We start from the raw sequence: 144,179 nt of genomic DNA, 5'->3' as shown, positions 1-144,179 counted from the left end.
TCTTCACAATGTGTTTCCATTATATTCATTAATATAGAGTTTGCATTTACCTAATTCCTGCTGCAGCTGCAGCAGGTCTGCTGAGAGGTATAATACTAGCGGCTGCAGATGAAAAGAAAGGAACCCATATATTGTCAAAGACTCAAAATCATAATCTTTCAAGCATTCAGTGGCTGAATACAAAATTGGTACTTCAGGACAATACTTTGTGGTACATGAAAACATGGAGACAGAAAAGGAATGCTCTGTTGGTTTTGGATCTTGGTTTTGGTATGGTTTTGGTTTGGTTTTTCTTTTATATGGTGAGTCTCCTTCATTTCTTTGGTTTTGAGAAGTAGTAAAGATGGCACTGAAAAAATCTTGGTCATGAAACCTGTGTCCTGGTTCCTTTTCTGCCACTGACCTTTCGCGTGTCCTGAAGCAAATAATTCTAATAATTCTTCTTTTTTCTGTACTCTAGATAACTGGTTGCCAGTCTACTTTCACAGATAATAACTGACTTCAGCGAGTTCTCCAAAGATTTGAAGATGTTTCTTTGTAATGCAGTAAAGACCAGCATTAGGAAGACAAAGCCACACTTAGCCTTTTATGAGGTGGCTGTCTAAGCAGTGAGTCTCAGTGGATGAGGGACATCAGTACATCTTGTTTACTGTTGACTTTGGCAGCACTTTTGAAACAGTCTCTTATAACTACTGAAGCTGAAGTCAGATAAATGGACAGTGAGCAGATATGAAAACTGGCTTAACTGCCAGGCCTAAAGAGTTGTGTTCAGTAGCATAAAGTCCAGCTGCAGGGCAGCAATGTGCCCCATGGGTGTATCCCAGGGCCAGTAAGATTTCTTTCCCCCATGGATGTCCAGAAAGAGTAGACAGAGTTTCCAGATGACACAAAACTGGGAGGGGTGGTTGCTAGACCAGCTGGGTTGTTCAGCCATCCAGAAGTACTTGGACTGGAGAAATGGGATGACTGAAATCTCATGAAGACTGACAGAAGGAAATGTCAAGCCCTGAATCTGGAGAGAAGTCAGCCCATCCACCAGCATATGCCTAGACGTTGACTGACTGGAAAGTAGCTTTTCAGAGAAAGTCCTGAAGAGTCCTTGTGGGCAGCATTTGGCTGACTCAGCAATGTGCTCTTGCAGCAAAGAAGGCCAACAGCCTCTTGTGCTCCACTTGGAAAGTGCCAGGAGGTGCAGGGAAGTGATCCTTATCCTCTGCTCAGCGCTGCTGAGACACATCTTTGTGCTGGACAAGTTCTGCTCTCTGCACAAAAAGGGTTGCATGGACATAATGGAGAAAACACAGTAAGGGCCAGGAAACGGGTTAAGGAACCAGAGCATCTCTTATCAAGGAGAGGCTGAGAGAGACCTGTGGCTATAAGGTCTGGGGAAGAGCAAGCTGAGAGGCAAGTGTATAATTATCTGATAGAAAGGTGAAAGGAAGACTGAGACAGACTTCTCAGTGATGCCCAGTTAGAGACCACCAGACAATGGACACAAACTGAATTTTGGGAAATACTACCGAAACACCAGAAAACCCTTGGTTGTGATGAGGTTGGTCATGTACTAGACTAGGATGCCCAGTGAGATTGTGAAGTCTCCACCCTTGGAAATTCTAAAACCCTGACTGGACCATGACCCAAGCTATCTGCAGTGGTTAAGCTTGTTCTGACCAAGGTGTGATGGTCTAGATGATCTTCAGAGATCCCTTCCATCCTAAACTGTTCTGTATGTGTTGGGATTAGCTTTGCAATCTAGTGACAGAGATGTCCTCCGGTCGTTAGTTAGCAGTCATTTTTTGCAAAATCTGTAACAGAAAACTTACAGAAGGAAAAATCTTTGTTATTGTTTTTGTTGGAGTAGCTATTCTGGAGTGTGGTTTGGTGGTTGACAATTTTCCCCAGGTGATTTCAAAGGGACAAAAAGCTTTTTCATCAGCAATGAAACAAAAAGAAAATGCTAAACTTCAGTTAAATCCTTTCTATCACAGATCTGCTCATATCATGTCCAGGTCTCTTTGTCCACCAGTTGCTGCTTCCGGAGCCTGACTTATTTGCCTGATCATGGCTCTACCACCTTCAGCCTCCAAGGACTTGAGATGATTTTGCCCCTTGTTCTTTGCCCCTTGTTCAGGAAAGTGCCCATGTGTTTTCTCTGTTACCTAGACCCTACACTGATGTAGCCCCGTGTTTGAGACAATGAGAAAAGATGACACTGAAGGGATTGTTACTAAGGATTCAGGTACACCAGCAGCCTTCAAATAGGTCTGTAATCTCTTCCAGAGTAACTAGTTTATAGGCTCCTCAAGACAAATCTGTTTCAGCATCCCCATTCCAGAAAGGATGTGGGTAAAGTATCCCATATGGATTACAAAGAGTCATCTTCCTTTTCCTATTGGAAAAATACCTAGAAATCCACATAATGAAGCAAAGGGACTTCCAGCTATGGCTTATTTCTTGAACTACAAAATGTCAATAGGATCTCATGGAAGTGTTGCAAAAATTGTCATGAGTTCAGATAGTCCTTCCTTCCTTCCTTCCTTCCTTCCTTCCTTCCTTCCTTCCTTCCTTCCTTCCTTCCTTCCTTCCTTCCTTCCTTCCTTCCTTCCTTCCTTCCTTCCTTCCTTCCTTCCTTCCGACACTTCCTTCCGACACTTCCTTCCGACACTTCCGACACTTCCTTCCGACACTTCCTTCCGACACTTCCTTCCGACACTTCCTTCCGACACTTCCTTCCGACACTTCCTTCCGACACTTCCTTCCTTCCTTCCTTCCTTCCTTCCTTCCTTCCTTCCTTCCTTCCTTCCTTCCTTCCTTCCTTCCTTCCTTCCTTCCTTCCTTCCTTCCTTCCTTCCTTCCTTCCGACACTTCCTTCCGACACTTCCTTCCGACACTTCCTTCCTTCCTTCCTTCCTTCCTTCCTTCCTTCCTTCCTTCCTTCCTTCCTTCCTTCCTTCCTTCCTTCCTTCCTTCCTTCCTTCCTTCCTTCCTTCCGACACTTCCTTCCGACACTTCCTTCCGACACTTCCTTCCGACACTTCCTTCCGACACTTCCTTCCGACACTTCCTTCCGACACTTCCTTCCTTCCTTCCTTCCGACACTTCCTTCCGACACTTCCTTCCGACACTTCCTTCCTTCCTTCCTTCCGACACTTCCTTCCTTCCTTCCTTCCTTCCTTCCTTCCTTCCTTCCTTCCTTCCTTCCTTCCTTCCTTCCTTCCTTCCTTCCTTCCTTCCTTCCTTCCTTCCGACACTTCCTTCCTTCCTTCCTTCCTTCCGACACTTCCTTCCGACACTTCCTTCCGACACTTCCTTCCGACACTTCCTTCCGACACTTCCTTCCGACACTTCCTTCCTTCCTTCCTTCCTTCCTTCCTTCCTTCCTTCCTTCCTTCCTTCCTTCCGACACTTCCTTCCGACACTTCCTTCCGACACTTCCTTCCGACACTTCCTTCCGACACTTCCTTCCTTCCGACACTTCCTTCCGACACTTCCTTCCTTCCTTCCTTCCTTCCTTCCTTCCTTCCTTCCTTCCTTCCTTCCTTCCTTCCTTCCGACACTTCCTTCCGACACTTCCTTCCGACACTTCCTTCCGACACTTCCTTCCTTCCTTCCGACACTTCCTTCCGACACTTCCTTCCTTCCTTCCTTCCTTCCTTCCTTCCTTCCTTCCTTCCTTCCTTCCTTCCTTCCTTCCTTCCTTCCTTCCTTCCTTCCTTCCTTCCTTCCTTCCGACACTTCCTTCCTTCCTTCCTTCCTTCCTTCCGACACTTCCTTCCTTCCTTCCTTCCTTCCTTCCTTCCTTCCTTCCTTCCTTCCTTCCTTCCTTCCTTCCTTCCTTCCTTCCTTCCTTCCGACACTTCCTTCCGACACTTCCTTCCGACACTTCCTTCCGACACTTCCTTCCGACACTTCCTTCCGACACTTCCTTCCGACACTTCCTTCCGACACTTCCTTCCTTCCTTCCTTCCTTCCTTCCTTCCTTCCTTCCTTCCTTCCTTCCTTCCTTCCTTCCTTCCTTCCTTCCTTCCTTCCGACACTTCCTTCCGACACTTCCTTCCGACACTTCCTTCCGACACTTCCTTCCGACACTTCCTTCCGACACTTCCTTCCGACACTTCCTTCCGACACTTCCTTCCTTCCTTCCTTCCTTCCTTCCGACACTTCCTTCCTTCCTTCCTTCCTTCCTTCCTTCCTTCCTTCCTTCCTTCCTTCCTTCCTTCCTTCCTTCCTTCCGACACTTCCTTCCTTCCGACACTTCCTTCCTTCCTTCCGACACTTCCTTCCTTCCTTCCTTCCTTCCTTCCTTCCTTCCTTCCTTCCTTCCTTCCTTCCTTCCTTCCTTCCTTCCTTCCTTCCTTCCTTCCTTCCTTCCTTCCTTCCTTCCGACACTTCCTTCCGACACTTCCTTCCGACACTTCCTTCCGACACTTCCTTCCGACACTTCCTTCCGACACTTCCTTCCTTCTGACACTTCCTTCTTCTTGTGTTCTATGGCTTAATCAGTCAAAATTTAGAGATAGTAATGCTGCACTGAACTATGGTCAAGGAAAGCATTTCAGTCTTGCCTGTGATAGGAACTCTAAATTCACCCTGAGAGAGGAAACACTACCCTATTTCTACATGAATTTTTTAATTTATTGGTATTACATACATGGTATTGTGTTTGGCTTAACCAGAAAAAATAAAACGTTCCACATTGCAATTGCCATATTTTCAAGGATAATATATCTATTTTCCCTTGCTTTATGCAGTGAAGAAAAAGATAATTTAATGCATTCTCTTAGAATATATTTTATGCCTCAGTTTATTCTGATCATAGCAAAGGTTTAGCCCAAAAGGCACCTGAATTTTTACAACAGTTTGCACATATTTGCATATGGTTAAACACTGTTCAAGAGGAGGAAACAAGCAAGAGCAACTTACCATTACCAAGACAAAATGAAGACCCTGGTTCTCAAGGCTGTCATAACATTTTCTACTGAGATTTTCCATGGTTTTTCCATAGATTAAGGAGATAGAACGTAATGAAAAGGTCAAGACCTCTTCTTCCCACAGGAGGAGGCTGGACTGCGCTGACAACAAAGCAGAAGAAAATTCAACAGCTAAATTAACAGATGTGATGTATGAAATTCTCTACATTTATTAACCTATGATGTGAAGACGAGCATGTTATCAGGAATCCTTTTTCAAAAGCAAAACACTGCTGGCTAATCATATCAAGATGTTTAGTGTTTAAATAAGGAATCTGGGCATTTTGCTGTCCGCTCCATGTGAATATTCTACCATGAGAGCTGCAGTTGTTTTAGATTTCCTACTTACACCAAGTAGAATTGATGCCAGACAGCAGGTTTGCTTGTACAGCTGAGCTAAGTTTACGGCCCCTCTCACTTTTATGGACCCAGAGAGCTGACTGGTTTGCACGCTTCATCCACTTGAAATACAATCAGGGCACAGCGTGGAGAGGAAAACTGTTGCTGCAGTCAGAAATTATTAGATTTTCATCAGTTTGTTTCTGTAAAGCAAGTAGTGTTCCCTGTGCCCCCAGTGCTTTCAATGTCAGCTCTTCAAAACTTTCATTCAGTTCATCATGCTTATTATGCATAAGGTCATGAATGTTACTGAGTGCAATGTTTATAGCTAGGTAGCTTAAGTCAATGCAGTGTCTTTAATAAACTGCCGAATTTCTGCATCTCCTGTTAGCACAGTAATTACAGGAGGTAAATAATGGGGGGGGGGGGGGGGGGGAGTGACCTTTAATCATATACCTGCTTTTTAAGAAGGAGTTGTAGTATAGGAAAAAGCTTATCAAATGTAAATCGACGTGAGTCATGAGGAGTGCTTCAGATATGATGAGTTTAAGTCTGACCTCTTTGATTTTTCATCTTATTTTAAGAAGTAAACACAAATTGTCATCAACTTTTCCTAAAGTAACAAAGAAAAAAAAGGCCATACTTACTTTATTTGTTTAATAAGAATAATACTGATATGTTTTGAACTGTAATGTGCTTACTTTAACAGACTACCCCTAGACTGAAATTTTTCATTGAAAAATACCAGCTTCTGAAAACAGCAATTATATCAAAAGATATTATAAAAAATTTGCTACTTATTAAATTCCAATTTGAGCACAGTAGGCCAACATAGTTGTTCTGTAATGTAGTGTTTTCTTCACTGAAGCTCCATTGAAATCCCAGGAGTCATCCTGTGTAAGCTGTAGGAAAATCCTAAGTGGCATATCCAGTATGGCAAGGAGACATCCCAAACCATAGCTCTGGTAACTTACAGGCAGATGGGTAGCAAGGAGTCTGACGAGGCTGGATGCAGCTCATGAGCAAGTTGTACTAATTGTACCCATGTCTTTGTCAGATGCATACAACACCAGTTGTTCGGCAATTTAACCAGTCTGGCGTGCTAGCTTTAAATGCCTTTCTAATGTCTCCCCTTTCCCATGGCACAGGAGATGTCTGAATAAATGCTAGTAAGAATTTCAATCTTTTGCCATTGTCTGGGTACCAGCCACATTAGTGTGCTTTGACTTTGAGGTCATTACGTCCAGCATTCAAAGGTCACAACGTCTGGGATACAAGATTTCAGCAGCTGAACTGTGCATACTTCCACAGAAAAGCACAGCATATCATTTCCCTTTAAAGTACGACAGGAAATTGTATAGGCAGAACACAGATTATCTGAAAGTGGTGCTTGACAGAAAGATCCAAATGCAGCCTTCAGTTATGACAGATGTCCACGACTAGGATTCACTGCATATCTCAGCAATGGGAAAAATGTGTTTACACAGACTGTATACGATGAGAAACCGAGAAGTAAATAAAGCAGCGTTTGATTTTGGTCACTAGTTGAACTAAGATATTTGGTCCATTCTAAGGATTATTTCTGCATGATAGTTATGCTTTGCGGATGTCCTATACACTGCTGGGCTGTATTTTCAAGGTATTAGAGGTAAAGGTTTTGATTTGGAGGATGCATGAGGGCTAGGTGGGCAGCAGAAACATGGCCAAGTGGAGACTTGCAGAACCTCTTGCCAGGAAGAGATGCTATCCAGCATCAGTAAGGGTCAAAAATGCTGCAGAGTGGAGACAGTGCAAGCTGGACTTAAATACAGACCTTCACAGCCTGTCTAGAGATACCCATTTTGAATTGCCATGTGGAAAAACAGAGGTTTGGAGATGATTTTTTTTGTGGGCTGGGGGTGGTAACTGCCAAGCAATTGTCTCTTTCGCATGCTTCTCAGTGTGCACTGATTTCACAGGGTGTAATAGATTTAGATCATAACCACTAACACTAGAAATATTCAGAATATACTCTGAAACAAGAACTTCTTCTGAATATGTAAAATTTAAAATTGAAGACACACAATTCTCATATATTTGTCTCAATGGCTCCTTGACTGTTTTACTACCAAAAAAAGGTGACATCTTGAAAAGGCAAATCAACTGTATAGTTCTTTGGGGGGAAAAACCCCAACCAAACAAAAACAAACTGTGCGGATATCTCCAATCTTCTCCTCCATTTTCATAAAATATGAGGCAGCTGAGGACAAGTAAAGAGGAATTTAAGATCTGAGTACTCTTTTTCACTGTACAGATGTCTATTTCATCCAATTTTTTTTCATTATGATCCATAGCAAAAGAGATTTGTTTGCCTTTAAAAGCAGAAAAAAAACAGATGGGAAGCTAGATGATGGAGACAAATCACAACCCAGTGCATATGCATTTAACAGGGAGCACTGCCAAAAACTTGAGACCTCTGACATTTGGTTTTAGAGGAGTAAGGGCCTAAGCCATGCAAAACGATCATTACCATGATTCCTTCATCAAAGAGGAGGACCCACTAGCTCCTAGACATTACACTGGCCAGACACTTTGCATTAGGATACATTGCTCTTCTCAGAGTATTTTCAATAAAGAAAAGCAGAAAACAGTAGATGGGAAGTTTTCCCTGTTCATTTTATTCACTCCATCTTTTTCACTAAATACAACAGGAAAATAAATATACTTACTTTCTCTTCATTTCATCCTTTTAGTCTTATTCCCTATCCCTAAATTTTCCAGCAAGACAAATTTCCTGTGTGTTGGTGGTGGTTGAAGACAGCAACCACCTTGTCTGAAGAAAACTGTGTCATGAAGTCCGAGGTTCATAAGACAAGAGACTTTCAGTAAAAACTGGTTAATAGCTGTTTGTCAGCTGTTCCCTTTACCTCCCTCTCAAGGATTTTCTGCGCCCTGTGAGAAACAAGGCCTTGGACTAAAAATGCCTCAGCCTGACAAGGATTTCTGTACCATAAACAGTAAAAATGCATAGTAGTATTGTAACTATGGACTCACCATGGTCTCACATATTATAACCTCCTCTAAGCAAGAAAAGGGAGACCCTTTCACCCTACATTATTTTTAGGAGATTGCAGTGAAAATTAGCAGCCAAGTATAATATAGTGGATCCTTGAACATGTATACATGTATATATATTTTAAATTTATATTTATACTTTAAATAATTTTTTATATTCCATATAATTATTTATAAATATTATATATATATGTGTATATTAAAAAAACACCCTGTGGTGCTATCTTGCCTTTAATATTGCCAGGGAGGCAACATTCAAGTAGTTATTTTTCTTATTTTAGCATTTATACACTAGAGTGTATTCAGTGCAGGACTGAATCTAATTAGCATAAATGCAGCTATGTGAAGATCAAAACCCATGAAGATGTTTTGAAGATTGCAAAGACTGGAAAAAAAGGCTAAATTAAATACAACCACAACGTGCCATTAATTTGAAAAGAAACGTAAACAAATGGCAGGCTTCTAGGTATATATTCCATTTTAGGAAACCTAGGATGGTGAATACTCATTTTCTCTAAAAGGACTAGCACAGGGACATAAGACACTTGCTGGCATAGAATTACTCACATGATTCAAATTACCAATAGATAGCTTACTGTATTTTGTGCCATTAACTTCAAATATGCTGGTTCTCCATATCTATCTTAGAGAATTAATATAATATTCACAAAAAGATTGCCCAGTAAAAGAAAACTAGAATACAAAAATAAAAAAGAAGTAATCAGCTGAGATAACTTTCTCTTCTGTTCTGCATGTTTATGTATCATTTGCTTAAAATAAAATTTCCCTCGACCAACCACCCACTTTGTTTTCTACTGCAATTATATTTTATTGCTCTTTGAATGAGTGGGGGTTTAATTATCAGCCATTAGTAAATTTCTAAATCCTCACCAAAGTCATTGGCAGAGTAGGAGACACTTTTCTTCCACTGTGAAGTTACTGCATCTCATATAGTTTAAAACCTGGTGTCTGTATCTTTCTTCATATTTTCACCCAGGCTTTAGTCCTGTTTAGCTATGTGGGGCATGATGGAGAAAACACAGGGCTGCGAGGAGTGAGGGTGGGAGGCTGGGAGAAGCATGGCAGCACTCCTCAGATCGCAGTGTCAGGCACAGCAAAGCAAGCTCGCGGGTGTCTGCAGCTGCAGACCTGGCAACACCAGGGTATGGGACATGAAGGTGACACTTGTTCTCCAAGCAGCTCCTTGGATGTCACTGCCAGGGGATGGTTTTGGACAGCTGAAGGTTCTCTGGCACACCAGGGGACCTCAACACAGAGGAGAGGGCAAGCTGGAGGTCTCAATATTTAAGGACAGAGCCTTCGAAGTCTGAACAGACTTCAGCTCTGGCCTTGATATTTGGCCCCTTAAGATTTGAGCCCCTCAAGATTTGAGCCTAGCAAACAGAGGTTTGAATACTAATCAGTAGAAAAGTTATGTAATATTATGTAATTTGTAATCAATGAATGCTGATGCCTTTGTTTAACAAAATGTATAAATAGTGCAAAGTTCTGATAACTGGGTGAGCCAGGTTTTTTACGGGTTACCATCCAGCTCCCTACTTGTGCAAACAAGAATGAAAATTGAAAGGGTGTGTGAATTGGTGTTATGCACCAGGTAACGAGCCTGTGCTCAGGACAACATTCTCAAGTACAATTAGCAATGTTTAGAGAGGGTGGTTTCATTTGTTTCACACAGTCTCACTCTCTGGGATACTGCAAGGCAGTATTGTCGGTTTCCTGTAGGCAAGAACTTTCCTTAACCAGCAATTTAAAAAAAACACTACGTTGAAAAAAAAGCCTTAAAGTTCATTTTATGTCCACTGCTGCTGAAGAAACATTGCAAATGCCAGGCTGACCTGGAGAGTCACAGATCCTGTTCCACCTCGCTGTTACTCTGCTCCCTGTCAGCCTCCATCACGGAGCAAGACATAATAGTAAAGACAAGAAACAAAGGAAAAGGGAAGAGAAAGGAATCAAAACTGCAAAACAAACAACGCTAGAAAAAAGACCATCTTTTTTAAAAGCCAGTACATGATTAATGTTTCAAAGAAATTTTAGTGAAGGACAAAAATCTTGAAACTATTTAATGTTCCAAATCAGTTACAGACTCATATTTTCGCATATATCTGTATAAACAGTATAGACATTTAGTTAGTCATGAGCTCTCACAAAGATATTTAATACAGTTTAATTGTCCCTTTTTTCTCCTTTTTATTTCTTTTTAACTACTGAAATCATCTTCTTTAATTGCATGCCAAAGTCTGAGAGTGTTTAGTGGCACTTGAAAACATTGACCGAATAAGCAAACCAATTAGATTAATTGGCACCAGAGGTACTGTGTGTCTTTGGATAATACACAGATGGAAAAAAAACCCTCAACATTTGCTAGCTTTAAAACTCTGTTTGCAAAGCTCTGTTTGTTTTAAGGATTATGTCCATGTATCCTGCTACTATTGATTTTCACAGAGCAGGAATGGGATGTACACATCCTGTCACAATGTGAATCAACAAAATATCTTCCAGGCTGATATACAGACTCAAAACACATACAGACTCAAAAAATATTTATTACTTCCCATTTTCAGTCACAAAACAATTCAGAAAACATATTGTGCATACCTCTGAACAAGAGAGGGCAGAGGACAGGGTCACAAAAGTACTCCTCAAAAAATTAGCAAATTTTATTTCAGCAGTGCCATGAACAGATAAATGCTTAGGCTTAAACACAGGTTCTTTTTAGCTTTTCTACTCTGCTTTTGAAAAAGTTCTCTACTTTTTCAATCCTTTTTTTTTTCTTTATTCTTTCTTTTTCCGTATCATAGGAAGATCAGTAGGAATATTTTTTCTGGCACTGGCAACATATAATCTTTAATGTTACCCAACACTTTAAAGCACCACATGTCTTTTAAATTCCTGTATTGCCCTTTAGGAGTTCACACTCTGCATATTATGCAACAGACACAGTAAGAAGTTGCAAATTCTCTAAAGACTTTCATGCTGCAATGAGTGCTGGATAATTAATGGGTTGAAACAACTAGCCTAACATCTATTGCAAATTTGGTGCCATATTTGAGAAGTTGTACAGCTCTTTTGAGCACACCTAATAGTTCTGATCTCTATTTAACTGAAAAGCAATGAAAGGAGTGACTGTAAATATTTTTTTCTTATTTAAATGTATTATTAATAAAAGGAGCTTCAGAAGTCACCTGTGAGATAAAGGAATACTCCTGTGTTACCATACTAAAACTAGAACTGAAAAACAGAGTCCGATGACAGTCAGAGGGACACAGCTTGTAGAAGGAGCATTAAGTCCCAACAATCGTTCCTACACAGTGCTGCTGTGCATAAATCTATGCCTCCATCAAAACCTGTAGCCAACTGGGAGTATATCGTCAGCTCAGCAGAACTAGTAACTTAGTGCAAAGGAGTTTCACAAGGATAGAGTAGTTGCAGTCCTAGGGTATCAAAACCCTTTAAAAAATGTAACCTAAGTTGACTACATAAATGATCCATGACTTCAGTTCCATATGGCACCATAATGGACAGAATCAAAAAATCTATAAATCTTCCCATGACAGCTGCTTCTTGCTGTAGCATAGGCCTGAGCACTGTGCTTGTAGTAACTGGAAGATGAGATCACTGAACAGGGACCCTGCACATTTCAAAATGCAGTCAGATCTCTCACTTTGATGAGGACCCGCATGAGGCATGAGAACAGTCTGTGGCCCATGTACAAAGAAAGGGGATTATTTTGAGCACATGTGAGATATGCCTTCCCAGATGGGTAACAAGAGAAGATGTCAGGAAAGATGAACTGATTTTCACCATAAGATGGCTAACTATCCTCAGCTTTCAATCTCAGACATGAAAACACTTACCTTGCAGACCTTTTTAGTGAGTGCACTTTTGCTCTCGCACTCCTAGCCCCAGGTCTGTGATGGTATGGCAGTGTCTGGAATCAGACCTGGGCTGTCTAGCCAACAAACAATGGGCTAATGGAGACTCATTGAAAGAGCATTTGATTCTGTTTCAATCATTTGATCTATTTGTTTTCAAAAGCACAGCACACAGATTGAATAGGTTGGTGTTGCTAACTTTCCCTGGTACAATAGTCCTTTTGAAATTGGTGCATTGCTTACAACACAGCGCAATTGCTCCTGGGCATCTAAATTTTTCTTAATTTTGTTTTGGTTTTGTATATGTATATATATTATTTAGAGGGTGAATTTCTCCATGATGTTCAGACACCAATGGAATACTGAGCTACTCACAGTGCAGCGTAAGCAACAACTCAATCTCCACAGTACTGTAGAAATGATTTACAGTGAGTGACAATAAGCTATTTAATAACTGTTTCAGTTAAGGCTGTACAGTATATAGTAAACCTCTTGCCCGCAACACCTGTTTCAGCAGCTGTGGCTCTCTGCAGATCTGGAAAAACTCGTGTTTAGCTACCTAAATTTGGAGACAACAAATTCACCTGAGAGTTTCAGGTGCTTTAGAGACCACACTATAAACAATTAATTTAACCATTAATACCCATTAAATTTTTATTACAATATTTGCTTATATGCAATCAACCTTTAATGCTGTCAGCAATAATAAGAAAATAAAACTCCAAAATTTCAAATGTTCACTAACAAAGTATAGAGGTTGGGCTTTGTGTCATAAGAAAATTTATAAAAAAGCCAAAGATCCCAAACCTTTAGGCAAAACCAGCAGACAAAACATGAAATATTTTCAGGTGCAGTAAATTTCAAACTAGTTTTGCAAATTTCAGATGCAAGCTGTCCAGAAATTGTAGCATACCAAATGAGTTCTCTGTATACTCTCCCTGTGATACAGAAAGGATAAATATATACATACTCTGGCTGAATTCTTTACTCCTGATTTTAAAGGTTTATCAAACCTCTCTGGGGACTATATAACATAAATATATAGTGGGATCATATATCATAAATATATTGTGGGATTATATATCATAAATATAGAGACCTACTTCTGTACCTTCATTTCTTGAGGTCAGAACTTGTGATCCCATATTGTTACAGACTCAGACAACTTACACCCTATGGGAGGCACATGGGTGTTTTTCTATAGCCCCAGTACTATGGTACATGATTTGGGGAATTGACATCCATGACAATGACACATAAATAAAATAGTTATGCATTTGGAGAACAAAATGGGGTAAAAACCTCAGTGACTTGGGGACCCTTTTGAAGAGTAGCATTAATATCACTTGTATACTGTGGAAATTTTTATCACATTGTTTTGGAAAAAAAATTCAAATGGTTGTCATTCCTGTTCACTCCCAGAAATGACAGAACTGTGAGGTATAAAATCCATAGTTCTCTTCTTTCATGTCAGAAAAGAGCGTGCAAGCTTTGATTTTTAAATGCTTTTCATGCTTTTAAAGCCAATACCCAATGCAAGGTATGTTAAACTGGTTAAAAAAAAACTGCTTCTCTATCATGTTTCAGCATTTGGGGTTGAAATACAAGGCAGAACAATCTGAGTGCTATTTTTTTTGTTTCTGGTGCTTTGATAAGGTAAAGACAAAAAGGGAAAAAAAGCCCAAGCAATCACAGATAAACTGGAGGACTACCAATAGACATTAAGTAGGACATAATGAATCAGTAGCTCTGCTGAGGGTTTAACAAAGGCGCCATTGTTCTGCCACACAACGGGGGTGAAAGGTTAATCAGAGGCAAGAACATACTAAAATTTGGGGACAGGAAAAGATATTAAACCTTCTGAGAAATATCAAAAGCTCACTTTTGAACTTTTTCACCCTGCTTCTTTGGCATCTTCATGTCCCCTGGAACAAATCAAGATATCCTGATCTCATTAAATGACTGTTTAACTTACTTTTCTCAGAAATTTATTCCATACAGCCTTCATTCTCCAAGTGAGAAAAAACTGCCATTTTTTAATATTGATTCAATTTCCTAGGGCACAGGCTGCTCTTGTGTTTCAGCTTTTGAACACCAGAAAAAGTTTTCATAGTTTCTCATTTAGCACTGCTGCACTGGGATTTTAAAAGATTCCTTAAAACTGTGTCTGATATTCTTCCATTTAAGAAATACTCTCTGAAGATTACCCCACTAAACTTCATTGTCTTGGTTTGCGCTGCTCTTATTCCTTCCCTCTAGTAAATTAACATACCTTCAGGCACATCAGCCTTTGAATTTTTTTTTCCCAAGTAAATTCTAACACTATTGTTAATGTCTTATGCTCTCTCACCTCAAGTTGCATATATGTCAACACCCTCCACTCCTGCCTCTCTCTAGCCCAGTCTCCAACCCCTAATGATTTCTTATGGTATTCCCACTGAAAGCAATTAGCTGCACCAAAGCTCACTCCCTCCTTCCTGTTGCAGATGCAGTACCTTTCCTCTCGGCCTATTTGCCTGCAGACAGGACACTTGGGAAGACAATTGTTCTCTGTTCTTGTCATAGGTCCTTGGCAAGCACTCTCCATGTGCCTCCTTTCCCTCCAGGAGACAAAGCCAGTAAATTCAAGGGGACATAATTAATCACCTTTCAACTTTGGTGCTGTAACTGTTCCTACCTTCAAAGAAAGAGCCTTCTACCTCTTTTTCTTGTATGTACCCTGTACACTGCACCAACATTGCAGTGCCTTATCATTCTCTCTGATCATCCTCATATTTGAACAGCCTGATTTAAATGTTCCACTATTTCTTGTTCCCTTTTCTTGCCCTCTACTTCCAATTTAGAGGAAATCAGACATTTGTAATTCTTTAATTTAGAACACATTTCACTTGAGTTTTCAGTCTCAACCAGTTCTTGGTCTGTTTTGAGATACACTGGCAACTGCAGGTCTTCTAAATGGTTTATATTTGTTCTGGCATCCACTGAAGTTTACAGGACAAATTTGGACAAATCTTTTCAGACATTCTCTGGTCCTTCTGGACGACACTGACCTTCTCCTGAAGACCAGCTATAGGATACACTGAAATATACTTGAAGCTGCATCAGAGGAAGTCAGATTGAACAACAGGAAAACAGTTCTTCACACAGAGGGTGGTTGGGCACTGGAGAACTGGTTCCCTGTGGAAGTGGTCACAGCACCAGCCTAACAGAGTTCAAGGAGCATCTGAGCAAGAAGTTAATGCTATGGGTTAGTGTTAGGTGGTCCTGCAAGCAGCAGGGAGTTGCACTTGATGGTCCTTATGGGTATCTTCCAACTCAAGATATTCTGTGATTCCTGATAAAGTACTTTGGTAGCAGAAAAAAATGTGACATTGGGGAAAAAAAAGGAGGAGAGAGAATTTCCATACTCTCAACTTTATGCATCTGAATCAAGCAGAGAATGCAATTAAATTAGAAACTTAAGTTGCAGTTAAAAGAAAAAGAAAACCATGCCTCGCAGGTCCTGAAGGAAAAGGAGGGAATGCTTGAGTTTTGTATGAAAGTAACCAAACGTACGTAGCTTAAATAGCTCGAATTGGACTTTCAGAATTAAGGGAATATCACTGATTTTAGGGACAGGGAACCAGGGACAATTTTCTGCCATGTAGCATTCTCAGATTAAAACCAAATGTCATTCAGACAGGAGTTGTAATTCAGCAACACAGAGTTGGGAGCAACCACAGAGAGAAAATCAGCATATATTATGGAGCTGGTTAACATAAATGATCCTTAATGACATGTTGGACATGAGAATTCATTCACCAGATCTCCTGGAGCCAAACAGATACTTCTGCTGGGTTTCATCAATCCTACTTATCATATCATCAGCCTGGATTTCTTCAAATTTTTCTCTAGCTTGACTCCCATTTTACATTTCACCTTTTATGGTAAAAGTAACTAAAGCAAAAGGTTCTCTCTGTTGAGAGAACTTCCTTGCATAAAAAAAAATATTGTCCTGACATTTTTATATTCCATAAGCCCTTGACCTTTTGGAGAAAACTCAAAGAAGACCACAGTTTTTTTAACCCTTTATGTTACACAGAATTCATTGCTAAACAAACCTTACATTTGATTCATAAGTTCAAGTTTGTATATCAATGTGTAACTTGGTGTTGTTTCATTTAAAAAAGGTTATTTGTTGCCTAGTTTTCTGGCATCTGTCTTGAGAGAGAATGGAGGGAAAAACCCCACTAAAAGGCAATTAATTAGTTCTCTGTTTATATACCCCCAGATAAATAATGCATCCCCAGCTCTCCTCCAGATGTTTTGTGCTGCTCTGACAACAGGAAGAGACAGAAAATTCTTATAACTGGTTATCTGCCCCCGCCATTCATGAAAATAAATGCTCCAGACTGAATGACAGATGCTTTTCCTACTCTAAACTACACAGGAGCCATGGGTCAGACTACATATGATTGAGTTTGATGGTTTGATAATGGTCCCACTCATAATTTTCCAGATTTTATTTAGTGGCCATGGATAAGTTTGTGGGATGCTCAGTCCTTGGACTTCACTATCAAGCCTTCATGTCTAGAGACAGAGTTCAAGGAAGAAAGGAGGTACTGATGTCAATGAGGAGTTCTCTAGAGCAATCCTGTCCCCCATACATTTATAGGACCTGAAAGGCCACATCAACAGGTGCTAATCCAGGTGGCTGATACCCTAGCACAGCTACACCCTAACAGCTTGACACATCATGACTACAGAAAGGCAAATGTAGTACCTATGCCTTACAACGAGATAAGAAGGGTGATCTGATGAACTAAAAGCCAGTTATCATCTCAGTTGCTGTGCAATTCATGTAGTTACTGCCCTTGGAAATTTATTCCAGATATATGAAGATGGTGGTTGTGGCAAGTTACATCAAGCATCTACCAAGAGTAAATGCTCTCACTTTTGTGAGAGCAGTGGATGTCATTTACCACAACCTTAGTAACCAAATGATTCTGCCGTGGCATTTCCATATTTGGGTTCAGGCACTGACGTCTGGGTGGGGAGACAGCTACACGAGTAAAAAATGGTTAGGTGTAAAGGCTGGTCACTAGTGTTTTATGATAACCTGGAAACAGGTTAGGAACGGCATTCCCCAAGAGTCTGTGGGAACCTGTCTTGTTTTACACCTTTATCAGTGTCTCGAGGGAGAAGATGTAGTGCACCTGCCTCAGATATGCATATGACACCAGTCTGAGGTACCTGTAGTCAAATACTTGATGGCAGGGCTGCATGACTTAGGCAGGTGGGAGGAAGGGGACAGTATTGACCCTGTAAAATTTAACAAGGACAAATGTTGAGGTCTGCTATGGAAAGGCAGAGCGCTGCAGACTGGGTCTGGGGAGCAGCTGTGGCAGAAAAGCCAGGTAGCTGTCTGAAGAGGTACCAGCGGTGTAGCATGTGAGAACCATGGATCATCCCCTCTTCTCTCTGCTCAGACCATGAAATTATGCTTTACATACAGGAAAAACATTAAGACTGTGAGACTTGGGGCCCACAGCACAGGACAAGTCCAGAGAAGGCCACTGAAAATGGCCAGAGACCTGATGCACCTCTCCCTAGGAAGACAGTCTGAGAGAGTTGATATTGTTCTGCCTGGAGGAGACCCCACTGCAACCTTCCCATAACTAAAGGGGGCTTATTTGAAAGACAGAGAAAGATATTTTACCAGGTCCTATAGTGATAGGACAGGAGGTAATGGTTTTGAACTGAAAAAGGGTTGGATTAGATTTTAGGAAGAAATTCTTGAATGTAAGGGGCACTGAGGCAGCGGAAGAAGTTGCCTGGAGAAGCTGTGGATGCCCCATTCCTGGAGATGTTCAAGGCCTGGTTGGATGGAGCTCTGAGCAATCTGGTCTAGTGGAATGTGCTCCTGGCATGACAGGGAGGTTGGAATCAGGTAATTTTTAGGAGTCTCTTCCATGAGAAACCAAGCAACGATTCTATGATACAGTATGTGCATTATTAAATACACAAAAGAAAAATTATCATTTGTGTAAAATCCAGAGCCAGCCAAGTACATTTGGTCTGTAAAGCAGTATACCAAAATTGTTAAAAGGCTCCTTTAAAATTACTTCCATTTCCAGTGAATAGAGGGAGAATGGAACAGTTTACATTAAGCGCCATCACGCAAAATTTACAAGATGGCCAGGGTATCAGACCCAGCCAGCATGGATTTAGGAGGGGTAGGTCATGTTTGACCAACCTGGTCACCTTTTATGACCAGGTAACCCAGCTAGTGGATGCAGGGAAGGCTGTAGATGTTGTTTACTTGGATTTCAGTAAGGCCTTTGACACTGTCTCCCATAGCTTACTCCTAGATAAACTCACCGGCCGTGGTCTGGACAGGAATACCCTTTGCTGGGTTCAGAACTGGCTGGAGGCTGGGCCCAGAGTGTGGGGGTGAATGGTGCTGCATCCAGCTGGCGACCAGTCACCAGTGGTGTCCCTCAGGGGTCTGTGCTGCGGCCAGTTCTGTTCAATATTTTTATTGATGACATGGATGAGGGTTTAGAGTCCTTTATTAGCAAATTTGCTGATGACACTAAATTGGGAACGTGTGTTGATCTCTTGGAGGGACAGAGGGCTTTGCAGAGGGACTTGGAACGGTTGGATGGATGGGCAGAATCTAATGGGATGAAGTTCAGTAAGTCCAAGTGCCAAGTCCTGCACTTTGGCCACAATAACCCCCTGCACTGATACAAGTTGGGGACGGTGTGGCTGGACAGTGCTCAGGAGGAAAGGGACCTGGGGGTGCTGGTTGACAGTCGGCTGAGCATGAGCCAGCAGTGTGCCCAGGTGGCCTAGAAGGCCAATGGCATCCTGGCCAGTATCAGGAATGGAGTGGCCAGCAGGAGCAGGGAGGTCATTCTTCCCCTGTACTCGGCACTGGTGAGGCCTCACCTGGAGTATTGCATCCAGTTCTGGGCCCCTCAGCTTAGGAGGGACGTTGAGATGCTTGAGCGTGTCCAAAGGAGAGCAACGAGGCTGGTGAGGGGCTTGGAACACAAGCCATATGAAGAACGACTGAGGGAGCTGGGGTTGTTCAGCCTGGAGAAAAGGAGACTCAGGGGTGACCTTATCACTCTCTACAACCTCCTGAAGGGTGGCTGTGGTGAGCTGGGGGTCGGCCTCTTTCTCCGGGCAACAACAGACAGAACAAGAGGACACAGTCTCAAGCTGCGCCAAGGGAGATACAGGCTAGAATTAAGGAGGAAGTATTTTACAGAAAGAGTGGTCAAATACTGGAATCATCTACCAAGGGAGGTGGTAGAGTCACCATCCCTCGAAGAGTTTAAAAAAAGACTGGATGTGGCACTTGGTGCCATGATCTAGTTGAGGTGTTAGAACATGGGTTGGACTCGATGATCTTAAAGGTCTCTTCCAACCTAGAATTTCTGTTATTCTGTGATTCTGTGATCTGTACCAGCTTTTGTCCCTGAATAAAAACTACTTATCCAGGAAGAAGAAAAGCATATTCTTAAAGGAACAGTGACATAAGGCATGTAAGACTGTGCCTGGATGCTCAACGCTACATTTAGTTTACTTGAACACTCAGTTCCTGGGAACAGGCCAGTATAAAGAACTTCCCAAAGAATCTGGCAAAAGGGATTTTCAAGGAGAAACCATGGAGTTGGACCAGATGATATCTCTAACCTCAAAAACTTTGTGAAGCAGAGTCAATCTTGCTTTTCTTGCTTTAAATCCTTTTGAAGAAGAAACCGTAAATCCAGGATTGATTTAGCCACCAAAGGTTCTGCAGATGTTTAATGCATGACATTCTCATGGGAAGAGCTTGAGCCTTGATATTTTATTGTTAGAGTCATTGTCTTTAGAATGTAAATCCAGAATGAGAGAGGACATTGCATTGATGGAGAGAGAACAACTCTCTCCCTCCCTTTCCTCCCCCACCTGTCCACCTGCAAATATTAATCTGAAATCACAAAAGAGTAAAGGATAAAAGTAATTCATCTGAGCAACAAGCATCATGGTTAATCGTGAACATAATTAAACTTACACTAACCAACTTCAACCAAGGCACTGCAGAATTATGTCCCATAGTTACAAGACAATAGCAAGTGCCTATTGCAGCAACTTATTCTCATAGCTGTGACAATGCAAAGAGAAAGGGGTGTTTAGCACAGAAAAGTCCCCGCTGACACTCAAGTTTTTACATAGGTTGTGAGCAGATGTCTGATGTACCTTAGCAAGAGATAGTTAAAATCTAATTGAGCATCTTAATCACTATTTCCCTTTATACACAGTCTGAGATTCACGCATGTCTACAACAATAAAAGCATTTCTGGGCTGCCCTGACTGCAATGGTCCATAAGAATCTTGATTTCAAATGTGGCTACTTTCACCAAAGCTTATTTCTCATTCATCCACTTACTATACACTTTGCTAAAAAAACCTGACACTAATGAAAGAAGTATTAACTTTTTCTTACATGCAAGACAATTTTTGAGAGTAAATATTTCAGAAGCTTATACTTGCTAGAAGCAGAAAATAATAATAATAATAACAGTAATAATAATAATAATAATAATAATAATAATAATAATAATAATAATAATAATAATAATAATAAAGAAGTCACAACTGTGTTTCACTTCTGTCTTATAAGCTTCCCAAAGAAACAGCCACACCACAATAACCCCACTCCAAACCTAACCAGGTGCCTAGCAAGCATGGAACTTACAGTTTGGGACTAATAGAGTTGTAAAAAAAGAATTAAAATATTTAGCTGCATAGGCAAAGTGAAAATGTAGCTGCTCATAAAAGTTGAAAGAAAACTGCTTCATCTTGGATAGCCTGGGTGGTACTGGCTGAGCATATAATGAATGTTTCCTCTGCACCACTCAAAAACTGAGCCCTCCTGCTGCATTTTGCACCATTTTCTAGACCACCCACTCAGATGAGGATACACAAACCACATGTGCTAGGAATGTTTGTCCTGTGCTGAAAGCAGTATCAGCATTATGACCTTACTCCTTGCACAGTCAGGATTTTAATACAAACTTGCTTCTATTTTCAATTCCTTTGATTCTTTAACAGTTTGTATGTAGTCACTGGTTTTTAGATGCTTAAAGATTTGAAAGAGGAATGTAATTGTAGGAAAACCCCAGCATTATCAGAGTAGAAATGTTTTAAGTAAGTATTTCTTGTCCTTCTCCTTCTGAAAAGAGATAGGCTTTATTTCAAGGTCTTGTTAAAAAGCTGTGACACCTTCACAAACCTACTCTTTCCTAAACAAGACTCAAATGTTGCATTCTGTCTCTCTGTGAGCAATGATAAAAGTTAATAATTTATTCTTTGCTGTGATGAGAAGGGAGTTGTCTACTTACAGAAATTGCAGTTTTATATCATCAGCTTTCTGAAGGAACATATGAAAATACATAATCTATTTGATGGAAGATTCAGGAAATGGTTACTTCCAGTCAGAATGATACTGAATGATAATAAGAATACATCTGCCGCATTCACAGGCTTACATTTAACTTTACTCAAATTACAAGACTGGCAATATTAAAGTAAATGAAAAATGCAAGACTACCACTTTGCAGTACAATCAGCCTGGCTGAGGTAAAACATAGAATGGAAGTCAGATAGAATACTGAAACAAATGTGAAACAGACATTAGCATCCCAAACAATAAAACACCTAAATTTTTTTATGTTGTTCCAATCTCCACTCTCTGTTTCTACTCATCAACAACTGCAGATTTTACAATAACAAACCAAAGCAGTTGACTATTGCATCTCTTCTTTACACCTTTTTTTCTTTCTCCCCATTCCACCCCACACCCCAGGGCTTTGTTCTCACTGTAGTAACACTTCTCTTTCCTGTCTAGTCACAGTAGCATTTCTTGCTGCTCAATCAAATGCAAGGCTCTTACAGTGAGTGTGCTTTGATGTTAATTTATCTGTCCAGACACAGAGCCAGCCTTGTAAATGTCATTGGTTCAGCAGCATTAATACACTGATTAACTTCCAAGCATGCACAAAAGCACTGCAGATATATGTGTTTTAGTCCCTGTCATCTGTTAGGAAGGCTTTTATGCCCTGCAGTAAGACTCCGTACAGTGTATAGAGCAGCTTCCTGGTGTACACCGCATTCTACTGCATACTGCTTGACAATTAAGAAAACTATTGAGGCTCATACAAACATGCCTCACACTTGTTAAACTTTTAACATCTCTTGTTTTGCTGCTTATTTCTGTAGTTCCTCCTAGCTCCTGCTGTGGGTGAAAACCTGACAAAATTTTCATCGTGATTCCTAATTTCTGCAAACCACAGGCGAATGAGCAAACACAAAACAGACTCTGTAGACTGAAACAGGAGTTTACTAAAAGATAGTTTGTCATCGAACTGCAAGTGGTAAAAGATGAGATATGGTGCAACCAAACAAATCAAACATACTACCATCAATGCAGTGTCCGGAGTAAGATAATGCATACAACAAAACCAAATGAATGTGGCAATTTTCACTTCAGGCAATTCTACAGTTTTCCCATCAATTTTGCAAACTAAGTGACAGGTTTTGGAACAAATGGGTCATTCAAGAGACCCCAAAACACTGGTACAACTTCTAGGAAAGGAAGATTATACCCAGTAAGGACCAAGGACTCAAACTAGATTGTGAAAGTACTTTATTTCACTGTGAGAATGGGAAAGAAGAACAATGGGCCAGGCAAAACCCAAGAACTTGTAATTTCCTTCCCAGAGACTAAAAGAAACTTTAATAGAAATATACTGGGCTCTCCAAATGTACTGTACTGTGTGCATTTTGTTTCTGAAATTGAAAGTATAGACTTTTCTAAAAACATCAAACCGATGAAGAGAGAGAGAAACGATCAACCATTTCTTGTAGTCCAAAGGCTGAAGACTGAGCACAGATTTAGTTTTACCTTGGAAGACTCTCTTCACTTCAGTGTATGAGAGGGGTAAAGGAGGCCCCTTCCTCCTTTCTAGCTCTTTTTCTTTAGCACGGACTAAGATGGCCTTCAAATTTAGATGATACTGGAAGTTTTGTAAAGCCTCTCAGCTGATTAGCATTTGCAAGAAAAATTAATTTCTTTTTTTAAGTTGTCTACCGAATTGGACATCCACTTTCTGAGGAGGAAAGTTTCTAGTGAGAAAACTGTCTTTGCTACTGGATACAACTACTGCTCTAGTAACAGTGACTCATGCTGAGAATTACTCTAGATATTGGAACTTACTGCTAAACTCTGTCTGGTCCAAATTCTCTTATATAACTGCTTTAAACAGCTTTATGCTAAGTAAGACTTCAAAACCTTTGTTGCCAAAACACTTTAACCCATCCCAAAGATCAATGTTCATAGACATTAAAGACTTGGAAGGGTATCTTCTTGTTTTTCCTTTAAGAGAAAGATGAATGTCTGAAATTAGGTGAACATAGATTTATTTTGTTTCCATATACAAAATTAGATGAAAATAGCTAACTTTAAAATTTAGATCAAAACTTAGTCACTCTATTTCTATCAGAGTTTTGTGAAAAAGTCAATGCACACATTGACACCAACAGTCTATTTTCTCTCTCTCATTGAATTAGAAAATTTAAGAGTTTAAGGATCGTCCACAGTTTGCATGAAATTCAGCACTGATTTGATACTGTAATTGATGTTATCTCCCTTTTATGCCTATTTATCTAGTTTTTCCTTTCCTCCATCCCTGTTCTCAGTGTACAATAAAGCTTATCTGGTATTTTAAGGGTAAAATGATTCATTTCACCATTTCTAAAAAAACAGTGCAATAGTTGTACTAGAAGTATCCCCTTCTGAAACTCAATGAGTCTTTACCACAAGACTTAGAAAAGTCCAAGTGGACAAATTTCCATATACATCTGGTATAACTAGAAGACAGGAAAGTTGAACACACATTTGTAGACCAAAGGTTTTTAAGGTTGCTTTTAGATTACCAAACATTTTTATATAAAACAATCAATAAAAATTGAAGTTTATCCCCTTTACATGCACCCCTTTTCCCTTCCCCATCGTCATCTGCCTTCTGTCAATAGTTAACATTACACTCCCAGTCCTCCATCCCCTCCCCAATTGCACATTAAGACATGGACTTAAAAGAACAACATAACGCTTCAAGTATGCTTCATGCCAATCATCAATAAGAGTCATAACATTACTGAAAAAGTACACTTATTCTTCAGAAGCCTAAGGAGGACTTCCTGCGGAGTATGATCAAACAACATTTTAAATAAGAAAAAAGCCCCCCAACCCAATATGTATCGTGCCCTTTCAAAAAGAGTAAAGTGTAAAATTTTCTTTGGACTTAAAGAAACAGTATTAAGATTTACCATCTGAATAAGAAATAACCCCAATAGTTTTTCAGTGCTGCACAAACTGTGCACATTAAACAGTAAGTCATAAAGATACTACTGTTTAGCTCTACACATAGAGACTACATGTGGCATAATAAGCATACACATGACATACTGGCCTGTCTAGCAACAAGATACATTTATCAGTCTGGTAAACCTGAACAAACCTTTGCATCCAGAAGTATTTTTAAAATTATTATTTTCTCTTGTCATTTAAGAATTTGAATTTTTCACATAAAGGCAATGATTTCATCGAGAAACCATCAGCAATATGAGAGCATGAAGCATTGATGTGAAACTGAGTATACATCCTCTCATTTGATCAGGCATTAACAAGGATCCTGATTTCAAGAAATAATGGATGCTGTGAAAGAATACTCATTTTTATAGACAAGAAATTCTTCTGGAAACACAATAAGGTTATCAACAGATACCAAAATCTGAAAAGTTTAAAAAGCATATGTGCATGTATGTGTGTATGTATATACATATACACAGGTGTGGTACACGTGTATATATAAACACACATACAGATGAGATCATACATGTATTTTATTTCATGTATTCATTTAACTGTATAACAACATTTTTTCTTCTTTTCAAACAAAAGGTTTTAATTTAGCAGTTGTAAAAAAACAAACTAAATCAGAAAAAAATCCCCAAAACAAACTAAGCAGATCATTTACTATATGAATGAACAAAAATGTTATGCAAAAAGTTTTATGGTAGAAGTGAGTCACACACAGCAGAAGAGTGTTGAAACTCGAAGTAATAAATAGCTCCAAATTAAAAATTTTCTACAACATGTTCTTTAAAAACAGGACCAGTACTTTTTCTTTTATCATGAGCTCCTGCAGAACACCTTCACTCTAATATATATTTAATTTTGCAACATTTAAATGGACACACAAATGTAGACTGCAAGAGTTGCCAGATTCAGGACAGTATACAAAGCATTTTTTGTCAAAAGTCTTATTGGTTTATTCACTGAGGCTAGACAGCAAGTCATATGAACCTATTTGGTGCACTTTTTAACTGTGGTTAAAATCAATATCAGTAAGTGGATAGAATCAAGGACTTGCAGTCCAAGCTGCTGTGGTAGACAGGAAATTAAATACAGGACCACTGCTTGGTTGCCACGTTTGTATCTTGTTTCCCAGAACTGCAGAGCTGGAATCAAGACTGTAGTGTTTTAATTGACTAAAGAAAGAGAGCAAGAAGTGGCATTTCAATGTGAATAAGGTTACTAGGCTTGTGAAAGTACTGCATCAAAAGAGCACACAAGGGACCCCACTACTTGCAATATCTGGTAGTGTCACTCAGTGACTCATTGACTTTTGGATACATGTATGCAATAATAAATAGATCAGTTATGTAGTAAGGCAGTGTGTTGAACATGCATTCGTCTTGTGGACTTGAACACCACAGAGAGAGATACATGATATCATACACATTCATTAAGAACAAGTATTTTTGTTTGTTTTTCTGTGTTTGTTTTTCAAGGCTATCCAGGCAAACTCTTCCAGAGCATTTTCTTCTTGAGAAGAGTGGTCCTCTGAGTCTGGTCACTTTTGCTCTCCTTTATCAAGAGACTGGCTTTAAGGAAAAAAAAAAAAAGCTGAAGAGGTTTTTGGTTTTTTTCCCCTCCATTTTGGTCGCATCATTCTGCATACATCATTTAAAGAACAGTTTTTGACACAGCCATATGCTGAATCCTCAGGAGGTTCCAGATGTTTCCAGATAACTCTGTAGTTTACGGACTGTGGTTTTGTCCAGTGAACAAAGATCAAAGTCAAAGGTTGTATTTGTGATATGAAAGTGTCCAGTTTCTTCTATAAGATTTACTATCTGAAAGAAAAGAAAAGATGCAATTGGAAATTCCAGCAGTTTTACATGCCTGCTGTAAGTATAAACAAGTACCATATGAAAGGTCTAACATGAGGCAAATTGCCCCAATACTTGCAGATTTAACCATTATCCTTATCATTCACTTCCTTTCTGACATGCATTATTGTCCAGATTCTGGTATCTTGGTTGTTTTTTTTTTTTTTTTTAAGATCATCATCAACCATAATGTCAGCATACCCATCTGCTGTTGCTGCAAACATTAGCACTGACAAAATATTTTTCAAATGTTCAAAGAAAATCTGCTTATTTTCTAATTCAGTTTAAAAAATAGGGGAGGAAGGGGCAACATTATACTCTTAAGCTCAAACAAATAATTAAAAATCCCAAGTAGATCTCTGGAATGTTTATTATGTGCATAGCTGCTAAGCAGGTTACATTAGGAAATAAATTACATAAACCTTTCTGCAAGCAAGGAAAAGAAAAAAATCCTTAGAGAGTCCAGTCCCTATTATTAAAAAAAAACCCAAAACCCAAGAAATCTTACATGAACTGTTAGTTCACAAAGTAGTAGTCACTTTTTGAGTAACACAGTTAAATCTTTTTTTTTTTTTTTGCCAAATAAACTATGGAAGGACTCCCAGCAAGGTCATAACATCATTTAGGTTGTGGGGTCTTCATCCTTAGAGATATTTCAGTCATTTGACATAGTCCCAGGCAATTGGCTCTACATGGCCTTGTGACCTCCAGAGATTCCTTCCAACCTTAACCATCCCACATTTCCATGAAATCAACAGTAGACACCTAACTTGTGCCTTTCTGCAGTTGTGATGTTTTTAGTCATTAAACTGTAGTCTTTATTTTTGAAGAGTGGTCATAACACAATTGCTATAAAAATAACTTCAGATATTTTAAGTTCTGGGATGCATACCTACCTCAAAAAAAACCACACTGAGCATCTTGAAAAGCCAAAGCATTATTTGTCAGAGAGGGCTAACAAAGTGCCAGCACATGGCGGCTATAAATCTCTTACGTGTGGTTTCATTCCAAGAGACAGACATGCCAAGGGCACACAGGAAAGCACTACACCTTGCAGTGGCCTCTGGGTAGCTCATGGACTCACAGAACAACACTGCTCTTCTCAGTCCTTCCAACCACCCCTCACGCAGCACTCAGGCTACACTCCAAATCCTGTCTGCAACCTCCAACTGGAAACCCATTTAGCTCTGGGGCTTCCACATACGCCTCCACTGAAACACTACTGCGAGATACTCCTTGATTGTTTTGAGCTTTAGTACTCTGACTGCAATTCCTTTTCCACAGCTGGAGGAGATACACACGTATGCACACATGGGTTACAGAATGTACCTTAAAAAGACAAATCTGTTAGCAATAACCAACTTCACAAAGAATAATTAATTTAAACTAAATATTTTGTAGATTTCCACTCTCCATGTCATTACATAAACAGATATTTTTTCTTCTCAGACCACAGAAGTAAAGACTATGTAAATGATAAAGGAAATATGAAATGTGTATTGTCAGGCATGGAATGACACAACCAAGAACAGATAAAATAGAACGGATACAAGATAAAATAATAAAAGGGAAATGCTTGTTACAATAAAAATCTCCCTTTTCAATCACCCTTTATTTTCAAAGATGGGAAAATATAAAAATAAAATCTGCTTAATTTGGATTACAGCTGCCCATAATTCTGAAAGCACCCGGAAAAAATCTCGCTTTTATTAGCACATAGTTTAAATTTGTACCTCTTGCTTTCAACTTCTTTTCCATATAGGAATTTTTAATCTAAAATTACTAACTTCATTTGTCCACTTGTTGGTTCACAGGTTCTTGCAACACTTTTCCATCCCCTACTGTTGTTCTGCAATTGACATGAGGCAAAAAAACAATGGAGCGTGAAAAAACTGATTGATACCAGAAGCAAACTTTGATATGTATTATTATTCTCATTTTTTGCCACTCTCTAGAGCCTCATCTAAGAGAGAAGCAAAGGTAAGTAGTCAATCCAGCCTCCTTTTGTAAAGTCTAGAATCTAATCTTGGGCTTGCTATCTGAATATCCACTGATATCCACTGAGACAAATAAATGGCTGCACAAGACGTTTACAGAAGCAGTGGCCAAGAAAATGCAGCTACATTGAACAACACTGTCTATCACTTCCTTGTGTTACTGTGGAAGAATACTACCCCTAATAACCCCCACTGCAATATACTTGATTTTAGAAACAAAGATTATGTGGAAGTGTTAACATGTATTTTTAAACAGTGCTGCATATTTTAAGAAATGGATAAGGACTTCTATTGATCAAGTTCTGCTTTTGGCTTTTAAGCTGTAGGTCAAGGGAAACACAAACATTTTAAATATCCAGCCCCCAAGAGATACAGTCGCTATGTCTGGGCACCTGGCAAGTGACTGAAATGAACCCCAAAGGCTTTAATGGGTGTACAAAAATGTATCAAGATAAACCCAGACAGCCCAACGAAAAACACCTGCCTGTGTGCCAGTCAATGAGGAATTCATGACTTACAGTATTAGCATATAGCATCCTTGTGCTATTCAGAAATTCTTCAAAAGAATAAAATATTGAGATTAGCTGCTAGGAAATCTGACAGTTGTAACATTAAAAACACAGCATTAAAATGTTTTATTCCAAAAGCTCAGGCTGCAAAGAACAAAATATCCCATTTGTTCCTGCTGTATAAGCTTTGCTTTTCTGCAGTAAATTACATCTCTGTTTACATAATGTCTCTCCAGCTCAATTTCATCATTATCCATCATAGTATAACTATTTATCAGCCTTTAAACAAGCAAATGAGTGTGTTTGTATAAGGAAGTCAAAGTGCAACTAATGACAGTCATTTTTCAATTTATGGGGGGTTTTAGGCCATGTGATAGTTTCCAGACCTCCAAGCTGCCCCTGGCAGCAAATTCTAAGAAGACAGTTGCCATCTGAAGTTAAGCACCTTCAGAACATGAGCAACCTAGTTTTCAGCCATGCTACAAGCTCTCAATTTCTTCCTTAAGCCTGTGCTGCCTAATGCACTGGCTTTGGATTTTTTACCAGCTGAAGATATGACTTCTGATGCCTGAAAACAAGACAAAATTTACCAGAAATGTTGCTGCCTTTCATAGGGTCGCGCTAACATTTTCTTCACTGAAAATGCAGAGTTAGAAACACTGCTTTAGCCAGCCAAATTAATTTGAATGTATTGGATATGCTGCATTAATATCTGATAAGAAAAAGAAAGATAAAGGAAAAGGAAAAAGGAAAAAGGAAAAAGGAAAAAGGAAAAAGGAAAAAGGAAAAAGGAAAAAGGAAAAAGGAAAAAGGAAAAAGGAAAAAGGAAAAAGGAAAAAGGAAAAAGGAAAAAGGAAAAAGGAAAAGGGAGAGGGAGAGGGAGAGGGAGAGGGAGAGGGAGAGGAAGAGAAGAGAAACAGAAGAGAAAAAGAAGAGAAAAAGAAGAGAAAAAGAAGAGAAAAAGAAGAGAAAAAGAAGAGAAAAAGAAGAGAAAAAGAAGAGAAAAAGAAGAGAAAAAGAAGAGAAAAAAAAGAAAAAAAAGAAAAAGAGAAAGGCCTCGTCACTGTGAATTCCAACCTCTTTCATTACAGTGAAAGATGTGGTAGAGGAATTTCTTTGTAAACATGATTTCTGACCAACATCTGTCTTGCCACAGTCCAATATTCATATAAAAACTGCTCACAGGACTGATTGCTTGGTGAAATGTTCTTCACATATCTTGTCCCTCTCAGGCAATTCTTGTATGTTTGTAAGTAGCACCTAACATCAGAATTATTTCATTCTGTATCCGGGCACTTGCAGTGTAGTATCGCATCTTCTCTCTTTCTCAGCTTCCTTTAACAAAGTGTCTCAAAGAAAATGCTGCTCTTGGGAAAGAGCCACATTTACAAAGATACATTTTTCTCCTTTCTCAATTTGGCCGCATTCCTGTTTGCTGTCACGCCTATGGACTTGGTAACAACTGAGATTGGAAAAAAAATTGAAAAAGAAAATCCTTTTCGTGACCCTCGGTGTAAGTTTAAAAAGCCCATGCTTTTACACTATATCAATGTCTTCATTGTTTTTCTGCAAGTCTTTGAAAGTCTCTGTGCAAGAACCTTACCTGCCCTAACAAACTAACAAGATGACAGCTGCCATTCAGGAACACATGACTCCATCACCATTCCACTTCAACATCAACACCTCTAAAACTCTTGCAGCTGTCTACAGTTTTCTGTTGCATATTTTTGCATTTGATCCCTCTTCTCATGCAGTAACCACAATCCCATTATGCAGTTTTACACCTTGCTGTTCTCACCTTTGTACTTCCTACAATCTCTATGTATTTCTTAGTATAGAAGTTTCATATTAATTCCTAGAGACTTTCTCAGCTCTGTACCTTTTGAATTTCTGTGCACACTGGAAGTATTTTACATTAACTACATAGCTGCAAAGCAGTAAGAACATCTAAGATGGGATGGCAGATTATTTGTAATGTAGAGAAGCACTGATTCTCTGCAAGTTATCCATTCAGTATTGGGAAGATATTTCTATAAATGGATAAAATCATAAGAATTAATGAGTTGCAGAATGTTAAAGGATTAAAGGCTTTAAAACTAAGCTGTGTTTTGTTTTACAGCACCACAGACCATCCACTAGTGCAGACAGCCTAATAGGTAAGTAATTTGGCTCTTCCACCCACTCCTGGTAGACTTCTGTAGCCAGCATCATGGTGTTCCCAGAAGAGCTGAATCCCTGTCCCAGCCTACACAGCCTGGCCATAAATACAGCTTTCACTGGGGCTGTACCAACAGCCTGCAAACGCTCTGAAACACGGGAAACAGTCTGCAAAAACAATTTCCCCCAGGAAGGCAACACCAGTTCTACATCAACCAAACTTTCATAATGTAAATAATAATGTATAAGTAATCATGGATTGCAGCATTAAAATGCCTCACTCCTAATGCAAGTTGTGAGGCAAAGTTCATGAATAAATGCTTTCTCTGGTTTGACAAATTGTCTCGAGAGGGGGAAAAAAAGTTTAGTTTAAAACACACAACAAAAGTATACTGCTCTTTTTCATTTACCCATACTATGACACTCTAAATTTCCAGATCAGTTATGTTTCTTTTCACCTGACTTTTTCCTTGTATTAGTAAGCTCCCACAAAGCTTATTATAACAGTACTCTAATATCAGAATGAACACAATTTAGTGGACAAACCCATTATTTTTCTAACAAAGACAAATAATTCATCACCGAATAAATGCTGCCAGTGAGAAAGACAATGAAGTGTTCGACTTGAAGCACTTTACTTACTTGGAAAGTATTTCTTAGGATGGCCTAGTAATTCCAATATGAAAGGATTTTGCTAGTCCCAGCCCCTTCTCAGATCAGGCTCAGTTGTGGAGTCAGATCTGGCTACTCCAGGCTTATCCTGTCAGGATTTCAAAAGCTCTAGACCACCATCATAGGGGAAAAAAAGAAGGTTTCCTGCTTGTTTGTGTATTTGCTCTGTACAAAACATTTTGAAGTTGATTTTCTTTTCCAAAATTCCACAGTAAGCCATGTAAGCCCTATGGTCTGAAGGCTGTCCAAACAGCCCCAGTGAAAGCTGAGTTCATGTCCTGACTGTCCAGGCTGGGACAGTGGCTCAGTTCTGCACTGGTAACAGCAGTACTGGCCACTGATGTGAATCAGCAGCAATACCATTTGGAAGCTATGCCTTGGACAAGTGGGGAAATGAGTGCTCAGGGAGCAAACACAAAGTGGGATTTTTTACAAAACAGTGTCTTTTCCAGATTCAGTTTTAATGTGAACTCTTTGAGAATCAGTGAACAATGTGAAGTGGATAGGGTGTTGCAATTCCTATATCTTAGCCTCCTTCAAAATTATTTCTCTATGTAGATAAAAATTTGGCTCTGCTACCATTCTTCTGAAAGCATGCTTTGGTTCTCTTTGTAGAAAAACGAAACTTGGGAGGCAACAGTACATTAAATATAAAGGGTAACCAATATGCATCACTGTGTGTTATAAGACAAAATCTGACAAAGCTACCAAAATTTCATCTTTAATTAAGAATATCCTTAACCACGATTTTCCTTTTCCATGACCTCTCAATAGTTTTCTCATATTTACTCACAATATGGAGCCTGAACTAACAAAGCAGTTAATACTGGAGCTTCCAAAATATTGTTAACAAGCTTAGTAGAAAAATTTGACAAGTGATTGCAATCTTTTAGAAGTGGCAAAAATTTTCCTCTTTACAACATCTCTAAAACATAATAAAACCATCTGTGCTACAATTGCATCTACTTTGTTGACAGTGCTTACTGTTTAATCTTCACAATTTTCAATCCAATCCAGTACCTGACAATACCACCGAAAGCCAAGAATACTTTCTTTGCTCTTACCATTGCATAACCTTTCAATAAATTTGCAGCCTTTTAGTTAGGACACTTTCATATTTTATGCATTCTAAGACTTCAGAAGATTCAAGGAATATATTTTCTTCCAAGTGGGCTTTCCATTGAATTTTATATTTTCTGCTTCCCATGGGAAAAAACCCACTTCAATTGTTTCTGAGACAAAGCTGGTCATTTTCAGGAAAGAAGCAACAAGATTTTTATCAAGTGATAGTGCACAGCTATGTCCATTCTCCCATCCTGCTTTTATAATTATTGATACAGTATGTTAAGAAACATAACAACAAACTGGTGAGAAATATATCTCAGGCATTTTTTTTACAATTTGCCATTTAGAGAGACAACACAGTAATACACTTAATATTAAATTCTCAAAACTGCAGTGTAAGAGGTAAAGGGCTTCTATGGACTATACAGGCTTGAAGGCTACGAAAATTGATGGCAGAGTTTTTAATGAATAATCTAAAATTGATTACAGAGTTTTAAATAAAAGAAAATAGAAATAGATGTGACTTAAGAATTTCAATGAGTGCACTGTGATAGTGTATGATAATGCTTCTCACCTGCTGCAGTACATGTCTCTCTCTCAATGTCATTAATCTTCTGTGGAGCTCTACTAGTTCATCAAGATATGCCTAGAAACAAATTCCCCCCCATAAACAACTTGTTAATTAAGTCATAGCAATGTATTCATAAACTTCTGATGTCTTCAAAACCAGTAGAAATAGAAATCTTATTTTAAATCTGCAATCAATATCCTGAGCTGGAAGAGACCCAGAGGGATCACTGAGTCCAGGTCTTGGCTCTGCACAGGACAGCGCCAAGGGTCACAGCATGTGTCTGAGAGCATTGTCCATTCTCTGAGCTTCTTGAACTCTGCCAGGCTGGTGCTGTGACCAGTTTGCTGGGGGAGCCCATTCTGGGGACTGGCCACCCTCTGGGTGAAGAACCTTTTTCTAATATCCAGCCTCTCCTGACTCAGCTTCAGGCTATTTCCTTGGGTCATATCACTGGTCACCATGGAGAAGAGATCAGTGCTGCCCCTCCTCTTCCTCTCAGGAGGTCTTCCCTCAGTCAATGAGTTCTCCCCCTGCAGTCTCCTATTCTCCAGGCTGGACAGACCAAGTGACCTCAGAGGCTCCTTCCCCTCTAGGCCTTTCCCTATGTTTGCAGACCCCCTTTGAATGCCCTCTAACAGCTTTAAATCCTTCTTATAGTATGGCACACAGGACTTGAGATAAGACCAAACTCTGAGCTGTATCTTTTATTAATAGTCTGGCATTCTCTAGCTTAATACAACAGAAATGTAATTTTTTCTGGTTTTTTTAAGATACTTCACACTGACAGAAATCTTCATAGGTGGTCATTATTTGCTGATAATCTCTGTATCTCAGCTGTGCCAGAAAGCATCATAAGACTGGGGATGCCAAAACAGCATCTTTAGAAAACATATTCTATCCTTCTACATAAAAACCAAACCCAAAGACTCAAAATCAAATAATTTTCTCTAGAGGCATGTAATTATTTCTTTTGTGTCAACAGGGAAAGAAAGACTAAGCAAGATTAATCCAAAGGTAAATTCTAGCGCTTCTTCCCTCGGATACTAAACAAGTCTCACCTCTCCACCTTATTATCAACTTTATCCTTCAGAAATGGCTCCTGAGCCATTAATTTTTTTTTTTTTTGCTTGTAAGCAGAATGAGATATGGCACTCAACCTAAGCAACCAAAATGCAAACCAAAATATCAGAGCACTAAAAATCTAGGTATTGCAGATAAAATTCTAGACACTAAAAATCTAGACGCTGCAACTTCCATCTTTTGCCTTAAATTATCATCACAAAATTGACACTAATACCAGTAAAATACAAGCTTTCAGAGAAACTTGTCCATAGTGGGCAATTGTGCTATGTTCACTCACAGAAGGATTGAGAGCTCTTGCCCACAACCATTAGACAGATGTAAATCAAACTATCTCAGTGTTAAATGGTGACAGTTGCTTCATGTCATTTTAGTTAACATGCTAAATCACACTGCCACTTCCTAACGCACAGCCTTCAGAAAGGATTCTGGAAAACAGACTTTCTTCTTTCCCCTGATTCACTTGCGGGCTAGGAATACATCTATGAATTCTCATCTACATCTCATTCCTCTGGGAAGCACAGCACAAACTTATGGTGGACAGTAGATAAAATAAATAGATGGAGGAGTCCCAATTGGTGAAATTTGCCAAATCACCTGATTGAAAAGAAGGAAAAAAATTCAAAATATGAGAGAAGACACAAGAATTATAGAAAGAAAACAGAAAAAGATCTGCACCTAAAGGAATCCAAAGCAAAGATGTACTAAGATTTTCATTCTGTAACAAAGGTTGGTATTTGGTAAATACATATTCTGGAGTCGTTTATTGCTACAGTAGTATAGTATTTATTGCTATAGTAGTATCATATTCTGAGTACTTTATTGCTCCCTCATTGGTATTTACCTTATCACAATCCCCATTCTTCATTTGTTTATCTGTTTTGTTTTGCTTTATTGGACTTTTCACTTCTAAAATCTGGAAAATAAAGAAAATTCTGTAAAAATTAAATGCATCACTGGATACAACTCTATATGGAAAAATTCAGCTGTTAATGAAACAAACTCAAAACTGAGCTTTTCATTCTTTAATCCATAGAACTTACTCATACTGTTCAGAACAAACAGTAACTTACAGCAGAAAAAGCTTACATACTGGAATGAGGTGATAATGATATTACTAATCCTTAAAAGTAGGAATTTTACATCACTTAAAGCCTTCTCAACGCTTTTTCCCCCCCTATCTTTCACATGCTGGGAGGATAAGAGGTGATTTGGCAGACACTAAACAATGCTGAGGGTGTCTCCAGTGCCTTTGAAACGAAACACTATCACTGTAGTTTTCCTGTTCCTTTTTCCCCTCCTCAATACTATCTCTCTTCTTTGACAGCAGAGGTTTTCAAACAGTCCTTGACTGTTTGACTGAGTGAGTGTATGAGTGACTGTTTGATTGTATGAGTTATAACTGAAAAACGAAGTGATGGGCAGTAATTACTTTTGTACTTATATGGTACCCTTCCTTCAATGCCACTCACACTCATTTATTATCACTCATACAAGCCAAGATTGCTTCATCTGATACTGAAATAGATTCAAGAAGAGTACATCAACAAGCAGCAGGACACCATGCTTGATTTGAAACTTTTAGAACTAAAGGCAGAAATATTTGGGGGAAAATGAACTGTTGATTGTTCTTTCCATTTTTTCAACAGACAACAATTTTTTGAAGTTAAAAGAAATATCACTATATCATTCCTAACCTATAATATAACCAGTTCTTCTGACAAACATCAAAGAAAACCAAGTAATCACAGATAATGGGAGATTATGTTTCACATTTCATTTTAAGTGAGACTAACATCACCAGCATGATTAACTCCAAAAATCATACCCAACAGCCACAACACAGGATAAAACTCAGTAATTAAAACAAGGAAATAAAGCGTGTAAGAACAAGTCTTCTAGAAGCCTTACTGACATCTTCCCCCAAGTCCTCGCTCGTTTCTCCTTCCCTTGGTACAAATGATTAAATTGTATATGTCTTCCCCAGCATCTTAAGAACACAGCTGGCAGACAGCTATTTTCCTATCTAGAGAAAGAGACTGCAGATCTGAGTTAACCTTACTTGATTTAATTAGCCAAGAGTGATGAATGTTCAGATTCAAAACATACATTTTTGAAGAATAATTCTAGTACTTCTGTTCAACACCCTCTAGGGTTACTGCTGTGTAGGCCAGTAGCAAAGTTTTGTCTTGAAAAAAACCCCCACCCAACCCTACAAAAAAACAGGCCTTTAATCATGGATTCAGTACCTTTTAGACGCATTTATAGTTTTCACAGGAAGAAAATTCTTGGTTTCAAATACAACTTTGTCAAGAACACAGTGTATTTTAAAAAGCAGCTTCCTTACAATGCTCTTGATATGCAGTTTAAATGTAACATCTTAAGCACTTTATAGATGAGATACAGCACTAATCATGTCTGAGAAAGCTAATACAAATACAAACTCTTCGGTTCTATAAAGGAACTTGGTTTCATCATCACCTGATTTCATCAGTAAAAAATCATCCTGGCAAGCAGCACTAAGGACCAAGAAGAGATTTCAAATGTAGCTATAGTTCACACAATTTGAATTCTCACAATGCTTCCCAAAATTTCCAATTTGCAGCCCGATTAGCTCAAAAATCGGGCTCAAAATTTAGCTCATTTAAAGAAATGGAAGAAGGTATGTGAAGGTTTGGGGGTTTTTTTAGCAGACACACAGCTATTGTTTGGAGTTTCTAAATGTGGAGATAGACCTTCTACTATATCACCAAGAGGCAAAGGAACACAAAAGATGTGACTGAGTGGACTGCTGATATTGAGACTTACAATTACTTAACAATTGCATTGGCTCTTTAGAAATCAGTCTTCATTAAACAACATGCCAAGAAGACAGATTTTTTATTTTTCTTGTGCTTATGTGGTCAGTAAATGCAACATTCTTCACCCATATAGACAGCTTTTTGACTTCAAGCCTATCTCTTAAATAAAACTTGTAACTTCTGTATAGACAACTTAGAAGAGCCTACAGTGGTAGAAAATATTTTCTGGACATGAAATTACCTTCTCTCTGGGCACAAAGTACTTCCTAGTTTGTGGCATTTACTTCCCCACAATGTATTTGAAATTAGCTAATATTTGAGGTTTGTACTGTAGCTTGTGCTGGAAATCTTAATAGAAAAATAAAGGCAAATAAATAATATCTGCCAGATAATTGAAGCAATTATAGAAAACAGATATAGAAAAGACCCACCTATTAAGCTCACCCTCTAAACCACAAACTTGTGTGCACATAGACACCATTTTAACTATATCACAACTGTAAGTAGCCAGTATGTGTCCTAACAGCTTTACATATGATGCAATTGACACTTAAAATAACTGGAAAATGGTGTATTTTATTTTGTAAATATTGTGAGTTTTTATACTTAATTTTTATACTTACTGTGAGAGAGGTACTACCCAAAAGCTAATTCTCATTTGTCCCTGGAGTATTTTGCAACTCTAGGTAATTTACTTTATTTTCCTTGAAAAACCAAACTACCCTATGTTGCTACCTCAGAAATAACGTTAGCTCTTAAAAATCTAGAACAAGTACTCTGATGCAAAGTAAAAACTATTGTGCCTTCCACTGCAGTAAAAAAAAATACTGTATCTTTCCAGATGAACACTGGTGGGAGAAAGGAGAAGAGATGCATCAATAAAATCTTGAGATTGATGCTAACTCTGTCTGCTGCTAATACAAAGCCAAACTGCATTTTCACCTGGCTGTTGCTGGTTTTCAGAACAGGTGGTGCTGGATCATGACGCAGCGGTGAGGAAGCTGAGCTGCTGTCGCTGTCGCTGCCATCACTCAGACTAACCCTGCAGAAAAAAGAGCCACAGCATTACATCTGCAGACAAAGGGCTGTCAAATGGGGTAAGTCAACCTTGGACTTTGAGGTAGGGACTTACAATGACCAATCCCTTGCTAAGCAGGCTATTGTTCATCAAGGTCACATGGAAGAGAGGCATCTGAGCAGGGCTGCACTCTGGAAAAAACTCTTTGTAGCACAAAGAAGGAGGCTGCCTGTCTGCACTTCGCTGAGTTAACAGCAGCTAACTTTACAGAAATGGTTAAACACCTACAAAATTCAACTGCTTCTCCCTATCTCAGTTCACAGCTATGTCAAAGAAGGAAAGTGGCCTTTAGGGACACTTTTCTGCTCTCCTAAAACCCTTCCAAACAGCTGTACATCCCACCTGAATGCATGTTTTACTGAAAAGTTCCTTGTTTATTGTCAAAAGTTAACACAGCTTTTCCTGATTAAAAACTTAGCATCTCAGAAGAGACCACAAAAAAGCCCAGCTCCTAGTCAGTTTCACCTTTCATTCACTTATGAACAACAGAAAATATTTTTTGTTGGGGAAAAAAACATTAGTTAATTGGGACAAAATGAAGTAGAAAAACAATAGCCTTAAAGTTTCATCAAAAATCTGAAATAAAATCTCCACACCAGGAGACAAGCTGAGCTTAAAACAATCCTTTAAACAATCACTGACAACAAATTCTCCAACAGCTAGTCATCTTCGTCTTTTTCTCCTTGATTCCAGCTGCTAAAGTACACCAGGGAAGCAGTTGCATTCATTAAAGTTTTCCTGTTATCTTCCCATACGAGCAGCAGCTGACACTGCCACTCAGGTGCTGTGCTCTAACAGGAAAATCCTCTGAATTACATAAAGAACCTAATATGTAGAATGTTTGAGAGACACAGTTTCGGTTTCTTCCATAACTTTGAAAATCATTTGGATGGAGCTTCAAGCTGCCTGAACACCAGATGAGTTTTGGGATGCCTTCTGAAGGTTGTAGCAAGGATGCAGAAGCTTCTTTTAAAAAATAAAAAATTAAAAAATATTTTTGACAGACACTTGCTTTACCCTCTGACGCATTTTTATGCATTATCTACTCTATGCAGCACAGAATTTACTTGAAATTCAAATTTCATTGATTTGGATTCAATTTAACAGCTTAATGTAAAACTGGTAAGCAAAGAGGTCTTGTGACTATTTATAGAATAGCTTATTCAACAGTGGAAGGACAATTTTCTCTAATTTAGGCCAGGGAGTAATTATAACTCCTCGTCTCAAGTCACAATCACATCAAATTGAGTAAAGTCAAGCAAATGAGGATCATCATAACCATATTGATTAGTACAGGAAGAGTTTGTATCAGGAACGGCTACTTGTGTTAGTGTTTGAAAAGGGCTCTTTTATGTGCAGATGCTTTAGAAAGAGTGAATTTTCTGCCCATTTGCTACTCAGCACTCTGAAAACATCGGACCTTGCTTTGTTACTAACAAGCACTACATGTCTTGGTCAGCAGGCCACTTTCAATCACGGGACACTCACCTGCGACTCCTGCCTCCTCCTCCTCCTCGAGTATTTACAGGTTGTTCCAACTCAGAGTCATTGTCCTTGTCATCTGCTTCATCTGATTCATCTTCATTATCATCTGAATGCAGATCTTTCATTATAGTTCTCAATGGACCTGAAACAACAGAGACAATAAAAATCAACGAAGTTTACTTCCCAGTATTTTGGGCAATTTACCCAGCTTTAAAAACTATCTCCCCCACACAGTGCTGAGAGAGGAGAGTCTTAAAAACTAAACAAACTAAGTAACTAAGTAATGCACTGGATGATTATACTGCAGGGACCTGTCCATATATTCATGAATCTTTACTCACATGAGCAACTCTGTAAGCTTCAAAAGACTTACTCTTGACAATGACAATTCACGTGTTCAAGTGTTAGAACAATTTGCACCCTGGACCATAGCTGAAGTAAGTAAAATATTGTCACCACAGGAGAAATTGACATGAAATGTATGCTTACTAAGAGCATGCTTCTTTTGTATTGCTGGGGTTTAGTATTTTTTGCTTTCTCATTATATGTGAGTTAAGATCTACAGGACATACTGATCAGTATTAGTACATTTATTAGGTTAATCCATGTATAAGAGGTTGGTTCTAACAAATCACTCTGAGTAAATTGTACTGTACAAGGCAGTCATTTTGTCTTCTTGGTTTTTATGTATATTACCTTCAGCTGTTCCTATTATTTCAGGGTCAATTTCAAGTGGACTAACTACTTCACCCATGTTGATAAGTATGAAGTGCATCAATATCATCCAACACCATGTTATCACTTTTCCTGTATTAGCAAGAAGGTACAAAGCTTAACTTGCTTACAAAACTGCATTGAGCTCAGTTTGGGTTTTGATTTTCACTCTTTTTACTCTAAGAGACAGTTACAGAAAGAAAAACATGTTTAATAGAGCTGGGAAGTGTAACACTACAGCTACTTGAAATAAGAATGAGCAAAAGCAGATTAGAAGAGGGAAGAAAATAAAATGTCCCGGTGCCATAGGACATCTAACTATGAAGTATAGCCCATCTAAGACATGAAGCAGCAGTTGAAAGCACCAGTGATGGCTGTAAGAACAGCAAGTACTATTATGGTTGCAATTTCTTCAGCCCAAGAAATACAGTACTAACATGAATACATTGAGCCTGAGATGAAGCTTTCAAATCTTTATTTGCTAATGGCAAAACTGAGTCAAGGACTGTCCTCCCTGGTCACTGCCAGCAGAGAAGGGAGACATCTGTCAGTCATACTCATAACAGGGTAATGAGTATGACAGTGCTCCCTTCATAGGGGAGGACAGTTTTATGGACTGTTACAGACATAGCAAAGTTCAGGCCATAAGCCTTTTTGACTAGTTTTGTGCAAGTGACTTCCAAGCTGTTGTTTGGAATGATTTATCACTAAGGCTGCCCTAGAACTTTCTGTAAATTGACACAATTTGGACAGTTCAGAGAAATGAGCCTTTTCTCTGTTTTCACACCCCAGGAAAGAAAACCAGATGGTCCTCATGGCCAAATTCCTGGTTGACCAGACATTTGTATAGGTGACATTATGGAAGTACATCTTGTCCATGCACCCACAGCTGATATGTAGAAGCAGCTGAGTTGTGCTCCATTTTCTGTCCCTGTTTGAATCTCAGGAACACAATGCTCAGCTGCAAATGACAACTTGTAGTCTGACTGAATAACTTACCATCTGACCCTTGAAGGAGGGAAAAGGCTTTTATAGAAGCAGTAATAAAAAGAAACTTGGACTCCTCAGATACATCCATCACTGACAGCCCCATCAGCATTGAACAACTAGTCATTGAAACAAGTTCTCACTTAGTGTAGGAGCATGTCTGGGAGTCTGAAAAGCACATTGCTACCTAACTTTTCAGCAGACTTTTCTACCAATCCACAGAGCATTAATTTTTAGGTCTTTTTTTTTCTTAGCATGGATAGCACATGCTTCTGCTTCTTGCACACTTACTCTAAAATTCCATAACCACCTTTTTAAAGGTTTGTGAAGTTGTTGCCTCCTAAGATATCAGAAAAGTTAAGGAGAAACTGAAAATTAGGAGTTGCCCATGAGCAAGTTTTCTTGGTAAGGAAATAGATAAATATCAAAGTAAGCCCCAAGGACAGAAGAACTTGAGGAACCTCAAGCTGGCCCACTGTTTATGCAAAAAGAGGTGAAAAAAGTTCATGCTGTGTTTTTTTGACACATGAGTGAGCACTGGAGTCTAAATGCAACCGAAAAAGAGCAACAGTCCTAGCAAGTAACTTCCAGGTGAGAGGAAAAGTACAGCTTCTGACCAGAGCACAACATACATCGTGAACATGCCATGGTATGCCTGGTGCTCCATACCTTTGATATACAAATGCATGGCCTGGACAATAAACATGCTTATTTCTGGAACTCCCAGAAGGAAGCAGAAACCACTATTTACTGCTGCAAAAAAGAGAAGATGCACAGACCATTTGCACTTCAGAGCTGTTCACACTGGAGGACAAATCTCCCACCTAATCTAGAGAAGAACTGAAAGACAATCTGTGATACGTCTTGTGTATGATCCAGAAAACATGGATGGGACCAGTCTGCTCAGAAGAAACTACTAAATTTTTTCCCAGCAAAGATAACAGATGCAGAAGAGGGTATCTAAGTCTTTTGGCTTGTAACGGACAGTTCACACCACTAAAGTTTTTGTGAGAACAAAAATGGGGTTTTAGCAGGAAGTGTATCTGTTTATTGTTAGGTAAATATTAACTGCCTGAAGCCAGTCATTACCACCATTCATTTCAAGCTTTTGCCTTCTTTCACATGGCATAACACTGCCAGAAAACATCAGAAAATCAGTACCAGTCACCTACAGAAAGGCACTAGGACAGATATGCATCACATAATCATGTACAAATCTATTTAAAGTCAGTGTGCCTGAGGCACTAATGTATTGTCATAACCCTAAATCAAGTTTACCATTGAGGAATACAAATGGCTAAAACAAACAATTTTGTTAAGTCAAAGACTGCTTTTTTAATGCTCCTTATACAAATAATAAAACAAAAACTCATTAAGAATGTATCGGTTGTACAATCTTGTAAACCAGGGAAGGAAGCCAACCAGGAACTAAGTAGTTTAATAGATCATGGAGAATTAATATCAGCTTATTTACAGAAAACATGCCTTGGCAAAGTGTCCAGGGAGAAAACTGCAATTCTTTATTGAGTTTCAAGTAAACTGAAAGTATTAGCCAGAAAATCAAAACGCAAACTTTAAATCTAACCATCATCCTTCCATGCCATGTATTTGAAGTAAATACTGCGTGCTCTTAAAACTTCCCAGTAGTATGGGATGCTCAGAGCCTTTGAAAGGGTCTACATAAACACATCTGTGGGTTTCTGTTGGCTGCCCATGGGAAACCACACTTTTCCAGGGCTTCAGATGGAGCCAGGTGCCATGCTACCTAACCCTGCAGAAGTACAACTCAGAAACACAAGCTCTGTTGGGTTTATCCTCTGTTAAGTGACTGGCATGTATTCAGTCCTTCAAAACAACCAATATTCATACCCTTTTCTCAGATTACCAGTTTATTTCTCTCCTTTATTTTGCCCTTATAGTCACATCTGAAAACAACCTGCAGAAAAGTCTCTAAATCAAAACTGTGGCCAGTTCAGGCAGTGAAACACAGAAGAAAAGAGGTCATGAGATGCCATGAGTTCTGTTTTCATTGGCTCATTCATTTCACACATTCATTTCAATTTCTTTTCCTTTACTGATACCTTGTTGTCTGTTGTTTTGAGATGGTGTAAAACTGGAACTGGAACTGGAGCTGGAACTGGCAGGACTGGGCTGTTCAGACTTAAAAGAAAAAAAAAGAAAATAAATAACATTTTAAGAGACATTCTTTTGCCTAGAAAAACTCTTATGGTTAGTTACTGCCTAAAACATTCTGTCAAGAAAAAGAAACTGTGGGGCCAAATAGTACTCAAAGACCTTAACTTCAGGTGTCAGTGAGGCAAACATTGTGGAAATTACTATTGCACTCACCATACACACACACTACTACATCATGTCTAGTTCTTTGCTAAAGTCTAACAAGAAGTTTCCAAAGCCTTGTTTGAAAGATTATACAACATGAAAGACTAAATGAGTTTATAATGGACCTAAGGCATCACTGTCATTGTCATACTAGAGATGCAATGTTTTTCAAATTAGCAATGACATTGTGGAATTGAAAAACAAAAGACCCAAGCAGACCACACTAAATGCCAGAAAACCTCAGACAGTTTTCTTTCATCTCCCTTAGAAAATAAGTCTTAATATAGGGATTCAAATGAAACTTTTATGCTGTGACTGAAATTCTCCTAACCCTTTTCATATGTATCAAAACTCCACAGATTGTAAATGTGATTGAATCAGAAGGTATGCTTGGTTACAAAGTGAAATTATCTAGAATTTACCAATTACAAAAGAGAACTGGATTTTTAAACAAGGCTATTAAAATCAGTGTGTATTATTTAATAAACAGTTCTACACACATTTTTTCCTACTGTTGTTTAAAATGTGTAAATTTCCCTTTAGTTTAATGAGGAAATCTATTACTTCATCGAAAAATTCTGTACTATTTTACTGAAGAGTCTTCTTCCTGCTGCCAGGTTGCATGTCTCCATATACTTTCTGGCTGATTCCTAGACTCAATGATACATCCTTGCACACTCATCTGTGTACGAGACAAAGTATGAATCTGATATGAGGCAAAGGGGATGCTAACAGAGAACACAAAAGAAGTGGTCATACAGAAGGAACAGTGAAAATCAGTTTAGAAAATAATGGTCTACTATTGAAAATTAAACCTGCTTACACTTTAAATTTTATACAACTGAGTATCATGATGTGTTATCCAGGCTAACCAACATTTTCTGACTCTCCTTGCCTCACAATTAAGACAGAACAAAATTGTTCTCAAAAATGACAGCAGAAATATCCAGTCTGTAAAACTCAGTTTTCACTACCTAAGCCTAACAGTTGCTTTTTCCCCATAAATCAATCTATTGTTGCCCTTCATAATAGAGCAGGCAGATTTACTGCCTTTTGTTGCCTTTTCTCACGATGAGAGATGCCTATTTGGGCAACAGAATACACCATTAACATCTGCTCTCCTTAAATCAACATCAGCTCCAGTTCTCACAGACACACAGTCAAAATACAAACTCTGTACCTGACTCTGTGTGTGTATGCCACTTATATACAACTGAATCAATCCTGTGCAACAAAACCCAACCCAAACAACAACACAACCCACTCAGAGTACCAAGAGAGATTCTTACACACTACACAGCATCAAACCTTTTCGAAACACACTGCAGCATTACTTGACACTGCTCTGAAAATCAAGCATTTTTGAAAAAAAAAAATAAAACATTTCCTTCCTGAGTTTCTGCAAAACCTTACAAGATTTTTAGCTGTAAAATAATCATGATAATATGAAACAGACTGCAGTGATGAAGAACAAGTGTCCAGGCAAAATTTAAAGACATCAGCAAACTAAGCTCAGTTGTCTAGCTGCAGGCTACTCTTAAACATCAGGTTTATCCATCAATTTCTGCTTCTTGCAGCAAAATTACTAGCTGAGAACTGGTTTCTGCAGATTTACATTAACTGTATTTTTTCTTTATTAATTTCAGCATGAGCTTCAACTTACTTAAAGTCCATTCCCTCAAAAAAAAAGCAAACACTAAAAGACAGTCATATTTGGCTTTCAAGTGCTAAAAGTCTGAAAAGAAAAAAATCAAATAGGCACAGAGACTATTTAACTATTACAAGTTCGCTACTTTCTTTTTTAACTAGCTTGCTTGAAATTAAAAAAGGGAGAAAGGCCTAATCTCATTCTCATTATAAGGCATAAAAATACCAGTGAAGTTGCTCCGAACCAAAATTTTCTCCCAGCATTAACTAATTGAGTCAATATCACAAGAACAAATGAATATAGATACATACAAAGTTGTGTATTTTCCTGGTAAAAATTTTGCTCTGCTTTAGCAAGATCATTTTGAGAACTCCAACCACAAAAACTTAGGAAACACATTGATCATCTAGACTTATTTCAAAAGGGTTCCTAATAACTTTTGAAACTATTTACTTCATTTCCTTAAACATCCCAAAATCTGAAAATTTATTCCAAGGAATATAGATTAGCATAAATATTAAAACTGTTAAGTATTGGAAATGAAACCATTTTGGACTGAGAAATCTGGGTGAGAACACACACAGAGGAAACAGTTGCTTTTAACCTGAGAAAGAATGTTATTAACAGAAAAGATTTGCCTTTTCAGAAGGAACTAAAAAGATGCCTTCCATATATGAATATGGACTGGTGCCAACAGCACCCATGCTTCTAGTTAACAGCGGGTGTCTTCTATCACTTAAGCAATGCTTTTTGACACTTTTACAGATTGTTAACCCATGGACTAAGGTATTTATGGCTTTATGCACTTAGGCTTTCTGCTCTTATTCACTGGTTCCTAATCACAAAATATTTGTTTTTAATAGGTCTGAAATTAACTAAAATCTATCTTTCAACAATAAAAGTTTAAGATAGTATCAGGGAAGAGCTTCTCTCATATGACCTTTTCCTGTTTTACCCATTTTCTCTTTCTACAGAGAAGCTAATGAGAATTTGGGCCTGAACTGTTCATTAGTGCAATGACCCCCTATGATATATTGCATTCTTAGACAGTCTACTTCGTTTTAGTGCTCTCACAGTGATGCACAGTAGACAGTGACTTCTTTATTAGGCCTGATTGAGGGATTCTGTGCTTTGAAGCTGTTCAGCAAAAAAGGCAATTTTCTTTGGCCCAAGTTTTCCATGAAAAGGTACCTTTTTTACCAGTGATTTTTCTAAATCACCTGGCTTCTGCCATTTTCAAATTCTTGTCTGTTTTTACAAGTAGCTCACTCTTGAGCTGCAAAAAACTTTCAGCAAGCCCACCTGTTTATAGCAGAGGATATAATGGAGCTGTTTCTGTAATATTTTATGATTGTCCCAATTTGTACAACTTCTTGAGGCTGTCAGGTCCAGGGCCAGTAGCTGGACTTAGATGATCCTTGTGGGTCCCTTCCAACTCAGGATATGATTCTGTGACTCTAAAAATAACCCCCATCATTTCAAGATCTTTATTAATTCTTACAGTAAGAAATAGAATATATCTGTATGTGGGTGACACTGGTTTTACCAGCCTTTCCCTGAACCACTCTTGAAGGAAGCTTACAAATTGTTTCTTGAAGTAAACATGAAGTGGTGTAGCAAGATCTCATTTCATATCAGTCTACATATTTCTTATTTTTTATGCATGATAGCGTAGAGATGTATGTTTCCCAGTGCTATACATACTGAGAAGTCTGTACACTTGAAACTACTTATACAGCTGAGCACTGTTTCCACTTCCACTTTGTGCAAATTTAGAATTTCAGGGAGGAGGAACATGCTCCTGCAGGACAAGCCTTTTTCTCTTACAGGCCTCCTGTACTTTCAACATCTACCGCCACTTAAGTGACCTGTCAGTGACCTCAGCTCTCAGGCGAATAATTCAACCTATCTGCAGCTCACACAAGAGGTTCCCACTGAACATCAGCAAACAGCTTTTCACTGCAAGGGTAACCAATCATAGGCACAGGCTGCCCAGGGTGATTTTGTCATCTCCCTCCCTAACAGATATTGAAAAGCAGTCTAGACAGGATCCTGGCCACCCAGCCCAAAGCGGCCCGGCTGAACAGGGCTGAACAGGGCAGGCAGACCAGACGACACTCAGAGGTACCCTCTAACCTCAAGGAGTCTGTGATTCTTTGAATTTGAAACACAGTCTTAATTTTATAAGTAGCATCAAGAAAAGGCCTTAATCAAATCTTTGCAACTGTTTCCTCTGAACAACTGCACCAAATCAGGTGGGATTTGCCTTTCCTTACAGACTGTCCTACTGAAACATTTTATTTAATTTTGAAAGAAAATCCCTTTCTTTCTGCATTTATGGATAAATTTTTATTTTACCTTTATAAATCAAAAGTAAATTTGAGACAATGCTAACAGAAAAACTCACAAATAGTCTAGATTTAGAGAAGATTCATGAACAGGAGACTGAACAAAAAATGTGGATAAAAATTCTTTTTCAGAACATCATACAATAAAATTGAAAGATGAAGCAGTAGTGATGATCGTTCTGTAACCTGTAGAGTATTTTCCCTGAAAACACCTCAATGGAAAAGAGTGGCAGATATATAGTAAAGCAAGTAAAAAGTACAGGAGGGAAGATGAAGGATTGCTTTGTAGAGTGGCTGAATACTACAGTTTCCATGGATTTCAGGACTACAAGATAATGAGTAAACTAAGGATAAAATAAAATTGTGTATGGTCACATGAATATGAACATGGTCCTTAAACACAAGAGGCAAACTGATGGAAGCTCTCATCAGATAAGCCTTACCAAGAAGGATAAAGACTGTCCTAAATAAGTAGGTAATGCTGGCAAATACAGGATTATATAAAGGCTTTTCAAAACCGGCACTAAACACTGTTATTTAGACCACCAAAAATGTGTGAAAAGACATCAATATTTGTGAAGAATTTACAAAGTATGAGCAGCGCAACATGGGAAATTTAACAGGTCTGTATTCCATACAAGGTCTGAACTACATGGGAAAAAAATGAGGCCAAACAATATAATATATACTTGTTTGGAAAATAGTGCTCATTTTATAAGCCCAGTGGCATGAAAGCCCTGTGATGAGAGGATAGCAACTGTCCCTCTGCACTCTTTTAACTATGGAAAGGTCAAATGAAGCTGACAAGCAATACCAAGATACTGATTTTCTGAGAGTTTGATTTAACATGTTAAACTTTCCCTTTGAGAATTTCCACACATTCTATACACAGAGCTGTCCTATGGCAATAAAGAAAATGTGTTTTGGAAAGAAAGTAACTTTAATTTTAGTACTAAATACAAACCACAAAATTCAGTCTTGGTATTAAAGCTAAGGTGAGAGCTTCATTCAACTACTCTACATCTTCTGCTCTAATGGGATTAGTAATGATAGAAGATAGGTGGCAGTTGTTCTGGCCAGCCCCTTCAGCTGCTGTGGTGGAAGCTAAGACTTCCCAACTCCCTTCTCTTATGCTGTTTTATCTACAGTGCCCTACACTATGTGTCACCACTGAGAAGGACAGATGTTAATGCATTCACAGTTCACTGTCTGGGAAATCAAACAGTCTGCTGTCACTTTTGGGGCATCAGGAAGGTGGATCACCTAAATTCTCCCAGATCTGAGGCTCTAATGTTAGGAGTTCACACACTCCTATTAACAGCAGAACAACTGGAGAACCATCTACATGTAAAACTGCTTTTATGGGTATAATTATTTACTATGGTGCATTTCTCCACATTAGAAATTTGGTCTTCTCAGCAGGTACTCAGAGTCTGCAAATTCACCTCAGTTCCCCTCTATTCTTATGTAGCTCAAACCTGTAGAACAGTCCCAGCATGACCCACACTAAAACTTTACTATGTGGAAAGCTTGTTGAGGTCATACAAATCAAGCAAATACATACCTAAATGAAAACAAAACTCCTCAAATGATTTTTCAAAATGTCATAATTTTTAGCCAGTCTTGTTATACTGTAAACCTAACAATGATCTTTAGATATGATGTTTGGCAGCAATATGCTCTACACACATTTTCTATAGATCTGAAACATCTGACAAAATGGTTCCTAAGCACTCACTCTATGATTATACCATGTGTTTGTCTAGTAGTTTTCACAAAAGATCATCCACATTATATACACACAGACCATATGTGGTGGCTGGACCGGAAATGAGATTTCTGGGATGCTGTGGTCACTACCATCAGGCCACCAATGGATGCTCAGATTTTAAGATTGGCATTTGGTACGATCACTGAGGATTAGATCTGCCTCTGAGAACACACAGGGGTTAAAAACCAGAGCTGCGGCCCTGGCAAGCTCTCTTGGGACTTCGAGGGACGGAGGTCGGATCTCCCTCCCCTGTCCAGCCGCTGCTGCTGGGCGGGGGAGGGGCAGCCATGTGGCAGGCCTGGGCGTGGACAGAAATGGGGGGTGAGGAGGCCCTTGCGGATGGAAGGGTGGAGGAGCCCCAAGAGACATCGGGCAGCCATCCCCCCCCAGGGGAGAAAGAGAGAGAGGGAGAGCCGGCATCTGAATTTGACAGTGGCTGGCCCAGGAGAAGGGTGGGGGGGAGCGCAGTGAGAAGGTGCCCAGCAGGGCAGCGTGGGAGTGCCGGAGCTCTGGGACAGGGAGAGACTGAAATTTTTAACCCTTTTTCTCCATGATAGAAACCTTGCAAATGCTGATTCTCTTGGAGCTGAATGAGAAGAGAGATGAGAGATAAGAGGGAATGGGCCACAAGGGAAGTGCAGAAGACTCTTGAGTGGGGGAGAGATGACGGAGTGGCCATTTGGCTGGACTTTTCTTGTGTGGCCATAGACGGAACCATTTATATTCCTGTGACACAGAGACTGCACTTAGGGGGAGGCAGTGCCTCAGAACCAGGAGGGTTCAGTGTGGGGACCCCTCGGCCCCAGGGGGTGAAAAATTGGGGGGGACAGATGTCCCAAAGCAGAGACTGTGCCTTTTTGGAGTGAGACAAGCCATCCTTAAAAGACAACCCTAAAAGCAGCTCTGGTCCATGCACAGTGGTGAGAGCACTGGGCATGGAAGGAAGATGTCACAAGCGGCAAAAGGACTTTCCGGGCGGTGCCGAGTGACATGGAAGCACACGAGGTTTCAGCGTGTTTCCAGGGGAAGCCTATGGTGCAAGAAGGACTCCTCTCCTCTTCATGGACGGAGGATTGAGTATTCTAAAGGGTGGTGCCACACAGTTGGTGATTTGGGGGAATGTATTGCATTGGGAAATTTGGTGGGGGGGAGGAGGAAAATGATTTTGTAAGGTTTGCATTTTTTCCCTTATGTTTTTTTTTTTCCCTCTTCTTTTCTTGTAGTTTAGTTAATAAAGTTTTGTTTATTTCTAAGCAGGAGCCTGCTTTGCTTATTCCTGGTCACATCTCACAGCAGACACCAGGGAGAGGGTATTCTCATGGGGACACTGGCTCTGTGCCAGGCCCAACCCATGACACCATACAACACTGATTCTCTGAGAGAAAACCTATAGAGCAGATTTCTATTTTCTTATTGGTTCTTTAATATTTACAGCTGACATATCTGCATGCTGTAACTTTGCCTACACAAGTACTTTTACAAAAAAGTAATCCTTATTTAAAGCTCCTTATCTCTACTTCTCTGATTTAAAATAACTTTTGGATAGCAAGATCTGAGTTTTACATTAATAGTTTCGCTTCTGTTTCATAAGACATAAGAATATAACCCACAACAAAGACAGTCTCTTACAAAAATAAGAATGTGATAATTGCTTATATATAAGTTAATTTCACTCAAATTGTTATGATGCAGTGTAACCTATTTGTAATGTAATTGATAGTTACCTGAATAGCTACCTTAACAACTGAATAAAGTTATTAAAAATACTGGGCTGCAATTACATTATTTGAAATACTGGCTAAATTAAGAACTCATGTAGTACAAATCAGATCAATCTTGAGTTTTACAGTATTCAAAGGACCAAAAACATTGTATATGGCACAAGCAAATAAAGTTGAAACATCTCATCTACAAACTGTCTTCTTTAGCTAAAATTGTAACATATAACATCCAAAATTTTATTTACTCTTACTAGCCCTCTCCCAAAGCCACAAAGAATGCCCAAATTTAGCCCACCAAGAGCACAAAGAATGGCTTCTCCTTTGGCCTTTTTCTGCCCTGAATGAGTAACTTTGCAACTGAATTACTGCTGTCCGGAATACTCAAACCATGGCACTTTCCTTGATGATATTTTACTTTTCTTATGGAAGACACGATGCAATAAGCTCTATCTTGAAACTATGTCTTTTCCATCTACAAAATACAGATGAATTGTAATAACTAAAATCCACTAAAGCAGCATGGGCAATGGAAAAATATTCATCCACTTAAAGATACAAAAATTGTCACAGCCTGTATCTACTTTTTTTATTGCCACAGTTTAGACTGTAATAGTTTTGCAGCTGATAATCTGAATTTTGAAACACAGGTTACTGTATGTAACCTCCTCCAAATATTTAGGTAATACCTAAAATTACCTCATACAGAGCAGCAAAATCACTTGATTTACTTCTGTCCTAATCAAGAGTGTTCACCAAGTATGGTATTAAACATCACAAGTTTTGCAATAGTTTTCTGACTGGGGTAACCAATGTTGAGGCACTGATCCAGTTACTGCTGGCCCCAGTTGCTATCCCCTGATGTGTGTCATCTTTTCCTCGGGGAGCTCAGGCACATGTGGAGCTGCCTGTTGACTTCAGCAACAAAACAGCTCTACTGCTGATGGGGCACTTATTATCAGTTGCCTTTAAAGTCTCCTTTCACGTCGCTCTGAGATGCTGATACAAGTTCTGTGGATAAGTAAACAGAATTTTCATTTTTATTAGGGTAAAGACAGCATTAATTACCAAATTTCCTGGTCCCTCCACAGCACCACAATGTTAATACAAATAAATAAATCTGATCACCAAATAAATCTGATCAGGCAACTACTTGTTTTCAGCCCCAATGGGAATGAATGGTGTGAGATATTGCTGATCAGAGAGGAAACCCCACTGACATACCCAATGAAGCACAAAGAGACATTTTTGTTGAGCAGATAAAGATTTCTATTTTCAAGGCAGGATGAAAGCCTGAAAGCTTAGAGGCTTTCAATAGAAAGTGTTAAGTTTTAGTAGCAATAGAGCTGGATGTTTTACTCAAAGTTTTTATGGGTTTGGTTTTATTGGGTTTTTTGAATTTGGTTTTGGTAGGAAAAAGCATGAAGTAATTAATTTTGCAACATCTTTTTCTAACAAAAATGTAAGCTGTACTGAGGTATTGACTAAGCCAACACAGTAATACTGAAGAATGACTCAGAGAATTAACACAAATTCACACTAAAACACTTAAGCTTCGTAGCAATTTTTCTACTGCCGATATGGTGATCTTGAACCACCTTCAATGAACATTCAAAATATTATTAAAATTGGTTTCAGCTATGACACTGCCCTTAAACAGCAATGATTCCCTAGCAGAGAAGGAGTGAATAAGGTTGTCAAGAGAGAAAGGCAGCTGCCACACAGAGGTCATGAAAGAAAACTGCTTGATTACATCTGCTTTCATTTATTTCCTCTACCAGGCCCATGAACACACTTCAGTATTAGGAGACCAGAAACACACAGGCACCATCATCCTTGAGTCTGGGGCAGGCAAATGATGTCCACCAGGAGCATCCCTTGCCCATTCCAAGAGGGCCCCCAGCATTCCTCTGCAGTGTCAAACACAAAGCACAGCCCCGGGGCTCCACAGCACAGGGAGGTGAACAGCAGTCCCTCCCTCATCAGCAGGCAATGCACGGGCATGAGATAGGGTATACACTCACTGCAGCAGTGAGCTCAGTCTTTATCCTGTGTTAGTAGAAGTTAAAAACTTGATTTTTTTTTCAGGGGATGATTTAGTCTTTTAAATATAAAAATTAATTTGTGTACTTACAGTGTGTCCTGAAGAGTTCTGTGTCATCACCAGAGTACAAGCCTCTGAATGATAAGTATTATCAAAATTATCTAATGAAGTTCATGGGGAGTTTGGCAGCAAACTTTCAAAGATACATGAGTATACCATGACATTTTGCCCCCCCTCACCAAAAGAAGTGTAAACATATTGGTTCCACATAAAAACTAAAAGGGCATAAAAGCCATGAATAGACCTAACTATTACAGATAAAATGCCAGCTAAAAATTGTCAGGTGTTAGATTTTGTTTTAAATACAGGCAGCCATTCTTCTGGATCACAACATAATTTTTAGAAGTAGATAGATAAAGCAACTTCAAAGCAATGAAATACTTAATCAAGAAGATCTCACATCATTATGATTAAAATAAAATATCTTGTCTTTAATATTTTATTATTTTGACTGCAATCCACCTTGGTGTCTCAAAATTGCCTTGACTTTACCCGGACATGAGACAAAGTCTTTTTATGTCACAAAAACAATCCAGACAATTACAGTATTGGCATCCAATTAAAACCCTTACTTTCTGCAGGATAGCAGGTAAAAAGGGTTTCCAGTGCTGAAGTGCAGAAAAAACAGCCCCAATATGAACCTGCATTTATGCAAATACTTGAGTTAATTCACTTGAGTCACAATGAAGCAGATGTAGCCAGCACTTGCAAATTAAGTAAAATACTGCTGCCTGTATTAGTACCTTAATAATGATTGATGTTAATTCCGTGGTCAAAACATGACATTGCCTAAAATTAAACAAAAACCCAACAGACTTTGCCTCAAGAAGACTAAATTTCATGGCTCTCAGAAGATTAATTTTACAACCCGAACGTTTAATAGTTTCTGCATAGTTTGTCTCCACTGCTTTATTTCTAAATTGTTAACATTTCTGTAAACCAGGGATCTCCCAACACACACTGGTAGCAAAACTGTCTCACTTTAACATTTCAGCTTGCTGCCCAGAGGATCTCTACTTTTCTATCATGCTGCTTCCTCATCCAGCAATAGTCATTTCACCACACACAGAACAGCCTAACATGCACCCAAGCTTTTGTGAGTGAACACAAAGCATTTTTCACCTCATAGTAACACCTCATTAAAATAGACAAAGTATAGCAGCTGAATGGTGCCATACTACAGTAGATGCTGATGGCCACAGAGCATACTTGCGCCTACTGCCATTTCTCTGAAGAGGTCTGCTTATCTTTGGCCACTACTTCTCTCTGAGCATATACCTGGAAGGAAACACCTCAGACTGTATGATATTTATCTGTTTGTCACTACTGAATTACCTCCTTGACACAGGAGTACCATGACCAACAATAGCACAAGTGGCTGGCATGGCTTTAAGAGCAGTGCTATTTCCCAGACTAGAAGCAGAAAGACTTCATTTAATTATCACATAAAAAGTAAAGAATGCAATAATATGACCATTGCAAACCCACAGGGCCCAGTCCACAGTGAAGCACATGATCAGTATTAACCCTGTTCTGCACCATTACTCATCTTGAGAGTCACGGCCACATTTGTTTCACAAAAAAATAAAATCTATCTTCTCCTTTTTCTTTTTGACCTTTGGTAACTACATGAAAACAGCATATGGAGCTCTATCTCACTACTGCTCCTTCTGGCTTTAAATGTTACCTGAAAAAGCTCTGACTTTAGCTCCAAGCCCTGGCAGAAAGTACACTTTTTCAGCTAACAAGGGCCTGGAGGTTTTACAAGACCATGGGGGTTTTCAAAATGTTCTTCCACTTTTGCAATCATCACATTACTACATCATGGGCCAGATTGAAAGTGGCATTTTATGGATTCCTTTAAAAAGGTACTCATACTCTACAACTGCTTTAGGCCGTGCAAGCAGTTAATTAAGTACAAAGGCATAGTCTGTGTGATCTCTACTGTATTTTCATTGCTCCGTAAAGGCCTTCCTGAGAAGGAGACAGGATTTTTTCCTAAAGGCAAAACACCCACTAAATGTACTCTGCTCTTAATAACTGAAACTCCTTACGCTTGAGCTGTCACAAATTGCTAGCACACATTTCTGCTCAGATTGTATTTCCATAGGCTTTGACATGCCAAAAGGCCACTACCATTACTAATGCAGTGACACAATGCAGGAAGGGAAAAAAACAATACTTACCACGAGCAAAATAATCACAACAGAAGAAATTAATATGTCAGAATTCAGTCCATTCATATGGACTCCCTAAAAAATCCACCAAACCACTGTCATGCATAGCAGACCTAAAGAGTTGTTATTCAGCTCTCTACAACTGGAGATACATGGAGAATATTTAATACCTGAATGGGTATGTATCATCTGCCTTATCTCTTTTGTGTCTTCCTGCTGAAGCAACCTCACCAAGAGCCATGTAACACTTTTTCCTCCCTACTCGGGCAAGCAAAATCAGCAGTAATCAAGCAAGAATAATCTGAGCATCCCTTCTGAAATGGCTCCACAGCACAAAAAGGGCAGCTCCAATCACAGAAAATGCCTCATTCAGATCCAAAATTCTGTATTTCTCCATATCACACAACAGCTTGCAGCTCACACAAATATTACGAGAATATCACCATATTTCAGTCCTGTAGCAAAATCAAGGTCAAGTATTTTTTATCGTGCTGCTGCACTGTCCCACATAGGAAGCAAAGAGGTGGAGTTTTCATTAACTAAAACATCCTGTATTTGAATTTAAAAACAAAATATTTAGAATTTTGAGGTGGACTGTGTTAATAAAGCCTGTGCTTTAATAACACCATAAATCTGCATGCTTTTACTCAGTACTTTATTTTGCAAGTTTCATACCAAAGTCAGTAAAATAGTTTTTCAGCCTTTATGTGTGATTTCCAAATGAAGTAAAAAAAAAAATCTCATATTCTTGTAAATGCCTAGTTGACCAGTAACACTGAAGTCCAATGTACTTTAATTCACAGATGTATTTGAAAAGTGATACCTTACAAAGCAACGTGAAGAGAAATGCCGACACTTGTTTTACTTATCAACAGCTCAAAGTCAACAGAAAAACAAAATTAAAATAAATACCACAGTGTACCACACTACAGCATATGCCAAATAGGCCACAGAGGAATGACCACACATGCTCTTGTTCTAAGTCACACACACAGAAAGACTATTTAACAAGGCAGAGAGTTTATCACTATGGAAGGGTGTGATTCCCTGCATTTCCCACTGAATTTTACAGAGATATTTGAAGCTGAAAAGAAAAGACTGACTACAGGACACCAAAGGACAGTGTCCAGCTTTCTGAAATTCACCAGAGACAGCAGCATGCTAACCTGTCTGGATTCTGAAAGGTGAATTTCAAGGGATAGCTCCAAGGAAAGATCAACCACTAGCAGACAGTTAACACTGTATCTCTACATCCTCTACTTCATGAAGGCAAAGGCCATGTTTCAGGTCTGAATGCTCATAGTTAGGTAGAGTATGATGCCTGTACTGTCCAGGGCTAAGCACACTCTACTTTTTTGTCTGAAATTCAAGCCCATTGATTGAGATGATACACTCCACCCCAATTCACTGAACTCGGGTTGTATCTAAAGAAATGAGAGGAGCAAGAGCATTGCCATCATGTAGCACCATTCCAGTGGAACAACAGCTCTGTTTAATCATGCTTGTAAGACTCCTCCACCACAGGAAATTTTCAGAATGTCATCCTTATTTTAAAATCCCAAAGCCAGACTTCACAACTGAGAACTGATAATGGACTATATCTAATTCTGAGAACCATCCTATGTGTGATGAGCAACAGCAAGAAACTTATTTTTGCAGTAAGTTCCACATTCTACATTGCGCCTTGTATCACTAATTTATCATGTTTTATATGTGAAGTTATGCATATGAGTACATGCATATGCAATACCAGTAAAGAGAACAGTCACCATTTTGGAACATGTGTTTGAGAATGAGACCACCTCTTACTCCCTACAGCGAAGAAACTTCAAAATTCTTAGCAAAGCTATTAATAACTTCATTCTATACAATGTATGAACATTACATTAATGCAGTATTATTATGTTTGCATAAATGTCATAAACAAAACTTGAACTAGTAAAATGGCACCTGACTCAGTATTTTTGAAGTATTCTAATTTTCTTTTAGGTACTGATTTGTGAAGTAATTTGTTCTACCTAACCTAAATTTGCTGGATTGGGTATAGTCATTTTGCTTTCTTGAAGATACTTATGAATAAATCTGGATACTACCAAATATACTCCCTTTGTTCATCAGGGGTACAATACCTACCACTGTAACTGTACCAGAGTAAGAACTAACAATTGACTCAATTTTACAGCATATTATTATGCCAGGATATGACACTAAAGAAGCATCTTCCCAGCTTCAGGCAACTATGTTTGTCAGTATTGTGAAGCCTTGACAGATTTGAAATTACCAAAATTGTACAGAAAAAGCACTGTCATATTTTTACTTCCATTACTCTCTATGTAACATTGCTAGTTTTTACTTTTTTCTTTTCCTTAATATGATTACGTTTATTGGATATACCCTTTATGGATCTAGCTGTGAAACTTCCTGAAACACTTAGAAGCTTACCCAATACCTACAAAAAAGTCCAAACTATTTCTTCCAACATAAAGTTATCCATATTACACTGCTTGGTCACCTTTCACTCGGTTCCCTGGTTAAAAGTGGTAAAATGCAGAAGAACATCTCCTTGTAAAATTCTGCAGACATTCACTAACCAGATAGCCCAGCTGTTTCTAGCACAGCACTTGCCAGTTGTGTGACTAAAGTACCTAAGGGGATTATTCTGTGTTTCATAGATAGTTTTTATTTAGGTGAGTATATTACTGACTTTCTAAATAGTATCCTACTACTGACTGGAGCCATACTCAGCCTGATTTATTAAGGATCACAGTCCAAAAGGGGCAGACATCCTTTTCACCCATTCAGACAGGGACCAACTGTCCCCAAACCCAAGGAAGACCTATGTGTTCCATGACCCACTATGTCAATGTTAAAATAGACAAGAGTCCAAACCAGCAGGATTTACTTCTCTTGGAGAGGACTTCAGCAATTTGCTCTCTCAGTAACAGCGGCTTACAGACTTAGAAAACACTGAATCAGCTTTTTAGCTTCAGTACAGAATTAAGGAACTCCTTAGAGTCCTCCAGGTCAACTGCAGATGGACAATGGACTTGGGGAAGCCCATTAATAATACAGAGGTGTTCTCATTATACAATTGGTAGTGGGCAAGAGATTTCAAGACAAGGAGAGAAACACCTATCATCAACTAAAAAGGATTAGTTTTAACCACCATCCATATATCTTTTACATATCAGTTATTTTCAAGTTGCCACACATCACACACCTCTGCAGGACTGTTTATAGTTAAATTACGTTTAATTTGCTTGTCTGAATTCTTCTCTCTTAAAAAAAAAGGAGAACTGCTGCAGCCCGTAAAAGCGTATGTGCTCCTCTATGGCACTCAAAACCTATTTGAATTAGCCTGCTCTACTGAGGGTATATAGTATGTCTTAAGGCTAGTGAGAAATTAAAATAGAATATTCAGCTTTTTGAAAACAAGAAAAAATATTTCACACCAAGGGTGACAAGTATGTACACTTTCAAGTTTGAATATAAACTGGTTAATTATTTATTATTTCAAGCCATAATGAGAATGCCACTCTAACCACAGAGTATCCCCTCTGTCATGCTGTAAAGAAGGGTCTGTTCTATTGTATACCTTCTAAATTTAACAGCCTTTGCATGCCCTAAGGGACCAGTCATTAAAAGGTCACTTCAGAAGTAAATTACCTTCTCCCTCACAGGAAGTATCTACAAAGTAAAAACCTAATGCTGACACCTCCTCACAGCAAGGCATTTATTGTCTGCTCCAGAGAGGGCAAGCAGGGTTATGAATCTTAAGGCAATACAGAGACACAAATCAGAAAACAGAATAACAAGAGAATTTAACAGGAAAAGCTGGGAAGAATTCCTCTACCATGCACACTACACCTCTAGCCATAAGAGCAAATAATGGCAGCAAACGTTTCTTCTACCACACCTTTCCTTCTCTTCATGTCTCTATAAAAGATGCTTCTGAAAACCTAAGTTTGCTAGGAGAATGATGAAAATCCTAATTTTAATAATAAAATTAAAGAGCAAATAATACTTGAAACAGATGAGAAGGCACAGTAGATAAATATTTTCAGGAGAGCAAATTTCCATTAAAACATCTTTCTTCTTGGTAAGCCTACTACTTGGCAATAGATTCCCCTCATCAGAGTGAGATTCTAGGAACTTCTCCTCCACAAAATTGGTGTCATTGACAGAACTGCCTTTTTAGCAAAAAAATAAGTAACTCTCTGATATAACTGCAAGCCTTTCCTGGATTTACTGAATTCTCTAATACCTGAAAACAAAGCTTTAGAGTGTGAAATACAAGCATTTAAATCCATATCCTGTTCTTTCAAAAGAAACTTGAATTTCTAAAGAACATCAAAATAGGAATATTGTTTATCAATATCTCCCATACGCTCACTGTCATATGTTGAAAATTAGCAACTGAAAAGACTTGAATGGGCAATACAATTCAAGTAGTACAAGCATAAGCTTGAACATGGCCATCATCATAATGCAGTTTGGACAATCTGCCAGTAGGCAGCAAAAGGAAAGGGGAGAACACAAATTCGGTGCACAGTCCCACAGACTACAAATACTCAAGACAGCACTGAGTAAAGTACTAAGCAAAACCAAGCAAGCACTTACATCAGATTTGGAGGACACGTTTTCCTCCATGTCAGAATCACTGGGATCTACAATGTCATCGAAGGGTGGCAGAGTAGGCGTCTTCCTTTCCAGTGCATCAGTTTCAACTTTGACTCTCGCCACCTTGAGCTGAGATTTCTCTTTTGTCTGTTTTTTGTCAGCTGAACAAGTAAGAATCAGTGGTGGGGCACTAGGAAAACTTTTAAATAATGAATCCGAGCTGGGTTTTTTTCTTTTTCTTGCAGAAGATTCATCAGTGTCCAGTATTGAGGGCCTTTTTGTGAGAGTCTTCTTTTCTTGCTGCTGCCCACATGTTATGGTAAGGATAGGAGTGTTTTCAGATTTTGGTTCCTTGGACATGGGTTTGGGTTCCTTGAAGGCCATCTTAGGAACCATTTTTTCATCTCTTAGTGGTTTGTTTTCTTTGGGTTTCTTAGAGGATTCTTTGGAAGATTTGTTATGTTCCCTGGAAGGTTCTTTGAAGGCACTTTTTTGTTCTTTTGAGTCTTTAGAATTTTTTTCTTTGTGCTCCTTTGTTAACTTCTGGGTCTTTGAAAAACTGTTACTACTGCTGCTGCTATTTATGTTCAGAATCCTTGCTGGGTCCTGCAAAGAGGAGATGTAAAATTTTACTTTAAAAAAAAAAAGAAAGAACTCTTAAATCCTCAAAAGGCAGACAAAATATGGACAAAGGATTGATATTAAGAACTTGGAACTCCAGGCAAGTAACCAGGAGTAGAATTAACCATATAAGAACAGATAGCCCAACATTTGGTCAAAAAATCTGTTACAAACTGGTGGAACATAAACAGTTATCACTGCTCATCAAAAAGTTACAACAAAAGCTAGTTTTTACCCTAGGCATTATACATTGTAAGGTTAACATAAAAGCAGTTTAGGAAATCTTTATCATAACAATTACCTATGAGAGAATTAAAATCACAAAGAAAAATTAAGACATAGACCATATGATGTCGACAGAATTACAGGATCAGAGGAAAGCATGATGACATTTCAGGCAAAGTTTAACTTCTCTGCTGTGATCTTCTGAATTTTGCCAGATCTTTTTCCTCATAAACAATAGCAATCCTGGGTCCAGCCTGGCTATGGAAGAATTGACTGGACAGACAACAGTCATTGCCTTTTTATGGAAAACCTCCTAAAGCTGAAAAAGTTTTCTTCTTTGAATATACTGGCATCTCTGCTGAGTCTTTAATTACTTTTTTTTTTTGAATGAACTGTTTTAAGTGAGAAGTGTTTCTCAGAAGGTAGAGACTTAGACATCCTACAGGAGAGGCTAAACCAGAAACAGCAGATCAGTATCTGCTGAGTATTCCTCACTCAGTTGAATCTGAAAAGTTGAAGTGGCAAGGCAAGAGGTCACATGCAGCTTGAACTGGAAATAAAGGAACCATCCAGAATGGCCTATACAGGATCCTTTCTTCTGAGAACTAACACCTGGGAATATTTAAAAGACAAGAACAGTTCTAGCACTGCCCACTTTCATGGAAACTGCCAGTGATGAGCTCTCAGTATCTCAAAACCACTCAGTAGACTAATTGCACTGTTTTAAACGCTAAACACATGTCATATATATACAAGACAGGGTCTATTTTTATACTTCAAATCTGCAAAGTGATGTTTCAATTTATAGGAACCCATGGTCAAGTATTTTACATTACTCACTTTCTCCTCCAGGCTGGTTATAAGCATTTCTATCTGTATGTTGCAACACTTTAATATATATTACATACACCCATTGATTTCCTTTACCTATAAGAGATATGTATGTAAATGTGGTGCATCTGGCTGTCTAAAACTGCCACAGATTTACAGATCTGTAGAGAGTAAAATACATTTAGCTTATCTTCCGCCTTTACTTAAACACCTTTTTACCCACAACATAGACAGAAGTGGACAACACTTCTGCAGACAGCACTGCCTAAGTGCAGTGAAAGTAAAGGACCAAAGCACAACATGGCCAGCCCCATCTCCCACAGGGACTCAGTCATTTTAAAAAATGCACACAGTACAACTGCCCTGGGAAAAAAACTATGCAAGAAAACAAAGCAGAATTTACATGTTAATGGAAGTTGTGTAAATTAAAAGAGAAAGGAAGACTGAGACTACATCCACTGATGTGCTTCCTGTTCATAGATAACTACTTATAACATGTCCAATTAGAATGTGTTAAGTCAGAGTTCAATACTCTAGGACCTGAAAGGTCTACACAAAACATGTGCAGAAACTGCAGTATCATCCTTCTCCTTCTCTAACAATAGGTAGAAACAATTAGCTAAAAATAATTTCTTAGAAATATTCTTCCCTTCTCATTATCTTATTTAGTGAAACAGTCACAGTGCTGCAAAAATTATCCAGTTGCATGATTTTATAAGATGCTTCTTGCATCTGTACTACAAATATATTTTTGTGTCATATTTGATAAACTAACTTTATATTTATATAACACGTATATCAACATTAACGTTGGCTGGAAGCATCAACAATGAACAATACTATAATTACATCTGAATATCTAAAAATAAGGCACTTCCTGGATTCCCAGGCCAGTAGTTAAAAAACAAAAATAAAAAAGTATACTTAGCACCCTTTCACATGTTTTACTTGAGTTATAAGACCTATCCTGGCATTCTTCTTTAAGATTTAAAAAAAAAAAAAAACCAAAACATTTTTACTATTTCCTTTGATGCAAGACCAGCACCAAAAGTTGACTTATGAACTAATTATTAATGCTTCTAGTGTCATATCATGTTCTATCATTCCAGAGAGGTGTTGCCCTGGAGAGGAATAAAATATGTGTCATTACTAAAGTAGATAGAGAAATTATCTTCCTTACTGGTCTCCTTATAGCCCTTTATATATAGCACATATATTTTACATTTCAGAAGGAGAGTCTCATTTCAGAGGTTTTCCAACAGATGAGACCTGTGGAAATGGTTCTGGGGCACAGTAGTTTTAAAACCAAAAGAAAGTTGTGATCTGTCTTCTTTTCAATTTTAAAATTCTTAAAATTTTAAGACTTTTTTCATCTTCCTACAACATAGAAGTTGGTATTTTCATAGAAATCATAGTATATTTAGGGGACATACTTATGAGACTTATTTACAGCTGACATACTTATGAGACTAGACCCCTGTCACATGCTCTCTTAGAATTACCTTTTCTTAAAGGCAGCCAATCCCTTGCTTTTATATCTACATTCATTTTCAAAGTAAACACACTATCTTTTCTTATTTCCCTAATTTCTGCAATGACCCAAAAAGAAGCCAACAATGAAATGGAGGAGTTAACTACAGGAACATTAAATCTGTAAGACAGAAAAAAGTCAAATTATATCCACCAGTAAGTTCTGTCAAACCTGATGATGAGCATGGGATGCTGATGGGGATGAAAAGTTGCTGAATATTCATATAATGTACCAACATGTACTGTGTATCAGCATAGATCTTAACAAAAATTAGAATGTACTTTCAAACCATTTTCTTATTTATTAGAATCTGACAGTGTGTTTAAGTGTTTCTTTCCACCTTAGTAAGTGTTGCAAGAAGTAAGAATAAATTTAGTAAAATAATACACTCTTTTCTCAACACTCTTTTCATGAGAAAAACTGCGATTGTGGGGCTTTGGCAGATAATATATCTGCACACCATAGCTTACATTTGTGTATTCATCAAATATTGAAGCAACTTAAGTCAATGTTAGCCTTTGATATGTTGCATAACAGCATGCAAAATAATAATACAGGTACATTGACATGTCAAATACCAGATGTCATCCTCAGGCCAGTAATACCATCTACTTCCAGTAAATCAAGATATATAGTACTGCTCTATGAAAGGGGCTAATGTATCCTTCAAAATATGTATTTTAGAAAGCACAATAAAAATCTAAAATTTTATCCTCAAATAAAACCTGCATTATTCTGACTGTGGTACTCAACTCCTGTGCGTATTTTGGGCAACACAGCTCATGTTAAGGCCCAAGATGCATTCTGGGAGCATAGAGAACATATTGTAGGCAGGACAAGTGACCAGAAAAGCTAACGAGCCATTATGCTGCCATGATCATGAGCCTGGAAATTGCTATCTCCTGCAGCCATCATCTCTGCCAGTTTCATCACCATCTTCTAACTTACAGGAACTACATAACCATACGTCCAATCTGGAATGCAGAAGACATCACCTCATCAAAAGAAGGTGAACTATTGAAGTTGACTGCCTACCAGGCTTTCATGCTTCCCACTGCGAAAAAGGGTATGCCACACTGTGACAAAGGAGGAATGATCAGCACCCTCACACTCAGCTAGGTAACTTTTATTTTTTTATGGATTCCAAGTGCATGGATTAAGAGTTACAGGTAATAAACTAAGAAACTTTGTGATTTGGGAGGTAAATTCACTTTATAGACTAATCTGGGCAACGGCAACCAACTGTTTGTTGTGTTTTTGTGTTTCCTAACAGGCGCATGAAATTAAGTTAAAATCACAGAGTACATTGTCCTGAAAATTTGAGAGACACAAACACACTGTAATAGCTGCTCAACAGATAACATATTTGCAGATTAAAACACTTCTGTAGCTACAGGGCAAAAAATTATGCTGAGCTGTGTATGTTACAGACCTGGGTGTTGACTTCACCCCACAAAATGGAATTCCCAATTTGTTTCAATGTGAGATTGAATAAGCAGTTACTTCTGGAAACCATTGCAAATCTCAACTGCTGACAGATGTTAATAACCTAACTAAGAAATAGAACACTGGGGAGGGGTGGGGGAAGCAGTAGAGCAGGGGCAGTTCATGATATTTTATGAAGTCAATAAACTGAGCACATTGGCATAGGCTTGTCTACTGTACTCTGAGTTTAGACTACAAATTTAGTACTAGCGATCATAAAAATGTGCATTATTTTCATTTCTAATTAAAATATTATGCCTATTGAACTAATGTGTTCATAATAAGCCAGTGGACTACAATCAGACTCAAATATGCCTGTTGCTCTAAAGAGGAAAAGAGGAGAAAGATATCTAAAAGTAATTCCTTCATCAAGCAAATTCAGATTTCTGTTGAATACAAACTTGTTTATTACTGAATAGAAATACTAGCTGATTTGGGGGCAGGGGACAAAAAAAAAAACAAGAAAGAAAAGCACAACATTTTGAGAGCCTCCAAAATTACTCTAGGGTAGAAGATGATTTTACCTGCTTCCCACAAAAACCCAGCCCACCGAACTGTTATGATCATTGACATCAGAAGTATCAGAAGCAGATGGAGAATTACAAAGCTCACTGGTTTATCAGTGAAGGCTAACTGGGGGAGCATAAAGCAATTTATGTTTTTTCTGATGACACACAGGAATAAAAGCTTTTGTTTTCTTTGCTTATAAAATAAATCTCATTTCTCTCCAGTTGATACGATAGGTCTTTGCAAAAGATATAATCATTCCCCTGAAAAACCTAACCAAACTGCTTCTCTATTCTGTGCATGTAATATTAATATAATATAAACAGGCATAGCAATAGCACTGATTTAATATCCGTATACAAATATCTGTAGCCAGCCTGCAGGTATTCTTACATTATGAAGAAATGTATGAAGTTTTCATACATTTCTGCCTGACATCTGTACTTCCAAGATTAAGGCTTTGTTTTGGAACTAAAATATGGGTGCTCACTAGTACTATTTCCATTAAATTAAATGAAAAAAAAAATCACTTCAGAGATACAAACATCTCTATTTAATACATATTTTAGAAGAGAATGAGACAGAAGGCAAAATGACAGTTGTTTCTTACTTACAAAAAATACTGTATTGTATTTTTCATAAGTGAATGCTAAACCAAGAATAACATTTTGTTGCACTGGTTTTATTATTGTTACTTGAATTCTTATCTAACCACACAGTTTATATGGTACTTTGCAGTGGCAAACAGATAAGCATAAGGTTCTGTTTTTTCCACACTCAAAGTTTAAAACTGACCTCAAAGTTAACTGTGGTTTCACAGACAAAACAAACCAAAACTAGACAGAGCACATCAAAGGCCTATTGCTGTAGCAGAAAAATCCCAAAGTCACCCACTACAGACATCTGGAGAACACTTTGGCATATGGGACAAGCAACTTGTGCCCAAGAACTATCAAGACTTTCCTGCAGCTCTTATTGTAGAGGCATATTTAAATGAAATCTGGACATTGAAGTTGTTCCATCACTGGAGTTACTCCAAATGACAAAACCAAAAATCTATTCATACATTGGCTGGAACTTTCCTACATTCCAACCAGAACAAAAACACTAAAGACCAAAATTCAAGGCTTTTCAACTCCAAGAACTTGTAACAAAAAGCCCAGACTTTAATGTTACACTAAAACCAAGGTTATCTTGTGTTTCCATTTCTCAATAATAGCTTATAATTCTCAGCAAGGCAGATATTTATGAGATAAAAGCACAACTGCTCATAAGTGTGTGTTCTAAGTTGGACAGGGTAAAGCAATGACTGCTGGGGGGAGACGAAAAATCAAATATCCACATGGACTGACAAAAACCAGTGTATTGATAAAACACCTCTTGCCACTATTAAAAATTCTAGGGATGGAATCCTGAAATGTGATGCATGTATAACCTCCTCAGGTTAGACTCTCATAGCTGCACGGTATGGGCCAAACTCTCTGCAGATGTTTGAGTTGCTTCAGCAAAAAATGAAAGATTTCAAGCAACATGGATGACTGCAGCAAATACACACTTCACCCTCCTTCACTCCATCACATTCCACACTTGCCAATTTTCCATATCAGATGGAAGTTCACTAAATACAGTTTGGAAAATTACTTCCCAGGTTTACACTTGCTCACAAAAAACTGAGATTCAAGACTTGCCACACAGTTACTAGGCAGTTACTAGGCAGACAATTAGTACAGGACTCAGTATCATGTTAGTACTGCCCTGAAGTCCTTCTAGAGGTGTTTGGGTTGCTTATTAACCCAAGCCTCAGCACACCTACTTTGGCATGGAAAGCAAGGCATGAGTGCATCAACATTATATATATATATAAAATCAACATGATAGATAGATAGATAGATAGATAGATAGATAGATAGATAGATAGATACACTCTTTAGAAGTGATTGGAAAATGAACTCTAGAGACCTACCAACCAACATCTCACAAACCCTATTAGAGACGGTCAAGTGTCAGAGTAACTCATGTTACTCTGGGATCCAGTCAGATGGAGATACATCCTAGTGTAACCAGCAGCACCTTGCTTCAGCACCAGGTGTACCCAGCTTCTTTCCTTTGAGGCATTATGCACTCATTTCAGCATCCCAAAATCAGCACCTTCAGTTTAATCCTCAAATTATACCCCAGCATCTCATTGGAAAATAACCACCCTTCCATATATTTTTTAAATGTTGCAAGACCACCTGCATTAGACATGGTGAGGCACTGATGTACAATGCACACCAGAAAGAGACATGTCAAAGAACATTTTTTGCCTGCTCTGGCTTATTAAGTATCCCTACCAGCTTTTCTTAGGCATATCCTTAATTCATTACCTGACAATTCTGGCAAGATTCAGCACAGAGAGAGAACATGAAAGTTATTAATAAAAATGTGTAGTTCCCCTTTAAGTAGAAGCACTGCAAGATCAAGTGACATACTTCAAATCTACAAGATTCTACAAAAGAGAATGAAAAGCTAAACAATTTAACAGAATGGAGAAAAGGCTTGCATTGCATTTCTTATGTGAATAAACAACAACATGTTCCTTTATCTTCCCATATCATTAGTTCAGTTTGTCAAGAAATTATCTGCTATTTCAGAAAGGTTCATTTGTATTACTCAAGAGGTTCCTTGGACTATACCTTTTTACATTTGAAGTTGGGGATTCAAAATTTGATGTCCTAGAGACCAATGACACATTGCTTTCTTTGAAATATCTAGGAAAGAATTAACCTCTTAAATTTAAACAAAACTAAAAATCCTAAAGAACAAAGCTTCAAGTCCACACAAGTATCCTGAAAAATGCTTAATAAATGAAATTATTATTATAGTATTATCTCACATTCTATACATTTCCATAGATCACACTTCCATCACTGTAATCTTCTAACACTACAAGATACCATTGCAACTCTTTCTGGAACAGGAGGAAAACAACTGTACAAGTAATAAAACAAGAGAACTGTCACCAGCACCTGTTCTCACAGCCATCCTGAGTAAAGAAATGTCAAGACCTGCTATCATTAGCATAGCAATTAAAATATTGCAAAAAACAGGTAGAATTTTTTAAAATTAATTTAATTACTGGGAAAAGCACTTTTGGCTCAACTATCTTCTAGCGAAATAAGTCTCACCTTTGGCCCATGAGATGATTTCTTCTTCACTTCAGAAAAAGACAGAGAGTTACTGGGAAGGCTGGGGAGATGAAGACTCTGCCCTGAAGAAAACGATGTGCCATCTGACATTACCATCATCTGTTGTAAGAGGGAAAGCATGTCAGTAAAACATTACCAACAAGAGCAGAGTTTCACCTGCCTAGCAAATCACACACTGACAGGAGAATAAAAGTCCAACAAACAATATCCATGTTTCTTCTCAAGAGGGGGTAGTTTAATGAAGTCACACTGATAATAATTCATTTTCCCCAAAAAGAGTCTGTTTTTTCCCATTATATTAACTGATAAGCAATCTCCCTGCCTGCATACTGACCCATGAGCCTTCCAGCCTATCCTCTCTCCCTTCCCTGAGAGGCAGAGGCAGAGTGAGTGACCAAGCATCTTCGCCAAGGTTAACTCACCACAAAGATACACTGCAAAAACAGACTGACGTTTTAAACTAAAAGCAGTATGTCTTTAATTTCAGCTTCTAACTTCAGGCTTCTGTGTTATCTAGAGTATAGAAAAATGTGTGGCTGGTAAGCAAGCAGACAGTTTGCTGTTAAGAGGGTCTAGCTCCCTTTCTTGATTTTGAAGACTTAAGTACAGACAGATCATTTCCAGAAAGCACAAGTAAATCAGCTATTACTGAGCAGTCACCTGACATGTAAAGATTATTCCGTCCATCTCTGGGAAACCCAGTTAAGATCCTGTCTTCTGCTACAGTGCTGCTGTGTCTGAATATTATGATTCCTACCACAGCCATTCATCTATTGTTTCAAGGCTCCAAATGCTAGAGACAGCTTACCTGTCTGACAAGCCCTGCAAAGCTGGAAAGATGCAGAGCTCTATACCTGCAAGGAAACATGGCTCTCTTCCCGAAGGTTCCCAGGCACAAAGTGACACTGGTTTTGTGGATTTCCTATGTGGTTATCCTTGCCTCTTCAGATGACCAAAACATCCTCTGACTCAAGGGACAGGAATGAGCTGACCCATCACATGCCTCATACACATTACATTAGAAATACTGGGAAATCAAGGACACAGATATGTATATTCCAATGTTACCTCTCCAAGTCAGGATGATCTTTTATTGCCTACAGGGTCCTGAAGACAGGCTTTCAATTAAAAAAAAAATATTTAAACACCACTCAAAATGAATCTTGTTGCAGACCACTTTGCTCCAAAGAGACATGGTAGCTTGGGGAATATTAAGATACATGTCAAGGTAATTTTTTTTATCAGCCTGTTTTCAACACTGTAGCTAGACGCCAAAGGCAGAGGAAGAAGGCAATTAAGCTGTTCTGAACCAGAGTCTGCCAAAAGCCAAAGCTCTGAAAACTCATCTGTCCAAAAGCAACGACATTCTTCTTGAAAACACGGCACTTTTGATTGTAATTAGCTATTGTGAATCACAATAAGTGATCCTTTAGCAGGAGAAGTACCTTTTTATCTCTATTTGCCAAGGTCTTCGGTTGCATTAAACTCAACTGAATATAAGAGAAGGCACAAGCTAACAAAGAGCAATTAGCCAGTAGGAAAATCTATAGCCAAGTGAGTACCATAAACCTAGGCAACATGTAGAAAAAATGCATATATTTAGCATTACTTTCTCTCACAGAGGATGTCAAATGAGTGTTAAATAGTACTGTTTTTTAAGTCTAACTCTGCAGTATTTTTTAAAGCCACAAATTTAATAGAATATCTCATTTGCATAAAATCAAAGTGATTCCAAAAAAGCAAAGTTACTTATTAATTACAGAGTTTAAGTAGATATTTTATTGCCCAAAATAGTTTTGTTCATACATTCATATGATAAAAAGATGCATATCCATGCAGAAGAAAAATTTAGTCAGGAGAATAAGGGTTTGCCCTGAAATTAAAATCAAAGAAACAAAATCTCTGCCAGAAATTCTTTCTCCTCATGTTTGAAGCTGCCATTTTCTCCCTGAAGCATAGAAGTCTGATCCCCTGAAACAAACGCACTGAGGTTTAACCACTGCATAAATTTTCTTTTTAAAATTCAGAAACATTGCAGTTTAGAAATATTCACATATTCATGATTGTACACAGGCATTCTTAGAAAGCTGACTTTTTTTTCAAAGTGCATGGACTTCTAAGATATCTCAGTTTCTGGCAAGCATTTGGACCATTAACAGTCTCCATATTACAGACTATTTAAAAACAGGATGATAGTCTACAGAAAGATTTGGAGGGGTGGGAGAAACAGTATAAATACCATGTGAGGTTTGATTTGGCAAATCTAGTTACATACAGGAGAAAATAATTCCTGTAGTGGTTTTAGAAAGTAAAATCTGGACATAGCAAACTATGAACCCTAAAAATTTCAATGTATTGAATCCTGCAGTGTATTGAAGCCCTATAAAAAATAGGAACTGTAAATTCAAAATTTTAATGTGATTAACAATGCAATCAGTTAAGACAGACTACAGACTATACCATCTTTAAAGCTGACAAAAAGATGAGAAGAGACCAAAAAGTCTCATGTAAAATTAACTCTTTGGCCCCTATGATAAAAAAATGCACATTTCTCTTCCAAACAGATTTCTGACAGAAGTATGTGCTCCTCCTTAAGTGCATTACAACACTAAAAATAAAAAAAAATTACTTCGACCTCTCAACGAAAGACATTTATATTAGTGCTAAATAACATCCAATATGTTAGTTTTCTTTGTCAATATCATCTACGTAGAAAGCCCCTATATTACCAACACCTTTTTGAATTAATATGCATTTCCATTTTGGCTAAATTTAGGGAAGTGACAACTATACATCCAGTTTAAGTTTACTGGAAGACCTCAGCTGAAAGAATTACAGCAATTTCTGCAGTGGGTAGCTGCCCTTTGTCCAGGCATTAGTCAAACACAGAATCACAGGCTGGCACATGTACTTCTGCCAGCTTTCAGAGTAAGTCCCCATTTTCACACTGCTTCTACCACACTGACAACACACACTGCTTGACTGTGGGAATATATATGTGCTCATTCCCACCTTTTCCACCAAAACTGGAAAAGGTGGGAATGAGCATACCAGAGCAAGCCACTACTGCAGCAAGAACGCAAGCTCACTGATAGTATACCAATAACTCTCCAGCACAGCTTATATGCACTTTCTCAATGTTTTTCCTCCCTCCTGCATTGCAATTACCCTGCTGTCTTACACCTGCCTAGAGATGCAGTTCAAGAGAAGGGAGACTGTAGCCCATGCTTCAGCCAGGCAGCAAAGGACACCAGCAGCTGGTACTTGGCTGGACTGACAATGAGTCGCCTCAGTGACAAAAACCAGGAACATGACTAATTCTTCTTGGTCTCATCTAAAGTCAACAGCTAAGTGGGATCAGCCAGACTGGTGGAACAAGACATTGACTGGTGTCAATGAAGCAAGGTGAGACTACAGAAGTCATTAAGTCAGTTTAAACACCATATAACCACACTCTGAATTCACCAATATGCAAAAAAATGAAGTTCTAGTTACAATACTGCTGTTCCCTCAAAGATGTGGCTTGACTTTATTTAATAGAGCAGAGATCTAGCTAATCTCAAAGCTTGCCTTTCTTGGGGCAAATGGTGACAGAAATACACTGTGTAAAAGCAGGGCGTTAGTTGAGCTTGTTCACAAATATTTTAAGTGTTTTTAAAAAGTGTGCTTTAGAATACTTGGCACTGGATAAGCACCCGAAAGATGGCCAAGGAGAACTGTTTAATACCAGGGTACAAATAACACAGGAACAGCAGAATAGGCTGTATGGAGAAACATGTCAAGGGAGGTGATTGTTCCACTCTACTCTGCACTGGTGTGGCCTCACCTTGAGTCCTGCATGCAGCTGTGGCACCTCAGCACAAGGACAAGAGGGCAACCAGTGCAGTGAAAGGCAGCTGACATCACTTGACTTGTTCAGCTTTGAGAACAGAAGGTTGAGGGATGACTCCACTGCATTCCACAGCTTCCTCAAGGGGGGCTGCTAATCCCTCTCACCGCAATCTAACTGCTCTGCTGGTACTGATATCTTGCCTCTAGTTCACCAAAAACTCACTTCACTATCCTTCAGCTATTGAGCTTGCATTTAAAACCTTTGTCTACCAGCTGCTTTAAATGAAAAAAAACTTTGCCAGGGCAAAAGAAAACCTACTTTTTACCCAAAACCAGTGCATAGAGGAGATCCATAGATATTCACACTACAGGGTAGGAATAATAAACCTGAAGTGACCAGTATCCATAATATCTGAGTTGTTGGCATCTTAGAAGCATAGAATGGTTTTGGTTGGGAGGGACATTAAAGATCATCTTGTTCCATTCCCCATGATGTGGGCAGGGACACATCAGGTTGCTCACACTGCCATCCAGACTCCAAGGAATGGGGCATCCACAACTTATCTGGGCAACTTGTTCCAGTGCCTCCCCACCCCCACAGTAAAAGAATTCTTCCTAATATCTAACTCTCTTTCAATTTGAAGCCATTCTCCTTTTTCCTAACAATACCTGCCCTCGTACAAAGTTTCTCTCAGGGTATTTCTAAGGATATTCCAATCTGCTACTCAAGACAACTGAATGCTATGGAAAGAAAAACTGCCATGCATTTAATTAAAGTCGTTCCATGAACTTCTGAAAAAAGGAATGGATCAGGAAACAACTGTGCACTATCGATTACCGTAATAGAATCAGGAGCCCTCCTCCACTATTCCTCTTCCAGCAATTTGGGGAAAATTATGAAATTGCAATACCTAGTGAATAGCTTGTACTAAACCTACTAACAATTGATTCTGAAGTTTCGTTACAAAAAAGAAAAAAACGACATTTTGGAGACAACATTTATCTACCAATATATGCTTGACAACTTGGAGTATCTGGTACCCAACAAGAAAAACTCATTTTCAAAACAAAACCTTGCTTTTCATGTCCTTATAACATGAGCAATGTGAAACAATCTTAAAATGTTCCATGGAAAGCTGATCTTGTACTGCCCATTACTACAAATGCACAGAATTGCAAGGTGCTGCACCTGGGCCAGGGCAACCTCTTGCACCAGTCTAGGCTGTGGGATGAACAGATGGAGATGAGAGCAGCCCTGGGGAGAAGGACTTGGGGGTGCTTGGGGATGAGAGGCTGGGCATGACCCAGCCATGGGCACTCCCAGCCCAGAGAGCCAAACGTGTCCTGGGCTGCATCCAGAGCAGCGTGGGCAGCAGGGCCAGGGAGGGGATTCTGCCCCTCTGCTCTGCTCTGCTGAGAGCCCACCTGCAGGGCTGCATCAGCTCTGGGCTCCCAGCACAGCAAGGACATGGAACTGATGGAGAGAGTCCAGAGGAAGGACACCAACATGGTTAGAGCACCCTTCCCATGAGGACAGGTTGAAAGAGTTGGTGCTGCTCAGCTTGGAGAAGCTCTGGGATCTAAAGTCATGATAATGAAAAAACAGTATGGAGCCCAGCATGAGCTATGTAACATGGGTATGTGGACCTATATTTCAAAATTCCAGAGGATAACACACTGCTAAGAAAAAGCCTAGCAGTAATACAAGTCCCATTAAGGGTGAAGTTCCAAAATATAAATCATTAGCTAAACAATACAGTCATTCTGAACAACTATAATTTATAATTAAACAAATATTTTAAAAAAATTTAAAATTTTACTTTGCTTGAAAGTAAAGTTATATGTAGTTCAAGAAAATTCAATTATTTAAATATAAAAAGCACAAGATTAAAGATAATCACTTCCCTAGAGCAGCATTATACCTAAGGCTGGTTCTGGGTAGAAGCCAACTATTCCAACTGATACAGTGGAATTTTCCAGGAAATAGGGAGGATGGAGAAAAGAGGGAAATCCCCACGATTTCATCTTCATTACAAGGATTATGAATATAGTTTTTAAAACTGGCACTATGCAGACATCTCAACTGACTGAAAAGACATTTTTCAAACATTAAATCATAAAACCACAAAGGTATGAAAAAACCTCAAACAACAGAATGCAGTGAGTTTTGGCAAAACCTACATTTTTACCTTGATAATTTTCTCTAAAAATTGCATCCCCCTCAGAGTAAGTCTTTGTGTCTCACTCATTAAAAGATTAACTATCTTTAAGAAAAGAACTGTCTTATTACAGAAGCCATGCATTTACATTTCCTACAAATTTTATAGAAAGCCACAATTTTATAGAAAGGACTCATCTGTTGCTAAATAGAAAAATTTCTACTCTAAAAGTGACCTACTTCTTGCATCCTCTAAGCATGAAACCTCAAACCATTAACAGTCTTTTGCATTTGTAATAAAGCAGTGAATTTTACTATGTGTGCCCACAGTGATAACTGCTCTCTAAGGGGCAGAGAAAAGTCTTTTCCTTTAAGGAAAGAAAAGTCAGCTATAAAACTTTGCCTAGATACTCCTGGATTAAGGAACTGATTTTGAGTCTCCTGCCAAAAAGGCAGAAATGTTTAACTTCCAATGAAACTTGCAAAACAATACAAATATTTTTGTTTATGCATTTGCAACTGTGAGAGAGAGGCCAGCACCAAACTGCTATCTTAATGAAGACTGAAAATATTTTCACTACTTTTTCCTGCAAGAATTGAAATTAAGTTATTTGTAACATCCTGTTCAAACAAGTGATGCCTGAGCAAATATTTTCTTCCAGTGGGAAAATATAATTCTACAATGTTAGGCAGCTATCATTCAGCAGCTTCAAAATTAATTTATTTTTACTAGCTCACTGAACAGACTAGGTGTAATTTTCAATTTTTTCTTGCAATTGAAAAACATGCAAGCTAAGAAAAGCAATAGAACCAATGCTACTGACAATATAAAATACATAAATGGAATCAGACTCTATTTGTATTTTCCATGGGGTTCAGCATTCAAAAATCTACTTCAAATTTGAAGGTTTTTCTCAATCACTATAATTTCCCAGGGTCGGTTTTCTTCTGAAATCCATATACAGCAATCCCTGTGCCAACTCTTTTTCATCGGGGTCTTCCTATTTTAAGGCTGAAACTGATCACAAAAGGTGACTGAAAAATCTAGAAAGGAATGACCACACAATGGTCAACACTTATTGGTGTTTACATGATCGGAACTTTAATGCTACTGTACCTGCTCAGGCATACTTTCATGCTGTGCCTAGAGGATGAGCTGTGTAGGAGACTGCATGCATACAGTTCTCTCACTTCCAGTAGCTTGATGACTTGCTTGGTAAGACACAGATCAACTAAAAGCAGTCACATGTATCCAGGGTATCCTTGCGGATTTCAAGCAACAGGTTGCTAATCCAAATAGGTACACATGTATACCTGGTAGCTATGGATGATGAGGCACTGCACTGAGTAAATGGTACAGAAAATTCTCACTGGCATCATTTGCACAGAAAACCTGTGTAAAAGGAATGTCATTCAGAACATATATATACACAAAGGTATAGAACCTAAGCAATGTATGGTTCCATTGAATTTGTCCAGTGTAATTTTGAAAACGTTTTATTTCTTTTTTTAATTACAAGAATAAGCCAACTGAAAACAAGTGAATAGTGGAGATGGATTTGAGCATAACTAAATCTTTTCAAGGGGCTGTGTGAAGTTCAGTGTAAAAACTGTATCTTTGAAGGTGGAAAACTTTGCCAATTGGATATAGCCTAAGACAGAACCGAAGGTTTTTATTTACATTCCTGATTAGAGAATCTCTGAAGCCAAATCAAATCTTTGTTCTAAGGCCTGAAAATGTAACTACCTCTTGGAAAAGAAGTCAGCAAGTTGGTGAACTCCCAATAATATAGACTGACTGCACATTCATGCTTCAATTCTGTTGAAATAAAATAAAATGCTAAGATGCAAATATTCCACAGAACTAATCTACACGATTGGTGCTACCCTAAATGTCCTTCTCGACTAACTCAAGTGCGACAGTGGAAAAGCTGTACTGCAGTCGAGTTCTGACTTTTTAATCACTTATGGTATCCCAGTGTTACTCTTACTCTCTCAGTGAGCTACAGAATAGCCAGTCAGACCTTACTCGACAGGAAGGATGGAGAAGGGTAACAAAACTTTCTTAGCCTGAAAGACAGAAGAACAGTGGCTGTAGCAAATAACCTGGACTAGTTCACACTTGGGAGGCCACAAGGTACATGTGTAAAAGAAAGGGGCAGTTAGAAGCATCCAAGAGATAATTCAAGGAATCTGCAGCAAAAGACAAACACAGAAGTAAGACTACACTGAATATGGCAGCACGCAGGTACCAGGCGAGCCTACACCTCTCCCTCCAGAAGGACACACTATTTGTAATATGCATATGTTTATGCAAATAAGAAATAATCATGCTTTGTAGTTCACATCAGTCAGCCCATGTAAAAACGGACAAAAAGGAATCAGATCTGGGCTTCAAGCTGCATAGAAATCAAGGTGCAATTTAGACCATTATTTAAAAGCATGTAAGCAGAAGTCCACCATGTTAAAGGATTTTACTCAATGCTACCACTCAGTGTTTTACATTAATATGGCATCTCATTCATTTTGAAGGACATGAGCTTAATTTTGCCAGACTCCTTGCCTATCAAAATTCAGCAACCTGTTACTGTTATTTTTTTCTTGAATGTAGCCACAAGCTAGAAGTATTAATTGCATGGACTTATCTGTAAGTGCAAAACCTATCTCATACTTGACTACCCTGTAAATGCTTTTCTCAGCCTAAAGCATGGAAATTACAAATGAGTTAACGCTCTCTGTAGAACACACAACAGACTGAACTCACACAATTCAAAGGGAAAGTCAGCTTTTCAGGATTTCTACAGGATTCAAAAAAGTTTCAAAAGTATTCAAAAATACTGTTTACAGTATTTCATAAAGCATAATGGGCTTTTCAACACCAGGAGATGTAAGCCCTTCAGAGAAACTTTTAGGGACCAGACAGACAGACTACTATTACATTATTTCTGCCAAGCGGACCAGATCAACTTCCAGGTCAGAAAGTCCACAGAGGGATGCAGAAAACTGATCAGTTAATGAGAAGGTATTAATTTCTTAAAATGAAATTGGGGGAATGGAGAAAAAGAAAAAACTATGCAGTCTGAAGAATCCAGAAGACAAAAAGCAATGAAGCTATGTATTTTAAGAATGGCCATACTGGTCATTCCCTATATTCAGGGAAAGAATTTGATCAAAACATGCCACATTTTGTTGTTCACACTTAGGCAACATTCTTGCTTTTGTTAACTCAAGAAACCTAAAATAAAAAGGCTCAGAAAACTAGCAATAAAAGGGAAGCTTCCTATTTTAACTTTTTTAACCATTACTCCTCAACTCCAAATTCTCTGATGGCATTACTTAAATTTATTACACTTGTGCTTCAAACTTATCAATCTTATCTAGTCTGTTGTTAACAAATATTAAAGCAATGGCTCATTAAGTTTTCCAGAATACAATCTCAATGTTTTATTTGCAAAAACATTAAAAAGCCTCTTGCACCTTATAAATGCAAACAGAAAACACTGCACATGCTTCTATGTAAATGTAACTACAGTTGTAACAGTTCTGTTCTTCAGGAGGCCAACAGGGTCTTTCAGACTATACATGCTACTTGGTTTTGCTTTGTTTTCAAATATTCTCTTCAGCAGACTGAAGATTCGCACACTAGCTCCCTCTTACCTCCAGCCCAGAACCTACTATTGTCTAAAGGTACCAAAAAATATTACCCACTCTTGTTAAGGCTCGTTCAAAGCAAAGACAGGCACTGGCATTAACACTTACAATTTCACAGTATGAAGGCTTTCTCAACATCTCTATCAGTGACTTGGTAAAGGAAGCAAAATACACTCATGCAGTCTGCAAATAACAGTCAATTGGGAAGTGAAGCGTCTGACACTTCACAGCAAGCAAGGCTTGCAGAAGGGACCCAGGCAGTCTGGAAGAATAGGCCAACAGCAGCCTCATGAAATAAAATGAGGACAAACGCCCAATAACAATAAGAGCCCCAACAAGGCAGAGCCCTGCAGCCAGGAGGCTTGGGCTGTAACACAGCCTGGGCAGGCCATGAGCTGAGCCAGGGCCCAGGCAGCAACAAGGTGCCTGGGCAGCAACAATGGCTATCAATGTCCCAATTCCTGTGAGGTGGTCACAGCCCTGGGAGCTAGGGGAGGCTCAGAACTATATCATCCGCTTGGTTTTTGTCAGATCCTATCTACACACAGTTTGGATCTCTTAACACAAACACCACCAACAAAAATGGTGGGGGTAAGAGGAGGTAACTGAGACCGTGGGGCTGGAGACTGCAATGAGAAGCAGCTACAGGCCTAGGGCTGGCTCAGGTGGAAGGAGGGATGGCTTCAGGGGCATCCAAGGAGCTCCTCTGTTCCCTCCCATCAGCATGGCACTGATCAGAGGGAACAGAGCAGACACAGGCTCTTCACAATGGTGTGTGGAAGGAGGCAAGAGGCAGCAGCCCAGCCTGACACACGAGAGGCTCGGGCCCATGAAGAGGGCATAGCAGCAGAGCCGAGCCCAGGGAGAGTTTCACACCCAGCAAGGAGGGGTCAAGTCCTGAGCAGACCTCATGGCTGAGCCTCCCATTGTCCCTGACAGAATGAATTACACTGTCATTGTGTGAAACACAGAACAGTTTCACAGACAAAGCGTAAACCTAAAGGTTTGGCCTTTTGGGCTCTCTCATCCCTCCATATAGGCAAATTTCCTTTTGGCTTTTTCACATCACTTAATTCTTGCAACACAATAAAGAAGTCAGTACATTTTTCTGATTCAGACTGTGCAACCTATTACAACCTATGACTTGTTCTACCTTATAACTACTAAATTTATTTTGCTTAATAGAGAACTATAGAACCTCTTTCAAAGAAAGATGTTTTATTTTCTTATTACTTCCATCACACTGTGATGTTTTTAAGGAACGCACATGCTCATTTGTTTACCCATTCCACTTAAAGACATATACCAAGCTTGTGTATGAAATTATTCACAAAAACACTTCACTTAATTTCACTGTTAGGTCAATCTTTCTCATTATACTAATCATGCACCAGCAACAAGCAGCAACATCTTTATTGTGATGGCTTTTGACACGGGTGCAAGACTCACCCCTCCTGCCTTTAGCAGCTTTCTTCTGAATTCCTCTGTCGGGTTGTTGAATGTGAGCTTTTCACAGCGGAGGTGATTTACAGGTGGGTGGCCTTCAAGGTGCAGGAATAAGTCATAGTCAAATCGAACTTTCTTAGGCTCTTCCTGAGGGTTGAAAATAACCAGATAGAAACATCTAGCACCAAAACTAACTAAGTTGAAAACAAAGGCTACATAAAGACTGTCAATTAAAATTAAATAATTTAAAATCATTCTCTGTGTTCTCAGACACACACAGAGTTTACCAAATGTCAGCTGAGCTACAGTAAATCAGAGAAGCTCCTATTAGCCCATGATAACACAAGGTAAAATGCATGAATTTCATGAAACCCTGACAAGGCTTGCTTGACACTGTTAAGTCATGTTCGGCCCACGCTACAGATAGGTACATAGGCAAGTATCATGGTTCAGCTGACACAAGGTAACTCACTCAAAAACACAATTACATTTCTGAGCCCTAGAGAGTACTGAACATAGCGGAGTAAGTTTTGAACACAAATTTCTCCACTGCAGCCAAACAATTGATTTCTTCACAAGTTATAGAAAGGGGGAATTATGAATCTGTTGCAGCCAACTACATTTGATCTCCTACTTACACGGTCTGCTCATTTCTTAAAGAAACTTCATTGTCTTGAACAAGTGGGGTCAGATAGATTTCAAGTTTCACCAGAACTTTCAAGCAATTAAAATTCTCTGCCATTGCAGTGAAAAAATGAAATTGAATGTTCCCTGCACCAATATAGAAAGAGAAAACACATAAAAGGCAAATTTTTCTCAGGAGAAATTACCAGCGCTCTAGAGGTGCCCTGGAAAAGCCTCAGCTGAAAAAGGAAAGTGGCTGCATCAAACAGACTTCAGTATCTTCTATCTCATATTACAAACTAAGTCCACTTTGTGTTACATATTTACACAATCCCTGCTAGAAGCTGTATATGCACTAAGTGCTTTTTTAAGATACTATTATGCAGCCCTTCTTCCAAAGGTCCTGATGTGCAATGGAAGTCACCAAATCAACCCTTGGGAAAAAATAAAAAAAAAAAAAAATTCAACTTGAAAAACAGTTTCGGTAAAAAGGGAACCATGAGGGAAGAGATACAGCAAAACCTTAGCACATATCCAACACTGCCTGAAATTAAAATACATGTTCTGTTCAGTGACAGATGCTTTAGAAATTCACATTAACCATGCTGAATTTTGAGATAGGATTCCAAGTATGGGAAGAACAGAAAGCATAGAAATCTCAGTTATTTTGAAAGTCGACTCAGAGGTTTCAAATATTTAGCCAAGAGACATCCTAATCTGTCCCATGTCTAGACTTAGAGCAGAAACAATAAAAGGAGACCTGAAGTTCTTTCTGAAAATAAAAGACAGCAGTTCCCCTAGATGAACTATTTTCACCGTTCTGACAATTCATAGAAATAAATGACATCATAAATGACACCATTTTCAAAGGCAAACATGGATGATACTTCTTGTTAGAAATATTTACATGATTTTGTGCAGAAAAAACTGAAGCAATTTATTCCCTGATCTGCTCAGAAAACAGCAATGTTGCTATAGGCAACACATTGGTACCAGCAGCTTTGCCATAAAAGCCAAGTTGTAATAATTCATGAACGGTAGTCTTCAAACAATTTTCTGGAAAGTCAGGTGAACATAACCAGTGAATAAAAAGCAGACTTACTACACAAATGATCATCAGTACTACAGCGCTGCCATTATTTCAAAATGGGGGAGATAGAATGTACTGCAGTTTATGAGCCTTATCTCATATGAACTGCATTTTCCAGAGTAGGAGTCTTTGACCTAAAAGCATTTTTAAGGACTTTGTTTCAATGACTAACAACCATAGCCTGCTGTTGCTGAATTTGGGAGGAGGGCTTGGTTGTAATTTCTGTAACTCTTTAAAGCTTGGAATATTTTTCTATAACAGCGAAACATATATTAAATTTTCCACCAATTTCTGTTTAGTCCTGGGAACAGGATCCTCTGTGGCCCAGGTACTTTCCTGTACCCCTCCTTTCTCTATCCATGAGCGTATTTTCTGAATCAGAAATTCAGCAGCTGTCTACCTTTAATAAATGATGACGGTATATCTCTTCTTCCTCGTTCTATCTATGTCTTCCTTTTCTGTATTGGAGTACCTGTGAACTGCTTATGGGGGAAGAACAGCTGAGCCTGGAGAAAGTAGTAATTTGCCTGCTCAATTTTTGTGCCACTCTTTCTTTGCATTGCATAGTCCAGGGAAGTGCATGCTGCTGCAGCTGTGTGACAGACTAACTGACTCACAGTCCAACTGTTGCTTGTTGTATTACATGAGACCAACAAGGGATGTTTGCAAACTTCCTAATTCCACATGTTGCTTGAGGGTAAGGCAAGCTGTAATCACTGCTGCCCTCTTGATCTCAGTCTAAGCCACAACTTCTGCTGGGGAACACCAGAGACTTGCTGTCTCCATAGTCAGAAAAAGCAGCCACAAGTCTAGTGGAAAACAAAAAGAGAAATATTGGGCAGGAAGCTTTCTGTAGAGATGCTCAATGATTGACTCACTCTCTTCTATTTTGTCTGTGGGATGAAGAGACTGGGCTGATTTTCGTTAGATTTTCTGAATGAATCAAAAAAGTTTCCCTAATAGAAAAAGGGCTAAAAGGCACAAAAAAAAGTCTGATCAACTCACTGAGCCAGTTCTGTTTCATTTCTAACAACAAACATGATAAAACAAGACCTGCTCTTACAGATTGATACAGGGAACATGTCAGAATTACCTATTCAAAACCTAGAACTTCCAAAGTGCCTGAACAGAATTACCCACACCTCACACCTTAACAGGGCTTTCTGTGAAAGATAAAACAATACTGGAATACACACTTAAAGGCACACATAGCTAACCCCAAAAGAAATTTTAGGTGATCAGGGTTTCAGAAAAAGTCTTTTCCAATGCATTTATATTTGCTTTCTCTTTTAGTCTTTTACAAAGCATTCAACACAATAAAGATATAATTTTGACTTGATTAAAATAGTAATTTCAAACTGCATCTTGATAATATAAAATAAACTCACAGGTATCTTTGAATCATGTTAAGTACCATAACAGCTCCAAGGCACACAACATATAAAGGGAACCTCAATAACTTTGTATATTAAGGTAGTGTGCATTAAACTTTGCAAGATTTTGCTCTTTAATTTCACACAGATCCAGTTCTTTTTAGCTGTGCTAGTTATTAGTAATGCAGACCCTATAATGTACATTTAAAGAAAACCTCTGTATTTGCTATGTGAGAGACTCACAATAAGTGCAGCAATTACTTAGGATGTGAGGTGTCACAATAGCATAAGTTTTGCAGAATGGCACTAGATTTGGCTTGAGCCCAGTAACATTGAATATAATGAGTACTCACATCAGTCTAAAATAATGGTTTTTAACAGACAAAGGATGCAAGACTAAAAAAAAGACTGTTTTGAAAGATCAAAACCTGAACCAATTATAAAGATTTGTAGTACTAAATGGTACAATGTAATACTAAAATAGAACAATTCCTTCATTGTATAATCAACATAATCAAGACTGGTGTCATTTCCTCAAGTTTAAGTGGCTCTTTAAGCATTAGTTTAAGTCTGTCCACTCTTTAGCAGGGCTAGTAATTCTTCTCAATAATTATATTATACCTCTCTTTTTCAGAAAGGCAATTTTAATTTCAAAGAGTTATCTACTAAATACTGTCCACCAGTAGTCTATATTGGATGCAATATTATTTAACTTCCCCATCAGTGCCTTGGGTGAAGGGGCAGGTGCCCCCTCAGAGGGTTCACTGATGACACAGAGCTGGGAGCAGCGGCCGATACCCCAGAGGGCCTTGCTGCCCTTCAGAGGGTGGAGAGAGGGGCACAGAAGAACTGCCCGAAATTCAGCAAAGGCAAATGCAGGGTCCTGCACCTGGGGAGGAAGAACCCCGGGCACCAGCACAGGCTGGGAGCTGATCTGCTGGGAAGCAGCTCTGAGGAGAAGGGCCTGGGGTTCCTGGTGGACAGCAAGCTGTCCGTGAGCCAGCAGTGTGTCCTGGTGGCCAGGAAGGGCAATGGTGTCCTGGGGTGCATTGGGAAGAGCAGTGGCAGCAGGTCAGGGAGGTGATCCTGCCCCTCTACTCAGCCCTGGTGACACAACTGGAGTGCTGTGTCCAGTTCTGGCTCCTCAGGACAAAAGACACATGGAGAAGGTCCAGCACAGGGTGACAAAAATTATGAGGGAACCTCTTTTAGATGGAAAGGCTGAGAGAATTGGGTCTGCTCAGCCTTGAGAAGAGATGACTGTGAGGGACCTCACTGTTAACAAGTATCCAAAGGGAGGGTGTCAGATGATGGATCCAGGCTCTTTTTGGTCATGCCAAGCAATAGTACAAGAGTCAATAGGCACAAACTGATGCACAGGAAGTTCCACCTGAACATGAGGAAGAGATTCTTTAACGTGCAGTAATCAAGCACTGGAACAGATTGCCCAGAGAGGTCGTAGAGTCTCCCTCATTAGGAATATTCAAGAACTGTCTGGACATAATCCTGTGCCATCTCCTCTGGGAAGACCCTGTCTGAGCAGAGATGTTGAACCAGATGACCCCATGCGGTCCCTTCCAACCTGACCCATTCTATGACTCTGTGAAATACCATTATGCAATTTTACATGCTGCAGTAATATTGGGTTGAGGAACAGCATTGATAAAGATAGCTTTAAATATAATTCTTAAGCAAGTTTACAAACTGAAGTTCAAAACTTAAAAAATACCCTCATTTCAACATGATTTTTTTCTTATGAAAACACGAGATTCCATACCTTGTTTTTGAAGTAAACCTCAATTGGTAAAATGAAACCAGCATATCCAGATTCTTCAACTTTGTAGGGTGGGTCCTTGCACACTGAAACAGAGAAAAAAACAGTATTTAACATAAAAAAATCTGAAATTCATAAGCAAACTACATGAGTAAATCTGTGATAATAGTTCTACATAGCACTGTTAAAAAACTGCACACATGCAATAGGATGGATCTGTGCACAACGCAACCTGAATTTTGCAGGAAAATTTTTCTCACCTGCATAAAACCTCCACTTTATGGATAGGAAATCTATCTTAAATTTGAAAACTTTATTATTGGGAATAGGGGGACATAACACAGCACTGCATCATATAGTGAAGAACATGAGGAAGGTTAACTATGGTATTATGTTTAAATAATATCCAGATTTTCCTTACAGGATTCAGACTTCTATAACAATACTGTGCATATTATTAGCCATAATACAAACTTTTTCTCCAATTTCTCAATTTAATTCTTTTTATTTTAGCTATAATTCGTTTGGATTTTAGCTACTTTGAGTCCCCATGGTACTGAATAGCAGATCTCTGAAGAAAGTGGCACTAGCTGTCAGCTCCAGTCAGTGACAAAAAGTAGATTGTTACAAAACTTGGAACAGAAGTCATCTCTGCCTTCTCCTGTTTGACTGCATGGCAGTATCATCATCTTGAGTCTCAGAACTCAAGTCTATGTAACATATTAGCACAAAGGGAGGCTAAGCTTGAGAAACCATGCATATAACTGAGTTCAACTCAGATGCTTCCAAATGCTGCATGTATGACATGCTATGTATGAAAAATCATGTCTATGGCACTACCATCTCACTGAAGGTTTCTCCATTGTAAGCTGGTAGAATGATGCAGTTTTATAACACAAAAGGCTGACTTCATCAAAAGCATCTCCTCTAGCTCTGTGAACCTAGCTGACTGGAAAAAAATTCAAACTGTCAGATGAATCACAACTTGCTCAAACATATACTCCTTTCAGAATTGCCTGGTAGTTTACAAAAAGAATGTATTACAATTAACTGTACAGAGCCTGATTACCAAAATTATTCTTTTTAGCAAAGCACCACAGATAGGCACTTAAAATCCTTTATCACCCTGAAAACATGACAAGGCCCATCAGACACACCCAGGAACATAAACACTCTTATGTTCCCAATAGTACAATTAGTACTGCAGCTTTCTGAGGACATGCAAGCTTGGCTAATCCCCAAGCAAACAAACACAGTGGAATTTTCTACTACTACCTTGCCATTCTCCTTGTTTGTTAGCACCAAACCCCTCAAGGGTTAGGGGGATCACAAGTCCTTGCTCACCAACTCCAGTCTACCTCATTTACTACATGAAGTTAACAAAAAGGGAAGAGGGAAGAAGAACAAGAACAATCTCTGTTCAGATGGTTCTGCAACACAGTTCTCTTGAAGATACAGAAGTTAATTTGTTTCTCCTGGCAGGGAAAAAAAAAAAAAAAAAACAACAAAAGAGAGGAGCTATAGTTCGTAAAGTGGGATTTGAAAGGTTTTGAAGAAAAAGAGTTATGATGATTGGTCAAATCTAAGAGATTGTTTCAGACCAAGGTCTTCAGCTGGAAACTGGAAGAACCTCCCAGAAGTAGTATTTCCCTTAATATTGGCACATCTTCTAAGATGACTTGGCAGCATTTGAAAAATACAAATATTATAGTCCTAGTTAAGCACAGAAGTTACAGTAATATGAACTGGCAATTTCTCAGTCAACGATAAAGGAGCGTTCCTGCTCCTCCTCAACTTGAGGAGAAAGCCTTCACAATATTTTTTGAATGGTCACACACAGAAGATTGAAATCCACTTAGACAAAAATGGGGAAAGATTACACAAATCAGATAGAAATGCAGCAGCTTTAGAAACAGTGATTTCAGGCTACATATTTGTGATGTCACAAACATCACATCGATTTCTTCCTGAGCATTTAACTGGTGCAGAAAACCTCATTAGCATAAACATTTTTCATTGCCTCCCTCATTAAGCTCTTCCTGCAGATTTACACAGCTGTTTGCCTTGCTGAATAGTACCTTAGCAAAGTCTCCTGGCCCTTCAAAGACTCTGAAACAGCTCCCAGTTTTGACAAAGCCTGGATAATGGGCTGCAGAACAATCACCTGGAAAGTACCTTTGTTATCTTCCCAAACTGAAAGATGGGATTTTAACACAAGGAAAATTCTAGTCTTGTGAATGAAACCTTCCCGAAGAGAAACAGAAGTGACTGAGCAAAGCTCAGTGCTATTGTGTACGTGCAGACTGCAGCTATTACATTTTTCTTGCATTTTTTGCGGGAGCCACCACTGACAGAACATACTGACAGAAATGGCATTTCTGTGCACTCTGAAACAGCATTCCCTGGGCTAAGCCCTTTTTGTCTTATTGAACTGTCAGAAGGAGTAGCCAGGGCTGCAGTGCCATGTGGTTTAGCCAAGCCAACAGGAAATCATCCTAACAAGGTATGCTGACCACAGAAAAGAGAAGTTGCAAGAGTTCAGTAAACTGTAGAAAAGGAAGTAAGAAAAACAAAAAAAAATAAAATCGCTCAGGAGAGGAGAAGAGGGAGAAAAATCCCAAAATTGTAGTGAAAAAGGTAAAGAGAAACAAATGGAAATGGCAAATGTAGACCAACAAACTCAACCAACAACAGAAAATAGGAACAAGTGATTTTGAAAAAGGAACAGATTCCCCAAAACTTGCTAGGAAAAAAGTGACTGTGCTAGATGAGGTACGTAAGCAGAAATCACTACCTTATTACAAAAATCTTCCTCCTGATCCAGAGGGACAGAGGCATTTTACCTCTGACTGCTCCTTTCCTTTAAAGTGGCACCTAAAAATCCATTTCAAGTACCAGACCAAGTGTCTTGAATACCATTTACCACTAAGACTTAATTATTGTGGTCAGATTTATTTTTCCTAAGGAAAAAGCTTGTATGAACCAAATTTTCTCCCTCTCTGCTGTATCTTTTGTCTAGGTTGTCCAAACTCAAGGCAGTCCCTACAACAATTAAAGCCCTGAAGGTTCCCAGAGACTCAGCTAAAAACTGGTGTCTGATAAGGCAGTTTCAGGGAACATGGGTGAGATGCAGGAAGAAGCAGGCAACAGCATACAGAATAACAGAACAATTATAAGTGTTTCCTGTCACAAGTGTTGTAGTTCCAGGAGAAGACAAGGAAATTATACATATTTCTTTACATTCACTGACCACAGAATAAAATGTGGGGGGTTTGCTGCCTGTGTAAGGCAAAATAAGGAGCTTAGCTCAGCTGATCAGAGCATGGTGGGAATAACACCAACATCATGCATTCAATCCCTGTACAGGCCACTTATCAATGATCCTTGTGGGTCCTTTCCAGCTTAGAATATTCTGTGAGTTCATGGTACTGACCTGTTATTGTACGTTTGTCATGAAAATCTCATCTCCCACAAACAAAAATTTTAGTCCTAATGTATTTGCAAATACATTTGCTAAACAGATAGATCAATTAAAACTATTTTAGGTGCAATTTTGAAATAAAAATAGGAGCTCATGCAACATAATCATAATGCTGAAGTCTGTCCCTTATGTTCACCACGTTTCATTGTACTGTGGGGTGAACATCCCAGTAACACTTGGTATGTTTAAGGCCACTGAATGGAAATTAGATCAAACAGGTCTCTAACTATGACTAAATCTATTGTGAAATGCTGCACAGGAGCTTGAACACAGGTGAAACCTGACTAGTCAAGTTGTAAAAAGATAGAGGGAATAAAGGAAGGTGTAAAAGCCAGGTCCTAGGATAGGAAGAAGGTGGAATGATGGTTTGCCTTAACGCTGAAAAACCATACACATGTGCACATGTACAACTGCACAGGGGATGAATTCTAGTACTGCACACACTTCAGGAGCTCATCTACAGTATACTGTGAGAGAGGACTACTCAGGCACTCAGCTGTAAGGCCAGCTGCATTACAAACACTTCATGAACAGGAATAGTCAGAAACATACTGGTTATGCTGATGCGTTCATTTTGAGCTGCCTTCTTTTACAAACAGGTTCCAGTAATTCATAGATGCTGAGAAGTTATGGAAATGCTCCTCAAACAAAACCTACCTTCCAGCAACTGCAAGGTATCAATGAGCATCAGTAACAGCAACATTATCACTACTACTACTAGTTTTATTAATAAGGATTTCTTCTCAGTAATGATCTGTTTACATTACATTGCCTAACCATACTATCAAGAGGCCCTGCAGAGAGACCTTGACAAATCAGAGGGCTGGGCAATCACCAACTGTATGAAGTTTAACAAAGACAAGTGCCAGATTCTGCAACTGGGATGAGGCAACCCTGGATATGCAGAGACTGGGGAATAAGGCACTGGAGAGGACTGCTGCAGAAAGGGACCTTTGCAAATCAGGCTATTGCATGAATCTGTGACACTCATTCTATATGTAAGAAAGAAATGAGAGTGCTCAGTTCTCATCCAGTGCATTCTATAACTGAATTATTTTGATAATGCCTGCAGAATGAGTCACCCAAGATCATATAAAGTCAGAAAAGCATTGATGATTACCTGTCCCTTGTTCCATCAGAATACACTTTCTCTACAGCTCACATAAATTGCTTAAATCCTTTATCTCACACGATTTATTTCTTTATTCCACAAGTGAAGCACTACTTTTTCTTTCCCAAATGCATTCCCATGTGTTGCATCAGACATGAACTGACACTGAAGGAACAGGTGCAATCAAGCCACAATGCCACATTTTACTAACAGTGACTACATTGAAGCCTTTCAACATAATAATAACAAAATTCTAGTTAAAGCCATCTTTCTTAAAAGCTTTAACATGCAATTCACTTGCCAGTTTAACACTGTTGAAGACATCATTATTAATAGATTTTTTCTTTATTAAAAATACAGTCAGAATGAACAAGTAAAGGCAGAAGGTCCCTTCAAGCAGATTTCAATGCAACATCAGGATGATGCAGAATAAAGTCTGCAAGAATTTACACATATTTTAGGCAACCTGCAGGATACTCCAAGTGGGTGCTTGTAAGAAGTGATGCCTTCTTAAAGATAACTGATTTAACAATAAGGATTTTTGTATGAGTATTTCATAGATATTTGCTCATTATTTGCTCATACTGGTCACACTCTGACCCATTATTTCATCTGTTCAACACCATCTTCCTTAAAAGTCTCAAAACCAAGGGGTGGCATTCATTTCCAGAGGAAGGCAGATTGTGGTACCAAATCCCTCCTACAACAATAACTCAGCTTTAAATATTCAGCTGTGATTTTTTAAAACTCTTCAACTCTGCTATTCTGCAGCTCACCTTGCCAACTGGAATCCAGTACATGGATTCTTAAAAAAAAGTACCAAAACAGCCTAGAAGAGAATGGCTCTGTTATCTTCTATCTTCAGGCACACCTCAGCCATTAATATAAAAAAAAATTCTAGGCAGGTTCAAACAGAAACTGGAAAAAACTACTAAAATGAGTGTGGTTTAAATGGTACATCCAAGACTAGGAATAAGGATAGTCCATTTGCTTCACACCTTTTGCTGGCATGTACTTCATGAGAAAGATAAAACCCCAAGAAAAAACAGCAAAGGCACTAAAAGTTCTAAGATTGGGCTCTCAGCACTGCATTTACAGATATATTACATTGCTTTCCTCACATAGAGAGTGACCAGATCCCCACCACTTCTACCAACTGGATAGGATAGCAAGATAGAGCTTAAAACCCCTCAAATAAGGTGAACCCTAATTAAATTTTGGAATGATACTTTCTGTACACACTGTCTACTCCCTGACCATAAAGTAGCTTCTTCATTGACTGAGAGCAATCTAACACACAAGGAAGGAAGACAGGGAAGTCTCCAAATCTGTGGCTGAGTTTGGACTCAGTCACACCTCGGGTCCATCAGGAATGTAGAAAGTGAGGGGCTTGTCTCTGAACCTGGTGACTCAGCAGAAGGGTCTCACTGTTTTACATGCTTACTCTTTTCCATCTCTGGTCTCTGTGTGACTTATTCTAAGCTGATTCTCATTTGACTTTGTGTATTTCATCCACATAATAAGTAAAAGAGTGAACCTTGCCATTGAACTTTGCTAATCACAAATTTATATTAAACCTGCTTTTGCTAATACCTTAGACAGGGATTTTTTAAGCAACCAAAACCACTCATTTGCAAGCCACTGTTACATGTGATGGAGCTGTGCTTTCCTGAGAATGGCTGAACGCTTGCCTGCCCATGAAGGAAGTCGTGAATAAATTCCTTGTTTTGCTCTGCTTGCATGCACTGCTTTTGCTTTACCTATTTAACTGTCTTCATCTCAACCCACAAGTTTCTCACTTTTATCTTGTTAATTGTCTCATCCCACTGCGGGGAAATGAATAGGCTGTTGTGTGGTGCTTAGATGCCAGCTGGGGACAAACCACAACATTACCCCTCCAGGACTTCCAGCAGAACCACCATTTTCCTAATATTAGAAAGATCTCAGACAGCTGCAAAGTTCTGAAGTTCATTACACATCAGATGGTGCAGAAGCCCCCTCCTCTTGACCAAAGGACATAAAGTTGTCAGCTGTATTCTGCACTGCACACACAAGCAAAAGTCCTTAGGGAGACATTCAGAAGTTACTGGAAACATCTAGGATCACACACAGTTTATGCCTGCCATCCTTTCTGTCTGCTCCCTCATGTTTCCTCTGAACAAGACAGGAATGCAGAAGAGATCAGAAAAGAATAAAAATTAGTACTTTTAAACTGAGTTATTCGTACATTTCCTGCTTTATGTCTAGATGTTATCTTTTCAAGACAATTTTATTTTTTCGGTACAGTTTTTACAATTTTTCAAGAATTACTGTTAAAACATTTACATACGTCTCAGGCGTCAGTGGAGTAGGGGACTTGCAGAAGGCACCTGGTCTAGAAGCTTTTCTTAGATGAGCATGACACTAAAGCAAAAGGAAAACCCTTGAACAACTGAACTGCAGCTAAGGCTGCCTGGATAGCATAATAAACCAAACAATTATCTTTGATGGAAAACACATTAGGTATAACATTACAAATTCAGACAATTAATGCCAATTTGCCCTGTAGATATCATTAGCATTTTAAGAGTAATAAAAATTTCCAGTAATTGTCCACTAGTACATTCTCATATTTGTATAGAATCTACAGCCCATGGGATTTTCTATTTCACGCAGAAAAACATGTCCCACAGTTGCAAGATTTTAAGTAATTTCTTTCTTGGTTATTAATTATATACTTCTTCCCATTAAAGACTTTGCACAGAGAATATTTTTTCTTAACCTCCACACAGATACTTAACACAAATCATATATAAATATATGACATAAATCTCATTCTCTATTTTAATTGTATTATGCTATGCAAGGATCCAACTGGGAATAAGCATTTCAAAGCCAACAAAGTTAGTCTGTATAGCAGTGGTGCCATAACTGTGTCAAAATTTTGGGGTAAAAGAAGTTTTACAAGCAAGCCAAAACTTTTTTTTTCCATCACACCTCCATCCTTCATGATTATTTCAGTTGACTCATTGCAGAATGAGTAACGAGTAAGGCTGGAAGGGACCACAAGTGAATGTCTGGTCCAACCTCCCCTCTCAGGCTGGGACAGCCTAGAACACAAGGCAGAGGATTGTGTCCAGTTCTTGAGTATTTCCAGTGAGAGAGACTCCACAACCTCTCTGGACCAGCTCCAGCAGCTGTGTCTCTCTGGTCCTGAGGAGCCAGAACTGGACACAGCACTCCAGTTGTGCCTCACCAGGGCTGAGTAGAGGGGCAGGATCACCTCCCTGACCTGCTGGCACTGCTCTTCCCAATGCACCCCAGGACACCATTGCCCTTCCTGGCCACCAGGACACACTGCTGGCTCACAGACAGCTTGCTGTCCACCAGGAACCCCAGGCCCTTCTCCTCAGAGCTGCTTCCCAGCAGATCAGCTCCCAGCCTATGCTGGTGCCTACAGTTATTCCTCCACAAGTGCAGAACCCTTCAATTTGTTTTGCTAAATTTCAGATAGTTCTTTGTCCTTCAGATGTAATATACTGAAAAAAAAAATTGCCTGTATTATCTACCTCATTACCTTCCTGAAGCTGTTCAGAGTAGGTATACATAAGATCACATGAACGCTATAATCTACCTCCCAAAATTATTTTAGCGATTGGAGAGTGGGACTAAGAACATGAAACAAAAAATCTCTTTCAAACACATTCATACCGTTAGTCGAAAAATACAAAAAAGTCTGTTAACTTGAGCAAAACACTTCAGATGTATTAATATGTCATGAGATTAAACTATCAAAGGGTATTGCTAAGGCTAGAGTAATTATGCAAAACAGAGTGTTTACATTAATCTGCCTGTTTTTTCTGCCTGCCACCTAGCATTACTTGTGTAACAGAACAATACAAAGCTCTGCAATCAAATATACCCTGAAAGAGAAAGACTTGTAGTTTGTGTGCAAACATGTTCATAATTAATATGATGTAAATGTATGCTTCAGGCATAAACTGAATTTAAGCACTGTGTTTGCATACAGGTGATGCAAAGGTTGTATACACTGGCATGCACATAATTTATCACAACAATTATACTATTAAGCTGATAGGAATTTTGAGGGGAGAAAACAACCATGTGAGGACAAAGAACTGGCATATAAAACCACAAATTTCTTCAACCAGAAATACTTAAAATTGCAAAGCTGGTTCTGACCACTGTAGCACGCCTATAGTTTTATTCTTCTCCTTAAGAGAGGCAGAATAGAATAAACTATTTCATTTGGAAGGGAGCTACAATAATCATCTAGTCCAATTGCCTGAACAGTGATGACACTGCTTAGTGGTGACTTCAAGACATAGTTCAAGTATGTTGTTAAAGACATTGTCCAAATATCTCTTAAACACTGACAGCTTGGGACATTGACCACCTTTCTAGGAAGCCTGCTCCAGCATATTTGAGTGCCCTGATATTAAAAACAAATGCTTCCGAACGTCCAGTTTCAACCTGCCCTGGCACAGCTTTGAACCAAGCACACAAATCCCATCACTGGGTCCCAGGTAGAAGAGATCAGCCCTTCCCTCTCCACATCCCCTCCTCAGGCAGCTGTTCAGGGCAGTAAGGTCACCCCTCAGCCTCCTCTCCTCCAAGCCAGACAAACCCAGAGTGCTCAGATGCTCCTCACAGGATATTCCTTCCAGCCCTTTCACCAGCTTTCTTTCCCCTCCTCTGGACACATTCAGGGACCTTCCCACCCTTCTCAGAGTGTGGGGCCCAGCCCTGCACACAGGACTCAGGGTGAGGGCAGCAGGGCTGAATCCAGCAGGATGATCCCAATCCCAGCTGGTGATGCTGTGTCTGCTGCCCCCCGGGATGGGGTTTGCCCTCCTGGCTTCCCCGGGCGCTAACCAAGGCTTCCAGTTCGTCCTGTTTACTTCTCACACTGCATGAGCTGACGTACAAGCATTTCAGATACAATGAAAGATAAATATTTTTATATATATACACACACACACTGAAAGGTACAATACATTAATTCACAAAAAAAGATAGCAACTGACACATTTCTTCACAAGCTCTGAGTGCTACATTCTACACAGCTGACAAACTCTCCTTTGTACATAAAAAGAAATGGAAGGAAAAGAAATACAGATTGGACCATAAAGGCAGAAAATCTTCAAAGTGGCACATGGTCTAACCCTGAATAATTGGTTTTGCTGTTGGCCAATTCCAGCATGAAGTGAACAAATAGCTTTTTAAAATATTTACCTTTAAAATGGCTATGTTAATTAAATTGCATTTGCAGTAATAATCTGATGGAAATCTGTAAAACATTAAAGTGATCAACCTGAATTTTAAGAGATCATAGCTTTCTTAGGCAAAAACTGTAGCTAAGTGTTTTCTTACACATAAGAGCCATACATCATGCAATACTTCAAGTCTGCTCTTTTGAAACGAATAGAAAAAAAAGTGGACCAAATTGCATTTACAAATTGTGGCATTTTTTTTTAAATGCCACAACATTAATTGGAAAGCTATTGATGGAAATATTAAGCAAGGTTTTATCCATTTATATGGTACAGAATAAACAATTTCTTTTGTAATCCCTAGCTGTACAGTACGGTGTAGTTTTCAATTTTCCAGTCCATGACATCTTTCCAATTTCACTGTTGAGTTGCAAGTATTCAGTAATAAGGAAATAGCTTTCATTATAATTGTTAAGGAACACTTTTAAGGGTCGTAACTATTTTAGTTATGCACATCTTGAAAAAAAAAAAAAAGCTTCCTGATGACATCTACATAGGCAAACTGCTAACATTATCACACCAAAAATTCTTCTAAAATCACTGGAAAAGCTAAGTTTTGACTTTGTAAAGAATAATTCAATGCAAACATTAAACTTTTTTACACAATGGATTTATCTTGCTTTGGTGTGCCTCTGGAACATATTTTCTCCATGTATTGTATTGATTAAATAAGAGCTTGAAAAACAGAGTAGAAATAGTTCAGTATAAACATCTTGAATAAAAATTGGAGTGCATACCACCAGTCAGACATACAGAAAACAAGTAAGCTTAAACACAAAAAAGACTGCAGAGGAACAGAAAACTGCACTTTTCTTCAATTTTGATAAGGGGAATGTAATGATTCACCTTGAGTGAAGAAAAGTAATTCAAACCTGAAAAACTTATGCATGTACAACAATTTCAACCTAAAATACATCCTCCATTTCACATTAATTTATTATGCTTTCAGGAATTAGAGTAGATATTGTCTAGTGGACATTGAATTAGTCAAAATGAATCAGCATTTTATACTAGCATACCATGTGCTTCCAAAGAAGTCTTAACTTTTTTTATATAAAAGCAAATTTTCTTGCTGGGAGAAAATTTATCCAAAGTATTATTTCCCATAGTAGATGGGCTGATTGACAATAGTTAACTGCACAAGAAAGGTTTTTAAAATTGGCATATTTAATTCTGGAGGTTCCTTATCTTTCTTATTTTTTATTTGATGGTTTCTTTTGGTTTTTTGGGTAACTGGTTTTGTTATTTGTTTTTGTTTTACCCCCAGCAAAGCAGGGGTACATTACTTCATTACCTGAAGCTGTAATTGGAGGATTAAACCTGATATCTAAATGGCCCAAACTTATAACTGCATGAAAACTTGTGACGATTATCCATCTTGGGTGTAGCCCCTCTTGGAGGCTTCTGACTGTCCAAGGTGTACCTGTTAAAGGCCTTTAATAAATACCCACTTTTATTCTCTTAATCTTGTCTAGCTTCTGTTTTAGATACCCACTCCAAGGCATCAGTTGTACAAGCTGGAAAGCAAAACAGTGAGAGATTCCAAGTTAGAACTGCAATTGTATAGGAAAACATAAAATAAATGCAAAAACCACTCTCTTAACCTGACAGAGTCAGGATGCAACCTGACACCCTGTTGGTCAGGGTGTTGGCAGCAGTCTGATTAAATGGTGGCTGCAATCCTGTTGAAGTGATCATGGTGGTTAAAGCAGTGGGTCCTGTAGAAGGGTCTGATCTTCCTCTGAAGGTCCAGTGGTGGCTATGGAGCTCCTGTCCTCTGGGAATTCAGTGGAATCCAGTGGCTGTTTGTGGTGTTCCAAACCTCAGATGATATCCAGGTAGGAATGCTTGGTTCCTTCCCCTGGGCACAGCATCTCACAAGACCTTGATGGCCCATTCACAGAGATAGCCCCTGAAGGGAGTTATCATGGATGAGCCATGGACGAGACAACCCTGCCCCACCAGGTTTTAACATATTACAGAAGTGGTAATAGAATACATATTTTTGGTTACATCTTACATTGTCACCTAAGATAGTGATTCTTTTTTGGTTTTTTTTCACTAGCAGTTGCCCTAGGAAACTGTGTGAATACATCCATTTTAGATTTTCTTCCCAGGCTGATATTCACAGATTTGAGAAAAGAACACCCCTAAGCACAGTGTGCACGCAATTTATTGTTCAGTTAAGAAACAAAAAGAAAAGCTATGCATCTTTCTTTCCCTAATCGGAGCAAAACTCTAAGCAGGCTTCATTTTTCTGTATGTGTCCAGAAGCCTAAGGCCTTCCACCAGCCAAGTGTTTTAAAAATACCATGATATATCAAACATAGGCAATGTTAGTTTTTAAATTCATGATGATCCTAGTAATTTAATTTCAGAAAGGTAAGCACAAAACTCAACAGACATCAGTCACAAGTCTGTCACATTTTTGGTGCATCTGTCTTCGACTTTCTTTAAAACTGCGTTTCAAACTAGAGCTCCAAACCTAGACAGCCTAACAGAAAAAATGCCTCCTTTTTTTTCCTCATGTGACATGATATTCTGCTGCCATTTACCATGGTTTCCCCTGCAGGTAGGTAACACAGGAGCCTTTGGACACTTCTGGAGATTTCAAAGGGAATGCAGACAGCAAACACCTAGACCCAAGGACAGCAACCCATAAGCACAGTTAGTAAAGGGTAAAGAAAGTACAACTTGTGGCTAAAAAACACACGTCCTTACTCAAAGCAAGTGGAAGAAGATTTAATAGACAGCAGCAAAGTCTCACTTGGTGCAGAAGCTGGACAAGTAGCACCTCAAGCTGCAAGCTCTGGCTTGGGGTGTACAGGCACCAGAAAGGGTTCCTCCTTGCAGGTGCTGCTCTCCCCTACCCATACATTTAAGGGAGCACTCTCTATCTTATATAAACCTACATGCACCCTAATACTTGTCCTCTAAAGCAGACCTCATAGCAAGTGAGGCTGAACCCCTTTTGTGATGTGGTCATCACACATCTCCCCCCTGCAGCCGCAGCAATCAGCAGCCTCCCGCTCAGCCTGAAAACAACACTCAGGATCACCTCCTTACTCCACACCACCTAGATGTACTTGTGTTCCCCATGTGCTTCCCTGCCACCAGTAAGGGCTATCTCTGAATAGTTTGTTATCTGAGAAACTGAACACCACAACAAAAAAAAAAAACTTTTTCTTAAGTAAGAAGATTACTTAAGAAAATGCCAGAAAAATGCCCATGCACAGCCTCATGCTGAATGAGCACTGAAGAACCTTCCCACAAGCAGAATCCAACATACTACAAAGAAAAAAAAAATTTGAGACTGTAGACTCTGGTGCACTTCAGTACAAAAACCTGAAGTGAAGCCAGTAACACGTCAGTAAGAGCCCCACATCTGAAAGGTGCAGAGAACCTTGAGTGGAGCAGAGTGAAATGGCTTTTGTTCCAGCACAACTTGCATATCCATCTTCAGGAACTGACTACTGTCAGCAGCAGAACTTCAGCCATGTGCTTCAGAAACTAAAAATGCTTCCATGGCTGTTTGCCATGCCATTTTAGACAGACTGATATTACAGGAAATGCTACAGGAGATGGAATAAATCAGTCACACCTAGAAATGCCTAAACAGGCTTGCTGCAGGTCTTGAGATGAGAGATATGTAGATCTCTGCTATTTAATAATTATTTGCTTTAAGAGTCCTCTAAGCCAAACCTTGCTAATATAAGTAAAAGTAGGATTAAGCTAAGAGAAGTAATCAAAGGACAGGTATTGAAAACATACATAGTAAATGAAACTATTTTTAGAATATTTCACCACTATCTTTCAAAATGTCCCAAAGTTACTTTAGGAAGAATATTTACTTACGTACACAAAAGAAAGCATGACAAAAAACAATTAAGCTGTATAATGGTCCACATAGTAGCAGCAATGGAACATTCTTCATTTTCCTCAGTTGTTTACATGCCTCCGAGGACAGCACAAAGGATCAAATCACCATCTGCTTGAGGGTAGATTTTGGGGAAAGGACAAATCAACAGCATCTTTTCCTTACAATTTGCTTCAGTTAAGACCAAAAATAAAGACAGACTGAAATTAACATTGAGCTATTCTTCCTTCACAAGCAATCACAAACAGACTTTCTTAAGCTTTCCCACAGACAGAGGAAGCTGAAGTACTTAAGGCACTGAGAACAAGAGTAAGCAATAGTAGGAATGGCCACTTCACAAGCAGTTGGTACACAACAGGAGAGAACTGCCCAGTAATAAAAAATCCACAGTAAAGTCCATTTTAAACAAGGCTAAAAGTTGAATGCGTGGTCAAGACAGTATAACCAGCTCCTACTTGAAGACTTTAGAACCACACAAAATATCAGGGTATACTGGAGAAGTAGCACATAAACATAATATATTGCAGGAAAAAAATCTTAGTGGAACAGAGTGAATACACAACACTCACACCAGCAATCTTAATTTTATTTATTGAACAGGCAGACTGTTTTGACTTCCATCATTCTTAACAAGGTATTTTTCAATATGAGTGCTATTTAAAATGACTGAATGTAAGACATGTATCCTACTGAGAAAAAACCCTTGATAAAAGAGAATTATGATATGTTCCACATGAACATAATGAAGACAACCAGCTAATTTAACATAAATTTTTACATTTAATAAGATAGTAACAAATGGTAAACAATGTAGAGAGACCATATAAAAAGAATTTTTAAAGACCTGCATTTAAATTTAAATTGTAATTCCATTTTAGGTAACAGTCACTTAACACTTAGTCTTCTTTATGTTCATAAGTAGGTTATCTCAGTAAACTGGATGACTGGCTATTTCAGTTAAATATGTATCTGCCCTTTTCTGGTGTAACATAATTACTCTGGGTAACAGAGTTGCTGTAATACTCAGGAGATGTTAACTTACCCTCATCCTTTAAAAGATTAGAGCATAAAAATCCAAAAAGCTGAGCAACCTCGAAGGAAGTACTAAAAAGCATAAATTGCAACACCACTGAGGAGAGCTAAATTAAATCTGTGACACACTTCACTCAAGTAACAAAAATAGGGTGCATAATCATGTTAGTAATTACAAATGCCACTGTCACAGCCTCAACAGACATAGAAAAATAAACTGTTTAAGACAGCCCCAGACATAACCTTTCACAAACAGATGAGAATCATTCACCTCAATTTTTAGTCTGAACTCTCATCAAAAGATTCTCACAGCACTACTCTCTAATAAGGACAAATTATGACTTTGGAAGACATCAGTTACCCAAAGAGGACACTGAACAATATGTGCTCGTAAATATTTTCTTGGAACTGCCCAACCTTTAAACCACCTAATCCACTTAATCTCTATTTGCTGTCATATCTGTACATGAACACACAGCACCTGAGTGTTTCAAACCTGTAATTACTTTAAGAGACAACAGTAAAGCTCATACAAATACATACAGTAGCTAGAGGAAACATAGGAAAGTGCTACAATATGGTAAAGAAAATGCCACTGGAATTTTGTCACTTTCTGAAAGTGGCATGTTACCAGCTTCAGCATCTAATTTCAGTCCCATCTTAAAATAAGATGCTTCACAGCAGCAATCCTGCAAAAGCAGCAGTCTGTGGCACTAAACACACTGCACTTTAGACTTACGACATGGCAGAACAGACTCAAAGATTTGAGCATATAGTGGCAGTAAACAAGTGTTGTCCTTCATAGGATAACTTAAAATCCTCTAGGCAAGAGGTGTATAGCACTTCTGTACTGGTTCTGGCTGGGATAGAGTTACATTTTTTCAGTGTCTTACATGGGGCTACCATAAGCAGATTCTTGTTACCTAGCCTCAGTTATCATGCTGGAAGCTAACACACACAGAATTTCCTGTGAACCTACAAGGCACAGCTTGTGAAAGTGTTCAAGCTTAAGTCTATGTATTTTCTACAATAAATGTTTACAAAGTTAAGGTCATCAATCTCCATTTTAATGTAAACATCATAACTATTGAACCATACAATTTTCACATTTTTACCCTGACTGCTTTTATAGTAGAGAATTTACAGGGAAACCACCAAGGTTCATCTGCCAGTGACCTAAGCATTTGGCAGAGACTTTGGAGCAGGGCTTCAACACCATTAATTAAATGAGTAAGTTCCATGGAACTAAAAAATAAAAAAAAATCTGGCATTACATTAGTATATTGACTTGCATTGAGCACTTTTTTTTGTTTATTTCTGCTCTTTTGTCACCCCCCAAACAACTATCCACTCAGAAAAGTGGATAGGTACGTACAAGAATCCATACATCTGCTACTGCTGTTTCCTGAATTAACAACCCTGAAAAAATATACAGCTACGCCTGTCCTAGGTGCTCAGACAACCATATTCTTACACTGAACATTTGGCAGCTGCCTATATATTTTAGCCTTTGAAAGCACACATAATTGTATAGGCAATGTGATGCCTGGACTGCAAGTCTATCCATCCAACTCCTCTAAGGAAACTAAATCCACATTAACATCCTCAACTGGAGATTAAAAAAAGACTGTTTGTCTCTCATATGTTCTTGCCAAGTTCCCCCAAAATGCCTGAAGTAACTGTCTTATAACTACATATTGTTTTCAACATTCTTAGTCCCTCAGCTTGGAGCAAGGAGTTTAAGGGGTAAGGAATAGCTTCATGCTGATTGCCTGTCCCAGAACAAAGGTAGTGACTAGAAACAGTGTTCTTTGGGAGCATAGCATGAAAGCTTCTCTAATATCCCACTTCCTCCCCTGGAAACAATTTCTTTTAGCAAGTAAATGAGACAAGAGTTGCTTATTAAGTATTTCTAAACAAATCTTTTGGATTTATTTACTTTAATGCTCTGACTAGGACAGCTCATTCATTTCCTATTGTCTGCTTCCAGCAGGCACAAAGAAGGATCTTTTTCCCCCACACTTTTAAATGAGAATATATATTTTTTTAAATGGTGGAGCTGGTTATTGTTTGATACACAAACAATTGGGAAATAATCCAGATTAAGGGTTATGACTGGGAATCAGTTACCAAATTAACTTTGAATAAAATGCTTCTAATTAGTTATTCACTCAGAAGAAACATGAGGATACGGAGTTATCAACAATTCTTTCTACCTCCGAACTCTCATTCTTTGACTGTGATCATTCTTACCTTTTGAAGTTCTTGCTTTGTTCACTTCCCACTAAATGTTGTTAATATTGACATATTTTGAACATGTGACATGTTCAAGCTGATATTCTCAATAAAAAGAGTTCATTTATCTTCTTACTCCTAGCAAACATTACCAGGCTTCATCAGAAAGCAAAGGAAGATCGACAAACTGTGTGTGCTTTTGTTTCCCATTCCTGCTCATCATCACAAGAGCAGAAATTCAGAAGAATGGGATTCAACATTTACTCTTCTGCCTCAGAGGGGGTCAGTAAAATGACTAGAGGGAAAGCAGTCTGTTCATCCTTTCCTAAATCTGCTAGGGCCCATGCTAAGAAAATGCAACATTAGAAGAAAGCAACATGATTTTTCAGAAGTTATAGAAAAATGAAAAAGCTACAGTCTTAGTGTTGAAAGTTTCACACAAGGTAACTGACCTGTAATACTGTTTCCCTCATCACCTTGTGAGACAGCGGCTACAAAATGGTGACAACAGAAAAAACAAAAGAACACATACTATTAAAGCTTAAACGCCTCACAAAAAGTTGGCAGGTTTGACTAAGACAGAAAATCAGTTCTCAGAACAGCCCTTACTTTGTATGGGGTGTGGCCTGTGTGCCTTGGGCATCTTCACTTGCTCCCAAGGCTTCTCTACAGGGTGTTTTTTAGTTTGCAGGGGAAGGATAAAACTCCCCCATTTCTGAGGACTTAGTAAGTGTTGATGAGTATCTAGGCTGAGGGGTTGATGGGTCAGGAAGAGGGACAGTGGAAAACACCAGTATCAACCCCTGTCCTGCCTCTCCTACCCTGGTGGCACTAGTTTGGGTCTGTCCTCGTTTCCGCAAGGTAGTAATTTTCATAAAATATGGAAAGAGTTAAAATCCTCAAGACTCTTATTGCTTTCAGAGGGATATGTAAAAGTGATAAAAGAGCCCTGGTTCCTTAACAAAAGCAGTATAGATTACACATTTCTTATTGCCAGCCATGCTGGTTAAGATTCACTTATGCATTGCTTATATTATAACATAAGTTTTAATTATTCAGTTCTCACTGAATTTGACTGCCTGCCTGTCTGCTCTTTGCTTACAGTAAAAATTCCTTCAACAAAGCATTTGTATTCTGATCATCTTGTGAATTACACTGGCTTATTTCCCCATCACGTTCTATAAAACACAGTTTTCCCACAAGAGCCCCTAATATGTACCATCTGTATCAGGATGAAATTCCCAGAGGCTAGTAGCTTATTCAACTTGTGAGAGTCTCCTTGGCACCTATACATTTTTCCATGGTTAAGTCAGGGAGTTGGAGTAAATTAAGTATTGAGAATACATTTAACCCCCTGGAACTTGAACTTAGGCGACAGCAATTACAAGTACCTCTGATATTTTAAGAAGATTATCATTCAGTTTTGTCATCAGTAACACGACTAGCATTCCAAGTCAAGCTACGAGAAACTTGAAATGCCAAGTTATTACTCAAAAGAAATTAAGAACCTTCATTAGGGAAACTCCATGGAACTACTTCCTCCCCCAATAAAAATATGGTGCTTCATCGAACTTTTTAATATTTTCAGCGTTTTTTATTTTCTTTAACACAGTATCTTAACTCTACAATACTGTAGACACTGAAGAATTTTCAATCACTTTAAGACAAATTGAGTACTAACTTAGTTTACATATAAGTGTTTGACCAAGGAAACTAGTGTTACTGGTAAGAACTTTTAGAAGATTTGGGTAGGGGCAAGGGGATGGGAAACACTTTGTTTTATGTCATCTACAAAATCAGTGGCAGAATAATGAACAGACACTGGTGACTGCTGACTAACAACACATGGCTTTACTCATAAAAACTTTCCATTTTGCTAAATTTGACAAAGTTGAACCTGAACCTGTCCTCTTACTCAACATTCACAAAAGGCACAAAATAAATCAACAAAACCAAACAGATCTTTCTGCCCCTAACCTGCTCTGAAAATAACATGCCCTCTAGGCAGCAATTACCTGACATTTTCTACCACTCCTTTCAATGGAGCGTTTCAAATTCTGAGCTAACACTTGGGGATATATCACACAACTGCAAGTGTACGTTTTGTCAGTCTTAGTACTGTTAAGCATAAATGACAAAGTACAGTTTAGGACTATCAACTAAAAGACAACAAACCGTTATAACAGTGGGGTTGCTTTCAAAAAATAATCAAAGCATCTAAGAGGGAGTCCTTTAAAAATAATAACAAAATGTTTAGAGTACTGGTTCTCAGAATAACAACAGTTTGCCTTGTTTCTAAAACAATAAATGAAAGACAATGAAGCATTGACTTCAAGAGGTGGACCACTGCAAATACAGCATGTGAGTGAACTGCAGCTCAAGACCTGAAGTTACTACCAGACAGTTAGCATCAATAAAATGAGGTCATCCTCAGAGAGCTAGGTACATTATACACACTGGTATGCTTTCACACAGGTTATTTCATAGGGACCACTTACCTTTCTCTAGAGTGTGACAGCACTAGAGATTACTAATAGATTTCCTGGTTCATTTTAACACTGGATCAACTAGAGACAATTTAGTTTCTAAGTAGGACTTCTTTACAAGTCTTACACTGGTACACTGCTCTTCTAAAAAACTATTTGCTCAAATATTTTTATATGGTTAAATATAATTTCCTAAAAGTAAAGAAACTTTCCAGCTCCTGATAAAATTCTTGAAGGGGAAACCAGAATCCTAAGCAATGGTGACTACATTTCAATTACATCCTTTCCTATGAAACCTTCCATTAAAAAACTGGGATTCAGCTCACTACAGAAGCATAAGGCTACTGCAATTGTTTAAACTTCACTAAAACCAAAGAAACTGCAATTCTTGCCTGCCATTAACAGTAGATCAAGATTTTCAAGGGAGAAACTGTATTTTTCATAGTTCTTCTTGTTGGGGTGAATTGTATTTGCACAGGATAAAGTCATACTGACTCCACTTTACATTGGTTCTTACTAACAGGTTGTAAAGACATGTCAGTGGAAAAACATTGGGAAGCAAATTTTAATCAGGATGTATAAGAAGATAACTAATATGACAAAATTAAAGTTATTTTGATTAATAGCTTTATATTAATTCCTTTATTTTATGAAATCACATTCAAGAAGCCTTTTTTTTTCTTCAAAGTTATTCAGTGCAATTTGCATAAGTATTATTGTCAGTGTTTTATACTTTAAGGGGGTTAATGCATGTGAACTAGAGAATGATTCATCACAAGGGCAAATCAGACTAGTGAGAAGTTTTACATTTGGCCATCAATATCCATGTTTTCTAGCCAAAGTGAAAGACAGTAAGTGGGTCAGGATAAATGCTTGTAATAGCCCATGTTACAAAGTGCTTAAAATAGGACTATTGAGTTGTGATACTACAAGCAAAAAACACTCACAAGAGAAAAACATCTCCTTTGGGAAAGGAGTAATCCTATCAGCTAGGATTACTGCAACATTCATCATTTAGGAAATCATAACATGCTTTGAGAAATTATCTGGTTTTCAATTAAGACATCAGCATTGCTAGAGAGATTACACAAGCTACAGTACAAAACAGTAAGGCCAAGGTCCCCTCAGGTCCAGCCTGCAGTAAAGTCTGGTAAAAAAAATGAAGCCATTTTCTCCTCACTTTCCATCCTACAGATGCACTTACATAATTCCAGTTCTTTGGTTTGGCTAATTCTCATGCACCATGAATATTATTACTGTGAATTCACTGCTGGCTCACTTGTCAAACACAAACCTGTTAAAATATCCCTGATTCTTCTTTCCCTCATTTACTTTCATAAATATCCACAACTTTCAGTAGCTCATTTCAAGCCTCAAAATAAAATTGATGTACAAATTTGGTTTTTAATGCTTCCTCATTTTTTGCAGTCATGCCTGCATGCGCTAATGTCTGCAGAGAGAAATAAGGCGTCTGCATCCTCACGTCTGTGGAGTCTAAGTTCTCTCTACCATACATCTTAAAGGCGACGAATAGCATATTGCCAGAGTGCTACATGGATACAAAGCTGGATAGTGTTTCACCTGGGAGACAAGAAATCCTGCTCACTCATGTTCAACAGAAAGCGCTCTGGGAAAGGTTCGGCTAACAGCCAGCTAAAAAGCAGGTTGTGTGGCCAGAGCAGGTTGTGGGGCTGCCGTGTTCTTGCCTCGTGCGTGACTGTTTGGAAGCAGTGATTGTTTGGGGAGGCACATGGACACCACATGGTCAGAGAGCTGACGGGAAAAGGACACAGCAGCAGCAGCAGAGACACTGCAGTGGCAGGTAGCCAATGCATGCTTGTTTGAGTTAAGTTTAGAACATAAAAGGGTTTGGTTTGTTACAGTAAACAATCTTCTTCAGAAGTAAGCAAGGAGGTCCATGTGTCTTCAGAAGTAAGCAAGGAGGTCCATGTGTCTTCGTTCCCCACTGCTAAAGTTTCATGATTGTGCTAGTTTAAACTTTACATATAAAAGCAATGGAAAGAAAAAAATTCACTGACTTGGTTTCACCCACCCAAAAGCATGGAGCCACAGGTTTCAAATTTTTCTTCCACCTTTAAAAGGCATGCTTGCCATGCAATGTAGTCTTTGCCTCTTTTACAAAGGTCTAGTGACAACTATCCTTAGATGCATCAAAAGAAACACATTTTCCTTTTCTAGGGAAGACTGCAGAAGGTAGCCTCTCAGGGCCATCATTTGCACCTTGCACATCCTCTCACAGGTTAACAAAAATGCAAAACATTACTTAAGTTATAGTCCCCACTTGATGACTAATGCTGATGGAGAACATTCCTTTTTCTCACCTCTCTACCTCACCACCTATCAACCTTGCCCCTATGAGTATATTAAAATCACAGCTGGTATTCTCTAGGTGCAATAGAATGCACATATATGGGAGATGTTCACTCATTACATCTGCTCAAATCTTGAACACTTTTCCCTAAGACCATGAGCTGATTCTCTGAACCTTTACCCACAGATTTTGACACTGGACACTGTAATATAGCTCTGAAATAAATGCTTTCCAAGACAGAACAGTGCAACCAAAACAGTAACAAACCACCAGGTACTCATTGATACTGATGGTAATCAGCGACCAAATTGAAGGTCGCTCTGGAGAGGATACACGGACGGTAAGAAGTTAGGTCAGATTGATATTGAATCATATTATTTGCACAGTGACAGCCTATGGAAGCCCCAAAATGTCTCTGTGAAGTCCAAGTAATGCTACAAAAACACAGGAAGGCATGGGTGCCAATTCAATGAGCTTATGTGAAAAGAAAAAGCTGCCATGAAATTTCAACATTTAGTTTCCAATGACATGAAGTCCAAGCTAATTCAGTTATGATTTTACTCCATGTCACCTTCTAGCTGACTAGAACTATCAAAATCAGAAACTGGTAGAAAATTTGAAAATCATTTATCGTATATCTGTCACAAGCCCAGAATGTTTTTCACTCATTCACCTTCATGTGAATGAGTGATTACATCTTACAGAATGTAGATTACATCTTACCTTTCTACAAAACACTGGCAGTCAAATTAAGCACTTTTGTGTTTAGTCAAAAGTAACTTGTCTGACACAACAATTTCTCTCCACAAGGTCTGTAAACGAAGAAGAGCATCTCATCTTCCACACACAATAAATTAAAAGAAAGAATGCAGGAACTTACCCCCTGCCAATTGTACAACTAGCTCAGGTCAAATAAATTTCCTTGTTCCTCTAAAGCAAACACAAAAAAGATCAGAAACGGAAATACCTATAATAATGGCACTTTGATTTGCTCATGTATACAAATGGCAGTGCACAGGCGAGAGGATGAGATGTTAATCTGCCAGTCTTGTATCTGTGTGACATTTTCTATTTTTCTTCTAGTTAGTATTTCACTATTTGTTGTATAAGCTATTTTATGTCAAAAGAATATGCATATGGCTGACTTAATGCTTCTTCTGGCTCATTTACAACCACAAGAAGCTGCTAAATATAACTGTGCAGTCTCAGAATTAGTAATTTCTCACAGTTGCTGTAAAACAGAATCAAATGGGGGCACTACAAGAGTTTAACACAGTCTCCTGGTGGTTGTTGACACGATGGACAAGACAGCACATGCACATACTCCACTCCTCCCACCCCACCACTGCAATCAGCGGGTCAAGTGCTCGGAGAACTACACACCCTCAAGGGAAGGGCAGGTATCTGGCAGGCAGTCTCAGCAGAAAACTGTACGACTGCATGCACTCAGAGGAGCATCACAGTAATTGGTGATAGTGATTTAACTGGTCTCACCGATACTTTTGCAATTTGAATTTATTTAAAGCTCTATTGTTTCTACATCTCTGTGGCATGACACTTTATTCCCAAATTGTCCTCATTGACAAGATTTTGAAGGGAGTTCATAATACACTCTAGTTCACAGCATCATGAGACATATTCTACATAAAGTCACTAAGCATAAATCAGAAGTTAACTAAAGAATAAGGTGAAACTCATCTACTTTGGAACTGGCTATATTTACAATTTTAACTACTTAGCTAATTCTCACACACAAACAAAATGTTCTAATGACACAGATTTTCTGGCAAAATATAACAACATCTCTCAGTTCAAGACAAAAGGGTAAACCAGGAACACTGTGCCTTCTACAGCCCATTTTAATCTTGAATATTAAAAAAAATAGAAACTGTTTTCATGTCTTTATGCAAACATTGCTTAATCTACAGCATATAGCAAAGGGTGATTATACACTTCCATCTGATTCTCAGTTCTGACTAAAAGGCAAATTTCAATGGTTGTTCCCAAATCACAAATGTGACTATGTAAAACTTGAAATTTAGGAAAAAAAAAAGACAGCTTACCCTACTGAGCAGAGGTTCTGGGAAACAATCAACCCTCCCAGAGATTTAATATTTCATCTTACTGGGCTGTTTCTTCTCTCCTTGCTTTTTATACCATAACACAGACCCTCCTCCCTCCTTGTATGACAAGGTACTTTCTACTAATGATTCATGACCAGCTGCTTCTACAATGAGGAACATGAGCGACCAACAGTTCTTGGAATGGTAAGCAAGCAGAGGGTCCCTCAGCATATTGAAACACCATCTCTCTTCTGCTGAGAAGTTGGGAGACCTTACTCAAGCCGTCAAACACCAGTGAACTGAAATGAAAAAGAAATTGACAACCAAGACTGAGACCTCTGTCTGGAGAAAAGCTCCATTCTCAGTTGTGACTGTTCAAAACTCCAAATGGAAAAGCTGCAAAAACTGGAAATGAAGAGTTTTGTCTGTTATCACCTTTCCTAACACTACACCATAGAACTTAAGATATATGCATATACAGAAGGCAGGAAGAATACAAAGACAAAGCAAAATTCAGTCATGTGATAAATAGAGAACAAGGATGAAACCTGAAGAACTCTATTCCCTGTTACTAGCTGAGCATGTATATTGTGCAGTGGATGCTGAAATGTCTAAGAACATTTGTGTTTCCATAGTGCTGGTTTTTTCAGGTTTTAATACTACTGACATCTATATAAACTGGTAAACAAATCCAATAAAAAATACTCCTTACTACTTACACACTCTTATTTGGCCTCTCACCAAAAGACAGTTAAAACATGAGATGTGTCCTCCTGCTCTCTGATTTCAATAGATATTTTCAGATGCATAAAAGCACATTTGTCACTGAACAACTTCAGCAAACAAATCACAACCACTAATTCTGTAGTAAAAAAAAGTGCAGAAGACTTTAAAATAAGAGCTGAAGTTTTGTTTTTCATTCCAGACATCAAGTGTAACTGTATACTTATTACACATGCTCTTTATTTCTCTGATCTGCAAACCATTTTGGTCAAATCTTCAAAGCAGGTATTCAGACCAAGGTCACTACAAACATACTTCTCTGTCTGTAAATCAGTTTTGGTACATTTATGGAGGATTTTCAGTTTTCTTAAAACCACAATAAGGCTTTTCACTATGTCAAATTGTTATTTCAAATCTCTTACTGGCCTTTATTCCAGCCTTGTAGGCCTTTGTTATTGCAGTCTAACTGCTATCTTCCAAAAAGACTATTTGAAAAAGCTTATTCACAGCCACTTAGAAAAACTAAGCAGGAAAAAGTGCTAGCATTGTGTTTTGAATGGCACAAAGCATGAGAACATGCCTCTTACCAGACTCTGCAAGATATGGGCAGCTAATTATGCTCTGACAACTCTGATGCGACCTCTGACTCACAAGAGAAAAAACAAAGCATAAAGACAAATCACTACAGAAATCTATGTCCTCACTGCCCCTTTCCCATGCACCAGATTTCACATAACAAGCAATCTAGCCTTTGATTTAACTACTTACGAGCCCCTTGTACCATCTCTCCTCCTAATCCAAAATCAGCCTTGTCAGGATGCTTTACAGGGCTAGCAGTTCCTTTCTTTGATTTCATATTACCTCTACTTCTCAATGAATCTTTTATCTACTTCTGGTTTTATTACTTTCTTCTCCTATTTAATAAAGACTCTACTCTCTGATAACTCAAGGCGCTTCCCCAGTTTTTCTTTCCATAGCACTTCCATCGTACCTGTCACAAAACTCATGTTGCACACACAAAGAGAAAGAAAACAGAAGCTACATTTAATGTGGGAATTTAAAAAATTACAATACCTCTGGCAAGGAGGAAAAGCCTCTATTCTGTTGCTGTTAAAACCAGTTAGTAAACAGACTGCTTATATAAACACACAGAATAACAGACTGCTTACATAAACACACAGAAAAGTAAAACTGCATGAATATCCACCTTGTGTGTGAAGTCCCTTACCTCTGAGTGGAATTGTGAATTCTCTTCTTTTTATCAATAGTCCTATTGAACTTTCAATTCATACACTCTCAGCTCTTGTTTACTTTCCTGGAATGATCTAACAAAGAAATGCTAGGATTCATTTCTTCCAACAATCTGCTCTCTTTGGAATCCACCTTGCTTTCTAAGGATTTTAATTTCATTTCACTTCATTGGGGTTTAAACAATTTGACTTATGCTTGCACTACTCTATACTTCTTATCCATTTATCTGTTTCTGGGAGATAAATATTTATCACTCATAGCATTTTTGAATCAATAGAAATACCTCTAGAGCTCAGAAAGCTCAGCAGCTTAGGTACGAAACCTTCTGTCTTATTAAGCAGACACCAAAATGAGAATAAATTTTTTTAAGAACTAAAAAACCTGAGAAAGAGACACTCTTACCACTTCATTCCTCTTCTCATTAGGTATCAAGCGCCCATGTGATCCCCCTTTCCACCCCTACACTCAAGGGCAAAGCAGACTGGTGTGGGAAAGGAAACAGGTCCCGCCAGGCAGCGGTGAGACTCTGTATTCCTTCACAAATACCTCTGCTGGAAGGGAACCCAGAGGTTTGCTTGACACCTAAGACTGCTCCTTAAATACACCACACACTTCATAAATACCAAATTCCATCGTCTTTAACAGTGGGGGTCACAAAAAAAAATTAATTAAGCTAATTGAGAGCGCAGTATTTCATGACAATGTTGACAGTACTTCTGCCTAGTAACTCCACCACCTGCAACACTCCTATTACATTCCAGCATGAGAAAACCCCACACTATTAGCAGAGTAAAATTCAGAAATGTGAACTAGGTAAAAAAATGACTAAGTTTTTGTTCAGAATGTTAACAGGTCTTACTTGCATGCTATTATTTTAGGTCTAAATCAAAAGACAGAAAAGGGAGTTTAACTAGGAATTTCAATTGGTTTGTAAACAGTTTAAGGTCACACAAGGATTACTTCAAGTTGTCTTTATTAATCTAACAATACTTACAGAGATTTGTTTTGAGAACTGAACATTGTAACGATTTAAAATGTTTAGTTCAAAAACTTAGGGATGAGAAGTGTTGAGAGGGAGTGAAAATCAGTACTGTTTGCTTTCTAAAATTATGGTGCTGGAGTTATGTCCACGGGGAAAATTTTATTTTCACTAATCACAGTGATTTAACAACAACTAGACTTTGTGGACACACGAGCAAGTACTAAAGGAAATATAGCGAAACAAAGAAATTCAGACACACATGCCTGCAATCTGAAATTCAGTATGTATAACAGCTCTTATTTTGATTTCTCCTTTTGGAATTAAACAAAGACACTGTTCATACATTATGGAAATAAATACTTACTAAATCCAAAGCAACAGCAGAGAGGGTACAATAATTCCAGGCGACAGTGAATTGTTTGAGTTGCCAGACAATTATCTGGCCCAACATCATCTGTCACTAGAACTCAGTTCCCCAGTTAAATCATTTAATAAATACCAGATTCTCCAACTTTGTATCAAAGGCCACTCTATTCAACCCATTCACACCAAGGAGTACTTCAGCCACTCCATATTCTCTCAGATGGCACAATTAATTGCTGCCTCGTAAGAAAACTCCCATCCTCTCTGCTTAAGTCCAACTACTAGCTGCTTGAAACATCACAGTCACATCACTTAAGTGGCACCACACCGGGGATACCACAGCTACTGAGTAACATTCCTTCCAGCCCCTCATTATAGGGGCATTAGGAACAGCAGTCAGCCTGACCCAGCATCCCTGCCCTGTGTCCTGTACAGCAGTTTTCAGCTTGCCTCAGAGAGCTTCTCGAGGCTGGTGCACAGCCAGCCTGCCAGTTCTGTCACTCACCATCTCCCCAAAGATCCCTGCTGAAACAGAGCTGCAGAAGTGCTCAAGTCAATTGTGTTTGTTCAACTTTGCACCGATCATCCCAGCAGCTGAACTAAGAACTTTGAAGGGAAACACTCACAAAAGAAAGTAAAATTAAAGCACCTCAAACAAAATCCCTATTTTGGATGCCTGCCATCAATACCCTGAAAACCAAAATCTGATAGAAAAACCCTGTTGGTTCTGACCAGCTAAACTTCTGCCAGAGTTAAAACACAGGAAAAAAATGAAACCGTAAGCTCCAAACGTACAGATGCATAACCTACAGAAAGCATGAATTTTTGTAAATACTCATGAAAAAGACACAAACTCCTGGCATATGTGTCACATACAAGAGGAAATAAGTGAGAGAATCAAGCTTTTTTCACCTTCAGTGTATTAACCGAAAGTGATTCTACTTTTGATCTTTCTTAGTATACATCAAACTTTAGCTCCATGCCAGTGTCTGAAAAGTTATTCCATTTTAAGAGGACGCCACAGCTCCCAGAAATATCTTAGCAACAAATATTTAAGATAAAATATAATTTCAATAAACAAAAGAGAAGGTGTGAGAATAAATGTTATTTGGTGCAATTATGTTGCATTTGGCTTTCTGAGTGGTGCTGCGACTTCTTGAGCATGACTGCAGAAGAACTCCTACAACAGGCACCTTTTTAGTGATGTAGTTTGCTTGAGTCAAGCTCCCACCCTTCCCTACTGTAAGGAAAGCTTCCCATAACTGACTCACTTTTGTGATGCTGTACATTAACATCACAGCTGACAAAATCTCATGGATTGGGCAGCTGAAGATCTGCACACTGAAAGGGTTTATCTCGTTTCATTTCTTTCACTTAGTCTAAGATTGCCACAAAGATACTGTGCCTAATTCCTCCGCATGGGACATCAAGAAAGGCTCCCAAGAAGCACTAGCTGCAAAGTCTGCTTCCATCCCATGGTATGCAAGGCTTGTTAACTAACACTTACTAAGGCTGTTTCTCTACTTCAGTCACAAGCTGCAGTAGAATAATAAAACTAGTGGTTATGCTTTTAAATTTTTCAAAGGGAGATCTCAGACTGTATAACACTGCTGAAATGCAAACACTATTCACCGTATAGGAAGTTAGCAATGTCTCTTCTCAGGACTAGAAACACAGTGCAGGCTTCCAAAGAGGATTTAGGAAAAGAATATAGAATGGGAAGAATGTATCTTTAGAACTTGCATTTCAGTGGTTCTACAATATAAATGAAATTGTCTGATGATATGTAACTATTACTTAAGTCCTACAGTTTTAATGCATTCTTAGTGCCCACTGAAATCAAGAGATTCCTTTGATTGAAAGTCTATGATAAACTCCTAAGCATTTAATAGTCACGTCAAAAGTACCTTCTACACAATTAAGACTTACTATAGGAGAGCTTTAGTCAGCTCCTCAGTTATTACCAAGCTGCTATACTTCTATAAAAACAGGGAAGAAATCAATGTTAGAGGAGTAACTTCCTGCAGCAGTTGAGAATTAAAAGACCAGTGCTAGGGAAAGCACGAGATCTCGTGTAGTCAAAAATGGTAAGTAGTCACCATTCACAGAACAAATAAGAGCACATGAAAAATCTCCCTGCCCACTTGTCTTCTTTCTGTATGAAAAGTGATCCAAAGAGTCATCACCAGGTGATCAGCGGTCATCACCAAAGGCATCAGAAAATGCAGCCAGTCCCTATTGCTCTTTACAGACTTGACTGCATGTAGAAAGCAGACTATTAGCATACCTTTACTAACTAGTCACTATTAGCACACCTTTACTAACCTCAGATCACTAAATGACTTCAGTACCTCCTGTCTCTTTGGGTCTGCAAAAAAGGTGCTGTAGATCAAGCAGAGATTGCACTATACCTAAATTCTCATGTCAGTCGGTCACTAGAAGAGGCTTTTATGGAACTGGTAGCCCAAAGAAAATACTGTAGTCACTGAAACTGACCAGTGAGACACTGCAGTCTTCAACGTCCTGAGAAAACTGTAAATTGTGCTGAGGTCCAACTATAATGAGCACTGTTGGAAGTGAAAGGAACAAAAAAGACAAAATAATGTCATCTGAGGGACTAGAAACATGACTGTCTATCACATAAACCAGCAAAGGCCCAAATAAGGACTGTGTGCATACTTTTAGGCTTTGGTATGTGAGGGAGAACATGCCAGTCTCACTGCACAAGCACACCACATGCTGACCTCAGCTAACAAAGCAGTCCACTCAGCCTGCTGGTGTTCCAAGAGAAATACATTTTTCCTTAAATGTCTGCTGGGCTGTTGAAAAGATAAGTTACATAATTTTCTATTGAAAGAAGAGGAATCAAAACACAGAGAGAGGAAAATAACAATGGGAGGAAAATTTCTGAGAGGAGATCATGGGAGAGAAATTGGTCACATGCTTATTCCATACTCCCTCTTTCATTTGGGTATGCAAACACACACACAAACATACTTACACAGAAGACTCCTACAGTGACTGGGGGTACACAGTAGGCAGAGCTTTTTCAAATATAAGTCATCAATTGTGCAAAGAGGCCAAGCTGAAAAGTGCAGAAAAGGAATCTAAGGGACTATCTGTGGACAGTCCATGAAGGTGACTGGGCTTAGTTTCATGCATAAAGGAAGCAATTCTCTCCAGGAAACACGTAAGATTTGCAGCTCCTGTGGCTAAAAGTTTTTGTATTTGCTCTTCATCCCTTTCCCTTAACAATTTCAAAGTATAACCACATATTACTTTGCTGGATTATTATTCTCCAGAGAATGAGCTAGAGACCTTATATCCAGACTGGTCTCATAGTGGGAACTCTGGACTGAGTGCCCAACAGAGCTGGACTCTCCTCCTGGTTCTGCCACCAGCCTTTCAGGACAATTTTCCACCTCTCCATATCTGTAAAGAAAGATACATGTCTATCTCTCCTGTGAAATACTTCCATTTCCATAGTTAAAATTCATAAGCCAAATGCTGTCATGGCTGAACCCCACCAAATCTTAGCTGAAAACTAAAATAGGTATCAATGCTTCTACCCTATACTGTGCTCAAACAAAAAATGAGCCAGAAAAATCCACCTTGGTCCTAAAACTTACAAGCAAATCTCACTGAGACCTTCTCTCCAGAACACCACAATCAGCAACATTCATAATCACGAAGATGAGGAATGAGGAAGGAAAGGTATATGTCAAGACCCCACTACTCCTTCCCTCCCCTTCTTTCCTCCCAAGGGCCAGTAAAAGCCAGCAGCAGTCATCTGCCAGCAGAAGAGCTGGATTCCCAAGCTAAGCATATGGAATACAAAAGGCTAGATGAGAGGTGCCTGGTAAAGCTTTAAGCGTGCCAGAAGAGCCCTCCTTGTTTTGGTTTAGAAAAAGAGCTGCACCAGAAATGCCACATAAATCTGGGGAGCACCATTCTGGTGTTTGGTTAACCACACCTCACAAGAACATTGTGGCCCTCCTTGCCACAAGTGAGAGGTTGTGAAGACAGAATAAATGTGACCCCATAGCAGCCCCATGCAGCTGACTCCAGACACCTGACTGGAGAAAGGGAACATAACAAACAGAAACAGACTGCTTTGTTAGGTACTTGGAAGCAGTTTTGTTCCAGATTTCGTGGACTTGGGCACTTTTCTGAAACAGCACATATTTGTCACACAAGCTAACAAACTTCTATATTTATAAAGACATACAAAGATAATGCTTGGCAGAGCTTATTTATGCATTGGATTTAATGCTACTGCCTGTGGACTCCTGCACGTGTGCATTCATGGACAGATCAAACCTAAAATAAATTTAGAGTACTACAACATGTGATTATTACTTGGCAAGCAGAGCTGTTGGATGAAATCAGTCAGGAAGTTCCAGTCATTGAGTTGTAACCTGTATGAATAGCCATATAGCCCACACAGAAAATATTAGAGAAAAACAATTCAAAACTGAAAGTGATAACTCCTCTTTTGTGTTGGAAAGCAATGGGTCAATAGATACAACTGTTCTGAGACACAAGTGACAGAACTGGCACTCAGAGTGTATGAAAAAAGCCCACACCTCTGTTTAAAACAGTAAGAAGGATCCAGTTACATTTTCATTTCCAGCCCTCCCCCTAGGCTGTTGCTGGTTCAGGGGGAACACCTCTAATGGCTTTCTTTGGTGGGATGGGGGGTAGAAGGGGAGATAGCCAGCTTTATGCCCACTGCCTATACTGAGACCAGTAATTTACTACTAAAAACAACATGAAAGGCACTTGAGGGTTTCACTTTGAAATTTATCTGTGTAAAGGTTATTTCTAACAGTGGTGGTCACTGACTTTCACATTCAACCTGGAGAGAGCATAAACTCTCTTCTTTTATCCTGTAAGGTTATTCAACACCTCTTTTTCATTCAAAACTTTATTTAAAGTGTTTCAGATCACCAAGGAAATATGTTACAAACCAAAGTTTTTAAGATAGAAAAAAGATCACCGACTAGTTTAGGCTGGAAGAGATCTTTAAGACGTCACCTAGTTAAACCCTCTGCAATGAGCAGGGACACCTTCAACGAGAGCAGGTTGGTCAGAGCCCTGTCCAATTTGTCCTTGAATTTTCCCAGGGGTGGGGCACCCACCAGCTTTCTGACCAACCTGTTTGGTCACGCTCTTTACAAAAACATCCTCATATTTAATATAAATCTACCCTCTTAACGGCTTAAAATTATTACCCCTTATCCTATCAAAACAGGCCCAGTTAAAAAGTCTGTCTCCATCTTTCCTACATCTCTGTTTCAGAAAATTCTCTATTGTTTTGCTATTTTGTTAATGCAGTCTAAGAAGGCAGCATTACAATACTCCTGCTACATTTTCAACACTTCTCAAAGCTCAAAGAAAGATCTGCACAGACCACAAAGCAAGCTTGCACGCAACAGTTCTGCCAACATCTGAACACAGGTTTCCTCTGGATTGATTCCCTAAGCCTGTATTTCCCTGTCTTGAACACTTCCTGCTGTCTCCAAGCTTCTGCCAGGGCAAAAAGCCTCCTGGTGGTTTTACCTCCCCTCCACACAGGGCCTTGCTTACACCTGCAATGTGCTGAGGTAAGGAATTGCTACCCGCCAGGATCACAGATTTTTTTTGTATTTATCTCTCATTAGATACTGAAGATGGCATCAGTACCAAGTAGTACGTGCTCTTCCCAGAAGATACTGTAACCCAGTGTAGACAATCCGTCCCCAGCTTCTGATGGTTTACACTTAGAGCCTTCCAGACAAAACTTTCTACACTCCAAATTCCTCTCATTTGGCTTAACCTCAGCAATAGTATCCAAAAGTTAAGACAAAAATCTGGTTCTCACAGACCCTATAATTTCTCCAAATGCCTCAAATACATTTTCTCTATCAAATGTAAAAAGACTAGGTTTGTTTTACAATTAAATGAATTCCAGGATATAAAAAAAAAATCAGAAAAGGGAAGATCATGAGAACTTTTTCAACTCTTGAGCTATGTTTATGCTAATAAATGTACTACTTATCACAAAAAAGAGCAAAATGGACTACTGTTTTTTTTCCCTTAACACATACAGTTCTGAAGTGTGTGTGTGTACATGTATCCTGAACATTAACACAATTCTGAAAAAAATGAGTCGCACTACCACACATACTGGCAGCAGACCTGAGCCTACCTCTGTAGAACACGCACAAAACCAGTCAATGGAGCGAAGAAAACACTGCTTGGCAGGATCCTCACACGTTATCTCCTGTCTACATGCAAATTTTACTTGCTCTTGTCACCTCAATTAACAAATCAAGACACAACTCAGAGACAGAGGCTGCCCACGCTTTCTTCCATTTGTCAGTCCTGGCTAACAGCATTGCCTGAAGACAAGCCATATCCATAACAGCTCCCTGACTACCAGGAAAGGTTTCAATGTTTTTTCTAACACACAGGCTAAGGTTGTAACACAGAGGTTGGAAAGGAGCATTGCTTCTTGTGATCAAGCAGTTTGAATACACCAATGTAAATATTGTACACATTCCCACTTTTCCTGTGGCAATTTCCAAAGTCGTGGGTGGTTACAATTGGAAAAATCTGACATCTTTAAGTCTCTTATATACTTAGGCTATCAATTCACAGTATGTCTTTAGGAAGGCTATCTTCATACTTCCTCAAATCAGCTCTACCACAATACATTTGGGTGAAGGAAACAGTCTTTTTGCACATTCTCTTACTCTTGTGTCAACTTTTAGTTAAAATATCCTGCAGTAATGTTAATGTGGGAAGCCAAGGAACATCTCGTATTTCAGAAGCAGCTAAAAAGACTATCCAGCAAAAATACCAGCCCCTTAGTAAGTACATCTGCCTGAAACAAAGCCAAGTTTCAACACATGCCTATATGTTTTAAGCACATGTATTAACTAGACTTTTCTTTTTTTACATTATAGAGACAGAGCTGTGAATCAGTCATATCAAAGGTAAAAAAGGAGATTTAATAAACACTGAAAACAACCAGGCTAATCGTCAATGAACTGATGAAAAAATAAATGACTCTGCAAATCTTTCACAAAAAGATAAGTTTCAACAATCAAACACCAAACCTAAAAATCCTATCTGTCTTAAAGATGTTAACATCAGCACTGTGTTTCACTGTACACCATTACAAAACACCTGAAAGACTTGCAACCAAAACTGTAGCTCCCAACTGTCTAGGGAAAAAACCCATTACCCAACACAGCCAAATATTTTTCAGAGTATACTACACTATAGAGGTTGCCACACATGATTTTACTGACAAACTCTGCAAATCAACATTCCATTTCTTCTGTACATAAAATCATTCAACAATTTTTGCCTCGTACATCAAATCATATGTTCCAATGCTATATTCATCCAAATTTTACAGTGTTTTCTCTTAGCCTGTCCTGTATAAATTCAATCTCCTTCCTGAAAGATATATATATCCTTTCTCCCAGCAAGAGGCTAAGGCATGATTTAGTCTTCTATCAATTTAAACACCTGTTTAAATGTTCTATATTTAATGCAGGGCATTGAAGCACTCCTTTATAATTCACTTGCTGTCTCCTCCTTCCTTTCCTCCTCAAATTCAGCCAAAAGCTCATTTTAACAACAACCTGAGCCAGGTGAGCATCAACAAGACACAAAAGACTCTCAAACAGGTAACTCTCAACTAACTGCAGTTATTCCGGTGTTACCTAACACAGAACAACAAAATCAAAAACTGGGTTGCAGATTTATCCTCACCCTCCATACAAGAAACTGTGCCTTACAAGTAGAGTTGCAATTCTAAAGAACACTGTGTTTTTCCTTCTAACCCTTAGATCTTTCTTTAATGTAAAGGAACTAAAAATCATTTGCCTTTTTCAAGGGTCAATCTTTCAACTCTAAGCAAATCTCAAGGGTAGCTTCTCATACACAGTTAATCACTTAAAATGACAGGCAGGAAGAAAAAAATATTAACTAGAATTACTAACAAAAGAAAAGAGGATGAGAAGGTTTTGGATTTATAATAGTTGGAAAACTTCTTTTCAGACAGGAAATACTTTAATTCCTTAGGAAGTAAATTTCAGCATCAAGTACAGCGAAGAAACAATCCAGGGATGAATTCAACTGACTTACAAAGAAGGATGTAGAGGAAGAAAGAAAAATGGAATTTTGTTTCAAGTATAATTAAGATGCTGCCACATTTGAATGTACTTCCCAAGGCCTCCCTGAGAGAGCAGTGGCTCTTAAGTCATCCTAGAGAGGTGAAATCTCAGTAACTTCATATTTGTCCATATTTATATTTACATTTTCTTACCTTTTTCTTTAGAAAAACTTCCAAAAAGCCTTGAATTTTCTAGCAACAGATTTATCTTCTATTTCTCTTTCAGGCCCCAAATTTTCGTATGCAAAGTGGGAGAGTCTCTTTTGTCAGTTGTAGCAGGAAATGCTGACACACAAGATTCAGAGCCATAAGCACTCTAAGTCAAAACATTCTAAGTAAATCTTCAAATCACAAAGGCCTAAAAATCACATTTCTTTAGTGCTCTCTGTTCACACAATGGAACACCCCATACAAAAATCCCAAGGCTGATGAAACCAAATTGCCTCTCAGCTCATTACCTCTTCTTCAACCATAGCCAAAAAAGGATGTCAAGAGGAAAACAATAAAAAGGGAAAACACAGTCAGGCTTCACACACACATTTTCTCTATTTGAAATCAGGCACCACTGAAAATCACAAACAAATTTAAACAAAAAAATGTGAGCAGTTGCCCAGAGTTGTGGATGCCTATCCCTGGCAGTGTTTCAAGACCAGGCTGGATGGGACTTTGAGCAAGCTGGTCTAATGCAAGATGTTCCTGCCCATGGCAGGGGGTTTGAAACAACATGATTTTTAAGGTCCCTTCCAGCCCAAACCATTCTGTGATAATCAGTAACCACTACATTCTAACTCCCTGGTCACTTCTCCGAGTATAAACTTCTCTCGTCACTTTCTGAAAACCAGGAAGCCTGTGACACCCAGAGCATACTGCATCCATCAGTTCCACAGTACAGTCTCTGTCAGAGTGCAAATCAGGAAGAGAGCTTTGGGCTGCATGCATAACTTCTTTGCTAATATCAGGTCTCTAGCTACATCTTCTGCTATATCACAGAGCAGTTGAGGTTGGAGGACACCATGGAATTCCCCTTTTTGTCCTGAATTGTAGTCAGCTTCAGTGTCTCTTCCTCCCATCACTTCCAAGCAGAAAAGGTTTCTCAAGTACCCAGGCAGCTGAAGTTCGAGCATCTTAAAGGATGGAGACTGAGTAATGTCATCCAGCACTTGACCTTCTGCACAGTTTTGAAAGAAAAAAGAGGTCTCGTCAGTTCAGATGGAATTTCCTGTATTTCAATGTGTGCCCATTGCCTCTTGTCCCACCAGTGGGTACTCCTGAAAAAAGCCTGTTTTCCTCTTCCTTACATCTGCTTGTTATATAAGGTAACTCAGTGGAAAACTTACCACCAAAATAAAAAAGCTATTCCTAAGTATTTCCATGCTAACTATGTGTAGCATTCCCTCAGCTTCATTACATTTTCTACAGTTACATCTAAAATGCATTTAGTGCTGGATGTTAAGTTATAATACATACATTGGTACATCAATTATTATTTTTAAGGACGTTAATCTAATTCAAACACCTTCCAAAACCAAGACCCAACACCATGCGCTGAAGTCTAACACACACCTCTTCCAGCTTTCTAGAGAGTAACCCCACAAGTCAGTTATTTTCTAGGGTCTATAAAAACGTACCCGTAACACAATACACCTGGGTATTTCTCTGTTATAGTATTACAATGACAAAGTACTGGAAAAGGGTTCAGGAAAAAAAAGTTATACTATTCCAAGAATAACATTCAAAACAAATAGTAATCAGCAAAATTTTACATATTTTACAGAAATCAAACAGTACAGTGTACTGTGAGAAAAAAAAAATGTGCCACAATTGGTAGAATCTCTTTTTTTTCAAGGCAATGGGAAAAAAGAATGACAGAATAAATTAAAAAAAAAACCAAACCAAAAAAAAACAAAAAACAAAGACTTCAGGCCTGCAAACACTTAGGCAAGTATGTAGCTCCATGCATGTGCCTCAGAGTGTTTTACCACTGTGTTCAAGAATTTGTCTTTTCAGGCCTGAGGTGCTGGAACTTTTGATGTTTTTACCTAATGTTTCATAGCAAAGTATGTCAATAAGGACACAAAAGGTTTCATTAAGCCAACAATCTTTAAAAAAAATAAAGAACTTTGACAAATCTTTCAAAACATATAAAAAATACAAACCCATGTGTTTGACTTTTAAGATATCTGAGGGTGCCAGTGGGAGGGAGGAGGGGGCTGCGATTTTTTCAAAACAACATCCAGGTGTTAAAGCACACACCTTCATTGAACCAAAACTGCTGTCCACAAATGCTCATAACTGCAGTAAAGGCAGTTCAGAACCTTCTTTTATAAAACTTAAGTATCAGAAGGCAGGATTAGTTACATACACAGCATGAACAACTTGCTTGCCAATTTCATCTAGGAGACAGTGTTATAAGTGACATCATGCAGAGATATTAACAGCTTTGACCTTTCCTTAAGCAGATAGAAACCTCCAAAATAGCATAATAATTACAAAGCTTTCCAGGGTGAGGAAAAAAATCCCAAACAATAAAAAACTGAAATTATAACACCTACCTAGAACAAAGGAAGTGAAAGAAAAAAATCTGCATAAATTACAATGTGTTAAATCACTAACAAATCTTATTAATCTTATTTTTTTTTTGCAGGATTTCCTTATGACACTTATCTCAGACCTGACAAAGAAGAGTGAATTCGCACCTTCTAATTTGTTGTGGAATATTTTTCTCCCCTGGGTTCTAGAAACAACTTATCTCATTGTTAAATCAGGTATTTTACAGCCAGTAAAAGTATGGGGTAAGTAACAATCTGTTGGATCCATTCAAAGAAAACTCCGCTCCAGTTTTTCATTCATTGTCCTTGACAATCTCAAACTCTCCGAGGTCTCAAATTTCTAAAAACGTGCAGGAATTTCTCTCTCTCCACCAAGCTGTGAAGCTACAGGAGAACCAAGTTCACCAATGTCTGTAGACAGGCATGGCAGTTTCTGCATCTCACAAGAATGTTAATACAGAACTGCCTCTGCAGTCATGTAAGTCAGAGGATACTCAATTGCTTAATGACTGTGGGAAAGACTGCTTTGCTTAACACTGAACTAGGAAAAATACTCATTCTAAAGCTCCTGGTGAGTCTGTGCTCACCACTTGTCCCACAGACTTCCCCTGAAATTTGATTCTGGACAAATGCCCTGGTACATCTTCCCTCTGCAGAATGAAGAAGACAGAGAAAGCCCAAGCACTTACTATATATGCTTTCAATAAAAAACACCAACCACTCCTCTCATCTTACGTAAGGCAATTCTACAAGCAAGGAAATGCCTGCAAAAAGCATTTAAAATTTGGACAGTGGAAGACAAACTTGAGCTAACCACTGAGGACTATCAAAGTTTTGGATAACAAGACCCTCTTTACCTTTTTATTTTTCATTTGCATTCCCACTGATTTCAAGGCCATGCCTTCTCAAGTCAACCCATTCAAAAGCTTTCTAAGAGCATTCAGTTGCACTGACACTCCACATAGCTAACTTCTGAAAAACCTGAGCCATTTGTTTCCAACTACATGCTATGCTAAAAAGGAATAATTAAAATTCCATTAGAGAAGGTCAGAAAGAGTTTAAAGATTTTTAATAAATGCCTTATGAGCAGGTAGATTTTAAGGGCTTGTATGACAAAAGCTTGAAACCTCAAATTACTTTGCTGCAACCTGAGAGGCATAGCGTGCAGCACAAGACCGCTGACTTCAATTGGTCCCTTAATAAAAACAGTTGAAATAGGCCTTTTGAGAAAATTTTTGCATCTGGCCCCATTCATATGGCTATAGGTGCAAGACAAACAAATTGACCATTATGAGAGACAAATTTTTGCACATGTGAATTTAAAAGCTGCTTCTTCTCTCACCTTGCTTAAATGGAACATATTTATTAACCCTATCTTGACAACACCAGAAATCTCCACTGCTAAAATCTATCCTGATGTCACAGCCTGTCTTTTGAGCACCGCTGGCCTGGAAGCAAGCAAAAGAAGAAGACAGCAGGCTATTCTACCTTTCCAGATACTCAATGAAGAAAAGAGTTGTCCTTATTGGACAGAAAACAGTCCTGGTACTTGTGCCTACTCTCAGCAACACAAGTCAATGACTTTCTTTTGTGGTTAGTGAGGCTGCAAAATATGTCATCTAAAAGATCACAACAACTAACAAAGGCCACAACTTTTGGTTTTTATAAATTGTTTTACATGAGCATAAAATCATGCATGCTGAAGCCAGCAGAAACATGGGAGAGGACTCTAGACCCATGTACTAACCAGCTGCTGCTCTACAACTTGGCAAGAGTACTTCATTTTTCCCAAGCGTTTGGAGTATTATAGTCCAACCATGTCCTACCATTGTCAGGAAGGCAAAAAACACTCCATTATGGTAACAATGCTGTTTCTTGGCTAGGTGCTGTGGAATAGTGTTTTAGAAGTCTGACATGGCCTACCAAGTGCCAGAAATACCACTGGAAGTGCTGCATCTTTAAGCCCTTCAGAATCAAAAAGTTATTTTACTTTCTTGGATCCAGAAGATACTCTTCTGCTGTAGAAGAAAGATTTCACATCCACAGAAAACCACTCAACTTCAAATTTCTACCAAACTTGTGCTGACTGCATGAATCAGGAAGTGATGAGTTATAAATAAAAATACTCACTATGAGAAATAAAAGTTCACACTGTTTTTATGAAGTTAAGACTGTTGCAAGTTATGAATTTCTTCGGGAAAATGAACAGGTGGTTCAGCTTCAGTATGGATCAGCACCTCTGTAGAGTGTTAAAATGGTGGCTTTGGATACAACTGTCAAAACCACAAGAAGTAGTCTGAGTCAGTGCTGACCTTTTTGTTTATCCTTAGAGAAAGGTAACACTTTGCATCCAGTTAAATCCATCACAGACATACCAAATCAGTAATCACATTTGTCACGTTTTAGTTACATGTCCACCTTAAACCACAATGCTATAAAAGCCTACTGAGTTATGAGCCTGTAGTAGAAAGACTTCTGAGCACTGGGCAAGCAGAGCCCAGCTCCCACATCACTGACAGACTGCAGCTTACCCTCCTTCACTAGTATCCCATTCAGCTAACAAACACTGCTACCACTGTGCCAGTGTGCCAAGTAGAGGCCCTTAAAAGAGCATACTGAACTAAGTGGCATATCTTCAAGAGTCACTGCAATAACCTTCATCTCTGGCATCAGATCTGCGGACAACAAAAAAAATGCTCACTTTGGTCAAATACTATAGAAGGAAAGATGATATTAGGTCATTTCCCTCTTCCCTTGCAAATATTGAACCCAAGAAGTAGTCTGACTGATTTATTTGGGGATTTAAGATTACCAGTTGAGAAACCAATTAGACAATTTAAATGCTCTTACACAAAAACAAACCAGGGCAAAAAAATTCAAGATATACACAGAACATAAAAAGCATAAACATGAGTTGCATGGATACCACAGATACCTGGTGTAAGACCAGCTCTGGCATGACCACACTAGAAGTTTTTAAATCCCTTGCTTAGTTGGGCAGTGAAGTCTCCTGGAGTACCACATGACTTTCATAGTGATAACCCTGCAGGCATTCAGATGAAGAGGGTATTCGCTGCTCTTCAGAAATGTACAAACTCTAAAAATACTAAAACAGCTCCCTTTTGTGGTCCTCCTTATCTTACTCCTCTGAGTAAACAGAGTATCACGGGCCACTTCAAGAAAAACAAAATTTATCACTGGAAAAACTAAAGAAAAAAGCTTTTTTAAATATTACATTATTGTTTTTTTAAGTAAAAAGAAAAGCTTTCTGCTACCCTTCTCTTACTACAGATCTGAGTTGTTCCTAGTTGGCAGATAACCATTTGTCAGCTAGAGTGGAAACTTTTGTCTAAGCCTTGCAATTTCCTTTGGTTCTTAAAAATTAATACTGCAGTCTCCTGTAACTCCCAAACATGTTGCAAAGTCTGCAGGTCTTAGAAGTAAGTGAAATTCACTGAAAGCACAGTTCTTCAGCAAGTTAAAGCTTCTTGTACAAAAGTGTGGGAGCCAAGACCACAATATATCAGCAGCAACATCAAAGCAATACTTAAGCATTCAAGGAATTGAAGGATGTCTTTTGTTTTAACACAGTAAATCATCTTATGTGACAAGCTTTCACTGAAGATGATGAGCCACCCATTTTGACAGCAGGCCACACCCACACCTACCAAGTCACATATGCACTCTACTAAGTTGTTTGTGCATGCATGAATCCAGTTGTATTTACAAGAGCTCTGAAAATAAAATCTGTTGTCTAAAAACCAGGACAGTAACCCTTGAAAAAGAGGAAGATGAGAAGACAGTATTTAAGTGGCATATTGAGCAACTCCAGAACAGCTTATTTTCATCCTTAACTAAGGCACAATAAGGTTAGTCATAATGCACTTCAGCTTGGTAGATGAGCTCGCAAGCTGCAAATCACTTTCTGCAGCTAGAGATCTTATTTTATAGATGTTTAAAAGGGATCATGTTCAGGGTTTTTTTGCTATAAAGTTTACACAGGAAATAATGACATACCAGCAAGTACAAAGAAGTGGTATAAACAAGACCTGTTGTAAGGACCCATTACCTTTTAAAGTCCCTCAGGCACTCTTCGTGCTCACAGAAAGAATGGGTGCACTTTAGATTCTTACCCGAGACCTGCAATGCATACACAAGTGCAGGATACACATATCAGCAAATGGAAAATAAACTCCTCTGTGTGCCTCAACTAGTGCATGGAGACCAAGATCATCAGAAACACCACATGATTGTTAGTTTAGAAGCTGAGAATGGGGACAATATGGAATGAAAAATTCACAAAGGCACTTCACCTACCACAGACTACACATAGTTACTTTGCACAAAGATATCCAGGGGGAAACTGCTACCAAATGAGACCACACAAGCATGTAAAGTAGAATATACACAGCAAATGTACCTCCTCCTCCTGTGGGCTAGCTCACAGCTCAGAGATGCCCACAAATCACAACCACATCAACTTTTACTTTAATTCTGTTTCACAACAACACAAGTCAGATCTCAAACTTATTGAATACTAGGAGCTTGTTGTAAGTGAAATCATTATAGCCATGATGTTACAGCAGATGGCTGGAGAGTCCCCCTTCACGTGCCAGTTGAGTCACATGTGCCACACGTTTGAGAGCTAATTGAGATACATCCACAGTCTCCACCCTGTTACCGCTCCACAACTGAATGACTTTCTAACAATTTAGAATGTAAATTACATGAGAAACAACTTAAGCTACACAATGCCTAAAGCATCAACAGCACTGTCAAATTGTACCCAAGTTATCTGAAGTGATAGATCCTCTAACAACATAGTTGGAATGGCAATTCAATTCAGGCTAAATATTAAGTTGTGCAATTTCTCACATCTCATTGCATAAAAGTATTTGTACCAGGTATTTGTCTTCCTTCTTGGATCAACTGTATGGTTTCCATTTCTGGCAAAGCTTTTCAAAAAAGCAAATGGAATACGCATTCAATGCAATACAAAGTTCATAGAAACCAAATCCTCACCAGCTACTATTAAATAATTCCATCCCAGCAAGGACATTGTTACCTCACTGAGAAGCCTAAGAACTGAACCTTGAGCACTGCTTTATAAGAGGGGCAATACTTGTCAGGCCAAGTTACTAGCAAGACAACTCAAATCAGGAGACAACATTCAAATACCATAAACTAAGAAATAGGTAGGTCTTAAAAGCAAGATTTAGTTACTGAAAAAGACCCACAGTCTGTATGACAATCACACCTACAAATCCTCAAGTGTTAACAGATGAACATCAAAGCTGGAAACCAACTGAAGGTATAAACAGAGAGGCTAAAAGCCATTCAGAACAAACAGCTTTAAATAAAAGAGATCTAGAAGGAACAAATTTAAGACAAATCCCTCAGCTTATTAAAATGACCGGTCACCTCCAGATACCACCAAAGGCAAAATAAAGAAATCAGTCCTTTTAGTGACTGAGTGACAGGAGCGCCACTGGTAGCAAGATGAATGGCATTAATTCTCGAGAGAAAAATCTCATTCAAAGATTTTCAGAGTAAGAGCTAACAGGCTAGTACTAGAAGTGCCAAACCTTGCTCATGTATCAAGTTAAGTCCCATAGCAAATAGAAGTTTCATTGCTTCTTGAACAATATCAGCATTCCAAAAGAAATCAGCAGCTTTCTAGAACCAGTATGAGATCAGAGAAAGAAATGAGGTGTGCTTAATCTACTACAAACAGCTTGGGTATCTGCAGGCCTACACAGACCAGCAAAAGGATGAGTACTGGTACAGAATTGTTAGCTTCTGCAATGCTCAGCAAGATGCACCAGGTCATTGATTTTTCTGGGTCTCACATTTTAATTTTTAAGTTGGATAATTTTTTCATTCCATGGTCTGCTGCATTTACAGAGTATAGACTATTCCCAACTAAATACTCAAAAGTGCTTGCAACACTATTGCCTTGATGCCCCTGTATCCTGGAATTTTCACCTGCTACCAACTAGTTTTGTTTCTTTACAAGTAACCTGCAGTTCTACATCTCTTCAGACACAGAGACACAGCAAAAGCTCCCCTAATCATGGCATTAGGTTCTCCTAATGCCAAGTGACATCTCTTTAAGTGCTACATTTTTCTAAGAAATTATCTTCCAGCACTTGCTCTTACCACAAGCCACTGAATAGTAACCCAGAGAACACTTCTTCCTTACATCACTCCCGTACACTGGGATTACCTTACATATATACTCACATGTTGTATCCAGTACAGCCAAAGAGGCATCCAGTGCTTCCTAACCCCGAGTTTCCAAATAAGAGTACCAACACTTCAAGAGAGGTTCCCCAAGCAACCAAGAATGCATCAAACCACAGTTTCTGCTTGGCACATTTAACTTTTCAGTCACAAATGGAAAGTAATTTGGAGCAAGACTTCCAGAAGAGAGCAAGGGCATCAAGTCTACGCTCACAAAAGAAAAATAACTAATCCAAATTTGCCAGAAGTGAGGTCACTTGGACTACTTACTCATACTGCTGCATAAGTTTGCATTAATTCTCCTTCCGACTTAGTAGTAAATAAGTTCTTATTAATATGCACATTTTGGATAGCATGATCTAAATGCACTAAATGAAAAAGAAAAAGTGCAATTTCACAGCAAAGTATAGTATTAAATATCCTCAAAGTAGACAAGGTCCTTTTAAAGTTTTCTTCAATAGAAAGCTTTCTAAACCCTGTTTCCTTTTTGTTCCTTTGAGAAAATGGAGAAGCAATTAGCATTTACAGCTTAGTTCCTGCTTCCAAAATACCCCTTTAACTTTTTTTATTATTTTTATGGTGGATATAAATCGCACCAAATTGTTAAATCACAGCTATTTTCTATGCTACCTATACAAATAGGGCTGATTTCTGGCAAGCCATAAAACAATTATGGCTGAATTCCTGTAGCCCTTTGATATTCCAGCTTGCCTGTAGGGCTTCAAAGCCATCTTAGCGCAGTGCCAAAAATCTAATTTCCAGAAGGCACAGAAGGAAAATAAGGCATATCAATTCCCACATGCTCAAACATGAACATACCAAAACCTTAGCACTGGGATGATTATGTTTGAAAGTGACTTAGAACAAACACAGATAAGATATAGCAACTGTTTAAATCAACACTGCTTCAAAGAAGGCAAAGATACAGACACCTTGAGAAAGAGGGCATAAGGCACACTATACCTGATTCCTCAGCACTTTCTGCAAGTTGGGAAGCACATTTGAGCATTCAGCTCTCACCCCTTCTTGTGTGGAAGCAAAGAAAGGGGTGACAAATAATCATAATGTGAAAAAGAAATTGAGAAACTGCCCAAGTCTGCAGAGGAAGCAAAGGCACTTGACAGTACTGATACTGCCTGTAACAATTTACAATTACCTAGAGATTCAGCAATGACAACAACCTGAGAATTTATATAGGTGTATTTCACATTTGCACTATTATTATTATTATTATATTTAATATGGAAGGGTCTCCCCCTCATTTAAGCTGGGGAAGCTGTTTGTTTCTGTGCCAACATGGTTTCTGATAACCAGGAAAAATCTCTGAGAAAGGCAAGGGGACAACACTATAATCCTTTCAAATAACTCCAGCAACATTTCTGCCTTTTAACATGGAATTTCAAAGAGATTCAACTGAACAAACTGAAGAGTCATTACTGTTTTTCTTAACATGAGAAAAACTTTCATATTGGCCAAGGAAAATACTATTTTAGTAATATAATTCACATTGGTGTAGACACACAAAAAACACAAAACATCTTTAAACTCACTGCTATTTAAATGTCTGCTGTTTTTTAGTCAAAGGTAAAAAAATTTTGCCAGCAATTCCTACTGTGCACAGGCACACAGTATGAATGCAGATAGAGAGTCAATATTAAATCAGAATTATGGACTCTCTATTCTAAGGTTGTATAAATGAGTACAAGCAAAATTTGTATAAGACACATGCACCCACATCACACTTTTTCTCTTCACAGAATTAATGCATGTTTTAGAGGTGCTGCAGAAAATTAGCATCATCCAAAACCACCAAATCACAAAAAAAAACCAACAACCACCCAAAAAAAACCAAACAAAAAAAACCAAAACAAACAACAGACAATGACAATTTCATTCTAAATCCATCCTCTTAAGTACCAACCTGGTGATCTCTAACAAATTGTTTCGTCAATAAAATTAATACCAAAAGAGGGAGAGTAACCTTTAATATTTGGCCTTTCCTGATTGGTGCCCACCTCCCATCCTTTTGAGGCACTTTTGAAAAAACATGCTTCTCATGATCACTAAGAATTTTCCCTAACTTTTATGAAGTCCACTCTTCTTAACTTTAGCAACTAAAACAGCAAAAACCCTTTCAATCCCATACCTGGCCACTGCTGGAGGCACCTTGCACATAATGTGTCCCTTATCTGCTGTTAAATCATTGGGCCCCCAGTGGGCCCCCACATTGGTTTAGTGAAAGTGATAATAGAAGTGGGTCAGACACCAGCTATGTAGTATTAATGTACAGTACAACAGGCTGCATAAAAATGAATGAAAGAAAACTCTCTCCAGAGAGCAGGAAGACGAAGCCTTATCTTGCATGTCAGTCTTAATCACCATTATTTTCCTTTGGTGTTTTTCATGCAAAGATACAAATGTCAGTTTTCTTTATTTCAGAATAAAACTGTTCAGTAAAAGGATGTTCCAGAAATGTTATAAGTTTAGATTAAGTGATTGAAGTTTCAAGGCAAGCAAACTGATCTAATCACTAGATTAGGTTCCAAAAATCACAAAATGTCTATAAAATTACAATATGTGCAAACAAATTTACAGATTGTGTGCAAGGTCTATACTTAAAATAATACATACATATCAAATGCTTATGAAACTGATTGTAATAAACAGAGGTTAATTTAGATTTTAATCAAGAAAATATTGTTGTCTAGATCTAAGGACAGACTACAAAGAGGAACTAAAACCAAAATATAACATTTTTCATTGTCTAGAATACACATATTGACAGCTTCCCAGATTTAAACTACTCCTAAATTAAAAAAAAAAAAAAAAAAACAAAAAAACCCAAAAAAAAAAAAAAAAAAACAAAAAAAAAACCAAAAAAAAAACCAAAACAAATAAGCCCAAGCCACATTTTAAGTACTCCATATTGAAACACAATAGCTACTTTGGATCGTATGTTTAAAATGTCAATCTTCATGTAGTTTATTAGTATTTCAACTAATGTAAACTTCAATTCAGGCAGTAAGACAAAAACGTAAGGAAATATCCCTGCAGTCCAAGATCAGTAATCTAATACAACTGAACTTTTGTTTCAACACCTGCAAGGTCTGCTGCGATTGTTTGACTTTGTTTCTATTATATCACAAATTCAAGGAAGTAACCTAATGTAGATCTGCTTCATAGAAACAAATTTGTTTCTATTTAGTTTCCAGGCAATACTCACTAGAAGGGCAGTGCTAGGATGGGACAGCAATGCCTGCAGAAGCAAACAAATATTTTACTGATGCTGGCTGATTTATTTGATTTAGGTTCAAGGGCTGGTCTTGGTGTATTTGCACACGACTGCCAAAGGCACTTAAAGAGCTTGGATGGAGTTGCTTAACTGTAATTTACACACAAATACCTTAGAGTATTTTTAAGTCAGCTGTCATATTTTTTATTTAACAAATTTCCTAGGGAAGAATTTATACAGAGAATGATGAAAGCCAATATCCTTACAAGAAAGGATAGCAGGTAATTACAGAGACTGGTTGGAGGGTTATTACTTCCCCCTACGCACACAGAGAGGAGTTTAAGACCACAAGATAGGGAACACATTCATGTGTTCTGGCTGCCTTTTTCTTAAGCAGAAGAGTCTTACATTCAGACTCATCTCAAAAAAAAAAAACAAAACTTACTGCCTCAGAAGTCTTCCTGAAATATCTCGACCCTTCAAATAGAAAGGATAATGCAACTTATGGCTATATTGCCATTTCTGTTAACCTAACTGTAATGAGTAATGAGTAGACTATAAGTTATGGGTAGAATACTTTTTGCTGAAAAGTCATCACAGCAATATTCTGCAGAAACAGGCTAAAACACAGCACAATTGGAAGGGGCCAAAAAAAGCCTCACCAAATTTAAGATGGGACCTTTTGTTTTAGAGTATTTACTAAGTACAAATGAAATCATTTACAATACTCACAGAAGCTACACACTTAAAAACACTTCAGACATATTACTGACAACCATGCAAGGAAATACCTTGAGTGCCAAAAAGATTTAGTCTTAACAGTGCAGGAATTTTATCACAGACAGGAGCAGACCTTTGCAGCTCTACAAGACAACACCTTAATAGTAGCAAGAAAATAGATTAGGAACCTTCAATATACAGAGAAATTTACAAAAAACTGTAAATTACATTAATTCATTAATTTACATTAATGAAACACACCTTCTGGGGATTTTGTAACTCTCAAAAAAAAATATATATATACACTTTTTAAGTATGTTTCTTATCATTATCTCTTTATTCCTTGCTATTCCTCATGCCAATGCCCAGTCCATTTTTTTTTAGATATCTGAAATTTACCTGTTGAGAACTTCTTTGAATAGTTAACTGACCTGGTCCAAAACTAGTTCAACTGCACTTCCATCCTCTTATCAACTACTAAATTTGGGGAACAATCTACATAAATACTTTCCACATTCAGTCTTCAAACACAACAAAACCAGTCCACAGCCTTCCTCCCCATGTCTTAAAAACTCCAGTGTGGATCCTCTGTGAAGTTATTGACTGGCAGCAGACATCCACCTCCGTCTGCTCGTTGGCCGTTCCACTGGGTCACTCCCGTGCGTGCTGCCTGTGCTGCACAGGAGCCAGGCCCTGGAATGCAGCGCCTGCTGTGCCACTGCTCAGCAAAACAAAACCCCCAAGCCCTGTGAGACACAGATGGAGCAAGCCAGCACACACTACGCACAGGACACACACTCTCTGCAGCACCTCCACTTACTAAGCACTCCTCCAGTGAAAGGCAGAAACTGGAAATTGGGTGCAAAGGGCTAGGCATTGGATCTGGCTAAAAAGAACTAATCTTCAGCTTATTAGTGTCCATTTTTTTCCCCTAGCAAAAGCTTATGCCACAGAGACAAAACACAACACCACCTAAAAAATACTTCAAGGGTGGACAACTCTTTTAAATGTGAAAGCTTTTCAGCTTTTTAGTGATATTTAAAGAAACACTTAGAGCTATTACAAAGCAGTATTCATTAAGACCTTTCCACAGAAACAAGTCAAAGACTGTACAATTTCAATATACTTTACTTTCACATAGTTTTGCTTTTCCTTGTAGCCAATGTAGTAAGTCATTTTAAGACACCAAAAGTATCCAGAATTATATTATGCTGTAAGAAGGCTGCGCAAGGAGAAAACTAACAAAACAAAAAAATATCGAACAAGTCAAAAAAAATCATCTGGCATCATCCTAACTACAAATACCTGCCCTAGAATATTACACCAGATCTGTGCATCTCCACATTCAGAGAGCACACAAGATTTCAGGTTTAATCCACCCTCTCCTTCTTTTCCATAGAAGATGGTGTCAGTGCTGCGATGACACAAACCCCCACTGTGTAAATTATTTTTACCAAGTTCTTCAATAAAATACTCACTTAGAAGTTACATTATGCAAAATTAAATGTGCATATTTTTTGTTATTGTAGAGCCTGGTATGTGATAACAAGAGGAATTAAACCTTCACTTACCCATTTAATACCAATCAATCAAAATTTATTACTTGAAGGGCTGCTTCAAGAAACAGCAAACATTATTGGACCTGCCATTTTTCCACACAGATGATGGAAAACAATGTGATTGCTAGCTTCTAGCCCACAACATCAAGTAGTTCTGTTTACACTGAATCTCCACATTTTTCCTTCTTGGATAACGTGCCCTTTAAAGTTTGCACACAAAAGGTAAAATATTGTCTTCCACTAAGTATACAAGGAAGTATACTAAGTATACAAAGTCCTCAATTTCTCCTATAAGCCTACACCTTGTCTGTTAACCCCTATTTCAAGATATATGTTACGTTCACATTACTTCTATCTAGAAAGGGCAGAACAATTAGTGTCCCACTGAATTGGGTGGAATTCTTCTGTACAAGCTTTAGAAAAGCAGTTGCAAACAGTAAATTTAGATTTGCTGCAAACTACAATATATCCTAGGAATCACCAGCAAAATCAATCCACCTCACACTGTTCATTCAGTTCTACTCTTGTATTGCTTTGTTATGTGTAATAATTCACTTTGTTATCATAAACAAACATTTGAAAATAGAAACACCTATGCCAGTATTTACCTTTATCACCAAATGTCCTATGAAAAATACATACATCCTACCCTGTATGGTCATGTGGGTTTTCACATAGAATTACAGACAAGTAACTGCAGTCATTCAATTGCAATTTGTAAGCATCAGCTGCTCAGAATGTGTCTGAATTGCATTTAAAAGAAATTACATTTGATCTATCTGTTTGATAATGTAATAGCTGTCAAGACCTCTGTTACCACAGCGTGCACAAAGTTTAAAATCAAACTCGTACAGACCCACTAGGCTCATCCAGGGAGCTCAAAGAAACAAACCTGTACTCCTCTAGAAAGCCAGAGTCAGTACAGGAGTTTGGCACAGTATTAACAGTGTGATACAGCCCATACCTGACATACAAGGGAGAGAATTAAGCCAACAATACTGATAAGAGCTCTGATGACCTCTTATATAAATAGATTTAATTTTAAAATCAATTCCCACACAGATATTTAAGTAAGTATACAAATATTTTATACAGCAGTCTGTTCTTACAGCCCTTTACATATAATAAAAGGCACATCAAAAAGGCAAAAATCATACAAAAAGTAAACAACAGCTTGAATTACAAGCTAAGTGTTTTACAACTAGATGAGAAATCATAATTTTCATGCAAACATATACAACTGTTAGAATTTGACTGTTCCTTTGTCTTCATATATGTCTATCAATCACTGCCAGAAAGGAAAGAAAGAGGATGGTTGCCTATGAACTAAAGGCCGTTGGTATAAAATTGCAGGTGTTCGTCACAAGAATCTCACAAAAATTCATGTAGTCAAGCTTCAGCAGCCTATAGATTTAACTCGGGATTAAACACGTATAAGCTGTGTTTTCCCACTATTGCAAGCATCATCAACGAGCTTTACATTCATGTTGCTGCCCAAATGTATCAAGTTGCCTTATTTACAGATTCTACCAGAACAAAGGACAGATTAATCCTCTTCAACATTTATCTCCAAAACCTGAATTAAAAACTGTAAAAAGCCCCAAAATCAAACCCAACACACAAAAACTGAATCCTAACCACACTGCACAACATTGTTACAAGAATAGCCTTCATACTTAAACAGTACCACAAAAAAAAGGTAACAAATCTATGCCCAATATTTTACAATTTACTAAATCTTAACAATCATGCCTGCAGTTCATATTGCCTAACCTCTAACTGTAAATAATACATGGCTTAAACATTTCTGACACATTTATTTTTCTAAGGATAAAAACTGTACAAATGTAAATGGATTCATAACAATAATTATTGAACAACACACTTAAATTTTTTAAGAAAATGAAAACTACGCCAGTTTTAATACTGAGGTATCTTCTCCCTTGTCTTACTAAAAAAAAAGTGATAGATTTGATCTTACACAGAATAATCTGTTTTTCTCTGCTTCAAGCAAGTAGAATTCTACACATATCCAAAAATCTTTTGCACAACGAGTGTCCTGAAACGACACTTCCTGCCATCGAAAATCTAGAAGAGCTACAATCAATGAATATTAATATTGTAGCTTTAGTAAGAAGAAACTAGAGTTACTTAAGACTAAAAAATCTGTTTCAACAATTAAACACTTTACAAATTTAACCTAATGTGAAATAGTGAAGGATCATATTTTATGACTTAAGAGAGTCAGAACTGATTGGCAGTTTCGGACAGAAATCAGCATTTGCAGAAACATGCCTACAGGGAGAAGAAATGTAGGTACGAGTAGCAACCCTTCCATTAAAAAATTAAAATAAGCACCAACTGAACACATAATTCACACAACTAAACCACCTAAAAAACTGAGCAAATAGACTAGAAAAGTTTTTGACACTGGAGGATACAGCAGCCCTATTATTTCCCAGTTTTTTCCACACTGTTTACATCTAAATAAAGCTAAATATTGGCTTTGAACATGATTATTTTGAGTCACACCAATGAGGTGAAATTATTTATTAGAAAACGGGTTTTCTGTACACATAGTATCTTAAAATCAAAACCACCAATTATTTACTAATGTCACTCATATAAATATAAAACGTGATAGCTTCCCTATATTGAAACTCTTTACACTTTCTTTTAAGTTTGCGAAATGCCCTTTTGAGTTGCTACTGGCTGAATTACAAAGTGCATCTAAAACCACTCGTGCATTCTCAAAGCCATTCAGCTTCATACTCAGTAGCAGCAAAATTAAGTCTCAAGAGTTTCCTGTTAAACAAATGAAGCTCTTCACTAGATATCAGTCATTTCATGTAACCATTCTGCAGCTAAGAGCCACAATTGACCTAAAAGATGCAGTATGAAACCTGTATCTGTTAGATTGATGAAAAAGAAACTCCTGTGTGCCTATCATACTTAGATGGTTAGGCTCAGGCAAATTTAAGAGGGGGAAAAAAGCAAAGAAAACAGACCTAAAACTGATCTAAGTTCTTACAAGTATAGTTAAATATCCTAAATATTTAATGCACATATATACACACACACATATATATACACATCCCAAATATTAAATACACATCATAAAACTGGTTGCCTGTTTAGTAATCTTGATGATCTGCCTGCACTAGCTTGTCTGAAAGGAAAACTTCAATCATCTGGGAAGAATCTGCTTATGGGTCCCTATCCTCACATCACTCAGTTCACTAAAATTAATAGAGTTAGGACTCTCATTGACTTTAAATGGAGCACAAAAAGGTTTTTTTTTCAGCTAAAAATCATGCAAAGAAAAAATAATTTAACAAGAATAGCAAAAGGCATCTTTTGCAGTAACTAAATATATTTTAAACTGTTATGATTCACTGAAATCTCATTCTGCATCAACAGACTACCTTAATGAAAACAATCAATGCTGGAAATGTGAACTTTCCAGAGGACAACTGCAGCTGGTCCTTCCTGCACTAAAACATCAAGCAGCTTTACTTCCACCACTTTGTCCTATAATGGTAAAATGTATTGAGCTAAGAGATGCACTAAGCAGAGCTGCTCTCGTTCCACAGAGAAAAGCAACCATCTCCTACTTTTAAAGTTACAAGATTCCAGTGACCAAAGCAAAATTTTCACATTGACTAAGCTATTAGAACAGAAATACTGCCTACCATTTTTTTAATAGGAAAAATTTAGTTTGTCAAAAAGTACCAAAGAGTAACAGAAATTTAACCACTTGGAACACACTAGTTCCAATGCCATTTTGAGACGTGCTTACGAGTCATCAAAACACAAGAGATATGTTTCCTTATCCAACTGAAATACTGTGAGAGTACGTCAGGCAACTTTTGAAGAGCATCAGCATTTATAGGGCAAGAAGAAGAAAATATTTCTACATTGCCTAGCATCCATGCAATTAATGAGACATATTACAATGCAAGAACAACAGCTCCGCTCTCAGAGGCAGTATAGCAATGGATCAAAACTAACCACAATCCGGTGACGCACCTTGTTTCACAGATGTCCTTTAAAATACTTCACTTCTACACATAGGCTGATTTTCTTCACATGAATGATGAAAGATAAGCAGCACATGCTTTGAAATACAGGTAGAATCTTAAAAATTCTCCATATCTTCTCTCAACCAATTTACATCAGCAGACAATATTTGCAAACAGCAGCATTTGTGATTGCATGACGATCCTAAGAGAGCTTTTGTCTTACAAAAAAGACCTGAAATTGAGTCTGGGCATGACTCTACTCTCTATAATGTGCCTAGCAGCCCTGTTGCCATCCCCCCCATCCATGAAACTACTTATGGAAATCAGACAGCAGAGCAGGCCATTGAACAGGATGAAGTAAAAAGCACAAATCACTGCACACTCCTGTATGCTCCACCATGCAAGGATAAACTTAGGCACTAAGTTATCATGAGGCAAACAGTAAGCAATAAAACCACCATCTCAAGCTCAGGATTTTAAGGTGAGACAGACTGAAAGATGAAGAATACTATTTTATTAGGTCACTCAAGCTTATCTCCACTTTGTCCACTGTTGGTCACCATCACCCCTCCACCCTGCCAACACACACAAACCAACCTGCTCTGCACGCCAGTGACTGAACAACACCCCAGTAATGTTGCCACCTTAAAACTAAAGCAACTTTGGGATACAGGACCCTGCTTGCTCTGTAGCAACTATTAGCAGAACAAACACTTGGACACACCTTTGCAAACTCACTGCCAACATCCACTATTTCCAAAATTTCTAGCATAAACAGATAAGCAAAGCCATAGTTGTAGCTGGCAAACTGACAGTTTATCCAGCTATTCTCATAAATTTGAAAAGCAAATGACCTGACAATAATGTATCTCCCTTGTCTCCCCTGGTAGCCGGAATTACTGTGTCTCTAATAAAAAGTGATCTAGTAACAGAAATACTTTATGAGTTAATAACACCTATCTTAGCTTGTTGATTTATTATTTTCAAATTGATCCATGAGCTTTACAGATAGACCTAATGACCTAATTTTTTCCTAACATGCAAACAGCTCAGAGCAGCCACTCTTATCATGAGACAAAAAGAACACTTATCAGATAACTAGATGTTATTATGGCTTGGTAGTATACTAGTACTTGCTTTTGATTAATCTTATACACCTAAATTCAGCATGCTAAACCCATGGCTCAGGAAAAGTTTGTGAAATTACCAAGTATCTCAAAGCGGTAAGTTATCCCATGCTAAAATAATGAAGTATATAACTGCAGACAAAGTGAAAACAGGTAGTTTGACTAACACTTCAAACATGCATATCATTCCTATTAAATATGCAACACTTGAGCTATCAAACAAAACTAGTAGCACTGATTTACAGAGACCAAAAAAAAACACCTTAGAATACTTTTGTCAAAAATTTTAACAGCACTTCTAAATTAGAAAGACAAACTGCTACCACTTACAAGGCACACATTCCCACCACCCTTTTAAACACTTAACAATAGCAGAAAACATTCTAAGTAATTCACACATGGATCATTCCCCCAATGTGATTTCAAGGTCCTGAAATTCCTTCAGCATCAACAGTTTCAGGAGGCTAAGCAAAGCTCATAAGTGAATGGAATGCCTGTCATCTAGGTTATAATCTGCTGAATGAGAGTGGCTGCAGAGTTCTCCAACAATCCAAGGCAGGTACAAGCATTGTACAAGAAGTCCCCTCCCAGGCTAAACAAGAGGGCATCCTTCCCAGCAGCTGCCACATCATGAAAATTATGCTTACAAACAAAACCCCAAAATAAACACCCTAAAACAATTACATAAATGACTGTGTAACTGAACCCAGCAGCTGGAGACAGAAAGCAAGTAGCAAATGATATATCCCTCACTTACAAAAGTCCTGAACTATATTCTTATTAGCAAGCTCCGCATCACACCTAGCAACCAAATTTGAGAAGCAGAATCATGTTTCAGCAAGCAAATAAATACAGCAGAGATAACAAAAGCAGAGAGGACCACCAACAACTCCTATGCAGACCGGCCTTCAAGTATTAAGCACACTTCCTACCTCTGATTGAATGACCCATCATCTAATTCATTGAATATGAATAATACTATCTCAGCTATTCAGGTTTCTTAGATCTGTTCTCAAGAGTTTTTCTCCCAAACTATCTAGACAGACAAAGTCATGTCTTTTGCACAAGAAATAGAAGAAAGCAAGAGGAAAACTCACCAGGACAAGCTAGGCAATTTAATTCAACAATAAGACTGCAGTACGTCATACAATTCACTGAAAACCGTTTGTGTAGTACTGCACAGATTTAAACAGATCCAAAAAATACACTGACGGTATGAAAATAAAAGACAGTTAACAGCCTGTACTTCAGAGGATAAACTCTGGAGCTGAAATAAAGTAATTCTTACACTCTGATGCTTAAGAGATGGAAAGTATTCTAGAGAAAACACAATCACCGATATAAAAAAGTCACAGCTTGGTATTTTCCAACTGAGAAACATTAAATAAAACTGTATGTTTTTATCCTACCACAAAGCAAAGCTTTTTTTATCTCAAGACTCAAAATTTTCCTGTCTTTTGCTCCATGAACATTCAATTTATCCCCTCCCAAGCTCCAATTTATGACAATGTTGTTCCAAGGAACTGGAGAAGTACTAGATGCCAATAAAGATAACAGATCAAATGAAAGATAACACCTAAGTATTGTGTCTGTATAGATAAATAAACCTGCTCACTTCTTTTATTTGTACTGTTACCTCAACCAATCCCACTACAATAATCAAGACAAGCAAAGGCTCAGGAAACAAATCTGAAAACAAAAGGCTTCTTACATGTCTCCCAGCCAAACTTGTGCGGGTACAAATGCACCACACATGCACTACTAATGCACCTTTTGAGACTTTTTTATGTACTCACAAAAAGATGAAGCCCAGGTGATGAACACGCAGGGTGTTGAAGGAATCCAAACACAAGTAGCAAAATCGGAACACCAACACACGTACAGGCATCCTTATTTCCAGTCATACAGACATCGGGAGAAAACAACACCAGCCAGAAGGAAGTAACACGTGGGCAAAAATTGCCAGTGAGCACCTACGCTGGGACAGAAGCTAACTCCATGCCACCCACCACCGAGAGACCAGAAGGAGTCGGGACCCAGGCCCACGGCCGGAGCACGCTCTGCGACCACAGGCAGCCGGGAGCGGACATGCCGCGGCAGCAAGCGCGTGAGGGGCAGAGAGGAGCCGCTCCCGCCCCCGGACAGCCCCACAAGCGGCGGGAGAGAGCCCCGGCAGCCCACCACCGCACTGGCGACCGCTTTTGTTCTCCACCGAGACCGGCACAGACCCACCGCCTGTGCCCGCTCCGGGCCGCCTCCAAGCGCTCATCCCAGGGCAGACCCCACTACCTCTTTTCGGCCTGGGGAAGCTCTCGTGCAGGTGAAAGATGACTTTCTCCACAAAGTGCTGAATGTTGCTGTGCTCAGGGCCTCTGACAAACACCATCCAGTCGTGGGTGAAGCCCTCCACGGTGGGTTTCTTCCTGACCTGGGCTCGGTGCCCCAGCTCCAGCTTCACCTGGACGGCACACTGCGGGGGAAGAGGCGGGGAGCGGCCGGTGAGCGCCCCAACGAGCGGAGATGGGGCTGGCGGCCGGGGGGAACCGGACCCATCGCGGGCAGTACGCGGACACGCGGACACAACCGTACCACAAACACGGCAGAAAGGATTTGGTGGGGGGAGAGTTGGCAAAACCAGCAATGCACCGCTGAAACAACAATAAAACGGCCCCGCAGGCGAGGGCGTAGTACAGCCCTCGGTGTCACCGGGAGAGCGCGGGGAGGCGAGCCGGGCCCGCTGTCAGGGACGCCTCGGCGCCTCCGCGCTCGCTGCCCGCGCTGCGGCGGCAGGACCACGGCTCCCTCCAAGTGCGGGCGCGCGCCGCGCCGCCACCGGGAGCAGCGGGAGGCAGGGAAAGCCGCATGCGAAGAGAAATTCCCGGTCACGCCAGCCCCTTCCCGGCGGCGCCGTGCAGCGCGGGGCGGAGGGCTGGAGAAGACGCGCGCTACTCACTCACCGAGCCGGCCATGCCTGGGGCGCCGGTTTCGTCGGGGCGCTCGCTGCCGTCCCCCACCCCCACCGCGCAGCCCTAATTCATGAGGACGTGGAGGAGATGGCGGGCGCGCAGAGAAGCGGCGAGCGGGAGGCAGGCATCCTCTGTTGTGCTGCTCCGGCCGGCGGCGGCGGCGGCTGCCGGCTCTGGCTCGCGGCTCCGGCTCCCCGCGCTCCCGCGCCCGCTCCCCGCGCTCCCGCTCCCCGCCCGCGGCAGCCCCGGCGCTCGCCCCAACCCCGCCGGCCAGGGCAGCACCCGCCGCGCATGCGCACCGCGCTCCTGCCTGACACAGTGTGAGGGACACAGTAGTAAGTGCCGGGGGCGGCACCGGCCCCGCGCGACAGCCAATGGTGCGCAAGCTCCTCCGCGCGGCCCCGCCCCGGCCCGCCCGCCCTTAAAGGAACAGGTTGCGGCCCGGCCGGCACCCGCGGCACCGGGCCTGGCGGCAGCTCCGCCACAGGCGCTGCCCGCGCTAGCAAGCCCCCCCGAAAAGCCCTCGATGAACTCTCTTGCAAAATCAAAGAGAGGAGGACAGCAAGGGAATGCCCGACTTGCACAGGGACGGCAGGTGATGATGGGCACGCAGCAGGCAGGAAACAACAAACGCGTTTCTTCAACACGTTTGTAGCGCCAGCCGCTATTTCTACCTGTAACGGGCTGAGAGTCTCCTAAAACACGTCTACTGCCTCAAACATTTCCGTATCTCGTCCGGGTATGGCAGATAATGTGGGGCTTCCTGCCAGGGGAAAATACCACTGTGGAGATGAAGTGATTGACTGTGAATGTCTAAATCACGTGCTGACGTTCGTGAGATGACTATTTTTCAACAGCCATAAAATTGTCAAAAAATTGCCCGCATTAACTTTTGGCACATGGAAAACTGATTTAGTCCTTTCGGTGGCTGTATTTTTTACTGTCTTCGGTGACTGGGCACAGGGCACGCTTCCTGGGCCTTGCAGGTGCCACCGAGAGATGGCGCGCCGAGCCCTCGAGCTAATATCCTCATTTGACCTCTCCGGAGCACCACGACTTCTATCTTCTCTTTTCATTTCGGAAATGAGCGCACATTGCACAAAGTTTAGCATTTAATAATTCCTTCGAAACTACGGAGCTGCATTTCCTTTCTTAAAGATGTCGTAAGCCCTAATTAATAAAATCTGTACTAAGTATTGAAAAGGATTAATACAATTTGTAAAAATTCCACAAGTTACAACGTGACTTGAAATGTATATGAATATCTGTGTATATGAATATCCATGTTTTAAAATCCTGATGTGTATATCTGAAACTTCGCATATCTTCTAATAACCTTGAATTAGGCAAGCCAGCAAAAATAAGAACTCCTGCTGAGTCCATAAACACACTAAAGCTGATTCTGGCAAGTTTAGAACCTTGTTCTTGAGTAAGGACTGTGGATGCAAGGGCAGAGAGGCTGGACCACCATAGAGTTTAATGCAGAGTGCTGCCAGCTGTCAAGAGCCATCTGAACAGAGCATCATCTTCCTAGATTGGGATGCTACTGGAAGGAATGGAGCTTGATTGTTCTCTGGAGTCCTTCAGCACTGACTTATTTCTTATGTATTTCAACAAAGTTGTTTGTCCTCTTGACTTGAAATGGGACTGAATCACTGCAAACTGTTTTCCTATG

At 38.9% G+C, this 144,179-nt stretch overlaps 1 protein-coding gene across 2 annotated transcripts; it reads right to left on the bottom strand.

Moving 5' to 3' along the window:
- Positions 1–22,665: 22,665 nt before the first annotated feature.
- On the bottom strand, positions 22,666–142,701 carry MLLT3 (MLLT3 super elongation complex subunit). Of its 2 annotated transcripts, XM_059492926.1 has the most exons (12): positions 142,496–142,701; positions 141,828–142,008; positions 84,711–84,793; positions 79,850–79,993; positions 68,740–68,859; positions 60,373–60,978; positions 43,728–43,806; positions 39,949–40,087; positions 38,325–38,424; positions 35,426–35,497; positions 33,505–33,576; positions 22,666–26,494 (listed from the first exon to the last, which is right to left on the bottom strand). In XM_059492926.1, exons 1-12 carry the CDS (start codon positions 142,505–142,507, stop codon positions 26,363–26,365), a joined length of 1,740 nt encoding a protein of 579 aa, XP_059348909.1. In that variant the 5' UTR covers positions 142,508–142,701; the 3' UTR covers positions 22,666–26,362. The 2 variants fall into 2 exon arrangements, with proteins under 2 accessions (XP_059348909.1, XP_059348910.1); XM_059492927.1 differs by lacking the exon at positions 79,850–79,993.
- Positions 142,702–144,179: the final 1,478 nt, after the last annotated feature.

Source organism: Ammospiza nelsoni, chromosome Z (assembly GCF_027579445.1).
Source record: "Ammospiza nelsoni isolate bAmmNel1 chromosome Z, bAmmNel1.pri, whole genome shotgun sequence".
NCBI classification, from domain to species: Eukaryota; Metazoa; Chordata; class Aves; order Passeriformes; family Passerellidae; genus Ammospiza; species Ammospiza nelsoni.
The sequence above is the reverse complement of the archived record's forward strand: the minus strand, read 5'-3'. Positions and strand labels throughout refer to the sequence as shown.

Coding starts and splice junctions, on each gene's coding strand:
- MLLT3 (XM_059492926.1), bottom strand. Junction 33,577..35,425: donor AGAATGGGGATTGTGATAAG/GTAAATACCAAT, acceptor ATTTGTTTCTAG/GCATATCTTGATGAACTAGT. Junction 26,495..33,504: donor AGAGACATGTACTGCAGCAG/GTGAGAAGCATT, acceptor CTTTTCTTTCAG/ATAGTAAATCTTATAGAAGA.